Source organism: Callorhinchus milii, unplaced genomic scaffold (assembly GCF_018977255.1).
Source record: "Callorhinchus milii isolate IMCB2004 unplaced genomic scaffold, IMCB_Cmil_1.0 Scaffold1, whole genome shotgun sequence".
NCBI classification, from domain to species: Eukaryota; Metazoa; Chordata; class Chondrichthyes; order Chimaeriformes; family Callorhinchidae; genus Callorhinchus; species Callorhinchus milii.
This window is the reverse complement of record NW_024704742.1, coordinates 53294033-53438211: the sequence shown is the minus strand read 5'-3', so window position 1 is coordinate 53438211 and position 144179 is coordinate 53294033. Positions and strand designations below refer to the sequence as shown.

The 144179-nt window shown below is 39.8% G+C and overlaps 1 protein-coding gene and 2 non-coding genes across 3 annotated transcripts; 1 reads left to right on the top strand and 2 right to left on the bottom strand.

The window, feature by feature from the left end:
* Window positions 1–14122: 14122 nt before the first annotated feature.
* Window positions 14123–14283, bottom strand: LOC121850769. Its single transcript, XR_006085746.1, has one exon. It is a non-coding gene; the product is annotated as a U1 spliceosomal RNA (small nuclear RNA).
* Window positions 14284–39662: 25379 nt separating this feature from the next.
* Window positions 39663–112934, top strand: LOC103178226 (rho GTPase-activating protein 7-like). Its single transcript, XM_007892851.2, has 6 exons — window positions 39663–39811; window positions 53641–54793; window positions 100195–100344; window positions 108623–108754; window positions 110532–110550; window positions 112834–112934. Exons 2-6 carry the CDS (start codon window positions 53771–53773, stop codon window positions 112932–112934), a joined length of 1425 nt encoding a protein of 474 aa, XP_007891042.2. The 5' UTR covers window positions 39663–39811; window positions 53641–53770.
* Window positions 107976–108047, bottom strand: trnaa-ggc. Its single transcript has one exon. It is a non-coding gene; the product is annotated as a tRNA-Ala (tRNA).
* Window positions 112935–144179: the final 31245 nt, after the last annotated feature.

The following is a 144179-nucleotide window of genomic DNA, read 5'->3' as shown; positions in this document are numbered from 1 at the left end:
CTGTGATAAAATGTTGCTCATGCCCTGCTCACGATAAACATTGACTTCTTTCAGTTAGAGGAGAATACGTACTTTGAAACTTGCTCCTCTGCAAATGAAATAACAAAACTGAATCAGTGTTATGATGTAAATATCACACAGTATTCTGTGGAAGCTATCTGGAGCTACTGCTCTATAGCCTGTTATTTTCTATTGTTTTCTATCGTCCTTCAGACAAGATTTTTTTGGTCAACCAGTTGTGTGACACACATATGAAATCCCATCACTTTGCTTAAGAGCTTCCAAACCATCATGCATGTCACCTACACACGGAAACTCACATGCCTGGAATGGAATTCTCTCACTGGAAGGACTCACCCTGCTTAGTTAATTCTAAAGAGTCTAAGGTGCAGGTCGGCAAGACCCAAAACTTTTGAGGACCTAAGAGCTTCCATTGGGATACTGTTGGAGTCTAACCAGCTAAAACCACATAGCTTGCTACTAAAAACACTTTTTGGCAAGTTTCCTGCTCGTTGTCAAGTGAGGACCACCTTACCTGTGAGGGCTTTAATATGCAGATTTAACAGGAGCTGACTGGGAAGAATCTCTTCCCCCAGTGCCTTCAGATGAGAAGTGATCCAATGTAAGTGAATGTTTTACACAGATAGGTAGATCCGCGTGGCCGATCATCTGCTTATTACTAGCTTCAAGATTGTTGCTTAATGTATTAAATAAACCATCTGTCTGTTCCGGTGGACATTTAAGATCTCATGGTACTATTTGAAAAGAGAGAAGAGTTTCTACCTGGCCAACAATCACTCAAATAAAATTGGTCATTCACTTCTTAGCTGTTTGTGGGTTGTTGCAGTGCACAAAGTTCATCTACAAAATACACAATCACAACACTTCACAGTAAAATCCAGTAGAGCACTTTGAACCACAAGAAATGCAAGGATTATTATTAATATAAGAGAATGACTGGAGGAACCTACCAACAATGCTGTGCGAATGTAGTTTACAATATGCTGGTCACATATTTTGCTGCAGTATTAGTCCTTAAAAAACTGAAAGGAATGAAATGTTGCTGCAATGACAGGAAGGATCCCAAAAACTAGCACTGGAAACAATAATCTATAGTCTGTAACATTGGATATTAGGATCAAAGCAAAGTCTGGCAAATATGGAGATTTATATATACAGGTTTAAATATATCTGGTACAAGCAGCAAAACCCATCCTGAGAAGTTCATTAATCAATATGATTCCCCAATTTTTATCTCTCACCTTGATTAAACAAAGAACAAGGTTCACCCATACCCAAAATGGTGAGTGGATCAATTCAACACATCATTGTAGAGTTTGAACAAGTGTTCTGATGGCAACATCTCTGGCAACATCCACTATGTAACCTTGGATTTGTTACATTGACCTCCAAGAACCGAAGTCTCAAGAGTTGGATTGCCATATCACATGTTTGAACCCCACTGTTGATTTATTACAATAAGATATGAACTAACACCTTCTGGCCGAAGCAGACCTACCTTCAAATCCATTATGCAACAGGCAACTTATCTAAAGATTCTCTTGGGAGGGGATTTTGATCACAAGATGGGTCTGTTTCATTCTCAATATATATATATAAAGCACATGTACATTTACGGTTGTGTTAAAATGACTAGTTAAAAGAGTGCAGGATCATTATTACCTTAATTCAGTCAACAAAACACTTATTTTTTAGATCAGCTCAGTGTCTCACAAATGTAGAAACCGATCATCACGATTAAGTATATTCAAACCAGTACCCACACGTGGAAATGTCCATGCCTAGAAAATACACACTCTGTCCCTGGAGGGACACATCCAGAGAGAGTATTAGTCAGAGTATGACATGAGCCAAGGTTTGGGCACCCTGGAGTTTAACTAACAAACACTATAGCTTGCCATTGAAAGCTCTGTCTGACACTCTTCCAACCGCTTGTCCAGCTAAGTTTTTTACCTACATTTATCACTTCAAGTCTCAACTACACTAATTCCCTGCTTGTCGGCCTTCTCAACTGTTCTCTCCACAAGCTACAGATCATTCAGAAATCTGCAGCTCGTGTCCTCTCCCGTATCAGGCTCAATGACCCTATCACCCCATCCTCACCCGGCTCCACTGGCTCTCCATCTCCCATAGGATAGAGTTAAAAATCCTCATCCTTGCCTTCAAAGCCCTCCATGGCCTTGCTCCTCTCTAACTCTGTAACCTGCTAACTCCATATAGACCTCTCTGCTCCCTCCACTAAGCGGGCTCCAGTCTGCTCCATGTCTCCTGCCTGGCCCGCCACACTATTGGAGATTGGGCCTTCAGCCTCTCTGTCCAGACCCTTTGGAACTTCATCCCAAAGTCCCTTCACCTCGCTTCATCCCTTTCCTCCTTCAAAGCTCTTCTCAAAATCCTCCCCTTCGACCATGCCTTTGGCCACCCTCCTACCCCTACCCTCCCTGCTCTCTATTCCTCCTGATTCCAACCCCCAGCTACGGTCCAAATTCCTGACTGTCCAGCTCCTTAAAATGCCCTCCTGATGTGATAGGCACTTTACAAATGTAATTGTAAAATTGTAATTAAATGTAAATGTAATTACAAACGTAATTTACAAATGTAAATTGTTTTTTACAAATGTAAATGCAATGTGATTGTGTTCTGACAAAGGGTCGTGGACCCGAAACGTTGACTCACGTTTGTTTCTCCATAGATGCTGCATGACCTGCTGAGTGTTCCCTGCCACTTTTGTTTTTGTTTCAGGTTTTCAGCATTTGCAGTATTTTGCACTTTGTTTACAAATGTAATTTGTTGTTGTTGTTGTTGTATTCATTAGGGCTGTGGCTTGCAGAGTTAATAGGATCTAGTTCTACCCCTGCAAGTCCTTCCGATGAGCCAGGTTGACTGGTCTATCACCTGGAGTGCCTTGGAGCACTGCGGATGCCCCTGGCTCAGCAAGCAGAAAACCAAGACCACCATGGAGGATTGATTCAATTCTGATGTTTTGTTGTGAACTATGTCACCTTGGATCCAGTTCAGCTTCCGCTACTTACCTCTCCCCAAGGAGAACAATCACTAGCTACAGTTATGCCTTCCATCCAAGTTAAGAAGAAGTGTGAAATCCGAGGGCCAGAAATGTCTTAGTAAGCAAAAAATTGTAGAAGCAAATACAGATTTAAAAATATCTGGTGCAAGTAGCTAGCTGCCAACAAAAATAACAGGAAGGTAGGAGTAGAAATGTGTCAGTGCTGAATGAAAAGCTCATTCATTCCTTTGTGTGGCAGGGTACGAGTTCCTTGATTGCTATTGACACATAACATCGATTTTAACATAAAGAGGTAGGAAAAATGTTGGGTTCCTTTTACATTGCGCAAATTTTGTTTTGGAAATGTAAGTGAAGCTTTTCAGAACTAATTGCATTGATCAGCTTCTCAGTCAACTTTCTGAAACCGAACACATTCTTTGCCATGTCAACTCTGAATTCAGTTTTGGTTTTGATAAACTGATTTTTCTGCAGCTTTCCATAGCTTTCCATTGTTTCCATAGGGAAATATTTAGGGAAATAAATAAATTGAAATATTTCAATTGCTAGAAGAAGACTTCTTTTGTGTCCAAGAAACCTGACGATGGAAGTGAAAGATATCAAGTAAGCGAGTGATAATTAAATTATTTAATATTGAACTATTCTAACACATGAAATATAGACTACCTTCAAAAGAATAATATTAATAATGCACTGGTGAGGAGTTGTGAAGATGATTTCAGAATAAAGGGGTATAAATGATGTGGATAAGGTCAAGACTTCAACTTGTTTTTATTGTAGCATAGAAGCTTGAGGCAGATTACCATTCATATTAATGTAGGTAAGTGTGATAGAATAATTATCACTAACAATAATTATCACAGGGCACTGATCCAAACTCCCTAACTCCAAATTGGCCTCCGTTCCCTCTATGTTTATCACCTGTGAAGCATTTCAAGACATTTCAGTAAAGTGCTTTCGAAATGCAAATCTTTTTATTTTATTTCCCTCTGCCCTTGATCTCAGACCTCAACCATATTGGAAGCACGTGAGGCCATGTATCAGTAGATCCCAGATCTGAATCCCTTCTGTTCAAACAGCCACCAACACACAAGCTAGTGCATCCCCTTTTTATTCCCATAATACATTGTTGTACTTCTCACCTGCTCCATGTTCAAGTGTAAAATGAAATGTAACTAGAATTATCAAAATCTGATTTGCACTTGCAACAACAACAAATTTACATATATATATAGCGCCTTTCACATCAGAAGGATGTCACAAGGGCTGGACAGTTGAGGCTTTGAACTTGAGCTGGGGAATTGGGGCCAAGAGAGGCCAGGGGAGAAAGGTGACTGTAGGCATGGTCAAAGAGGAAGGTCTTGAGGTGGACCTTGAAGGAAGCAAGGGAAGGAGCAAGTCTTAGGGCCTCTGATATGGAGATAGGGTGGATGATGTGGAGCAGGCTGAGCAGAGGGACTGGCCAGGTAGGTAGAGCTTGAGGAAGTAGAATGGGGTGAGACCATGGAATGATTTAAAGGTTAGGATGAGGATCTTGAGTTTGATCTCCTGGCAGATGGGGAGTCAGTGGAGCTGGGAAAGGATGGGGGTGATAGGTTAGTGGAGCTTAATGCAGGAAACTGCAGAGTGTTGGATAGTCTGCAGTTTGTGAAGAGAGTTGAGTATTCTGGCAACCAGTTGGCATAATCAAGCCAACATAGAACCAGGAAAGTGCAGGAGCTGAAAACAAACTACAATCCATCTGACAGACCCTTTTCAAATACCCATTTTGCCCAGCCAATTTTCTTCCCCATCAAAAAATTATCCAATTGTCTCTTTAAACTACCCACATGATTGGCCTCCAGTGCTTTCCTTGAAAAACTGTTTCACATGTTAAATAATAATAATAATAATAATAATAATAATCCTTGCATTTGATATAGCGCTTTTCACGTCGGGAGGACGTCCCAAAGCGCTTCACAGAATATACTGTAAAGTGAATTGACTGTATATTTGTGGGCGAACGCGGCAGCCAATTGCGCACAGCAATGTCCCACAAACAGTCGTAGATTGAAAATGACCAATTTTATTATTGTTTTGGGTTTTTTGGAGGGATTATTATTAGGCGTGTGGAGTAAGGAAACTTGCCCAAGGTTTCGCCCTGCCGGGAAATATTCTCACTGCATCAAGTAGTTAAATCTAAACTTGTTTATTGGTGAATCTTTCTTCACACTTTGTTTTTTTTAAATGAGACAAGTGCTGTTTCTGCATTATAGTGTCAATATAATTACTCTAAATCTCCTGAAAGTTTTATGAATTAGCAGAAAACCAAATGTTGAATTTGCCCAAATTTCAATAGAATCCACCAGGGTCAACAACAACAATTGTACATTTATATAGCACCTTTCATTCAGAAGGACATCAAAGTACAATTCAGTTCAACAATAAATGAAGACAAAGAGCACTCAAACTCAAGCTTTTACATTGTATGTCTTCATATCTACACTATCTAGTCAGTTAATAAGGTAATATTCTGCATTGACGCCACTGATTCCAAAATAAATAAAAATTGGCTTGTATGTCTATCTGTTTCCATAATTTGCTATTGTTAAATAAAATCATGGATTCTGATTAAATTACTGTTGATGTTGTATTACTTGCAATAACCCTCTTTCTGAATATTAATCCTAATAGTAATCCTTACATTTGATGAAATGTAAGATGATTCAGGATGGTTAAAGCTACATTCAAACAATATTGTAATACTGTACATCTGCATTGTGCTACAATTTGATGTTGGCAAAAAAGAAGTGCATAACTTGGGTGTTTAATAACAATTGCTGAAAATCACAATAAGGGATATGATAATAATAATCCTTGCATTTGATAATGCGCCTTATCAAGTCTTCTAGACATCTCAAAGCACTTCACAGAATATACAGTAAAATTAATTGACTGCATGTTTTGTGAGCAAAACACAGCAGCCAATTGCGCACAGCAGTGTCCAACAAACAGTTGTGGATTCAATGACCAAATTATTAATTTTTTTGAGGAATTATTACCCTTGGAAAAGCGATCATTGGAAGAGTGTACATTTCTACTTGATTTTTGTTCAGTGTCAAATTCAAGCCTTCCCACATCAAGTGAAGCACTGGTTAGAAGCAAATAAAGCTTTCCCAACTGACCCTGCAATGCTTTTTAATAATAATAATAATCCTTGCATTTGATATAGCGCTTTTCACGTCGGGAGGACGTCCCAAAGCGCTTCACAGAACACACTGTAAAGTGAATTGACTGTATATTTGTGGGCGAACGCGGCAGCCAATTGCGCACAGCAATGTCCCACAAACAGTCGTAGATTAAAAATGACCAATTTTATTATTGTTTTTGGTTTTGGAGGGATTATTATTAGGCGTGTGGAGTAAGGAAACTTGCCCAAGGTTTCTCCCTGCCTGGAATTGAACTCAGGTCTCTCGCTTGCAAAGCAAGTGCTCTAACCACTGAGCTACAGGACTCCACAAACTAACTTTTTAATTAACACAGAGAACGCCCTGTATCTTACAAGTGTAAATTTTGCTATTTCTCACACCAAATGCCCTTGACGTCTTGTTCACTGAGACTGACATTTAATGCTGAAATAATAATAATAGTCCTTGCTTATGATTTTGCACCTTATCAGATCGTTGAAATGTCTCAAAGCACTTCACAGAAGATATTGTGTTTGCAGTTCGGTGCAGTAGACTCAGGCCCAGTAGAAACTGGATTAAAAGCATTTCACCTCCAACAATTACAGCTGACAGGCAGTGGAGATAGTTGCGAGCCAAGTCCGAACAGTGCACCATGGCAACCAATCCCAGAGATGAATAACTACTGACATATTTTCAACTGGTTTCAAATTTCTGTACCACTGAGGAGAAAAATGCAATATTTCACAATCACATTGAAACTGTTATTAAATGTTTGCATTTTCATCCCATTATTCCCCCAAATTTGTGAAAAGTTAATCAATTCAGTGTTAATTTGGAAGTTACTTTCCCATAAAAAAGGCAGTTTCCAAAATAAGACTGAATTAAAAAATTATCAACAATTCTGCACAACCTTGCATTATAAGATAAAATAGCTTTAGTGGCTGAGACTAGACGGAGTTTCAAGCCTCTAAGATGTATAACAATAATTTCTTGACTGATAATTGTACCAATTCTTTTCAGTAACTATGATTGGGTCAGAATAATGCCCTATCAAGAACACAGAGTTACTATAATAGAGAGAGAGCGAGACAGACAAATAAGTGGTGACAGCACTGTTTAACCAATATCCTGGTGCCTTGACTGTACTCCCTATATCTAAGGTTGACCATATGGCCATAAAGATTCAAAGGTAAACACTCTTATGTAAAATACAGTGTATTACACTGGCCATGATTGATATCTGGAATTGCTTCATCAATGAAATCTGAATCTCAGTCCTGAAGACCAACCTTTGCTTTACAAGATGGCAGTACTATAATTCAAGACGCCAGATTAAGTGTGATTGTTTTGGAGTATATGGTAACAGAGTGATCCTGACTTCTGATACCACTGATTAAAGGCAACTGTTAACATATATAGTATTTTGTCTGCAACTCATAAAGCTGCACTAAAACTCAGGGGCAGATCGGAAATGCTGACCAACAATTGTACCCTGTTAAGGCCCAGATTCTTTTTATTGACCTCATCCATTACATTATATTAGGACCCTACTGTAGTTTAATGAGGTTTTATTATTTGGGTGGTTGCTTAAGTTTTTTTTAAAAAAACACTCAGAATACAAGAAAATCATTATAGTTTTTTTCATGAAGACATATTAGAAATAAGGTGAAAAATAAGAAATTGGTAGGGAGAAATTCCAGCCTGATCTAGATTTGCTCTACTTGTTTAGCATTTCAAAGCGTCCAAAATTTGGCAAATTCTTACATACAGCCCAAAGTTTAAAGCCAGTTTTCAGTAAGTTCTTTTAAGAACTGTAGATATCCGACTTCAAAGTTATGATTGATTTCAACAATTTGCCAAATTCTAGGCACTCAAAATTGCTGTACAAATAGAGAACATCCAGATCCAGTTGGAATTTCTCCCCAGCCACGTGCTACAGAATGTGATGTTATGAAAGTTCTCAATTTTCCATGTATACCTAAGGCTTGCTGCTGCTGTGGTTTCCCTCATCTTGACTTCAGCAACGTTAGCCTTTCCAAGATCTTCACCGCTGGTTTCTCACTTGTAGCCCTGGTTCTTATTGCCAAACACAAGTCAGTAGGATACCAATTGAGTTAGTACAACATTACCCCACAAAGAGACATTGAAATACCTGATGGTCAATTCAAGTACAACAATGACAGCACTAACATTTGGGCACATTATTGAAATTGAGGATGCGGAATCTCTGCCCATCTTCCCATTTGGAACATTTATTCTCCCCATTGAAGCATTGTAAAGAAAATAATCAAATTCAAACTCTGCTCCTGGCTGGCCATGCCTAAGAATACTCTGCTTACCACACCACGGTTATTTTCATTACTTTCTAAAATGTATAGCCCTTGGCCACGTACTTAATCTTTTACTTTTCAGTATTTCTTTAATAATCATAGCGAGATATTTTTCAAAGTGACATACTCCAGTTTCACATGAGTTGTAATGGGTTAAGCTTAAATTCAGATCCCTTGTTTTACTGTTGGAAACAGGAAACCTGTCTGCTCTTATCCTAAACCAAAAGAGCATTAGGTTGAAAATGTGTTGTTTTATAACATATTTACAGTGGGTTGAAAATGTGGTGTTTCACAACAGATTAACATACAATCTGTTAACAAATGGCAACATTTCAGTCTATGCACTCCCCCAGCACATGATTTGGTTCAAAGCCTTTTTTCAGAATTGTTCAACCTCCATGTTCAATCCTGCTCAAGAGCAATAGGGACAAAATAGTTTTTATTATCCACTGAGATAGCATTTAAGCGCTTCTTCATGGGATACCAGTTGAGTTAAGTCATTATCATTTCAGTTGCATGAATCTATCTTTAAGCCTTCTCATTGCCCTGATTTGCAATTTAATGCAGATGCACTTGCACTTCCTACTCAGAAAATTGGTCATTGAACTTATTTGAGAAAAACTTTCACCTGGGTGTAGATTTATTCAATTTAAGTATTACTTCAGAGTATCCTGAATTTTGCAAATTTTCAAAAAGGAACAAGAGTAGGCCATTCAGTCCATCGAGGCTGCTCTGACATTTTCTTAGGTAATGGCTTATCAGTGAGTCAATACTATTTGCCTGTATTTTCTCCCTACCCGTGATATCCTCACTAGCCAAGTATTTATCTGCTTCCCTCTTAAACGTTCTCACTGACTTGACATTAACAGCCCTTTGAGGAAATGAATTCCACAGTCCCAAACTCTCACAACCTTAAGCACAAACTAAAATTTGAAGCAATAAAGAGCCTGGTGGAATTTCTTATCAAATATTTTCAAACGTTTCATTTTCCATAATCGGCTTTAGACTCATTGCCATTGAACCATTTACTCCAAAAATGTTGCAGTTTCACTTTTCACTTTCATCAGCACATTGAATGATTTGGTTGCTTCACCAGCATAAAAAACACATGTATTGCAGTTACCCATCCTTTGTGGGAATTACATTTTCTCATGACCAGTATTTTGGAAACAGCTGTTTTTAATGGAGAAAAGGAATGTTAGCCCCTCTGTGACCATGTTTCAATGTAAGTCTTAAGAACATGGGTGATGACAGAGGCCACTGACTAAAATTTAGAGCAGCAGTTTTAGATCTGTTTATGCCTCCCTATTTCCAGGATTGTTTTGTTTCTTTGATTGACTGCAATTTGGCTTTAAAATTAGATATTCTTTATAATAAAACAATAAACCTTGCATTTAATATAGCATTTATTGTATCATCAATTAATTTTGAAGATAGTTTTCTGTAAGTTTCTTTTGAGTACCATAGAAAACTGACTTCAAATTTAAAACAGAATTCAACAAATTACTGAATTCTGAACACTTTGAAACAGTAAGAAAATGAAGCAAATCTCAATCTTTGTGGAATACTTGTAGAAAATGATAAATCCTATTGTAGAATATGTCTTAATGGAAGTCAAATACCATAGAGTAATACCATTATCTTCCATCAACTCCCTATCTTGCCTCAGCTTCTACTAAGAATGCCTTCTTATCATGGGTGGCCACCCCCTTGACCTGGTAATCACCTGTGGTCGCTCCATTTCTGACAAAGCCATCTCTGATTGATCCTTCATCTCCCTTAACTCCCTCATCACCCTCCCCGCCATCACACTTACCACCATCTCCTTCCACTTCTGGAAAAACATAATCCCCCATTCCCTCTCCACTACCCTTGAGTCTTTTGAACTCTTGCCCCTCTGGCCTTCTGCCCTCTTCAAGCTTACCTCTTCTGTCAATCTCCTGCACAACTCCCTCACCACCATTCTCAACATCCTCACCACCATCACATCTGCACCGTCTCTTACCCCTGCAAGTGCTTCAATGCAACATCCATTTCCACTGCCTCAAATCACAGGTACATGTTGCCAAAAGTACAGCTTAAATTTGATCTCATAGTCCACCATAGTCTAATATTTATACAGACAGACAATAATCCACAAAGAATATTAAATGGTGAAATTATTTGCAAAACGGTAATCTAAAAATGAATATTTGAGATGAAAAATAATCAAATCACATTAACATCCAATTTAAAGAAGATAAATAATAATACTTAGATTTGTAAGGATTCAGGGGTTATGATTATTTTTAGTATTATATTTGATATGGTGCCTTACACCATGGGAGGACAACAACTTGTATTTATGCTGTGGCTTCCACTCGGAAGTGGAAGTGTCTTGAATGACTGAAAAATGGTAGAGTTTGAAGTTGAGTCGAGGAGAAAAGGGGAGTGATCATAGGCACAGTTGAAGAGGAAAGTCTTTGCATGTGATTTAAAGATGGGCAAAGGGAGACAAAGCAATGAGATTGTAGCAGGGAGTTTCAGTGACTGAAGGCATAGTTGCCGATGGTGGAGCAGAGCGGTCAGGGGTTGTGCTGAAGGCACAAACCAGCTTAGTGAAGGTGGAGGAGTGGGATGTGAGCAAGACATCTCAAAGAGTTGCACAGGATATACTGTAAAGTGTAGTGACTGTGTATTTTGTAGGGAAACTCTACAGTCTATCTACACACCACATTGTCCCACAAACAGCCAAGAAGTGAAGACCCATCTCCATTTGGGATTGTTGGCCTTAATGGGGCACAAAGAAACCCAAACATGGATCATGCCAACAAAAAATACCCAAGGCATTGGTCCAAGAGAACAATTATGTGGACCGCAAATTCTTTAACTTCCAAGGACAGAATGCCTCTGGAATATTCAATTATTCTTGTTGGTACCAACCATTCATATTTGTTTATATCCTATGCATATCAACACAGGCATTAAGCAGATTACCCAAAACATGTTTAATCAAGAACAAGATAGTTGGAATCATTGCTTGGTGTTGCATGTGGCTATATGTTCACCCCTATCATTAAGTATGATCAGCGAGTTAGCTTTATTTTCTCCCGCAGTAGACTAGCCACACCATGCATTTATACCAGGTAATCACACAGACTCGCAACCTCCTATCAGGCCTTCCAACAACAACAAATTACATTTGTATAGCATCTTTCACGTCAGGAGGACGTCCCAAGGCATTAGCCAGTCAGGGATGCACACCCGAGTTGGTGGTTGGGATCAGAAGGGGTGGAGGGGGGGGAGGTTAGGAGTAGGAGGGTGACCAAAGGCACGGTCGAAGATATCTTCGAAGATATATTGAAGATCCAGTGATATCAGTGATTGGATCATCCTGACAATATGTAAATGTAAATTTGTATTATATGTTTAAGATTTTTAAGACTTGGAGCAAACAATGTTTATTACACACACCCTCCACATACACAAGCGTACATGTGCACACACACACATAAAAAGGCACACACACATTCAGACTCAGATGCACAAATGCACATTCACAAGTTCACACACACACACACTGATACACACCCGCACACTTCCGCACATCAAAACATTTCTTTTCACCCAACAGAAAGCTCGATCAGAATTATGAAAAACAAATGATGTAAAAGAATTCTGCAGAATAGTGGATGGATCATTCCCATTGCTCCTCTGTCTTACTTCAGTCTTCTCCTCGTGTGCCGTTCTCTTCTGGACAGATGGGCCTTCCATGTGATTGTGTCCTCTATGGCTGTCAATCACTGCACCTCACCAAGGACCATTACCAATATTACTCGTTAAGCCAGGAAACAAAAGGTACACAACAGGAGCCAGGAGACATCAACCCTCAAATTTCCATCTGCTTAGGAAAGCCTCTACTAACTGCTATTCAATGATTCCCCCATGGCAGCTTGGTTATGGTTAGGAGTTCAAGATGTGAAGAATAAAAACAATGCTGTGAGCAAGTATTGAGTGTTAGGAAAAGTTATTGCTGGATTACTTGTACATTTTTTGTGCATCTTTTGTGCTGCTACTCTGAACCTGATGCAGACATTATGCCTGTCCATCAGATGATATGTTAAGACAAGATTCTGTCCACCTGTCCAGGTGCTAAAGATCCCATGGCACTATTCAAAAAGAGTAGGGAGGTTCTCCTTGTGCCCTGACCAACAAACCCCAGATCAAATTGGTAATTTACTTCATGGCCAATTATGGGACTTTGTTGTGTGCAGATTGGCTGCCACCTTTGCCTACAAAATACACAACCACTTTACAGTAATTCCTGTGAAGCAGAGACTTCTGGACAATGTGATAAGGCATTAAATCAAATGCAAGAATTACTATATACTGTTATATTTCATGCAAATATTATGTACTACATGCAGATATTGTGCACCATGTGAAGCTATTATCCTATGAATTAGAACTTCCTGAACTTCCAGGAATCAAGGAGGATTACTGAACTGGCCCATGTCGGTGAGGTACGCTTCAAAAAGCTGAGTACTTCTGCAGTTTAGACCTGAAGCCAATCATTCAGCTTTTGACAATTTCTGGGCTGCAGCACTTTTGTCTTACACAGGAGACAGAAGCATACAAATAAATAATACTACCAAACAAACAATATTACAGTGAGACACTCAAATCCTCCAATCATGGCTGTGGAAAGCAAACCACCCACGAGAATTCATTGCAGTTTGGAGGCAAACATTAACTATAATTGGCTTTAGGACAGCTGGAATTTACTTCTGGATTGAAAACTTGGGCCTTTTCCCTGCAAAACTTGGCTTTGGCCGTTTGCCCACAGCAACATCAAGTGTGGGCAGGAGGCTGTCACTGAAGATAGAATTGGGCTCCATGTGTTTTTACAAGGCCTGCTTTCAAATGTTCAAATGCAGATTTAAAGTGGACTATGTATCGGATTAATGATCAATTTATGTGAATGGACCATTATCAAATCTGTACAAATGTAATTGGTTTAATGATTTAATGGAAACTATGCACCGTATTTTTAAATGGGCATGGGAGAGGGAATGTCGAGAATAAACTGTGGCAGAAACTAGTTGGTCCAAATGGCCTGTTTTTATGATCTTGGAGGTGGGCTGCCAGATATGCTGATTGCAGAGCATACATTTCACGGAACGCCGGAAATAATTAACTCATCACAAGTCACAGTTTTCAGTACGAAGATGGATTAGAAACCTTCTTAAGAGGATGTTATTGAACGCCAAGCACTCAGGATGGATGAATTATTTTAATTCTTCTGCGAAACCCCAGTTTATCATCTGATCCTGAAAGGAAACCATAATTTGCTTTGGAATTGATTTTAGTTATATCCTTCGATGGCTGCTAAAATTCTTTAAAACAACAACAACAAAATTATATAGTTTAGTGTATAGTGACTTTCACGTCGGGCAGACGTCCCAAAACGCTTGACAATCAATGTTTCGTACCCAAGGTGAGGATTGGAATTGAGGAGGGTTGAGGGCAGGGAGGGGGTGGAGGGAGACTGAAGGCACAGTCGAAGGGGAGGGTCTTGAGATGGGTCTTGAAGAAAAAAAACATATGAGAGCGCGAACACAGTCCCCCACTACCACAAATTTTTCAGTCGAGTATCCCGCATTTGGGGATATCGCAGGAGTGTGCACACCAGAAGTGCAATGGATTAGCTTTGTCCTGGGAGAACCACCTTCATGTCATAGTGTTTCCCCTGCCAGCTAAGTATGACCAAAAATAAATGACCATGCATGTAAATAAGAAGTAATACAAAGTAAACCCAGAATTTACACTTATGTTAAACCTTTAATGTTAGGAGGACATCTCAAAATGTTTGGGAATGCTGGCTAGGCCCCAAGGTGTGGGTAAGAGGTGAGGGAATTGGGAGAGGAAAGATGACTAAAAGCACATTCAAAGTGATATGTCTTGATACGGACTTTGAATGGGGAGAGGGAGGGAGTGAGTCAGAGGGACTCCAGATGGTGTTCCATAGAGTGGGGCAGAATGACGTAAAGCCCATCCACTGATGGTGAGACAGATAGCATGGGGTACATGAAGCAGGCGCTAAGCTGAGTGAAGAGAGCAACCGGTCAATATGGTTGAAGACGGTTACATAACTGTAGGCAGAATAATAAGAGATCAGTAAAAGATCCAAACATTTCTTTTTTTATTCTCCTTGGGAATACATTGTAATGGTGCAAAGGCATGTTTGAAGGAAAATTATTACTGGAAGAGTATTGGCAGAAGGCAGTGCTACAGCATCCAGAAGGGAAACAATGGATGGAAATTAGCCAATAGCGCAAAATTCAAAAACTTCCCAATACATTAGCCTCCTTTGTTATGCAGAATACATTTTAAAGTAAGAAAATCTAAAAAAAATTGTAAAAACGCTAAATTCTGATTACAAGCATCTCAGCTATAACTCTGTCTGTCTTATAAAGTTACAGGACCTTGACTCATTACACGTTTGCCCAGCTTTATCTGTTTTGCACTGTGGAATGAATTCCATAATCATTCCAAATAAATTACTTGTCTCCTAAAAACTCATATTATTGAGTGTACTTTTATCTCAGATCTTTCCTTGACACCAATATTTAATGGTGAAAAAGCTATAGGTTCAGTGATCTGAAACAGCATCCAGAGTATGAAAGCGAGAAGAGATTTGTTAAAGAACACCCCCTCCCTGCTGATCAAATAAATGGCAAGGAACCATTCTGCTCATTTCTAGCTGTCTCTTATATAGTTTCTTTGTTTATCATTCCACTTAGAAATGCTCCTCTTATGGGTGGTTTGCTCTTGAACTTCTTCTCTGAGCTCTGTAAGACTTCATCAAAATGACCAGTAGCATTTGTTATTCCCCCAAAAAATAAATCATTAATTTTAAGACACAAAGACTTTGCCTACTCATATTAAATAGGAGCTTATTCTGATACACCCTTTGTTCTGATATATCTGGATGATCTATTTGCTGAAATACTTGAGCTCGGGTCTGAAACTCTGTCTGTCCAGTACCTCTCGACATGAAAGGCGCTATGCAAATGTAATTTTGTTGTTCTTGAAACCAAACAAACTTAAGTAGAACTACGGAAAACTGGCATACAAGTTAATGCTGAACACAAACAATTTTCAAAATTGCACACAATCTAAAATTTTAAGACAATGTCCTAGTCAAACACAGTAGCTGCCTATTGTAATTGAGGCCTGAATTTCTATATTGTCATGACAACATTTTATTGTTCATATGGTTCATAATCATAAGAAATTTCAGATATACAGTAGATTTGAAATCGCTTGAGAGCACTCGCTTTGCAAGCGAGAGACCTGAGTTCAATTCCAGGCAGGGCGAAACCTTGGGCAAGTTTCCTTACTCCACACGCCTAATAATAATCCCTCCAAAAACCCAAAACAATAATAATAAATTGGTCATTTTCAATCCACGACTGTTTGTGGGACATTGCTGTGCGCAATTGGCTGCCGCGTTCGCCCACAAATATACAGTCAATTCACTTTACAGTGTGTTCTGTTAAACGCTTTGGGACGTCCTCCCGACGTGAAAAGCGCTATATCAAATGCAAGGATTATTATTATTATTATTATTATACTTAAATATACAGTATAGCCCTGTAAAATGCAGTAGTTGGGGGTCCATAAAATCCCATCCAGCTTTATAATGGGGCATGATCTACAGTCAGTGCTTCTGCATCTACATCACTGATCGTATAACATCTGACATCACTGCAAGCATGCAGAAAGCCAGCTGCCATCCCACACTGAAATATGGCTAGCTTCATCATTATATTGCAGCCAGTGCCACTTCCTTTGTAACATCCTGAAAGTGATGCTAACAGTGACCTGGTGACCACTTGCAGCATCCAGAAAGCGGCTCCCCATATGAGGGGCAAAGGCTCCTTTATTAAAAGCAAACCACTGTAAAGGAGCACTAATGTAATAAGTGGGGTCACTCTTTGTCCAAGACGCTAGAAGAAACTCCTTTCTCTTTTTGAAGAATCTGTAATGTGCACCTGAAAAGCCGGTTGATAAGACCCTGGTTTATTGTCTCATCATCTGAAAGATACGATTCAGCACTCTCCAACATTTCACTGGAGTGTCAGTCTTGTCTATAAACTCAAGTTCCGACATGGAGCTTGAGGGTTAAAAGCTGAACCAAGCTGACACCTGAATATCACAGGGAAAAATCTCTTCTTTGGTCATCTATCACAAAGGATCCAGGTCAGAGATATTGCAGCTACAGTTTAATCATAACACAAATCTCAGATTTTTTTATTCCTTTGGGATGTGAGTTATTGTCCTGGGAAACTCTGCATAATAGGTGCATGTCACTTTCAAAGGAAAGTATATTTGAAATATAAGAGCAATATGTTTCAGGTTAAGAACTATTCAGCAGCATATGTAAACAGAAATATATTGTGCAGAATGACACTCTTATGTGTTTTGTTGAAGAACAAAAGGAAAAGTGTATGAAATCCAAATAACGTCAAAGTGCGGTAATTAATTTCATTCTCTCTGTCTTTATATTCAAACAATCACATCATTACATTGCAATGTTAATAGGTTAAAAAGCAGGCTGGCTTCTGGGATTAACTACTTTGTGTGAAAGAACTGGTGACAGATTTGTAATTGAAAGGTCGGGAATGAAAAAGGAGGACAAGGAACAGCATGGAAAAAATTAAGGAACAGCAAACAATAGATGTTCTGTCAACTACCCAATGAAGCTGCTCTATTTTTATACCAATGGAATACATAAGTATGGATCTTAGTAATTAAAGAGTGCATGTTTTTCTGAGAACTTTCTGAGATCACAGAAATGTGAGCTACTTAGAGTTTTTTCAGATTTAAAATCTGCTGTCTTCATGACTTTAGGCTGGAATTTTCCAATAATAAGCTACTGCCATGAGGAATGCTATGCTGTTTCCTCAGTGCTCTCAACTCACCACTGAGGGCTGTCGACCCAGGGGACTCAAACAGAACGGGATTATAAATGCTAAGTGAAAGGCTCATTCTTCCCCGCCATGTGGGTGCTGCCATGCACAGCCGTGTGGTCAGAGATTGAGCAGCATGCATCATGGCAAACGATGAAACACTTCTTTTATGTTGTAGTGACCAGAACTTTCTCAAGTTGAAAACCTGAGTAACTTGCCAGCAGCCTCTGACAATGGCAGCTTTTGTTCTCCATGGTCCAGCCACACACTTCCATTCACAATACACAAGGCGTTAGTTTGCAAATGCCATACATCTCTGGTACTTCAGTCAATTCACAATGAGTGCCTGCATCTACCATTCCTGTACTTTAACTATTTATTACTGAATAGTTTCAGCATATATGCACACATATGCAATTTTTTTCAGAAAAATTGTTCCTTTGAGAAACAAGATCAGCCAGTGATACAAAGAAGTCACATTTTTTACCGTCTTATATCAAAATGTCTCAAAGTGTTTTCCAGTAATTATTGTCAAGTATAATGATTGTAAGTAAATATAACAGCAATTTGTGCATGAACATGTTTGACTCATGTATAGCTATGAGGCGAATGATCAAATTATAAATTTCGACTATTAGACAGGAACCCACGGACCCATCGTAAAAATACTGCATAATATCTATTGCAGAGAAGGGGAAAATAAACTATTTCCATGGGGACCCTCTGAAAGCTCTCCAACTTCTTCAACATCCAATACACCACAAAGGATTCACCTCTACTGCAGGCCACCAACAGTGAGGAAGAATGATCCCCTCAGGTACTTGGCAGAACATATTTACCATCAGCATCTGACTCAACAGCAGACCTGTGTGAGCCCTGAGTTCCATGTAGCAGCAGGAAACAAGCAAGCAGCTGCCAAAGAACATATCTTGGAGGTGAAAAACAGGAGTATGTTGGATATGTGGAGAAATTACTTGCTTTTTGACCAAATTGATGGGTGACACAAAGTACAGGGCTGGAAACTTATTGCAATTCAGAAACACTAACCCAGAATTTCTTTCAATTCAAAGAACTCTTGCTTTTGAACCACCAGAACACAGAATCCACCTCTATTTCATAGAAATCAGGTTGCATGGTCGATGTGTATATCTTCTGCTGGTCAAATGGTGTTACTTAGAAGAATAGGGACTTCTTCTGGTGTGTGGCAATTTTGTTTCTCTCAGATAAATTCACCATATTGTTAAAACATCTCAAAGCGGTTTACACGATTCTTATGGTGAAATGTAGTGTTTGTGTTTTCTATGGACAAACATAGAACATAATAGCTGCTTCAAGGAAAGTATATGCTGAAGAACAATTTGCCCTTAGGTCTGAGCTAACTGAGATCACTGCATTGGTCATCTTCTGATATTTAAGGCATATTTTCATGTCCTTATGAACATCCTTACTTCTTCATTGCCTTTACATTTTTAAGATCTTTTCAATCTTGTTGCTTCTTGGAGTGATCCACAGCAATACTTCACTCCAATACATCTCTACTTCACATTTCGTTTAGTCTTAGAATTGTAGCATGAATAAACAGTGCCAATTCATTTGAAAAAAAGCTTTAAATTGTTACATTCAATGTAAATATTAGAGGCTTGTTTACAACCCTAACAACAACAACTTACATTTATATAGTATTCTTCATCGGAGTAGTATCTCAGAGTGCTTTACCTTGGTGGAAATTGACTAACTGCTAGTTCCCTATATAAATATTCTGACAAGCACTGGGGTGAAATTAGTAGCATTCTGTAATGTATTCAATGTGATAATTATCATTTTCAAAGAGTTATGAAATATTGCAAATTTCAACTCATACAAAAGGTATTCTGTGCTGCAAACTTATTATAATATCTGAGATGATTATATGGCTACAGTTGATTGAAAACTTTGTGTGGGACTATATTTGTTTTATTTCCAATGATCCATTATGATTCAATACAGACTTCTTAAGGGCCATCTTGAACAGTAAATGTGGACTCCATGAACGGGTATGTGGGATGTTTCCATCATGTACAGTATTGGTGAACTTCAAGCCAATTTGTGACTAAGATGATTAATTAGGAATTGAGGAAGGCTGGCAATAGTGTAGGCCAGTGAAATGTAATTAAAACAAACTGTTCATATATCAGTTCATAGAGACAGCTGCAAACGTGGTTCATCGTTTAATTCTGCTTTTCATTTGGAAAAGACACTGCAAAGTGACTTGTTCATTAAATCCTCCTGTGAGAGCTCCAGTGATGGACTATTTCCTTAGTAAGCCTCTGAGTCCAATTTTTTTCCTGTGACTGTACTACTGGCAAGTAGACTACACAGTTAACCGCTTGGCAGTGAAAGTAAGTGCTTAACCTTTTCCCATTGAAAGTTGTAGCATTGGCCATCTGGAAGCTCTTTCAATGGGAACATTTCAATAAAAAATCTGCAAATTACAGTTCTAAATGTTAAATGTATAGACCCCCAAAAACAAAGTGGGAGCTTCTTGATGCATTCATACATTTTCTCAGCATTTAATGTGGACAAATCTCTTGGCACTAAACTTAATTTAATTTAGAAAAGAACTCAGCTTCCAAATTAAGGTTGAATTTAAGAATTTTGCACAATTCTGTGCAACGTCAAATTTTAAGTCACTTATATAGCTACAGGCTATAACGAGTTGGAATTTCAGATCTCACTGGTAAATAAGGTTAGTCACATTTTGAACAATTTTATCACAGCAGAAAATACCATCAAAAGTAGTTGCCAAGACTGAGTGGTTTCTGAGTGAGATATAACAATAATCCTTGGAAGCTTTGGTTCAACTCCAGCCCGGACTAATGGGATGCATGTCTATTCTCTCTCCTGGCTGCAAACAGTCCATGTTAAATAAGCTTTAGTATTTTGTGGTAGATGCAAATCCGTAAAAACTCTCCCAATTTGACACCCGTGTCTTCTTTGCAATGATTTATCACAGGAGCCTTTAGTATGGAGTCCTAGTCACAAATAAGGGAACCCACTGGCAGCTGAAAGTGCCTCAAACAAGCACCAGGATAGCACCACTGTCAACTTCTGGACACGTTTGAACAGGATTCCGAAAACAGGATGAATATCACAAACTAGACTACATTGGAGGACAGAGCAGATGGAACTTCACTCTGTGTGCAGCTGGGCTGTACTAACAGTGCTTGATGCTGATATTGGATGCAAAAGGTAGGAATGTGTTCAACTCCCTAGTGCAGCAAACTTCCTCTGAAAGCTCTCTGGATAATCATTTGCTTTTAAAATGAAATCTGAAATAAGATACCTTGACTTACCTCCTCACAAATCAGCCAGTTGAGGCTGGTGTAGATCAGGTCTTCTCCATTGCAGTGGAAAAGGCAATAATTTGCACTTCCTCCTGAAACCATTGTGACACAAAATACAACATGAGCTGTCATTTAACAACAACTTGCATTTATATATCACCCTTCATGCAGGATGGCATCTCAGAATGTTTAACAGTGGCGGAGCCTGGCGAAGGGGGAGATGACCATAGGCAAGATCAAAGAGGATGGTCTTCAGGTATGATCCGAAAATGGGGAAGGAGGGAGCAAGGCGGAGGGATGGAGGGATTGACAGAGAGAGTTGCAAAGTTTCAGGGTGTAGTGGCTGAAAGCACAGTTACCAGTGATGGAGTGGATGGAGCAAGGAACAAGCAGGAGGCTGGATGCTGCCAAGTAGAGGCAGCAGGAAGTGGAGTGGGGAGTAAGTAGATCCGAGTGATAGAGGGCAAGAGGGGGGGCAAGATGAAGGGACTACCAGATGGAGTTCCAGAGGGTGGGGGCAGAGTGTCAGAAGGCCCAACTGCCGATGGCGGGGGACGTGAAGCAGGCCGGAGCCCGCTGAGCAGAGGGAGCGGGAAGGATGGTAGGGGATTAGGAGGTTGCAGAGGTAGGGGGGGAGCAACACCATGGAGGGCTTTGAAGGTGAGGACCAGGATCTTGGACTGTATTCTCTGTGTGATGGGAAGCCGATGGAGTGGGGCGGAGATGGAGGTGATAGGTTCGCAGAGCCTGGTGGGGGAGAGGATGTGGGCTGCAGAGTTCTGGATGATCTGCAGCTTATGGAGGGAGGAGTTGGGGGGGCCGACAAGCAGGGAGTTTGTGTAGTCAAGCCTCAATGTTATGAAGGCGTGTATGAGGGTTTTGGCGGCTTGCGGTGTGAGACAGTGGCGGAGCCGGGCAATGTTGCAGAGGTGGGGGAAGACAGAGCGGGTCATGACACAGATGTGGGATAGAAAGGATAGGTGAGGGTCAAACAAGACCCCAATGTTCTGGACTGGCTCAGTGAGGTGGAGTGTGCATCCTTGGATGGTGATGCTGTCAGTGCCTGAGGCATAGAATAATAATCTAAGGATTATTTTTACATTATTTAATGTGATAATATTCACTTTCAAACAGTCTTCTTTGACCATGCCTTGTTGGCATGGCAACTAAAGTTCATCAGCATAAGTGATTTTCTTGGGCTACAAAACATTTAAAATGAAAACACCATAGTATGATAAATAATCATCTTGGTGACAGTGACTAATCCACTTGTGCCTTTGCTACTTTAATTTATTGAGTCACCCTCATTTGTGGAAATACATACCCTATCACTTGTGACATATCCTTCAGATATACTATAGCATGACATTTTTATTGAATTTGATATATTTTTAAAAAGTACAAAATGTCTAAAAACTCCTTGAGGCCGTACATCTTCAATTCTATTAATGTCAAATAAATAACAGAATAAGGCTCCCTTCAGAGAATCAGTTCACAATGTGTTCTTATGGAAGAGGAATCAGCTTCACAGTGGAAGCTTGCAGGAAATTCCTGGGATCTGCCATCTGCCTAATGACGGCTCAAACCTGCGCTTGTCGAATGTCAAATGACCAATTCGTGACTATCTTCTTTGGCGGGGAGTTAAGCGGGGTGTCCTTGGAGCTGAACTGGCTCCAAGGTGATATGTTTGGCAATGAAATATCAGAATTGAGTCAACCCTCTGTGGTGATCTCAGTAATCTAGTTCCTAAGCCAGGCGGGTCCCCAGTGCTCCAGGGCACTGCTGATGCAGAGCCAGGATGGCTCATCAGCAGGACTTGGAAGTGCAGACCAATGACCGGGTGTAGGGACTCTTCCCACTCAGTTCTCATTAACCTTGCAAACCAAAGCCCTAACGGAGAAAGTGGTCCTTTTTGGAACAAGCAGCGGGAAAGCTTGCCAGACAGCGCTTTCAATAGCAAGCTGATTTAGCTGGTTAAACTCCAGCTGTACTCCAAAACACACTCTGGGATCCTCAAGCCTTGGCTCTTGCCAATCTGTGCCTAATACTTTCCAGAATTAGATAAGAATGGGTATGTCCTCCAATGAGGGAGTGTGCATTCCATTCCAATCATATCTCTGGAATTTCCAAGTACAGGTGGGGTGCATGGAACTCTCCGTTTAGTTTGGATATTCGTAAGCATGTTGATGGTTTTCTGCATGTGGCAGACGCCCAGCTGACCAAAAAAGAATGTTCGAACTGTTGATTTACAATACATAAGATGCAGTTCACTGGGGAATCAAACAATGTCAATCTCATTGGAGCCACCTCAAGGGCAGTGCAATCTGCACTCATGCACGATAAAGTTAGTGGAGCAAATTGCACTGGGGTCTATCCCTGTTTTTCCCTCAAAGTTCTTGGACTATCTAAGCAAATTACCTGGGAATTTAGAATAAGAGCTTATCCTACATAATGTCATAATAATACTTGTATTTGATACAGTGCTTCATCATGTCATTGAAATGCCTCAAAAGCCTTAACATGATTTACTGTAAAGTATTTGGCAGATGGGACCTCAGTTTAACAACACAACTGAACCATAGATGAGACCTCAATTTAATTTATAAATGAGTATTCTATCAGAGTTAGCAAGTGGGATTATTGGGTTACCTAGACTATTTGATTTTTTATGTCCATACCTATCTCTGTTCTTCAGGCATGTTCTTTTTCAGAATAATTATATAACTTTTTTTGAAAGAGTTAATTGCCAGCATTGTTTGAACTATTTTTGCTGAGTTCCTATTCTACATGTCGACTTCTCCATTCTGGGTAAAAATCTTCTAATCTCCAGAATTGCTTGCTGTCCACTCATTTTTCTCTTATGTCTTTTGTATTGAAATTTTAGTGGCTTAGATTATGCTCTCAGAAATCTTTTTATATCCCCTGAAACCAAGTTTTAGTTCAGTTCCATAAGCCTCTGCTTATAATTTAGAGCTTTAGCTTGTCCCAGTATGGTATAATTGTTACTGCTCTTTGCTGAACCCTCTCCAATACATTGTCTCTTTGATGGTTAAGTACTTAGAATTGCATTCAGTAGGTAAACGTTGATTTGATCGTTGTTGTGTGGAGTTAAAATGACTTGCTTTGGCTTACAATAAAATACCCTCAAGAAGGTCTTAGTGCTTGATTAGATAGAAGAAAGAAAATGTGCCCACATGTGCGCATGGAACAAAAACATATATATTTAACAGACTAAGCTCAGCCATTCCACAGACCACACAAAAGCTATTATGGTATTCAATCTTCCACTTTGTTTCTTCCAATGACTTCTCCTCTTGCCCTCACACAGTTATTTGTTGTGTATCTCAGGCTCTATCCTCCATCCTTCTTGTTCTTCTTCATCAACACGCTCCTGCTTAGTGACAACACTCACATGTATGGGGTTAGTTTAAATATGTACATGGATGACCCCAAAATCTACTTCTACTCTTGATTCTAGATCCGCTAATGTTCTGACCACCTACTTGTCAGACATCAAGCCCTAGGTTAGCCTAATCTTTCCTCGACTAAATGTGGACAAGATCAAAGCCATACACCTCAGTTTTCACCAATATTTCTTTACTTCTGCTTTTGACTTCCTGAACCTTCCCAACCGCTTTCTCCAATTCACTGAACCAATGGGTAACCTTGGTGTTTTTTGACTGACCCTCAGCTCAGCTTTCCTCACATCACTGATCAAGACAGATTTTCTGCATCTTTGCCACATTACTCTGTAAAAGGTAGTACATAAATGCTCTTGTTGCTGTTGTTGTTGTTTTTGTTATTCTATCCATGACACATTATATCTCCTGGCTTCACATTCGCTCGCCCACAAAGTAATCAAACAAATTATTCTGAGAATCTATCCCACACGAGGGCACTATATAAATACAAGTTATTGTTGCTATTGGAATATTTTTCCATCCACACATCTATACAATTTTTCCCTATACTTCCTTTGACAGCTAACATTTCCTTCCTTCTCTCCCCATATCAATGGAACCCACCATTTCTCTACCAGAACCTCTTCATCTCAGTCTTCATATGGATGGACACAACCATAGTCCATTCAAAGCTTTTGAGAACCTTTGAGCAGACTATTTTAATTTTAAAGTTCTGATCGCGAGGACGGTACTTTAATAACATTAAAAAAGAAACATCTGACTTTAGCATTCTGCACATGTGTCTATTTAGTCTGCCTCTGCTTGAATCCTATCTATATCTTTATATTATTCAGCACTCGGGGACACTATCCTGCGTGAAAAGCACTACATAAATGCAAGTCATTGTTATTGTTGTTGTTATGTTCACCTGTCGTGTATCTCAACACCATCAGCAAATTTTGTATTTCAAGAAGCTCTTTTCTTCAAATGATTTATGAATCACGTCAACATCAAAGATCTCAGATCAGACCTTGCAGAACAACACTAAGACACTCCCCCTCACATACACAACTTTTTTCCATTTATTGTCAATTGTTGTTTCCTATCGGTAAACCAGCTTTGACTAGCAACTGTAACCACTTTTGCACTAATTCCATGAAATTTAACCTTCGTTTAAAAGTCTCACTTCGTGAAATGTTATCAGATACCTTCTGAAAAGTCAAGTAATTTACACAGGAATGTACACAACCAGAAGCAGACCACTGTGACGCATTTGGACAGTGCATAAAACTGTGGGGGTAAATTTGAGGTTTGTGGCCCTTTTTTAGGGATTAACACCCCTCTGATGTCTTGAAAATGTTTTCTCCCTCTGGCCTGGTTCACCACGATCTTCCGTCTGCCTCATTTGGTATCACTCTCGACGATGAGTTGCAAGGCTTTGGGTTCAAGTCCCTCAGCCTAGACTTTGAGTTCACAGTCTAAATCAACATTCCAGCAGCAGCCAGTTTTGCAACACAGCAATGTTCCACAAGCAACCATGAAGTGAATAATCAATTTTATATGGGGACGTGTTGGCTAGGACACTGGGAGAGACTCCCTTCTTTTTTTGATTACAATAACTCCCCCGGCTTACTGGACTCCAGGAATCCGGAATTCATATCTATCCAGAACGGGCCCAATACAGAAACGTTAAAAACATTTCCACGGTCCTGCGCGCACATAGATTTCCCTCAGCCTCACTATGCTTTCTGCCCTTTAGGGCCAGGGATAGTCACTTTGACTGAGTTTGAATCCCATGAACAGAGGGCAGCTGATTCATTATCTTCTGTTCACAGGATTCCAGCAATTACAATACCGGTGCTGACATTCACCAGAATTTTTCAGCACTGAAAAAAGACAGCACCGAACAAAGCCGGTAAATGCTGGTACCTGCATTGTAATTACACTTAGCTGGAAATTACAACTACTCGGACAGGATCTCCCCCCAATTGGTCCGGAAAGGTGAGACAGTCAGTTATGATATCTATTTTCTTTTTTTCACCTTTGCCAAATGAAACCCACTCATTGTGGATCAGTGTGTTTTGTCCTTACATTTGCCCACAATAAAGCCCAACAATTTCCCTTAATTTTTGAATGTGAGTTCCACACACGTGATGCCTGGGCAACTCCACAAATCGCTGTCCTTAAGACAGAGCCAGTGCATTTATCACCCCTTCTGCTTTTGATTATGAAGGCAATTTTCAATGTAGTTAGCTATGTTGGCATCAATTCCCCTCTTTTCCTGAAGGCGATGACTCAAGGTGGAGTAGAGTTTCACAACTGCTGGCAACTGTTACACAAGCTCCTCACCCAAGTGGCTGTTCTTCATTTGCGAGACTAGATAGTCAATGTTAGCACTTTGTGAGCATCATAGCCAAGCCGAATCTTGCATTTGCCCAGTGCCTAAACACAAGCACATTCCAGCAGTCATCATGAGTGGAGCCCAGGCTTCTATTTGGCTTTCCATACCAGACCTGGGGCTGCTTATAAAAAGTATCATCGTTGCTATCCCAGCTGACACTAGCTATGAGCACAGACTAGTAACCAGTGTATACATGGCTAAGCTATCCAGGGAGTCTAGCACTCTAATCCTTAAATGGTATTGTTTTGAAATGTGAGCTTGAATAATACAATTCAATACAAAATTACATTTGTGGCTTTCACGTCAGGAGGATGCTGGACAGTCAGGGATTTGACCCGAGTGGGTGGTGGGGGGGAAGGGGTGCAAGGAAGGGTGGATAATAGGTGCGTTAGAGAATACTATTTTTCAGGCAACAAGTTAAATAATGATAAATAAGCCTTGTATTTGATCTAACACCTTATCACGTCATTGAGGTATCTCAAAGCACCTCAAGGGATACACTGTAAAGTGGATTGACTGTGTATTTTCTGGGCAAAAATACAGCAGCCAATTTGCACACAGCACTGTCCCACAAACAGCCATGCAGGAAGTGATCAATTTTATTTGTCGCTCTCTTCTCTTTTCAAATAGTGCCATGGGATCTTTGATATTCACCTGAACAGCAAACTGGACTTTAGTTTATTGTTTCATCCGAGGGATGGCATTTCTGACAATGCAACCCCCCCCCCCCACCCCAGCAGAAGCGAGAGTGCTAACACTGACCCAGGCTGATAAGTTACATTTATATAGTGCTTTTCATGTTGAGAGGATGACTCAAAGCACTTTACACAGTTAAATAGGCACCAGAACTGGGGGTTGGGAGGGCAGCTGAGGTGAGGAGGGTCGGAGAGAGAAGTTCAGTAAAAATGTAATTAAAAAGATAGGAATTAAGGCTGGCTTCAAAGGTGGAGGAACTCCATGATGGAGTTCCAGAGAGCAGAGATAGAATGGCTGAAAGCTCACCCAGCCACCCTGTCAGATCAGGCAGAGGATATGAAGCAGGGTGACGTTAACTGAGCGGAAAGTGAAGCAATAGCAGTAGGGCTGCAGGAGGTCACAGAGGTAAGGTGGAGTGAGGGCAGGAAGGCATTTGAAAGTAAGGATGAGAATCTTGAATTTGATCTTGAATTTGATCCTCTGGGGGATGGGGAACTGGTGGAGCCAAGCGAAGATTAGGTTGATAGGGTCACAAAGTTGACATTTACAAAGCTGTAAATTTAAAGTCCAGTGTGAGAGAGCATTGGAGTAATCAAATCTCAAAATGATGAAGACATGAATGAGGGTCTCGGTGATGTAGGGGAGAGGTAGTGGCAGAGGCGAGTGATGTTACCTGCCTTCCTGCTAATGAATGGGGGCAACAGACTCTACTGAAAATAGTATAATAGCCCCAGGGATTGGGTCTCCACAATAAATCCAGTTGGTACTGTGGGAAACCATGTGCAACGCCCTGCCTTCAATTGAAGACTCATCCCTGGCGAGCAACCAGAAGTTGCTGCTCCCGAGCTGTGGAGCCTCCTGTGGGTCAGGGATTGGGAAGCCATCTTGAGACCATAAGGGAGATTCCTCTTTTTTGCTCTTCCTCCTGCAATGCCCTTCAGCATCACCATGGGAAGTCCGATGATTTCCCACTCAGGAATGGGGAGGTTGAAGAAGCCCAAGATCCATTGTGCTAATGGTGTGTATCAGGGGAGAGGCCTAGGAAGATACAAGACCTCATTGTGTATGTGAGTCGATCTGTGTGCAAGTATGTGTTGGTGAGCAGGGAGTGGGAAGAGAGCCAACAGGCCAAGTTTTATGTCTGCTACGAGTCCTGAAAAGGTTTAGTTTAGTTACTTTATTCAATTATATAATTACATTTTAACCATTTTAACCAGTAACAAATTGAAAATGATTGCAACTATCTTTCAAATCGAATGCCCGTCTATAAAATACACAGTCACTATGCTTAAGTATATCCTGTGAAGTGCTTTGAGTAATAATAATGTTAATATAATTATTATTATAGGGCTGGACGAATGACTACAGCAGAGTGTGGCATTGTTGAAGACATAGATTCTGGAACGAAGATTTTAAGATTTGTTACACTGCTAGAAATAAATTAAGATTACAGAAATCTTCTCAATCTATGGGATTTTAGGTTTTTTTCAAATAAAAGCTTCCATTCCAAGTGACTTTGAAGAACTACTGATGTAAGACCAGATCAGCTTTCCTCCTTGCACAATACAGCAGCTTGTCTGTTTCTACACAAAAGGAGATCTTAGAAATGGCTGAAAAACAAACCTCTGAAATTCCTTGTTGTGGTTTGTCTATTTTTTAGACAAGATCTTAGAGGATCTAAGGATTTCACGAGCAGGTGAAACTTTATCTTCCAAATATTTGTAGTCATTTGGAAAACCACTTTGAATCTACCCCATCATCTTTTGGATGATTAACATTTGAATTCTTCAAAGGTCAACTTTTCTCCAGGAACCCATTTCATCTTGACTGATCCTGTAATTCCCATACCCTCTGAGAGATCCATGGAACTGTTTCCTTCCCATCAACTTCTCCTGTGGCATTGTCTAGTGCTCAAACTAAATACAGTTCACTGCAACTACTAGGGGCAGATGGTCGCTTTCTACACGGTACTCAAAATGAGAAGGCTTGCATCAAAGTGGCTGTGGATCACCAGGGTGCAAATGAAATGACTCCAGAGAGTATCAGTGAAGTTACAATGCTTATCAGAATCTTATTAGTAAAAGTTGGAAGAAATCTACGTTCAGAAGAATAAGAGTAGAATCTACCAACCGAAGAGTAAAAGAGGACAAACAGCTGCAAATATCCACTTGTTTATGGTTACCATCTCATCTATTTGAGTTACAACAACATTCACATTTCAAAGACTTTTGGTTTCACATAAACTTTATAATCCTATAATAATCCTTGCATTTGATATAGCACCTTATCACGTCTCTGAGGCATCTCAAAGCACTTCACAGAATGTATTTCGAGCCTTTTGTGTATCATGAGACACATAGTGGCAATGATGTCACACATTTCATGCTCAGCTGTGGTGCTCACAAGGAAGCTTGCAGGGAGTTCCTGGTATCTGCCATCTACCCAGTGAGGGCTCAAACCTGCATTTGTCAGTTTTCAAATGACCAACTACTGACTATCCTCCTTGGGGGAGGTAAGCAGGCTCTCCTTGAATCTGAACTAACTGTAAGCTAATGTGCTTGCAACAGAATGTCAGAATCAAGTTAATCTTCTGTGGCAGGAATCCAGTTTCTTAGCTAGGCTATTCGCAGTACTCCAGGCACTGGTGATAACAGCACAGCCAGCCTGGCTTATCAGCAGTGTTTGGGAGGGCAGACCCATCACTGAGGGCAGGGATTCCTCGCTCTCAACTCCTGTAAACTCTGTAAACCAAAGCCCCAAATGGGTCGGATGGTGCTAACTGGACAAGCAACATGAACCTTAGTCTATGCTCTAAATGGCAAGCTGTACAATTTTAGCTGGTTAGATTTGAGCAGCACCCCAATACACACTGACATCCCCAAGCGTTGGATCTTATTGTGGAGTCCTGTAGCTCAGTGGTTAGAGCACTCGCTTTGCAAGCGGGAGACCTGAGTTCAATTCCAGGCAGGGCGAAACCTTGGGCAAGTTTCCTTACTCCACAAGCCTAATAATAATCCCTCCAAAAACCAAAACAATAATAAATTGGTCATTTTCAATCTACGACTGTTTGTGGGACATTGCTGTGCGCAATTGGCTGCCGCGTTCGCCCACAAATATACAGTCAATTCACTTTACAGTGTGTTCTGTGAAGCGCTTTGGGACGTCCGCCCGACGTGAAAAGCGCTATATCAAATGCAAGGATTATTATTATTATTATTATTACCAACCTTTGCCTGATACTCTCTAGTATTAGGTAAACTGAATACATCCCTCCAGAGAGAGATTATGCATTCCACAGGGAAATGTTCATGGGTAGGCTGCATGCATGAAACTCTCAATCTGGTTTGTATACTATTAAGCATGATGGTTTTCACATGTGTCGGACACCTGAATGGCCATAAAGAAAAGATTTTTTGCATGTTTTTTACTTTAAAAAAAATTGATGGACTCCTCTGAAGGCATTTTGGGGAAATCCACTAAAATGATGGAACAGAAGATTATAGATCTTGGTCGCTGTCTATTCTGAGCTTGCTGGTATTAACCAAGGCAACAACAAAAGTGCAGCAATTGGCTTTAGCTCCCTTGGGCTTGGAAGGGAAAAATCCTGATCATTCTTTGATATCCCATACATAGAAATGTTTGGTATAGAAAGAGGCTATTAGTCCATCGTATAAGCAGATGTAGGGTGAGAATAGGCTCAAATCTAACTGCACATCCATTCCCCCATATTCAACAAGCCTGTTAATCACAGCCAAGGCTCACACATCCACAAAAACCTCTTGGCCAAGGAAATAGAGACCAATTGACCCTCTTTGGATCATGCCCCAGTCAAAGAAAGGTAGAAGGATTTACTCCAGGAAAATGGAGTCTAGCATCTTCAGAAAAGAGGGGGAGGAGAAAAAAAAACATGCTTGGGGAAGAAAATACTTTACATGGAAAGTTATCATTTTGTTTTATGATAAAGTTTCTGGATTAATTTTCATTGTTTTTGAGCCTTTGATATTCGGTGATTTGTTTTCACAAAAAAAAGTAAAAATAGAAGAAAAGAACTCAACACAATTTACATTTATATAGTGCCTTTCACGTCAGGAGGACATCACTTTGTACAGCTGGCTGGGCACCCGAGACAAGGGGAGGGGAAAAGGGGAGCTACAGAGTCACTCAAAAATGACACGTCACTCAAAAATTTAAAGGGAGGAGAAAAGGAAGGAGAAAGCTTTATGTCTACACAGTTAGTGTACAGAATTGACATCACAATGCAGTACATTCACAGGATAATTGCAGTTTAAACAAAAGCCCATCCACTGATGTATGTTGTGCATCGTCCTTTGTGGGTCGGAGAGTCTCAAAATGCGGCCTGGAGCTTTGTGCCAATACTTGTGACCTTTCTAATGATTTTTTTTCTAACAATCCAGTTCTGACGTACAGAAGAATGTTGTTAAATGTTAGAGGTCAAGATAGGGGAAAAAAGCCACTAAAACTAAACTCGGATGCCACAGAGGTGACGTAAGCAACAATACTCAATAAGCAGTCAGCGGCCACACAGTATTAAACACTGCGAGAGCAGAAACACATATGGGAGAGAAAAAAGAAAAGCTCTCATCCTCGGAATTTATAGCATGAAGGAATGATCCCATTTTATTTTTATCGTAGCACATTATAATGTTACTGTATTATGTTACCTATAATCTTGCATATAAAAGTAATGGGAAGCAGTTGAGCTGTTGGAATCTCATTTGTCTCTCCTTATTTGAAAGATTGTCAGCAGTAGCAGTAACTGTTCAATAAATAGGAGGCTTATTGGGATAATAAATGTATAATCCTGTTCATACCTATTTGAAGAAGCATGATAGGACATATATTTTCAGGAATTTTTATTGGAGCCAAATAGGAATTTTGCTCCCTCCCGGTGCTTTATAGATTGCATTTTCATAGTGCCTTATCATATCAAATATGACAGAAGTAAAAACGTGAGATATAGTGACTGTATTTGAAGGCAAACGTGGCAATCATTTGCACCAGCAAAGTCCAAAAAGTAGCCATGAGCTGAATGTAAGCTTTATTAGAGGAACAAACTGCTTTTCTCTTCTGGCTTTGTAATGGATCTTAAATGTCCACCTGAACAACAGGCAGATGGGACTTTGATGTAAGGGTATTAGAGTACTCCCCAAGTACTTGTGGAGTCCTGTAGAGTAGTGGTTAGAGCATTTCACTCATAAGCAAAAGGACCCGGGTTTAATTCCCAGACAGAAAGAAATCTTAGGCAAGTTCCCTTACGCAACACAACTCTGTTTACCTAGCAGTAAATAGGAACCCGGGTATTAGTCAATTGATGGATTGCTTTCTGGAGGTAATAATCCCTTCAAAAAAAAATAATAATTTGGTCGCTCAATCCACGACTGTTCGTGGGACACTGTTGTGCCCAATTGGCTGCTGCATTTCATCCTCAAAACATAATCAATTGACTTTACAGTACATTCTGTGAAGCACTTTGAGACATCTCAATGATGTGATAAGGCACTATATCAAATAGAAGAATTATTATAATGATTACTAAGTCCTGGATGCAGCATCAGTCCCAATATGGCACTTAAATTCACAACCTTCTGAGACAAGAGTGATATGGACTGAGCCGAGTTGGAACATCAAACACCATGTGGTGTGGTACTGAGCCTTACGGACATGGAGAGAGACAGATTGGTACCTGGATGGTGTGAATTAACTGATTTCAGCTACTGTTGCATTCATAGAATCAGAGAGCACAGAAGGAGACCATTCGACCCACCGTGTCCGTGCCGGCTTTTGAAAAAAGCTATCTAATTCAATCCCATTCCCCGCTCTCTCCCTATAGCCCTGCAAACTTGTCCTACCCAAATAATTAGCTACTTCTCTCTTAAAAGTTATTATCGAAACCCAAATGCTGTGTAAAAAAAATTCTCCTCACCTCCCCTCTGTTTCTTTTAACTATTTTAAATCAGTGTACTCGGGTTATCGACCCACCCCCAGTAGAAATAGTTTCTCCTGTAGCTCAGTGGAGTCCTGTAGCTCAGTGGTTGGAGCACTCGCTTTGCAAGCGAGTGACCTGAGTTCAATTCCAGGCAGGGCGAAACCTTGGGCAAGTTTCCTTACTCCACACGCCTAATAATAATCCCTCCAAAAAACAAAAAACAATAATAAATTGGTCATTTTCAATCTACGACTGTTTGTGGGACATTCCTGTGCGCAATTGGCTGCCGCGTTCGCCCACAAATATACAGTCAATTCACTTTACAGCATATTCTGTGAAGCGCTTTGGGACGTCCTCCCGACGTGAAAAGCGCTATATCAAATGCAAGGATTATTATTATTATTTCTCCTTGTTCACTATCAAATCCCCTTATAATTTTGAACTGAAGTCTTTCTTTGCTGGTATCATCCTGATAAATTTTGTTTGCACCCTCTCCAATGCCTTGACATCCTTCCTAAAATGTGGTGCCCAGAACTGAACACCGTACTCTAGCTGAGGCCTAACCAGTGTTTTATAAAGGATCATCATAACTTCCTGACTTTTATATCCTATGCCCCTGTTTATAAAGCCTATTGTCCCATATGCTTTTTTTAATAGCTTTATCCACCTGTCCAGCCACCTTCAAAGATTTACTTATATGAACCCCCAGGTCTCACTGTTCCTTCACCTCCTTTAAGATTGTACCATCAGCTTATATTGCCTCTCCTCATTCTTCCTACCAAAATGCACCACTTCGCATTTCTCCACATTAAACTTCATCTGCCACTTGTCTGCTCATTTACCAATCTGTCTATGTCCATTTGCAGTCTGCTACTATCCTCCTCACTGTTTACTACGTTTCCCCTCTTAGTGTCAACTGGAAACTTAGAAATTGTACTCCCTATACCCAAGTCCAGGTCATTTATATAGATCAAAAACCCCTGGGGTGCACCACTGCACACTTCCCTCCAGTCAGAAAAACAACCATTCACACCACTTTCTGCTTTCTGTCTCCCAGCCAATTCTATATCCATGCTGCCACTGTCCATTTTATACCGTGAGTTTCTATTTTGCTTTCAAAGACATTTGATAAAGTGCTCTTATGTGGCACTTTATCAAATGTCTTTGAAAATCCATTTAATTACATCAACTGCACTACCTTCATCCATCCGCTCTGTTATTTCATCAAAAAACTCTATCAGGTTTGTTAGACATGATTTGCCTTTAACAAATCCATGTTGGCTGACTTTTATTAACTCATATTTTTCTAAGTGAAAATTTATTTTGTCTCGGATTATAGTCTCTAGAAGTTTCCCCATTACTAACGTTTGGCTGCCTGGCCTATGGTTTCCATGTTTATCCTTCTGCCTTTTTTTGTACAGAGGAGTAACATTTGCAACCCTCCAGTTCTCTGACACCACCCCAGTGTCCAAGGAGGATTGAAAGATTATGGCCAGAGCCTCCATTATTTTAATCCTTACTTCCCTCAGTAACCTAGGATGCATCCCATCCAAACCAGATGACTTATCTACTTTGAGCACCGACAACCCTTTTACTACCTCCTCTCAGTTTATTCCTATCTTATCCAATTTCTCTAACCTCTCCTCCGATACTGTGGCATTGGCTCCATCCTCTTCTTTTGTGAAGATAGATGCAAAGTACCCATGCTCTCTGCCTCCACAAGAAGATTTCCTCTTCGGTCCCTAATTGGACCCTCCCTCCTTTAACTAACCTTTATATGCTTATAAAATATCTTAGAGTTCTCTTTTTTGTTACCCACTAATCTTTTCTCATACAATCTTTTTGCCCCTCTTATTTCCTTTTTCAGTTCGCTTCTATACTTTCTATATTCTATTTGATTATCTTCTGTATTTTGGACCTGACATTTATCATAAGCCTCCTTTTTCTGTTTTATTTTAATCCCAATTTCCTTACTCATCCAGGGAGGTTTGGATGCCCTACCTTTCCCCTTTGTGGGAATGTATTTGTTCTGTCCCTGAAATATTCCCTCCTTGAAGGCTTCCCATTGCTCATTAGTTGTTTTACCTGCCAATCTTTCTTTCCAGTCCACCTTGGCTAGGTCCCTTTGTAACTCACTGAAATTAGTCCTCTTCCAGTTGAGTAGCTTCACCTTTGATTACTCCTTGTCCCTTTCCATAAGTACTCTAAACCTAATGATGTTGTGATCACTGTTGTCCAGATAATCTCCTACTGAAACCTGCTTCACTTGCTCCACTTCATTCCCCAGAACTAGATCCAGCACTGCTTCTTTCCTCGTTGGGCTGGAAACATACTGATCCAGAAAGTTATCCTGCACATATTTCAGGAATCCTTCCCCTTCCTTGTCCTTTACACTGTTATGTTGCCAGTCTATGTTAGGATAATTGAAATCCTCCATTATCACTACTCTATTGGTTTTACATCTTTCTGAAATCTGCTTGCAAATTTGCTCATCTATCTCCTTCCCACTATTCGGTCTATATATTCACTAACAGAGTAAAAGCTCCTTTACTCTAACCAAATTGATTCTGTTTATGGACCCTATAGCATATAGTCCCTTTCCAGGGCCTTATACATGTCTTTAATCAATATTGCCACCCCTTCCTTTATTTCCTTCCCTATCCCTACTGAATACATTTTAGCCAGGAATATTCAGCTCCCATTCCTGCCCTTGTTTGAGCCAGATCTTCATTATTGCCACTACATCACAACCCCATGTAGCACCTTGAGCCTGCAGCTCACCAATCTTATTTGCCACGCTCCGTGCATTTATGCACATGCACTCCAAGACTGTTAGGCTGTTCTGAATTTCTCCCCCATCCAATCCCTCCTTTTTCTGGATTACTCCTGATTAAATTGTTATTCGTCTCTCCCAGCCTTCTATTTAACTCTAATGCTACATCCTGATTCCCTTCCCCACTCAAAATTAGTTTAAACCCTTCCCCACAGCACTAGTTAACCTCCCTGTGAGGACATTGGTCCCAGCCCTGTTCAGGTGTAACCCATTCACCTTGTACAGGTCCCACCTGCCCCAGAACTGGTCCCAATGATCCAGGAACCTGAAGCCTTCCTTTCTGTACCACTCTCTAGCCATGCATTCATGTTTTTGATCCTGTTGTTTTGATACTCATTTGCACGAGGCACTGGGAGTAATCCAGAGATCACCATCTTTGAGGTTCTACTCTTTAGCTTTTTCCCTAGCTTCTGATACTCTTCCTGTAGGATCTCAGCTCTTTTTTTCCCTATGTCATGTATCCCAACATGGACCATGACTTCTGGATGTTCCCATTCCTCCTGTAGAACGTTTTGGACCCGTTCTGTGATGTCTTCAACCCTGGCACCAGTGAGGCAACATACCATGTAAGAGTCACGTCTTTGCAGAAATGTCTATTCCTTTCACCATTGTGTCCCCAATGACAATTGCATTGACACTCTTCCCTGTGTCCCCCTGTACATCCATTTGTTTTTGACTCGCCTCCCCAGAGGTGTCATCACCCTGACTGGTATTCAGTACAGAGAACCAGTTTGTGAGTGCCACACTCTCAGGGGATTTCTGCACTGCCTTTATTTCCTCCCTCTTCCTACCATGCCGGGTGGTCACCCACTCATTCTCCTTCTGAACCCTCTGTGACTGTGGGTTGACCATCTCCTGAAACGTTCGATTTCTTTAGCCTCCCGTATCCTATGTAGTGACACCAGCCTCTCCTCACGCTCAAAAACTCTGAGCTCAAACTTGAGCAGCCGGAGGCACTTCCTACACACGTGTCTGTCCAGGGCACACAAAGCATCCTGGAGTTCCCACATGGCACACATTATGCATGCAACTGGTCTCGGCTGCCCTGCTATATTCCCAGACATGTTTAATATTATTTTAATATAAATATATATTTCATAATTCTGCATCTCTTTCCCCTCTCACCAAATTCCTTAACAGAATTTTCAATCTATTCCATCTCACTCAGTTCCCTCCTCACGCTGCTGAGCTCTCTGCTCCCTGGCCCATTCCTAGGCTAGATTAGGACATAAATAAAAAAATGGTGATTTGCTATTCGGTGAATCTCTCAATCTGACATTTGCAACCTTCAAGTCTCAGTTAGTGATTCAAATCCAGTTTGCCAATGTCATAAATTTAAACATGAGGTTCTATTCAATTTTAAAGCCAACCTGGGAGTCATTTCCCAATGGCTCAGGGAGTTTATCCAGTGAGTAGCTGACTGTACAGAACAGGAATGCTGCAGGTTCAATCCCTGGTCTGTGCTAAATTAGCTGATTTAGCCGGGATGGCAATAAAGGTACTGCAATTGGCCTCAGTGTTCCCAGGTTAAGGAGCAGAAAATCAGTCAGGGTCCGTTCTGCTGATTGCTTTCCAATGATCTCTGCTGAAGGAGCGCATGTGTGGATGTTGGGTGAAGATAAAATCGGCTGCTGACGCTCACTGTCACGTCCCTACACATGAATAATGACCATTTGTGCAGAGCCCCGGAAGGCGACCAGTGTTTGTGCAAGCTTACCACCAGCATGAATCAAACATAATTCAGAAAAGAAGGGGTAGGAGAGAAAGAGAAGATTTTTTAAATTTAAATAAAAGCTTATTTGAACAATTTCATTTGGGCGTATCATCTTGCGCATGTTCTCCTTTGAACCGCTTTCACAAAAGATCCTACTTTAACTGAGAGATAGCTGAGCTCTTCCTTTACTCTTTGCTTACTTGTGCTAAGCCATCTGTGCTATGTTATGTTTGGCCTCCCTCCCACCCATTTGCAGTTGCAAAGTTCAATTGCTGAGAGGAGGGCGGAGAATAAAACTTTTCAAATTGTTTCCAAAATTAAAAGGATGTAATCAATTGGTTAATTTAAATAACAACTTGAAGCACATTTTCTCAATATTTGTAAGCTGCACTACAGTCTGACGTTTTGAATATTGCTTTTTTTATAGCCCCCCGACCTATAGGTCAAAGTTTAGAAGGTGACTGATCGACAATTAAGATTGCTGGAACAAATTCACTTTTTGTGAAAAAACATTATTGAGGGAACTAAACAAAGATAAAGCAAGTCTAAGCTTTGTTTGTGGTATAACTGTGATCTACACATTGTCTTTTTTCCCCCACATTCTCTCTCTCTCTCTCCTGCAGCTTTTTCTAAATGTAATTTTTTTGCAGCCTTTAGCATATTTTTGGTCAGCAGGTCGAGCTACTATTTTGCTCCCTGCGAAACGTCACACAGCCAGTGACAGTTTCATCAATTTCTGAGCTCTGCAGCTTACATGTGAGTGATAAGTGGGGCACCTCTGAAATACACAGTCCTGAGTCTAATTCAAAATATCATTACATGGCTTGTAAAAGTTAAACCCACATTAGAAAAAAAATTAGCTTCCATCCTTCCACATGTAACTCTAATGGATTATTTTTAAGAAATGTAAGCTGCATCGTTTTTCCGTATGATATGTTGTGCTGAGATTCTTATTTAGTTACAGACAACTACTGAACTGCATGTTAATTAATGTAAAAAAACTGATCTGCAATAGCTTGGTTCTGGCTTTTACAAAGGTGCTTGTCTGCTTTTAATCAAGACCAAATGGTGAACTTAGTTCCCAGGCTAAAGTCGCTCAGAGAAACAGAGAGGAAGTTGTTCAAGAGAGGAAAAAAAAGGGGGGAAAAAGATAAACAGATGATGGTTTAAGAAAGTCTGTTCATAACTGTGGATACATAAGATGTGGGCAGTCCCAGGGATCTGATTCAGGCACTCTGTCAAACTGGAAAGCTCTGCTGCTGCGTGTTTTATGTCAGCAAAAATTCTAATATGCTCAAGATGGAGTTTGTCCTTGTGAATTTACATTGTTGGTGGTTATCTGTTGCCCTGGAGGATTCTCAGGAAAGGTAACAACATACGTTATTGCCTTCGGAAAGCATGTTGCTTAATGTGCCGCTAAAGAATAAATGTCTTGATTGCCACAATAAGGTCAAGTCCGTTTTGAATTTAAAGCAAGTCTTTGATACTGAGATGTGTTTTCTACCTCATTCATTCCTTATGTTTATGTTATTTTTAATTCTAGCTGGTTGGAGTGGCAAAAGCTGCCTTCACAAAGTTCTCTATGATGCCTTGGAGGACTGCTCGGCTTTCCTTACAGTATCTTCCTTTGCATTCCTTTACTTTCTTTCGCCTTTTTTCTCATGCATTCACTCACACATGTATATACTACTTGGAGGCAGGAAATAGTTTCCAGCCAGTCTGGGCCTGGTCATTGGGCCCCTTCACAAAACATTAGTTTCGTCTGAATTTTGGAGACAGGAGACGCTGGGAAAAAACTTGACAGGATTCGGTTCAGTTTAGTCTCATTCCTCCTGGAGTGGGTGTATTCTCAATATACCACATTGAGCAAAACTGCCTAGAATAGGTTACTGGTCTCTGTACGACAAACAGAGGGGATCTTTATAGCAGCTACTGCACCAGGACTATGATCAGATCATGCACTCAAAGATGTCACTGATTTCTGTGCCTGCCTGCAATCTAGGTAAGATTCCATTTGAATTTCTGCTTGTAAGTACTTACACAGTACGAGTCTGCTACAGCACAAGATATTAGGAGCTCGGTGGTGGAATTTTTTCTCCTTGAAAGGGCTGGAAATTGTGCAGCACTGTTATGTTGCGGAGTGGAGCAGAGCTGAGTTTATGATTTCATTTATTAAAAGTAAATGCAGCAATGTCATTTAACTCTGCAATACAGTGTATTATTCCCATTACTTTAGTTTAGATCTGTGACAACTTTCCGTAACTTTTTCTTTGCGAGTGCATGTCATTAAGATACTGCATATATATAGGCTTTGTGGCACGTTTCTCTGTGCAAGTAGACATAGTTTAGAATTATAGCTAAGACAAATGTAATATGGCCAATGTTATTGATGCCTAATAATAAGAACTACTTATACAGCAACAGCATATTATTTATGTACAATACAGGATCCCACTGCGATGTACTTTAAATGTACTTTAGAAGCTTGCTGTCTTAAGCCAATACACTTAAAATTCTGTATTGTTTATCCCAAAGTGATACCCTTTTGCAAGCTGTTAATAGTTAGTGAAGTACATTATATCACAATGGGTGCTTTGAGCATGTTGTGACTGTGTATATTGTAGTGAAGGTGTAACAAATCAGTTTTGTTGCTTTGTCCGTGTCTCACTGAATCGAATGAATTATCTGTGAACAAGTCCTCTAAGTTACTGCATATCTACTAGTTTATTGAGAAAATACAAAGAATGCTTTAAAAGAGCGATCTTTCCATTGAAATCTATGTAAGAAATTAAAAGGAAGATTCATAAATTCATAAAAGCTTGATTCATAAATGTAGCAGAGTTCTTTGTATCCATGTGTTTTTAAATAGAAAGGAAAAAAATACATTTTTACAGTACTTTATCACATTGCAATGTCTCAAAGTACTTTACAGTAATTATTACCAAGTATAGTGACTGCTTTTTGGGCAAAGCAAACATGTTTGTATTCTCAAACCAAAATCTGATTCCTAGGACAAATAAAATTGTCTTATAAAGTTTGATCAAAATAAAGACATTCATTTGAATAGAAAAGGAGAAAATCTTCAGATATGAGGGATGAGAGGCTGAAGAGAACCACCAAATTGAGCCATTCCTGGTTGTCTATTCAATGTAAGATTTTACATCCTTTGGGGGTTTGTTTTTTTCCATTTTCTGTCCCGAAGGCATTGATTCTTCCTGAGATACATTTCCACAGGTGTCTGAGCCACCCTCCACTACCAAATCCAAGAGGCAAATCTTCATAATAATAATAATCCTTGCATTTGATATAGCGCTTTTCACGTCGGGAGGACGTCCCAAAGCGCTTCACAGAACACACTGTAAAGTGAATTGACTGTATATTTGTGGGCGAACGCGGCAGCCAATTGTGCACAGCAATGTCCCACAAACAGTCGTAGATTGAAAATGACCAATTTATTATTGTTTTTGGTTTTGGAGGGATTATTATTAGGCGTGTGGAGTAAGGAAACTTGCCCAAGGTTTCGCCCTGCCTGGAATTGAACTCAGGTCTCTCACTGGCAAAGCGAGTGCTCTAACCACTGAGCTACAGAACTCATGCTGTTCAATGGAGTGGTGGGGGAGAGGGATTCATTATCTCTATATGCGCACTTTACAGTTTGGTGCATAGTGATCGAGATCTTATTTTGTTCCCCTCCTTAATTCAGGAGTGCTGACTCCTATTTAAGCATGCTTACTGCCTCACTAGCTGAGATAAGCAAACTCAACACAAACCATGGTTTGAACTAAGGACCTTCTTTGTCTCCATGACTTAGTTCAACACCAGGCACTAGCTTTACCAATTGAGGCGTCAGTGGAGCTCAGCATTAGCACTGAGTGAATGACATCAACAATGTCCACTGACACTATACTTATGAGTTCGGATTGTTTGTTTACATTGTTGAGGAGTCCCGAAGTTTAGGAGTCAGCGAGCTTGCCTAACAAGGAAAAGGACCCGCTTTTGATTCCTGGGCAGCGTGAGATCTTAGATCAAGTTTTCTTATTCCAAATCCCTATGTTGACCTAGCGGAAGTAAGTAGTCAATTAGCAGATCGCTTTCCTGGGGTAATGGTTTCTGCCAGTGTGGATAGTAAGTGGTCTGATCTTCTTAGATATTCCTTGACACCAGGTCAAGGCTCTGGCTCTGGAACTCTGTCCCCCAGTGCCTTCGCCGCCTCCTCCCTTTCCTCCTTCAAGGCCGGTCTCAAGACCTTTCTCTTTGACCGTGCCTTCAGCTCCCCTCTCGACTCTCTACCCCCTCCTCGATCCCTCCCTTCCCTCCCCTTACCCTGACCATTTCCCCCCTGCTCGGGTCCTGACCCAACTGTACAGCGCCTTGGGACGTCCTCCCGACGTGAAAGGCGCTCAATAAATGGAATCTTGTTGTTGTCTTGTTGTTGTCATACTACTTGCTATCTAAGAGGGTGGTTGCTTTGAAGGCACCAGCTTCTACACTATTTACACACTCAGGTGTTCACATTGCATGAACAGCCATCTTCGGATATGAAGGGCAGACAATATTTATTTAGTACACATTGTTAATTTCACTTGAGGAATTCATCACCTAAATCTCGGACGACGCAGAGCTCTCCTAGTTCAGGTTGTGCCATTAAGCGATATGGCTTTGTGTATTTCGCCCACAAAATACATACAGCCATATCACTTTACAGTATATCCTTCTAAGTTCTTTGAGACTTCTTGATGATCTGATAAAGCACTGTATTAAATGCAAGGGTTATTATTACTGTAAGGAAATGTTCAGTCTAGACCGTGATCTCAAGCACCCGAATGGAATAATTTACATTATTATCAACCCCATTTACTCTCCAGCACTTATTCTTTAATACACAGGTTACACAACCAGAAACAGAGTGATTTTGCATCCAGCAATAAATCGATTTGTAGTGGGAAACCTCATTTCCACCTGTTCCTAATCATATTGGCCAGGATTTAGACCAGAGACATTAAAATTGATCCTTAATATTGTTTGGGGTATCCACATGATCACTTAAGAACTTTGAAGGGATTATTTCTGAGTAGATGAGCTCTGCCCTACATTTGTATGTAAAGGTGTGAAATAATGTGTTAAATAATAAAAAATAATCCTTCATATAACATCGGGAGGACTTAATGTGATTTCGTAGGAAGCTGCTTCACAGAATTTATTGTGTGGTGTAGTGATTGTTGAATAGGCAGACAATTAGCACACAGCAATAGCACACAAGCAACCAAACTCATTTTATTTGGGAAAATGATGACCAGGGCACAAAGAGAAATTCCCTTCTCTTTTCCAATCGTGCCATGGGATTATGTAACCTCCACCCAAACAAGCAGATTGGTTTAATGGCTCAGTTCAAGGTCAGTACCTCGAAAAATGAGGGTCTACCCCAGCACTGTATTGGAGTGTCAGCCTAAACTGTATGAACTTGAACTCACAACCTTTCGACTCAGATGTGGGAGTGCGATCAACTGAGCCAGGCTGGCATGTGCTTCCTAACCCATCATTTTCAGTTTTGTATCTGTCTTGGTAATCAGGTTCCAGCGCAGTATACCTACCCACCGTACTTATTAATGATAAATGTTATTGAATAGTATCAAGTGATATGTCCCTTATTCAATATTCAGCACACAAAGTTTGAAATCCCAAACATGTAAAGTTATTATCAAACTGAAATGACTTCACCACCCCTGCTTCAAATGGACTGGTCCTCTGATGGTCCCACGGGCTGAAGCTTGGATTATCTGCACAACTCATGACGTCATCCAGTGGAACAGTTCATCTGAAAAAAGGGAGAATTATACTTTGAGGTATAAATTCAGGATTTTGAATGTTTTGCTTTGATAAGGATTTAGGTTCTCTTGCAATTTGTTAAGTATTAAGAATGCCATGAAGGGCATTGATCGAGGCAAGGAATTCCCTCTTGTTCTGTAGGATGTTATAAATATCTGTGTTATCCTACATTGTACTACAGCTCTCAGAATGCTGAACAATTCCACCTACATTGCTCCACCATATATATGTATATATAATAATGTCACAAATTTACAGAAAATTATTGATAAGGTTGCTGTAGCAACATAAATGGGTGCATTTTTAAAGCTGTAACAAACATTCCAGGCGGAGGATAGAGTTAAAGATCTGGCAGTGGATCCAGGCCAGGACTCCAACTGCTGTTTTTCTTTGTTCGTACATACACTGAGTAAACGTTTGATGTCTGTTAAGGGAAAAGTGATAACACATGTGCGAGTACACCCGCTCAAAACCATGTTGAGTAAATGTTCAGTAATTTAGACGCATTAGAAGAATCCCACATCTGTGAATGGATCCTGGCTTCTGTTTTACAGCAGATAATGGTGCAGAGCTACACCTCTGTCTTCCTTTCAAGCTGGTGGCTATCAGACCTCCTGTCTGTCACCTGCTGTGAGAAAGGATGAAGAAGCCCAGTAGTCAATTGCGAGCCTTGCCAGGGCTCTTNAAAAAAATACTTCTGACATGATCAGTTGTCAATCATATTCAAGTGCAAACGAAGTAAGCTGATGTGTTTTCACAGTCCTTACATGGAGTAAGGAAGAAAAAGGGCTTATTTCAACCAAGTCTGTAAGACAATAAATGCCTCTCGCCTAAACTCCATCACCTCACACCCGTCCTCTCCACGTTCCCTCACAAAACCTATTTCTTTCATGTGCCTTGTGCAACTTCCTCCTGCTACCACGCCCACTCCCCCACCCTACCCCAACCCCCCCAACACACACACACACACACACTTCCCACTTTTCTATTTTGCTCGAGTTTCCACGTTGTTTCCATAGCGCACTTTAAAACGTTGTAACGTCCTCCAGACATGAAAGGCACTATACAAATGTAATGTATTGTTATTGTATGTAAAGAACAACAACAACTTGCATTTATTTATATGGCATTCTTCATTGTTAACGTCTCAGAGCCGTTTAAAAGGCACGCTACATAAATGCAAATAGTGTTGTTGATTTGTTTTCTAAACAGTCCTCTTTTGAAGGTGATAAACTATCCTTCCCTGGGTGCAATGATCCTCCAGCACTTCATTCAAGTTGCCGTTCTTTAAGTGGGATCTTTGGCAATGAGCAATGGGTAAATCCATTGAGCTTGATCCTGTCCTTACCTGGAAGTCATGCTTACGCATTTCAGGAGGAGAGAGGTAACCAGACAAGAATGGGGAGAGGGAACCCTGGCTGTTGTTTTCATTCCTTGGCTTCAGAATTTACATCCCTGTTGTGATCCAGCTGAGTTTAGCTAATTCAGCACAGCCTAGAGAAAATAGTCTTTATTTTTAAAGATATAAACATTTGGAAAATATATTGGATAAATAAAATATAAAAACAGGTTCCAAAACTTGAATTTGGGATGATTTGTTAGTGTTATTTACGATACACCCGCTGTGAATTTCTGGCTTTCTGTTTTAAACTGAATTGATTCCCAAGCAGCTTTCAGTTAATAGGAATATATAGCCAGTTGAAGTGTTTGAGGAAACATCTTTTGGAACCCAAGTGCAAGCGAATCATCCACTGCAAAAGTCATTCATTTGCTAATAAAGCAGTGTAATCTCAATGTAATTTGCTGTGAGCCTGTGCTGGTTTCATAATGTATTTAAAGCTCATGAGGAATTCATAAAAGATTCATAACTATAGAATCTTGAATGTACCAGGATATGACTTATGCCAACTCAGTGAACTCCATTCCAATGTCAAACTTTTCTAGGGCTTTTGTGAAGGATTATGGTGAAAGGAAATACTCAGCACACGGCATTGCTTAGCAAGGGGAGTACCTGGTTATTTACAGGATAATAATCTTTACATTTGATGTAATTAACAATAAAATAATACTTAAATTTCACCTTTCACATTAGGCATCTCAAAGAGCTTCACAAGATATAGTGTAAGCTATCTCATGAAATGAGTTGTGAAACATCACATTTTTCCCCCGATATAACAATAATAATCCTTGCATTTGACATAGTAATTACTGTGAAGTTTAGTAACTGTATTTTACACATCAAAATGCCACATGAATTGGATGATCAATTTACCCAAAGGATTCATAGCCAGATCTACAGGAGAAACTCCGATCATTTATCAGTAGTATCATGGGCTCCGAACAGATAGATAGAACTTCAGTTTAATGCTTCATTCAAAGGATGGCACTTCCAACATACAACAATCCCCCAGACTTGGAACCACTGTTAGTCTAAAATGTGAGCTCAAAATACTGATGTGAGGCTTGAACACACAATCTTTTGACCTAGAGACAAGAGTGCCACAAACTGCGCTAGGCTGACACCATAGGAGTCTATATTTATAAATGCTTTATCATTGCCATACATTTCTATGGTTCTATCATTGCATATAAGACGCATTTCTTTTTATGAAAAAAGGTCCAGTGAACTTTTTAACTTACCTAGGGAGGAAGTAGACTCACGTTTCAGGGATGTGATGATGCGTTTGACATGATTTGCATCATTGTGTTATATGGTTATGAACAAACCGCCAAAAATGTACATAACGTTTTAAATGAAGGTGCTGCTGCTTTCAGTTTGCTTATGGCTCCCTGTTGGCTGAGTTTAGTAAGTTCACTGCTGAGTGTGGAATTGAGCCACACAGACCAGAAAGATCTCTATGCTGAGTCAGCTGATCTTTCCCTTGGGAAGCAATATGAGGGGTTACATTTGTCTCAGTGCTCCAGATCTGGGAGGATTAAGCCAAAATGCATGATCACTACCTAGTGGATCATGATTGAAAGTGCATGAATGTGAGGTCAGATGAGAAAAGCATTGGGCTCAGCTATGATCCCCTCAAATACCCGTTGACATTCAATCTCTAAACTCATACATGCAGAATGGCCACGTCGATGAATTACCGAGAGTAGCTATACCCATGGAACCAAACTCCAATAAGACTCATTGCCTCCTGAGACCCAGAATTCCTCCTATCTTACTCTGTAAAACATTTTGTCTTAAAATGTAAGATGCGCAGACTGGTGAACAATTTTTAAGTTCAGTCATTAGATGGAAGAACGTCCTTAAGAATATTCTGAAGTGGATCGATTTTCAGAATGGGTCTTACTGACCACTGGTTACCAAAAGGATTATTTGAAATGATTGTGTTTTGAACCCCATTAATAAGAGCAAATACATTTTAAAAGCTATGATTTAGTCAACACAAAAATAGGTCTTGCTGGATGAGGCTAAGGAAGGCATTCCAGTGGTTTCTTCATTATAGAAGATTTCTGGATTTATGACTTTAATAGTCAACAAAATACATTATATATCCCAGTATATTTCTATCTATAGATTCTCTGTTTGGGCAGATAGCTCTCTGTATTTACTTCTACGCTGAGGTTTTTTAATTCAGCCACTCAATATTCCACGTCTTCAGACCTATACGTAATGCATGCCTTGAATTAATTACCCTGCTCTGTCATTCTGTGTTTTAGGAGGTTGTAAAACACCATCCAAAAAGAAAGCTACCTCAGTTGGAAAATCAATATGAAAAGGGTTACTAAATGTTTCTGGAGGAGGGGGGGTGGGGTAGGATGGGGATTTTTAACGTGGAAGCTGCAGAATGGAAATTTCGATTCATGCAACCAAGAAATTTGACGACAGAAGTTGCATATGCTAACTAAAATCAATTCTTTGGGGAACTTGGATGCCAAATTGGTCAAAACACTTCATAAATCATTGCAATCAATATGATGCTCCTTTTTATGAAAGAGGTCACAATCCAAATGTTGTTGGCTGCATGAACAAAAAGCCTACGTAATCCCTATGGAATTCATACATTCATGTCTTGTGATGTGTATTACTTTGAAATTCTTTTTCACAGTACTTCCACAACCCTTAGGATTGGTTGCATTTTCTCATGCATCCCAGTATTTTGAAACAACAAGGAGGCAGGAAATGAATCAAGACTCAATGCAATGCTGATCACGATGAGTTCTGTCCCATTAAAAATGTCTGTTTAGATTAATATTTTATCCTTTTTACATTCTCTCTTCAGATTATAAACTTTAACAGCATTCTGGTATGTGCAGCTCGCAGCAAAGCATACCAGTTAGGGTAATAGCTCACAAGTGTACTCAGTAAAAGACTCAAATTCTTGCAAGAATATCTAGGTTTCTGGTTCATGGATCTTTGCTTTCCATTGTCTGTTTGTGGCAAACCAGCTTTCAGTGAACAAAAGACCCCACATGCTATCCGTATGTCTAATATACCTATCCGTATCTGTACTTGTACATCTAAGCTATCTATTGAAGGTCATGATACATACAACACAATTGTCACTCACATAGTGCCTTGCACAGGAAGATGATGTTTCAAAGTGCTTCACATGGCTGATTGGGCATACAAACATTGCCGTCAAATAGATAGGTCTAAAGGTGATCTTTAAAAGTGGGAGAGATGGGACAAGGCAGAAGGGCCCACAATGGAGTTCCATAGAGAGGGGGCACAACGGTTGAAAACTCACCCACAGATGGTTTTCACCATACAAGTTTGTAGGCACCTAGTCCTCTTTAAAAAAACAGGCGGATCACCTATCTCTTCAACTACACCTTCAGTCACCTCCCCCTACTGCCCCTTTCTCCCTCCCCAGTCTGGACTCCAACAACTCTGTCTTTGTACAGTTCTTTGCGACATTTTTCTACTTGAAAGGTGCTATATTGTTATATAGACACATGTACAGGGGGAAGCAAAGAAAGGCCCAGGGCCCCATCAAATCCATTACTGGGAAATTCTCCGACTCCACCCTCCATACCACAATCACATCACATCCATTACCGGCTCTTCAGTTCATAGTTCAATAGTGCAAGGCTGTATACACCCAGCTAGAACTCCATCCTTGAGATCTGCCTCTCACATATATGACCCACTCAATTTGATAAATACCCACAATTTGATACTTTATTTTCAGGTATTCTTTAATCCATGTCTGCTTCTGGTTTAATGTGAAAACCAGACTGCTACTCTGCAGATGTTGTAACACTAAATTTGAAAGGCATTTTATGTGCTGCAGTTAACAAACACAAAGAGCATCCTTATTAGATTATTTTACACTAACTGTAGTCAGTTTTAATAGTTATTCGTAGGCAGTGCAGTCTCCAGTCTGTTCTTGTATTTCTTCTCTGTAATAATAGTCAATATTCATCCTACAAACTGAGAGGTTGGGGTTAGTTTACTGCATGTTTGCCACTGGGATGTGAACTGGATGAATAGTATGATGGGATCCTCTCTCTACTAGCAATAATAATCCCGTGTGAAATCAATTCTGAGTGGGTGAATTCATATTACAAAACTACTCATAATTTGGCACAGGCTCATCAATTTCACTTAGAAAGGTCACAAAGATAATAGCTCTGGGGATATGGAAATGTTTATTGCCACAGTGATTGTTCTTCTGATGTTGCTGTTAAGATGCTGAGAGTCATTTGCCAATGATAAAAGTTACTGGTCACCAATTTCAGGGCTATAAAAAAGTTTTACAGTAGACACCCCATGGCTAGGTATCAGTGGTTTGGGCTTGCCAAAGAATACACAGTCACTACATTTAACTGAAAACTTTGTGAAAACACTGTAAAGTGCTATGAGTTGTTTTGATGTGAAAAGGTGCTACTGTATATAAATGCAAGAATTTTTATTAAAAAAGTAATGTGGTTAATCATGAGATTAAAAACTATAGGGTTTTACAGCCTTGAGGTGAAATAGCAGCCTATAATATTTGAATTATCAGTTTTTTGTTTTGCACTATTCCATCCATAGGCTGATAAGTTGAATGATGACAAGTTGAATGATGACAGTGGGCTGGCTTTGGGCCCAGGATTGTCCACTATGATGGAATTAGAGTGAGAGCTGGGAGGAAGTATGGCTAGACAATAACAGAGCAGAATTTTCTGTGGATGTGATATCACCGTGATAATTAACATAACAATTATCATCCAGATCAAAATCACTGCCATGTTACATATGGATGGATGTTATTTTTCTTAGTAGTACTTTTCTTTCTTAGTAATTTCAAACTTCCTTAGCTACTTTTTGCAGGAGGTTGATATTTTGTTTACCAGGTATTTTGTTGGTTGATGTTCATACCATTTCGTCTTTACACCAATATAAAAATGTTTACAAATTGTCCAATGAATATATTTAGCTACATTGTTGTGTTCAATCAGGTACTCTGATTGTGTTAGGGCCAGATTTGATGACAATATGTGGTAGAACGTTTCTTGTGTTTGATGACATATTTGAGATTTTGGATCAATGTTTCTTTTAAGATCTTATTTTCATAATAACGGGTAGTAATAGATTGGTTTGTGCTGATATGAGGAGAGCTTGTTTCGGCTCTCAGATCCCCATCAGTACAAATTGTAGCTTTGATTCATATCTAGGCCTTGTTCTTTAATTTCTCTTGGAAATTGACCATGCACGTTTCTTCTTAAGCAGGGTCTCCTTGGAGCTGAACTGGCTCCAAGGTGAGATGCTTGGCAATAGAATGTCAGAATCGAGCCAGCCCTCTGTGGCAGTCTTGGTAATCCAATTCCTGAGCCAAGTGGTTCCACAGTATTCCAGAAAACTTCTGATGACAGCAATTTCATTGGCAGGACCTGGAAGGGCAGACCAGTCACTTGGGGTAGGGAGTCATCCCACTCAGCTCCTGTTAACCCTGCAACCTAAAGCCCTAATGGGTAGGATGGTCCTAACGGGAAAGCTTGCCAGACAGCAATATCATTGGCAAGCTGTGCGGTTTTAGCTGGTTAGACTCTACTTGTACCCCAGTGCACACTCAGGAGTCCCCAAGCTTTGGCTCTTACCAACCTGCACCTAATACTTTCTGGAATTAGGTAAGCAGGATGTGTCCCTCCAGGGAGGAATTGCGCATTCCCTTCCAAAAATCTGTCTCTGGAATTTTCATGTATAAGTGGGATGGATGGAAGTCCTAGTTTGGTTTGTATACTCTTAAGTACCATGGTGGGTGTTCACATGGGTCAGACAAAAAAAACGAAAAAAACGCCTGACCAAAAAAATATATATTTTCTTCTCCCATTTTTCTACAGGATATCACTTTCTTTTTAAGGGCAATTGTCATTCCACGTATACATTTTGTTGGTTCAGATGAGCTACTTTCTATATCTTTTCGATGGATGTCATGGTCTTGTTTGATCTTGATTGCTTCTTTAATGAGAAAAAAAATATTTTTATTGTTTTCATGTTTTTCAATCATTTTGATACAATCATTGGAGTTTCTTCTGATATATTCAAACTAAACCTACATTTGTTCATTTATAAGATGCTTCGATTTCAATCAGGCCTCTTCCTCTTTCTTTTCTTGGTGTATAAATATGTTAGACATCAGTCTTTATATCATTATTATTATCACATACCTTATAAACCATGGAAGTTATGCACAGCAAATTATTATGAATAAAAAGGATATAGATTGTGGTATTTCATAATGGGAGGCATTGGCCCATGGAAATCCTACTCCATAGGTGGGTCACATTGAAATAGAATTTCTTCGAATCAGCATGACATAGTTCCGATTATTGGAAAGGGCTCGCTAGTTAGATCATTGGATTCCTTATTAAGGAAAGACGTGAAGTTATATTATAATTTAGACCCCACTGTGATGAAAATATGAAGTAGGAAGTGCTGGTGCTATTAAACTTTTTTTCAATCTTTGAATCTACCAAATTCCAGGATAAATCTAACAAATGCATGTTTTGTGAGTCTTCCAGGAATATTCCATTGCAGAAAATCTTGTGCAGGAAATGACTGACCTTTTAGGATTTAGCATTTGATGAGATGCTAACTGGAATAATAGTTTAAGCTTTCATTTAGACACTAAGGATTCACTTATTCAATCATTGATACATTTGTCATCAATCTTGTTCACTTGCATAGCAAGTCTCTGAAGGACAACAGGATTCACTTCTTCTAAACATGTTTACAGCTGTTACTTCTAGAATTCCGAAAACATTTCTGTTCTTGATGGGTGGGATTCAATGATGTCCCAATTGGATGAGATAAAAGAAATGGAAATGGACAATGTGGCATATGATGTGATATTTACCATCTAATGTGATAGTTGTCACCATTGATGCCACATTTTTCTCGTAATTAGCATTCTGGGTTCTGTATAAACAGTAGTGGTTTAGCATATAATTATCTTGTATGGTGAAAGTTTATTTAATGAATTATTAATTTATACTGGAAGCTTATTCTCAAGAATTCAAACTGACCATCATAATGCCTATAAATGATGACATGAGTACATATAATTACATAAAATGTTACAGCGCAGAAACGGGCTCAACTAGTCCGTGACTTGTATGCATACTCCCTGTGAACCTCCATCTCCCCGTAATTCACTATATATGCTGGTTCCATTTTGGTTTGTTTGCTTTTGTAAGGGATTTTAACTCAATAAAAAAATTCAAAAAAACTTAAAACTACAACTTATATGAAATGTAGATGGTTCATAGTTCATGAAAGAAAGGGGGTGAAGGAACAGAGACCTGGGGGTTCATATAAGTAAATCTTTGAAGGTGGCAGGACAGGTAGATAAAGCTGTAAACAAAAAGTATATGGGATACTAGGCTTTATAAATAGGGGCATAGATTACAAAAGTCAGGAAGTTATGATGAACCTTTATAAAACATTGGTTAGGCCTCAGCTAGAGTACTGTGTTCAGTTCTGGGCACCACACTTTAGGAAGGATGTCAAGGTATTGGAGAGGGTGCAAAGGAGATTTACCAGGATGGTACCAGGAATGAGGGACTTCAGTTATCAGGAGAGGCTAGAGAAGCTTCCTTGAAGCAGAGAAGGTTAAGTGGAGACTTAATAGAAGTTTTCAAAATTATGAGGGGATTCGATAAGGTGAGCAAGGAGAAACTATTTCCACTGGGTAACCCAAAGTCACTAGTTTAACATAGTTGTTAAAAGAAACAGAGGGGAGGTGAATAGAAATTTTTTCACACAGTGAGTTGTTCGGATCTGGAATGTATTGCCTGAAAGGGTGGTGGAAGCCAATTCGATAACAACTTTTAAGAGGAAAGTGGATAATTATTTGAGGAGGACAAGTTTGTAGGCCTATGCGGAGAGAGTGGGGGAATGGGATTGATTTGGTTAGCTCTTTTCAAAGAGCCGGGACAGACATGATGGGCTGAATGGCCTCCTTCTGTGCTGTATAATTCTATGACAATAGATTATGCAGTAGCACCACTTCTACACTATAGTAGTCATTTACTAGTAGTTTCTGCCAAACAAACAGAATTTGATGCAACCATTCCTTCCTCCACCCCACCCTCCCAATAAATAATCTTCGAGGCTCCATCAAATCCATATCTGTTATTTCCTCTTAAGGAATAACTGTAAATTACACAAGTATGTTCTTCAATGCATCTCCTCTCTACACAATAGACAAGATGGCCTTCTGTGCTGTAAATTTCTATTGTACTCGTTGCAGTAACCCAATTGCCAAGCTAACTGAGCTCAGCTAACTCGGTACAGACCACAGACAGAAATTGAACCTGGGACCAACCTAGGTCTGTGTGTGTGGCTCAGTTTCATTTTCACATTTCAGAATATTTAAATGTCAGCATACTTTGTATTCCATTGAAATGTTCTGGCGTTCATCTAAGTTTTAAAAAAAAAGAAAGCGACATTCGCAGCATTGCTGTGATGAATCAGATTTTGGCACAGAGATAGTGCCTTTTTCTGTGTAAGATGTAATTTTTGGTCAAGCTTCTTCATTTCTTCTTTGCTTTGCAACGCAGATGCTGTTAACATGGTATTGAGGAACGGAAACTGCCAAGTGCCCTTATTCGTGGAAAAAGTGAAGAGATCGTCCCAATTTTCTCTCTCTCTGTAATATGCCTGGAAAAACAGCAACTGAATTGTGATGACATGTCTTTAGCCAATAAGAAGAGAAGCTGGGAAGACCATGTGACTAATTGGCCTGTCTTTTCATTTGATTCTGTTGATTCTGGTGCAGTCTGTTGTCATGGGCTCATGGCTGATAATCTAAACCCAAGTATGGAAAGCAATGAAGTATCCAAATTGGACAAGCAGGAGCGATTTTCCAGTATTTCCCTACCAGAATGTTGCCACAACCCCGAATCCTTTGACTTTCAAGAGAAGAAGCTGTGCGACCATAGAAAAGAAGTGGATGAGAATGATAACCACGAAAGCGAGGAACGCTGTCTGCCACTGGAAGCAAGTACGGAGACCTTGGTCCATGTGTCTGATGAAAATGCAGATCTCAGCTCAGAGGACGATCAAAATGCAAGCGAGGAGCTGGATTCAGGGCAAGAACAGACACTTGTTGAGATCACCCCAGTACTGAAGATCAAACCAGTGGCCAGGAGTATGCCAGACAACTTTGAAATAGTCGTTGAACTTGATTATGATTTAGTTCCAGAAGAGGATAAGGAGGAGGATATTAAAGTGAGTGTGCCTACAGAGTCTTCCGAGGTGATAGATATGAAGGATTTACCAAAGAGAGGAGTGGATAAGAATTTGGATGTAGAAGACATCAATGCTTCGACAGAGGTGCTTCCCCAAACCGCGGTTGTTGCACAGCAGCAAAGAAAACATGAGGCATCAGAAGATAAAGATGAGAGTGAATTCACTAAAGATGTGTTGGAATCATCTGTTGATTCATGTCTTGCTGCTGACAGTGATGTAAGGGTAGTGTCAGTGGTTACCCCTGTGGAACGGATAATTGAGGCTCAGACATGTCCAAGGGAGAGTTGTAATGAAGCCATTCAGGGGGAAGTCACTCAACATGTGGGAGAGTCTCAGGATGATCCTCCTTGTCAAAATGATCCTGCAAATGTATCAAAGCAAGATCCCCCAGTTTTAAATTTACAGGAAAATACAACCAATTGCGATCCTGCGGATTGTACCATAAAACTTCGGAAGAGAAAGGTAAGAAAATATTCTCCTATTAATTTTACTCGACAATGGCACCTGATTGACTTGTTGCTCTTTTATTTTATGTGACTAAACCAATTATTATTTTCAGGTCACTCACTTAAACTGTCAAGTCTTCTGTATGGCTTTTCTCTCCTGTTCGCAGCACTGTAAGTCTAAATAAAGTGAAGCAAAAAGGTTACAGTACAAGCAGAATGATGTCGGTTTATGAAGCTTAAATTGCCACATAAAAACATCACGCTCTTAAAACTTAGTAGTCTGTCAAATATGTTATACGTCTATCCTTGACCCGTTTATTTTTACACTTCTAGCACTGCAGATGTTGAGGCTGTTATATCATGTAAAATGCATGCAATTATTTTCACTGAAGCAGCTATTCAAATGTTTAAAGAGTTGACATATGGCTAATACAAGCAGTAGATCGCCAACTTACAATAAATTACAATACACTTAACTTGGTGCCTTTCAAGTCAGGAGGACATCACAAAGCACTTTTCACAAGATATACTGTAAAGTATAATTCTGTAGCCAATGTGGAGTCCTGTAATGTATTGGTTAGAGCAGTCACCTAGCAATCAAGAGGACCTGGGTTCATTTCCTGGCCAGGGTGAAACCTTAGGCAAGTTTCTTTACTCCACTTACCTCTGTTTACCTAGCACTAAGTAGGAACCCGGTTATTAGTTGATTGGCGGATTGCTTTTTCAATGGTTAATAATCCCTCCAAAAAAATAAATTTTAAAAAATAATAATAATTTGATCACTCAATCCATGACTATTTGTGAGACACTGTTGTGTGCAATTGGCTGCTGCTTTTCACCCACAAAATATACAGTAAATACACTTTACAGTATATTCTGTGAAGCGCTTTGAGACATCTCAAAGACATGGTACTTTTTGATGGAGTAATGCCAATCTTGTTACTTTTAATTAAAGCCTTAAATTTGTAGCTGTTTTTCTGTAAGTTTCTTTTAAGAACTACAAACTGACTTTAAAATTAAGACTGAATTCAAATAATTTGTCAAATTCTGAATCCTCTAAAATAATACATAGAGTAAATCAAGACAAAAATTGTATTTTCCCCCTTCTAAATCCTATTACAATCCAAGTTTATCATCAATAGAGCACTTCTTGAGTTATTTCAATTTATCCTGCAGCTAATTTCAAGATATATATAATAATAATCATTGTGTTTGACGTCACATTAAAGGTCTTATATAATTGTCAAGACATTCCCCAGGATATACTATAAAGTTGTGTGAATTGTGGGGGTGAACATGGCAACCAATATGCATTTAGCAACGTCCCACAAACAACAATGAAGTGATTGACCTTGGTTCATTCATTCAACAGCTCATCTGAACCACAGAAACTCTGACCATGCAGTGCTCCACTAGCAATGCACTGGAGTTTATTCTTTAATAAGAAAGTCTGTGTGATATGTGTAGACTTATAAACAAAGCACTGAGTTTTGAACATTCTGGTGAACATGTGGTTTGTTTCCAAGCTCAATTTGGTCTATTTCCCTAATGAATTTCTCACTTTCAAGTCTCCATAACTGGATGTAGATATAGTCAGACTGACCTCAAGCTGTTACTCGTAAAGATCAAATGGAAAATTAGGGGCAGATTCAGCGCAATTCCTGGAGGTCAGAGGCTCTCCCCTCAAACTATACTTTATTCACCACTGATGGCATTATATTGTGAATCTCGGAGAGACCACTAGATGGCTGGTGTGGGAAATTGTTCTGTAACAAGTAATAATGAGTCCTCTTATTATGTTGATGCTGAGGTGCTTTGTATGGGTAGAACAGAGAGAGCTTTGCTCGGGTATCCAACTGAGCTTGATACTAATATTTTAGATGCACAAATGAGAAAATGTTCTACTTCCTAGCAATAACATTCCTCTTTGATGAGCACAACATTAACCAACACCAGAATAAACAGAATGTTTAAGAAATATAGAAACACTGGTGTTGAGGTTGCACTCTCACAGTTGGGATTACTGTGGTTTTTACCTTCCCCACCCTTTTCATGTCTCCAGTCACTGGGAATTATTGAAACATTTATACTGATTATCCTTTGCTCAAATGGATGCTAGGTTTGCATGTTAATACAACCAAGCCAATTTGATCCTGGGCAGTGAGCTACCATTGTGATATCTCCAGAATATTACTATATACTGTATCTAATGTCACCTCACCCTGTTACAACATGCATTCGTGCCTTGTGTTTAGAACTGCACAGTATCTATTTCTATCTTTTATAAGGTTCAATGTTTATTAAAACCATCCCTGAGGTAGTTAATGGAAAAACATGTGGTCAGACAACTTGACTTAAGGAGTGAGAAGCTGTTGATATACTGTCGACCATTATTTCCCTTCTTGTCAGTATAAATAGGATTATGTTCCTAAATTGGCTGTAAAATAGAAACCAAATTAATCCAATGACCTGACAATTCAAAGAACATTAAACAAGATGGATCTATGCAAGGTATATCTTCTCCCATTGTCTCTTCCTGTTATTAACTATCCTAACGAATTGTTCTGAACTTCAATTTTGCTCATCCATTGCTTCAATAATGCAGCTACAAATATTAGGGATTGACTGGTTAGGCTGTCAATCAAGGAAAGTTAATGATTTCCCCAATGAATCGGCTTCGTTATTTGTACCATCTTTGAATCAATAGATAAACTAGGAACATTAGAGAGTTACTAGAGACTAGTTATAATCTATAGTTGCCCTGGAGAGAGTAGCTTCAAATGCATCATCATATAGTTCTTCCTTCATATCATGGAACTCAGAAACATTTGTAAATCTCCCAGTCAATGCAGATATTATTATAGAAATGAGCTGTTGCAGAATAGTTCTCTCTTTCAGACAGACAGTACAGTCTGTATGGCCTCCTTCTGTGGTGTAACTTTCTATAGTTCTTGCTCCTCCCTACTTCTTCTCCTCCCTACTTCTGCACTCCACTCCCCGATCACCCCAGTCCTTGCCAGACTGCAATGGTTGCCTATCCCAGAGAGGATCAATTTCAAGATCCTCACCCTTGTATTCAAGTCCCTGCATTCCTCAGCACCCCCTACCTCTCTGACCTCTCTTCTCAAAACAGTACCCGTTGCCTTTGTTCCTCCGGGTCTGGCCTCCTTCTCGTCTCCCGAGTCCTCCGCTCACCCTTGGCGGCCGTGCCTTCAGCCACTATGCCCCGAGGCTCTGGAATTCCCTTCCTTACTCCCTTCGCCTCGCTCCCTCTCTTTCTATTTTCAGGTCTCGGCTGAAGACCTTTCTCTTCGACCGCGCCTTTGGTCACCTTCCTCCCCCTCCCCCCAGCTCGGTCCCAGGATCCGTTACTGTGAAGCGCTCTGAGACACCATCCGGCGTGGGGGGCGCTATATAAATCCAAGTTGTTGTTGTTGTAACACTAACATTTTACCAACCTTCCCGCTCCCTCTGCTCGGCGGGCACTGGCCTGCTCCATGACCCCTGCCCTGACACCCCATCATCAATGGTCGGGCCTTGAGCTTTTCTGCCCCCATCCTTTGGAACTCCATCCCTTCGCCTCACCCCCTTCTTTTGTTTCCTTGAAGGCCTGTCTTAGACCTTCCTCTTTGACCGTGCCTTCAGCTATCCTCCCACCCCCCAGGCCCCTTTCTCTCCATTTCTAATCCAATCCCATGTTTGATTCCAACGCTTGAGTGTCCAGCACCTCGGGACGTCATCCTGATGTGAAAGGCACTATATAAGTGTCATTTGTTGTTATTCGTAAGTACCTTTTTTATTAAAATTTTAGTGAAATCCACTGGCTAAGGAGGGAATCTAAATAAAAGTCAATCTGCTCCACTCTGGGTTTGTCATCTACAGCTTCAACAAATTCCTCAAACGATGTGCAGATTTTTTAACTTTTATATATAAAATTATAAAAGCATATTTTTACAAACAACTGCGTGTTAATTCCTTGCATTTTGAATTGTGTAATGTAAAACGAATGCTTCACAATGTCATGATCAGCTGATTCTTGTTCATGTATCTATCAGACTCTGTCAAAGTTTCTGAAAAGCTGAAAGCTTGTATTTGGTCCCAACTGTTCCGTCAGCTCTGCCTTTAATTCCTTATATGCTGGGATAAGAATGATCTTCATAGTTCTCAGTTTGATCTTATTCCCATTCATAAATATTATTAGACTCCATGGAAAATAGCTCGAAGAATGCATTACTAAATATTGGGAGAGAATGTGTGGTATGTGATGTGATAATTATCACATCATGTACCGCATTTTTCCACCATGACTTCTTGTGCACCATAAAAGTGCTCCATTATATGAAACTGTAAATCAAGCTTATTTTTATCCATTCCTTGCTAATTTATGATGAAGTAGTGTATCATTAGTAATGGCATCACTGATCTCAATCAAATAGGAGATTCCATCCTTCACAAAACATGCATTGGTTTTTCACAAAACAGTTGTTTGTTTGTTTATCTTCATTTTTCTCCACTTAAATGATCAGCCAACTCATGCATGCCTTCAAATTGTTAAGCATGTTGAGAAATAAAAAGCGCCCAAGCACCAAAGAGTCTTTGCTATTTTTAACAAAAAAATTACATGGGGCCCATTGGATTGTTAAGCGTGTGTTGTGTAACACTGGTTAGTAAGTGTCAATAGCTCAGATAAAACATGATCATAAACCACTGGGTGTCCCCTTTCAATGAAACAGATTTTGTTTCCCACACTGTCAATAGAGTCTACTATCTCAATTATTTGGCATGATTAGGTTTCCACTGTTAAATGTTGAAATGAGATGAAGGATGGTAAAAATTCAGATAACACTGAAAACATAAACAACAGTGAAATAAAATTGTTTGCAAGCTCCACTGGTTATTTTAAAGCCAATCTTTATGCAAATCTACATGACATGTTGTGCTAATATTAGGCACTAAATTTCAGGTGTTGCCAACACTGTCTAGACTGCAAACCAAAATGAATATGCTGTAAAGGTTGCATATTATGTTCCTTCAGCATGTTAATGCTATGGTCTGCCAAAATGGAATTTGCGGTATTTGATATCTTAGCATGTAGCTTTTGTCAAGTACATATTTCAATGTTGCGTATCCACAGTCAAAAGAAAATCTTTTCTCCAAACAAAAATATTGATTGTTATCTCAGTTGTGAGTTATTTCAGTGTTCTGCTTTGTGTCGTGCTTTGACTTCTGTAATTACTGTAAGGCAGCTTTAATGCAAGTAAGATGTACACCAACCAATGAACAGGGACAGCTATCATTACTTTGGCCCACGGTTGTGTCCTGCTATGTGACATGGAGTCCACTTTGGCACATTTTTCAGCCAACAACAACTTAGAAATTCTCTGCAAGCATCAAATATTATAATGTAGGGTTGATATCCTGGATTTTGCTGGACTATCTTAGGATTTTGTGGAAAGATTTTGCAGAACTTTATCTTGGAAGCTTTGTTAATTCCCTCAGGAGATTAGATAAGTTGAGTGGTATTCATATTAGGAAAATTGTACAGGGTCCAAGCAAACTGCAGCCTGGAAGGGCTGAACGGCCCCTATCATGTTCTCATTATAGAGTTTATGTCCCAGATTTGTTTGTTAGCAAGTTATGTACTATTATTTAATTTAAACAAGTCAAACATGGTAAGGTTGGGAAATTTACATAACCTCAAGCTGTTACACTACCATTTTTCCCAACTAGTGGTTTAACTCCTTGTGTGTATTTTTCTCAGAATATCTTTTGAATTAAACATCTCAAAAACATATAACATGTCTTTCCCATAGAAACGCAACCACGAATGGCTTCAAATTAAGGGGCCCACTCAGATGACTGCTATGCCAAAAGGCAAAGTGTGCAAACTTTAGTAGGGAACTCTCTGCTGAAGTTGAGGTTAAGACATATACTTGGGGAAGAAGAGAGAAGATTTAATAATAATAATAATAATCCTTGCATTTGATATAGCGCTTTTCCCATCTTCTAGACGTCTCAAAGCGCTTCACAGAATATACTGTAAAGTTAATTGACTGTATATTTGTGGGCAAAACGCAGCAGCCAATTGTGTACAGCAGTGTCCCACAAACAGTCGTGGATTGAAGTGACCAAGTTATTATTATTTCTACAACTAACAAACAACTAACCTGAAACTACTTGATGGCAAAATCATGTGACCAAGTAGACATGTCTTCTGCTCCCCAGCAATAACTAATAACAACAATCGTTGTAATAATAAGAATGATCTTTACATGTTGCATAAATGACTGTTCAAAGTGCTTCACAGCATTTACTAGAAAGTGTAGTGACTGTGTATTTTGTAAGCAAATTGGAAACAGTAGACTGTAAAATACAAAATGTAGAAGTAAATATGAACTCAAAGATTTCTAAATTCACCAGATTCTGAATACTCAAATTACTTTCAAACACAAGATTGCCACTCACAGAGATACACAATTCTATGGTAATATATTCTGTGATATTAAAAAAAAGTAAGGTGGATTTCATTCACCATTCTTTATCATTGCGGTTGCCCTGGTTTGGATACTCTCAGTGGAGATAGTAAATCTCTGCCCAGTGTTGTGATGACTGTGAGTTACAGGCATAAGGGCTTGGAGGCAGAGCTCATATATCCTAAATTGAAATTTAACCTGAAGCACACTCAATTAAGGATTGATAGGAAATGAATGGGATTGCATCCAAACAAATTCAACGTGTGGTGGATTATTGCAGTAATGGTTTAAACAATCTCTGCTAATGATGATGTATATAATCCATTTAGGTATCTGCATGCCCCACTATCTTTATGTCTTTCAAATGTGTGTACATTACATTCAACGACTGACCTTTGTATAGTGGGCAGTAGATGTAGACTCAATTGTGTGTTTTAAGAGGGAAGTAGACAAGGTATATGATGAAGCCTTGAAGGGGTATTCGGATAGGGAAAGGCAGTGGGATTGAATGAATAGTTTTCTCTGAGAGCTGGTAGAGATTTGAAGGGCAGAATGGATCTTCTTCTGCGCTGTAAATTTCTATGATTTTATCATAGTTTCCAGCACATAAGAATCTGTTAATGGCACTTTAACTGCCTCTTTGTGAATGGTAAGTAGATTTGAGTCCTTTCCCCGTTGTTATTTCTCCCTTGTTTTGCTTTATTGGCTGTATCCTGGTTTGACCTGTCTGGACATATAAATGGATTTCTCTAGCTTTCCAGTTCTCATTAAATGCCACATCTAAACCATTAACATGTCGTGCTCTTTCACATTCTGGACAATTTCCTATGCATTTCCAATATTTTCAGTTGTACACCCAATGAATGTAGGTTACAGTGCTGCTTAGATGTTGGCCCAGATGTCAGAGACTGCACTGTAAAATGAACCTAGAGTGTGATTGTCTATGAGTTATTTCTAACTTTCAAAGTGGATCCTAATCCTTCAAAGGCAACAGCTGCTGGAGGCTGGATATTAGCTAAGACATCAATGGAATGCCTCAGCAGCACGAACTTGAAGAAGAGCCTGACAAAGATTAGACACAGGGGTAATAATATAAAGAGCTGAGGAAAGAAGTCAGATAACAACTGGAGCCCAATAACTCTACAGTGATTGAATCCAATAACTCTAGAATGACTGGAGCCCTATGATTATACATGACTGTAGCCCAAAGAATATACCGTACCTCAAGCCAAATGATTGGGATTGAGACTGTACAGTGACTGGAGGCCAATGAATCTACAATGATTGAATCCCAATAACTCTGTATTGATTGGAGCCCCATGATTACACAGTGACTGGAGCTCAGAAAATATACAGTAACTGGCACTAAATGAACAGTTAACAACTGCAATCCAATGATTCTAAGGTGAGTGGAGATCCATGATCAGATAATGATTGGAGCTGACTGGTTAACAATATGAGTGGCTAATAAAAGAAGTCATTGAGTAGTCAAAATTAGGAACCATATAATATTATTGATGATAATTCTTACTTTTGATATAGTACCTTTCACACAGGAAGGACATCAAAACGCTTCATGGATACCAGCAAAGTAATGTAACTATGTAACAAGTGGACAAACACCGCAGCCAACCTTGCCCAGCAGTGTCCCACAAACATCCATGAAACAAGTGATCAATTTTATTTGGGGGGGATTGTTGGCAAGCTGTTTCTTTTTTTGAATAGTGCCATGGGATCTTTAATGTTCTGCTGAGGAGCAGAAGATATTTCTACTCGGGCATCTGACTTTACCAGTAGTTTCAGGTCCAGCAAATGGGGCCTTAGTTTAATGTCTCTTCCAAAAGATGGCACCTCTGGCAAAGTAGAACCCCTAGGTCTGTATTGGATTCATCATAGACTATATATCAGCATAGACTATATGGGTTCTAAATTCTGATGTGAGGCTTGAACCCATAATCTTCTGAGTCAGAGGTGAGAGTGCTACCAACTGAGTCAGGCTAACATGACCAGATAGGACCAGATATCAGTGAGTCAGGTGACTCTAATCAATTGAGCTTTCCTTTCCTATGGTCGTTATCCCTCCCTTCCCTCCCCTCACCATTTCCCCCCTCCTCGCTCCCTCCCTTCCCTCCCCTCACCATTTCCCCCCTGCTCGGGTCCTGACCCAACTGTACAGCGCCTTGGGACGTCCTCCCGACGTGAAAGGCGCTCAATAAATGGAATCTTGTTGTTGTTGTATGGAATGATACACAGGAAACACTGTGTGACTGTAGCTTAGCCGCAGGTGAACAGTTATTGTACACCTCAATATGGGAAGGATAAGAACAATAGACAAATGTCGCAAAGATTCGGCAGGATGTTCCAGGAATGAGAGGTTAAGAAGAGAGACCTAAGAAGTTAGAGCCTTTTCACAAGAGCTGTTATTAAGGACTGATCTGATAAAAGTCTTCTAAGATTATGAAGGTCTATGTTAGGATAAATTATTATATTGTTTTCAGATCACACCTGAAGACCTTCCCCTTTAACCTGCTTACAGTCACCTTCCCCCCTTCTCCAGTTCTGCATCAAGCTCTGCCAATTAAGCGTTAAACACATCAAAGCACAGCTCCGCCTGAAGGGCACTATGTAAATTAAAGTTGTTATTGTTGTGGTGGATTATTTCTGATGGTGAGCAAGTCAATAATGAGAGGGAAATTTAAAGTAATCACAAAAGAATTACAAAAAAGGTTTAAAAAATTATTTATGCAGTATTGGTGGGAATGTGGAATTCTCTGACACAAAGCCATTGTTGAAGCTGAGTCCATCAATCCTTTAAAGAGGGAATCTGATTGATGTTTGAAAAAGAGGAATATTAGCGTGTACAGGGAGTGAGCAGTAAAATGGGATTAGGCTTGGTGTCTCATGGTGACAATTAGGGCAAATGGCCTTTTCTGTGCTGTAACATTATATTCTATTGTTCTAACAGAGACAGGGATCCAAAAAGCACAGCTGCCTTAAAAAGCTATGAAATATGGTACATACTGTGAAAAGGACAGAACTGGCTGTGATTCAGAAAAATGTGGAAAATCTACTCTTGTCACACAAACTTTTGTACTGCAATTAGTTAGACTCATCAAAATAAATAGCAAAATTGCAAACTAAATCTATTTCGTTTTGGAGATATAAAAAGTGAAAACTTGTGCGAATTAATATTGTGATTGTCTGGTGGCCTGTCAATCAGGATGTCATTCTCCCATGTGCTAGCAAAGCTGTTACTTTTAAGGTGACTTTTAAAAACAGGTATTGTCTTGAGTAATGTATCAGTTCTGGGTTAAAGAGGATATTTTGATGATGATTTTAATGTAATGTAACCTTAATGTAAAAGTGTACCAATGCCAATGTGTTTGATTGGAACAAAATAAGCAGAAATATATGAATAAGATGATCTCTGAAGTACTACACAATGATGTGCTCCATGTATTAACTACAGGTGCTACACATATGTTCACGTTCTTGGCCTGGATTTTCCCCAAGAGCATTATAGTTACTGCTTGATTTTACACTGGTTTACCTGTCAGTCGTATGCACAAAGCATTCCAAGTTTTGTTTCAATAAAAATTCTTTAAAGTTTTTCCATCTGGCTTGCATTTTTCTGTGCAGACAGATGTCCTGTCTTTACGTCCCTTTCCCACTTGCAATCTTTGTTTTCATTAAAATGGCAGAACAGAACCAGGAGAAATGTAATTATCTAAATTATGGGCTTACTCTCATCAGTCTATAATGTTTGTATTGAGAAACATAATTACCAAAACTAAACCAACTGCATAAAGGGTAAAAAGCTTTAATATCAACCCCTATGTTTAGTTTTGTTTCATTTACAAATCCAGGACTCAGGAACTACAATTTATTTCTCATTGGCATTGTTTTCCACCATCCAAACCCACTTCTTCCCAGCTCCCAAATAAAGAAGCACATATCCCTAACTTTGCTATTCTTGACCACATTGTGGTTTCTTGACAGGATAATGACTATATTCATATTTCCTTTGGCTCCCCACCACCTTTATGCTATTATGATGCTTCAAATCTCAAAAGGATGAAATCTTAAAAGAAATTATAGCTTTTGTTTTACAAAATTGTTTGTTGAAATACAGCATCAACGGATTTCTAAAAGGGGCTAGAAATGAGAAAGTACAGTTGAACTTGATTTATACTTAAGAGTTCTGCTTGGTTCACTTCCAATTTCTGTTCAAATTTGTTTTTATTACATAATTTTATTTTATTGAAACATAGTCATACACTAGTGCGTGTCAGCGAAGGCTTGTGATCTAATGGAAGGGATCAAATGGTAAGGCATACAAATGAGATTTTATCACATCAGTGATTATCTTGGCAAGAACTAATCCAATGATCCACTACTATTTTAATAAAGTAAATAAACTGTTAAAGAACTAACTCTGCAACTCCGCTTACAGTCTCGCTATCTGTTCTACTGTAAATGTCAGGATGAAGATTACCTGTTGTGCAATTCAACAATAACAACAAGTATTATTTATATAGCACCTTTTATGTAGAATAATGTCTTGGAGCACTTCACAATGATGGGGACAGACACCAATCGAGGGAAAGAGAGGGAAGGGAGAAGGAGACTAATACATTTAAATTCCACAGGAACATTTGACATTTGTTGTAAGAAAAACTTTGAAGGAGCACTAATAAATTGTCTGGTAAAGTAGACAATTATAGAAGCCTGATTCTGTGTGAGTTAATGGAAGGTAGATGGTAACTGATAAATCAATTGAAGCATTTTATCTGTTGTTAAATTTATTGAATGAATATATTAAACACAGATAATAATAAACCTTGCATTTGATATATCACCTTAACATTTCTTCTAGACGTCTCAAAGCGCTTCACAGAATATAATAATCCTTTGCATTTGATATAGCGCTTTTCACGTCGGGAGGACGTCCCAAAGCGCTTCACAGAATATACTGTAAAGTGAATTGACTGTATATTTGTGGGCGAACGCGGCAGCCAATTGCGCACAGCAGGTTCCACACACAGTCAGGGATTAAGTGACCAATTTTTTAAATTTTTTTTTAATTTGAAGGGATCATTACCCCTGGAAAAGCGATCCGCCAATCGACTAACAACTGGGTTCCTACTTACTGCTAGGTGTGTGGAGTAAGAAAACACACCCAATAATAATAATAATAATAATAATCCTTGCATTTGATATAGCGCTTTTCACGTCGGGAGGACGTCCCAAAGCGCTTCACAGAATAGACTGTAAAGTGAATTGACTGTATATTTGTGGGCGAACGCGGCAGCCAATTGCGCACAGCAATGTCCCACAAACAGTCGTAGATTGAAAATGACCAATTTTATTATTGTTTTTGGTTTTGGAGGGATTATTATTAGGCTCTGTGTGGAGTAAGGAAACTTGCCCAAGGTTTCGCCCTGCCTGGAATTGAACCCAGGTCTCTCACTTGCAAAGCGAGTGCTCTAACCACTGAGCTACAGGACTCCACTATGTTTTGTTTCACCCTGCCCGGGAATCGAACCCAGGTCCTCTCGCTTGCGAGGCGAGTGCTCTAACCAGTGAGCTACAGGACATCACTCTACAGATGAGTCGCAAGTACAGTACCAATATTTTTATCATAATTTGTCAGGAACTGTTTAGCAGGAGGTTGAAAACACCTAATCTGTTTGGATACCAACTGATATCACTTCATCTTTTATGCACTTATAATAAGATGATCTTTTCTAATACTAATGACATTTTAAAATATCCTTGTTTATGATTAGTGTATATTAATCAAAAACTTTTTTTCGTATTAATACCAATGGGGTAAAATTTGCAGTCTTTCTTAATCTGATCCTTATGCTAATCAACAGAAACAATGATAAAATGATTTAAAAAAGAGGATTTTACCCTAATATTCTTTTGTGTCATAAAAATATTCAAATTCATGAGTAATAGTATTTGTTCTTCCTTCAAAGACAAATTAGGAATTTGCCTTCTGTCAATTTGAGTCCAGCACAAATCAGTGTGCAGTACAGAGCTGCTTTAAATTTCTATGCACTTTGACTGTTTCAATAACTCAGGACTCAGGATTGGGATACCGTGGTCTGTCAGTGTTAGGGTTTATGCCTATATTGCTGAAGTGCTGGAGGATATGGCTATCACACTACCCCGGACTTTCGCATGTGAAGACTATATACTGTAATTGAATTCAAAGCAGGGAAAAGAATTCCATTCTCACCAGCATTGCTATATCACCTCTTACTTTAACAAATAAGAGCAATAAATAAAGTTAAACGATGAAAAAAGTGAATTATTTAAGAGAACAAATGTTACAATCTTTGGTTAATCTCAAACTGCTGCACTTGGCCTGGATGGGATTGTTAGTGACACCCGTATTAGTGGATATCTAGGGTTTATATTAATTTTACATTGATGTCAGTAGCTTTATTAACCAGTAATCTCCAGTGATATATATGACTGGCAGTTATATGAAAACCACTCCTAGTCATAAAGACTCTTCCAGCTGTATAAAGTTAAACATTTTTCCATCTTTTGCTGAAAACCGAACTAAATGGACATTTTCCACACTTGAGCCTGACACCATGTAGCAGCAGCTGTAGTTTTTCCGTGCTGCTCTCAAGTTCACATACGTTTGGAATTCCACTGGTCTCTAAAGTGCCTCCTATTCGAGTTTTACCCTGAGCTCTGAGACTCACTCTGTGAACCTCAGGAAGTGAGCCACTACACCCCCCACCCTTCTTCTTCCAGGCTGATGTCACTAACTTATAACAAATAGTCTCTTGGCAACAGCTTGTTACACTCGTTGTCTGTGTGTTAGGTTTTTATTTAAAGCCTGTTTTTAATAATCATAAAATATACATTTTATTTAACGGGAAGTTTTACAATGGTGAAATTATATACAGTAAAAGCTGTTTCACAACATATATTGGATAACATAATGCATAGAGCATGTGTCCCTAAGTATCAGCTAATGTCAGTTTCAATAATGTATTAATCATTCAGACTTGAAATTTTATCCAAAATGGGGCAGACTCAGAAATCAACGGGTAGTAATGGCCTTCAATCGAGTGTTCGTGCTGAAATGTCACATTCAGTTATTCAGTTGGCTGAATCACAATGAAATGAGAATGTAAATGATGGACACTACCAGAGATCAAAAGAGACAGGAACATAAAATTATATTGGTTTATCCGCATTTATAGGTGATATTGTTATGTCTTCATTTCACCAATGGTTTTGAGAGCTTTCAAGTGATATAATATCATAGTTACTGGAACTTAAATGCCATCTATGGATTTTGATACAGATAACGCAAGATTCCAATCTGACACCCATAATGTCTCATCGCCTGAGCCTTATTAACATTAAAATTTAAGATTGTGAACAATTGAGGTAAATTTTTCAATTCAGTCTGAATTTGGAATTCATTTTTTCCGCTGTTCTTAAAGAATTACAACATTTTTTAATATTCACAAAGGTGGTTTGAGGGTTAATTGCGACACAAGTTTGTGTATATTGAAAGCCAAATTTGTGATATTTGCAATTTCCATTTGTTCTTTGGTGTTTTTGTTGTCCAATTTCGACTTTCAAAACTAATTAACAGCCATACTGTATTTAGAGAATCCAAAATGAGATGGTTTCGATATTCACAAATTGATATTATAATTCATAAATATCTCTGGAATTTCCACATATAGGTGGGATGCATAGAACTCTCAGTTTGGCTTGGATACTCTTAAGCATGGTGATGGGTTTCCGTATGTGTCAGATACTTGGCTGATGAAACAAAATTGTAATTCATGCTTCTTATCCTATTTGTGAGTATCCATTTGTGTGGGTTTCGAGTGGGAAGTAGTCAGGTAATATGAAGGGCAGAGGTTTGAGGTCTACAGGGATAAGGTAGGGCAGTCAGATTAAATGAACATCTTGCTGTGAGAACTGGTGCAAACTCGATGGCTGCCTCCTGTGCTGCAAATTTTGATTATTCTATGATTCTATCACAAAGTAGGTTCCAATCTGCTCCTATCTCTCCAAACACAGTGATCACAATGGAAGGTTGAATTGATCTAACAGTAAAACTGTACACAAAGAAAACAGAGCTATGCCAACACACTTTTATTTAAAGAAGCAGGTGTATCTTAAATACATATGAATCCAAATTGAGGAAGAATTAAGCCAAATCTGGATTCTTCTGATATAATCCAAAAAGGTCCAACTGGACTCATTTAGATTTGGCACCAATCATTCCAACAGACATTCATTTAATTAAGGAAAATATGATGCAAGTGACACAGGCACTTTTTTCTCATAAAATAAATATTTGGGGATTCTTCTGGTTCTCGTCCCATAACACTAGGCACTCCAGATTGAAGCCATCTGCTTTCTGTGGGAAGAATATCTGTATTGCAATTTATATATGTTACTTTTTTAAAAATTGATACAGATGTGGTATGAAGGGTATCATACAATAAATAATAATCCTTGCATTTGATATAACACCTTTCATGTTAGTAGTATGCCTAAAAGCGCTTTGCAAGATATACTGTAATGTGAAATAAAGTGCAAATTGCTGAGTTCTGGACAAACTCAATAATTTGCACACAGCAATTTTGTAGAAACAGTCATGAAGTGTACAACCTTTTTTGGGGGGTAGGGGCATGGGCGAGAGGCATTGATGGCCCGAAACTCCCTTCTTGTTTCAAGCAATGTCATGGGATAATGTCAACCTAACCAGGCAGGCAAGACTTTGATTTTACATCTATCTGAAAGGTGGCACTTTCAAAAATGTAGCACATGCTCAGCACTGCATTGGAGTGTCAGCTTAGACTTGTGAGTTCAACAATAACAACAACTTTATATAACAACCTTTATATAGTATCTCAGAGTGCTTAAAGTCCTGACACAGGGCTTGAACCCACAGCTTTGCTGACTCAGAGGCGAGTTACCAGCTGAGCCAGCTGACACCAAATCTGTACGGGAAGGAATTCTAGAGTATCAAATATATTTTGAAGGTTACAGAGTGTAATGTTTGCCAATTAGATACATTGCATTAATTACAACTTCTGTAATGGTGATTTACAATTTTGAGAGAGAGAAAAAAATAACCAATTAAAGCCGCCTTTCAAATCCCAAATGTCACCAAAGACTGAGAGAAGTTTGGAAAAGTCAGCAAAAGTTGGGAAAGCAAAGCACTGCCCTGTTGTGGCCTTCACACAATTTCAGGATATGTCAGTCTCATCTTTTTGCGGGCGGTTGAATATCAATCGTGTATCACATTTAATGCAGTACAAAAATTGTGACCAGAATTTGTATATTTCCTTTTTACCTCTAGGAGCTGATTTCGAAGAGAAGAAAGGCTGAAAATTGTTGAGTAGTATCAAGTTATGTTGTGTTATACTCATAAAAGTTAAGCAGCTTCTTTGATGTGCAAAGTATGCGCAGAACTCTGAAATCATGTGTTAGTTTTTTTTAAAGGGATATTGGTTGATTAACATTCCCAATGTGATAGAAATGTTAACTCGCGAATGCAGGTGAAGAAATGTAGTGTCCCTGTAGAGGATCAGAGAGCAAAATCTATACTTTCCGAACTTTAAAATCAGGTGTCAGTTTTTTTAATCTTATTAAGGAGCCAGTCGCACATCCAACCCTTGACTGGCATTTAAAAAAAATGGATCCTTGCAAGTCTTGGTGTCAATAATTGATGATTGGTCATGGCTGCGTTCATCCTCTAGTGACGCAAAACAAAATGCCCATGAAACTAACTTCTGTGGGTGAGCTCTGGAGCCGTCATAACCTGGGGATACTTACAGGCTTCTCAGCTATGCAATTTTATAAGACAGTATTCTCATTACCTTCGATGTAAAGAACCTTTGATCAATTTGGTCTAAAATAAAGTTATATCCTCTGGTCTTGGATTCACCCTTAGAGATATTACTTCCAGACAAGCCATCTTTACAAATACTTAACAGTGCAGGAAATTATAACATAGTTGACCGGAGGGACATTTTTCCTTGCTGTGAATTCGCACTGATGTCTATTTTAAAGGAACAGGCATTGAAAACTAATCAAATATGGGTTAAAGGAAGCTTCTTGAGAGGAGGGAAACCAAACTGTTTGAATTTGGACAGGTTCAGATCAGTTGTTCAATGCAGCATATAAAAGAAAACATGGTAACTTGTCCCAAATAAAAAAAATTGAAAACAATAATCATATTATGATTGTCCATTAAGTGACCATTAAGAAATTATTTTAAGGATAACTTTTAGAGTGTAATGTGTCACATCCATAAGATTAATATTTTGATAATTGTGTCTAATATGTTCAGATTTCTAATAAATTCCATAATAAAGAAAGTTAAACTGTGTCACAATTTGTAACCGCATTTCCCATTACTGGAAGGATCACTCGGATTCTCTTGGACATTACTGCATATTCTAGAGTATTTCTGTTTAGAAACCAGCACAAATTAGAACCCAATGTGCCCAATGAATGAGATTGTCAAAGTGCACTATAACGGTACTCGTCTCCCAGTTCACATCCACTGCGCAGCCTGTTATTGCCAATATAAACCTGGGTACTTCAAGACCCAAACTAATCCCAGGATAAATCAGCTGAATTTTTATGTAAAATGTTGCTTTGTTATTAGTGGAAGTGGTAATATTATCGGTAAGATATAAATCCCTAAAAATGTCTTTATCAAATTCATTTCCATTAAATATGATTCATGTTATTTGCCTTATTTCATTTTGAATATGTGATAAGGCGCTGTGTCTAATTCAAGGATTATTATTATATATTATTATGTTTTATTCCAAAGACCATAATTGTAGGTTCCAGGCAAATAGTAATTAAGGCCATCCTACTCTTCAGGACTTTAGCTAGAAGATATGTGTACATATGAATATCTACCTTGAATTATTATTATTAATAATGATTATTATGATGATGATAAGCCTGCCTGTGAGAACCAGGTTATCATATGTGGAACTATCAGTATGGTTTTGAGACTCTTAAGCAGGATCATGACTCAGATCATTAGGCTTTCAACCCAGAACTTTCAATTCTAAATCTGGTATTGAAACAACAACAACAAAATTACATTTGTAAAGTGCCTTTCACATCGGGAAGACGTCCCAGGGAGTTGAACAGTCAGGGATCAGGACCTGAGTGGGTGGGGGCAAGGTTGGGATGAGGGAGGGCAGGGAGGTAGGAGGGCAGCCAAAGGCACAGGCGAAAAGGAGGGTTTTGAATCATACCTTGAAGGAGGTATGGGACAGAGCCAGGCAAAGGGATTGAGTTCCAGAAGGTGGGGGCAGAGAGGCTAAAAGCCCAGCCGCCGATGATAAGGCGGGTCGGGCAGGAGACTTGGAGCAGGCCAGAGCCTGCTGAATGGAGGGAGTGGACAGGTTAATGGGGCTCAGCAGGTCAGAGATGTAGGAGGGGACAAGGCCATGGAGAGGTTTGAAAGTGAGGACGAGGATTTGGAATTCTATCCTTTAAGGGATGGGGAGCCGGTGGAGTTGGGCGAGGGTGGGGGTGATGGGGTCATGGAGCCTGGTGAAGAAGAAGACACGAGCTGCAGAGTTCTGGATGATCTGCAGCTTGTAGAGGGAAAAATTGGGGAGGCTGACAAACAGGGAGTTTACATAGACAAGCCTTGAGATGACGAATGCGTGTATGAGTTAGCTGGGTACTAGCTAACTCATACACGCATTCGTCATCTCAAGGCTTGTCTATGGAAACTCTGTTTGTCAGCCTCCCCAATTACTCTCAGGACTATTTGAGAAGTAGATTGTTGCTGTATGTTTCTGCTCTCTTGAATCCTGCATGGCATGAAGAACAGTTGTATTTATTACTTTGGGTATACTGAGCAAGAATGCGGAGAGCCAGGAGGATCAACTAAGTGGGGAGATCAGGTTATTACAGTAGTTCAAACAAGTGATAAAAAGGAGGATTCAGTGTTCATGAGGGAAAATGCCTAAAACCTTCAGTTTATCACCTCTGAAATAGATTTTATGCTTTTTCAGTTACCTCTTCACCGTTCTCAGTCCCTCCTACCCCTTGGGCTGCCAGTCAGCTAGCTGTTTTGAAGCACTTTGAGACATCCTTCTGATGCAAAGGCACTGTATAAATATAAATTGTTGTTGTTCTTATTATCTACAGTATCAAATGCCATCTAGAGTACTTTATTAATAAGTAATACTTCAGGCTTCTGTGTTTAACATTATTTTCTAAGTGTAAATAATTGACAATGGAGTAGTTTGTGCGGTCTCCTTATCTGTGTAGCAAAATGCCAACTACCCTGATTCTCCAGAGTTCATGACTCATTGCTCATTTTGTAGCAGCGACCTTGATAATTACTTTGCAATGTGCTATACAATAAATAAAGTTGCCTTTAAGAAAGCAAGATAGTGTGCTTTGAACTCCAAAACGCCTTCATCAAATGATTAGGATATTTCCACTGATCAACGAGATGTTACGAAACCCAGGCAGGCACAGAGGTACAAATCCTTTACTCTTTCGAGGACCGAGCAGACTGTCTCTAATGAACTCTCGGAGGAGTCTGCTGTTAATTATGAAGCTGTGAAAAGCAGAACAAAGCTTATTTACTGACCAAGCAATCAGATACGGAGGAAAGGGATTGGAGCCTTTCTAAATGGACCGATCACCTTCTGACATTGGAAGGAATCCAGATGAGGTCAATTCTGCACCCTTTACTTCCTGTCCCAGAGACATTTATAATAAACATGAATGTTGTAAACTCTTTGAAAATCTCATGGGAATGGTTTCTGGCAAAGAATCCTACCAATTGATGGCTGACCCTTTTTTAACTTAATATGCGCTTGTGTTTCCATGCTTATTTGCACAACACTGGCTACAAGTCTTTTAAAGCTATTATATCAGATCTTTCATGGAAAGAGAAGACAAGAAATAAAAGGCTGTCCAGTATTCTGAATGATGCTGTGTTCAAATACTTTATTAACTTCCTCATTTATGAGATGTTTATTTTTGACTCTGACAAATTATGTTAAATTCTTCCGTCTGCTTTTCTTTGTCTTTGATTCATTTTTTTACAGCTTTCAGCTGTTGTTCTTCATCACAGTATTTTCAAGCGAAGGTATTTCAGATATCAATGTCTTACTGTTGCTTCTTTTATGAAAATACATATCATTTTTAAAATACAGGCAGGAATAGCATTTCCAGGTTGTAACGTTATTATATTTAAAGTAAATATACATATATTTACTATAGATGACTCCCTATCTTCCAGAGGATCAACTCTTCAGACCTTCATCCTCACCTTCAAATGCCTCCCCATGTTCCATCCTATCTCTGTGATCTCCTGCAACCCGACTGCCCTGTCTTCCCAAGGAACTATTCAGGATAAATGACAATACCAGATCCTAGCTATGGTTTTGGAGCGACGAGTTATGATGATACTCCCCCAGGCACTCCCTCCACTCTGCTCCATCAACTTCAGCCTGTTTCATGCCCCCCCCCCCCCCCCCCCCCCCCCCCCCCCCCCCCCCATCTACTCTGCCTCATCAATAGTCAGTAAACCTTCAGCCAGTTTGCTCCTATGCTCTGGAACTCTCTCCCGAAATCGCTCTCCTCAATCCTTCCCTCCCTGTTGTCAAATACCACCTGAAAACCAATACTGACTGTGCTTTCAGACATTCCCTTCCCCCCCACAACAGCTCCAGCATCAGCTCAGCCTTTGTAAAGGACTTTGAGACATTCTCTCAAAGTGAATGCACTATACAAGTATAAATTGTTGTTTGTTGAGATTGTATTGCGTACTCAGTAAGTATATGCTATAGTGAGCTTAAAAGCAAATATATAAACAGGGAGGCTTTAGTAAGATTACATCTTGGAGGAAACCAACTTATTAATAAGATTCACTCAGCCCACTCATTGCCAGGGTGGGGAGATCTGGAGGCTAGGAACACTAAGCAAAGAGCCTGGTATTCAAATTTTCAATTGGAATCTGGATCCAGTCAGATTTTTAAATGTCAGAAGTCGGAGGCCACCAGTTGCTCAATGAATCAGTCAGTCCTGGAAATCCCAAGTCTCTGTTGCTGAGTTACGTGAATGCGTCACATGTCAGAACGACACAAAGATAAGGAGGTAACCATAAAGATTTGATGGTAGCAGTAAAAAGAGTAGCATCTGTCACTTTGCATACATGTGACCCAATAATTCTGCCATCAGTTCTCCAGCTCCGAGCAGGAGTAAATGTAACCTCAGAATTTCCAGCAACTTTCTTACTGTCCATGGTGAATGGAGTTATACAGTCCAGAGTGTGAAATTTTAAGTTCATATTTATATGGCCATAATTATGTCACTAAGTGGATCATATAAGCAATTGCCAAGCATTTAAATTTTCCATGAGTCATATCTGCCTCCTGAGCTCCATGTAAAATGCAAAAGCTCTTGAATTTTATCACCGCTTACAATTCTGTATTGCAGTTCAGCATTTTTTTTACTTTGAACATAGTTACAAAAAAGCACTTCTGAAATGGTGAGTAGCAAGATTCTCCGAGCTTCTTGTGAGATATGCAAGCTGATTAATATTTTCTCTCAGACCGTCAAAGAAATTTACTCTCCCTAATAACTGTATCTGTTTTTGTGGTCTCTTCTGAATACAGTGCTGTTGCTAAAACATCACCGGCTGATTGTATGTGCAGTCTGTAGACATTTCCTGCCTGTCTCTGTCCTGCTTGTGCCCCTGAGATGACTAGAGAGCAATGTTCAAACTACAGTAGTGTTGCCACTTGGTTGGTTTCTAACTGCCACAGACATTTATTTTGAACTGGCTGGAATAAAGCAGTCAGCTTCATTCCCCATCTTTTCTCTGAAGTATTATAGTTCAGTGATCCTGTACAGACCCAGTTTAAAACTAGTGTGTTTGTCTGCTCTGCACCCACTATGAAGTGGGCAGAGCCTGGGGGGTGTGGTGGGGGGCACACATTGTCATTGGTGGTGCTGAGTCCACCATGGAGAGAGCTGTCAAAATCACACTTTCCCATATTTAGGCACCGAAGATGAGAAATTCCTTTTACCAGTTACAATGGAAAAATCCTAAGTGGAACTGTACCCTAGCAGAGTGCTACCCTCGAGCCAAACCGAGAATATGTGTTTTTTTATATTCATAAGGTTTTACTCATCTACTTTTTACACATTTCCACTGCAGTATTTATTAAAGGAAAGCACATTGCCTGCTGTGTGCTTGATGATAACACATATCAGAGCTGATGTGATATTGTAAACTAAGAAAGAGAAAGAAGCTCAAGTGGATTTTTTATGTTATCTCAACACTGAGGTATGTTACTGCCTGGAGTCTGTTTTAATTTATAATGTATATAAGCACAAGGAGTTCTCGCTGCTTACCATCTGTGTTTCTCTTTTTAATTCTACTGTGGGAATGTCACAGGAATGGACCCAAGTGTCTGTGATCTAATCATGTTTCCCTAAGCAATGATACTGTAATGTATGGTTTGGCCACTTACAAACAAATACAGTGTAGGGATATTCCCCTATAATTAATGATTATTAATTGGAATTTTACTTTTAAGAAATGCATACTCCCAACAGGCCCCTGTTAAAGTGCACCATTGTGCAAAATAGTCACAGTGCTAAGAGCAAACACCCCAACCAACAATAGATGACAAAAATGTAGGTTGTAATCCTATAATTATCACCGGCGATAATTATCACATCGCCGATCATTGTAGTCCAAAATCCTCACTTGGAATGGATTGTTTTTTAGTGTGTCTGACCCAACTCTCTGGCCCGCTCCATGTCCCCTGCTCAGCTTGCCTCACCATAGGTGGTCGGGCCTTCAGTTTCTCTGCCCCCACCCTCCGGAACTCTATCCCACATTCCCTTCATCTTATTCCCTCGCTTGCCTCCTTCAAGACACGTCTCAAGACCCTTCTTTTCAACCATGCTTTTAGCTGCCCTCCTACCCTCTCTACCTTTCACCATCCCTGATCCCAATCCCCCACCCCTGGCTCAGGTCCTAATCCTCAATCCCAAACTTTTCAGCGCCTTGGGACGTCCTCCCGACGCTAAAGGCTCTTTACAAATGTGATTTTGTATTGTATCATCAAATGATTAGGCAGCAAGTATATCAGTGTTTACCAGATGTGAGGAACAAATGAAAAGTGAGTGTTTACAACCTGTGCTATTTTGCTTAAGTTGTTTCGATTTTTGTGCATGACGTTGTTGCGTATTTGAACTCATAGTCTATGCTGACACTCTAGTGAAGTGCTGGGGGAGTACAGCATTGTTGGGGATACCATTAGCTTGGTCAGGTGGATGTTAAAGATCCCAGGGCACTATTCAAAAACAGAAGGGAGTTTCTGGCCAACAATTCACCAGTTAAAAACTGTTCATTCAATTCATTGACTGTTTGTGGAACATTGCTGCGTGCAAATTGGCTCCAGCATTTGCCAACACAGTCTCCGCACTTCATAGTAAAATCATGGAGACACCCCACTGATGCGAAAGGCACTGTATCAAATGCAAGGATTATTATTATCGATTTTGACCTCAGAGACAGTGGTTGGTATTCTATTAGGAAACTCTGAGATAACTTTGTGTTCCATCAGCCTCCAAAATAAATCCTTCTAAATCCAAACTCATTCTTTAATTTTCTAAAAAAAATAAACAGCAACAAACCTTTAAATAAACAAAGGCTATTTTCTTGGCTACAATTTGAATTCCCACGTGTTTGGCCCAGCTCTAAGGTATAGTTTTTCAAAATGAATTTCTTGGACTTCAGGCTGTGCCACTGTTCTAGGGAAATACAGAGTTGAAAGAGAGATCCTGGATACAGTAACCAAAATACAAAAGCAGATCTTGGCAACTGCTCGGCGATGTTGAGATTCTATATTTTGTATCAAATGGTTTTGAAATGTTCATGGAAAATGTCATTTAAGCCAAGAATATTCCATGAGCTACTACGTTTGTAACTGTGAGTGTTGACTGAATGTAATGTAAGTATGTTGTGACATGCTGTGCCTTACATCACCGAAATGGAAGAAAATAGTAAATAGAAGCAATTATGTCTGGTACCTTCTTTTAAGCTGATTTCCTTTGGCAAATCTCAGGCCACTGAGGCATTGGGGTGAAAACCGTGAGACACATGATAGGACCTCAGGGTAGGGAGCCTTGGGGGTGAAACCTACTGTGCCTTCTTAAAGGAAGTATCAATGCTCTATTTCTCTCTTAGTTGTGGGGCCAGGCTGAGAACGATGGAGAACACTGGCCTGCCCCTGGGCCAGGGAACATGAGGCGTAGACTACATGGCTGGCTCCAGGTTAATTTATGGGTAGAGTGCGAGGAGGGGGTGGTCTGTAAGAAGGGTAGCAGCCACCGCACGCGAACCCAGGTGGCTGAATCCCTCCGCAGTTGTTGTGTTGCTGTTGTTGTTCTGGGTTTCCCCCGCCTGAGATTAAACCTGTGTTGTAGTGAGAGTCCCCATGTGCATTCATATCTGTCTGCCTCAGGGCGTGAGGAGGTCTGTGCTACATTATTAATATGGATAGAGTTAAGTGTCACCTATTTTTCAATGAAACCTGTAAATTGGTAATGTTTTGGTGTGTGTTTTCCTAACCTCAATCCCCCAAATCCTCCAGATAAATTAACCATGTACTTGGTGGTTTCTTGTGTGACCTTGCTATGTGCAAATTGGTTACTATCTTTGCCTACTAATACACAGTCACTACACTTGAAAACAACTCCCTGTGAAGCATTTTGCAATGTTTCATCCTGGTGTGAAATGCTATCGTGTTCTTCAGTTAATTTTTCTGTTTTAAGTGCAGTGTGTGCAATCATGGCTTAGGTGCAAATCATGGGAAAGGGCCAATTGGTGTGCTTGTCTCTTTCTGATATGCAAGAGTTAGTTTCTCTGGCAATTGTATGACAAAAGTTGGCTTGAGCGTTGTATTTGTGCCTAATGAGCTCTGAAAGAAGGTTGTTGGAATTAATTACTCAACATTGGTACACTGATGGAATTTGGAATCAGGAGAGATTGTGTAAGGCAGGTGAAGAGATGCCAACTAGTTTCCGTTACCAGATGTTTTGCATATTATTGCACTTGAGGTTAAGTTTAATGTTCTTTATTCAATTGCATTCACTGAAAAATGTTTAGCTATTGGATGAAAATTGCAATGACTTGACACATGAAATCCCTGACTGTTGAGCACCTTGGGACGTCCTCCTGACATGAAAGGAGCTATACAAATGTAATTTGGGGTGGTTGTTAAATATTATCGGTTATAGTTATCAAATTCCTGATAAATGCATTCATTAAGATCAGTTGATCAGGCTGGTAATAGTTATGACTTTTTTCCCCTGATTCCGTGACAATAGCTGGACAAAAAGCTGGTCCCTGCCATCATTGGACCTGCTGACATTAGCAGTATTAGAATGGGATATTAGTTTAACTCCGATGGTTTTGTTCAGTTAAGCTGGTACCCCTCTAACCGGCTTTCAGATGCCATGATCATGATTAGGAGGACAAGTCCAAAGACTACAGTGGGCTGTTTGTAATCTCAAGGAATGTGTCAGATTCGACAGAGGGCTCACTGTGTAGAGAAATCAATGTCTTCACTCATTGACTAATTTTTAATAGCATAATAATGAGGCCTGTATTCTAAGTATCAATAACAGAGGTAATGGATGAAACTGAAGGTGCCAACTCACCTCAGGGTCAGAAAGATCTGGATTTAAGAACCACCTCAGGCTCATTGCTGGGAGGTGTTGCATTGTCGGAGGTATTGTCCTTTAGATCAGACGTTAAACAGACTCCTCTAGGATACTCTGTAAAATGTTAACTTTTGCCCAGGGAGTGTGCTGATTTAATCTCTTCTCAGCAGATCAGTCCTGGGAAATAAATGTTCACCTTAAAAAATTGTAGAGGCCTCTCCAGTGCCTCAGATTCATAAAAACACAGTCAAATTCAAAAAAGCTCATACACTGGGGTTTGAACAGGGGAGAAAAACATGGGATGTGCTGCCACCTGGTGAACAATAGTTTACCCTACTCTTAACTAAGGAATGCCACAGTTTTTACCCTCATTGTTACATATCCTTCTATCGCAGTATTTGCAGTTCATAATGACTAGAAACTTTATGATGACCAATAAGCCACAGTGGTACAGCAGAGAAATTCCTCCAAGTTTGCAGCTTTAGTACATTACTCTATTGTGAGCAAAGCTTTGGTGTTGCCACAGAAAACAAGTTTGAATTTGATAGACTGGTCTACTGATATATAGACAGTTATGCTTTGTTGAAGAAAGCTTTTCTGTGAGTCTTCTGTTTCTACTTCACCTCATCTCCTTGCCACCATCAATGTAATAAACCTCATTTCTGTAGGTCAAGCACTTGACCTCTGCTCATAAGAGCAATAAATTTGAATGACTTCTCCCAGCATTACATTGGATATATTAACTTACTGCCATTGGTAAGTTCAGATGTTTATGGAGCAGAGTTTGTAATGGGAACTGTTTATCATTAAATTTCCAGTTGAATTGTCCAAAGTGTCATTACAGCTGCCAGTCTAAATACATGCACTGTATCACTACAGTGTAGGTGTTGTGTGAGCAAGGAGCATCTCTCCAGGGAAGGCATGCACAATCAATTCCAGACAAATAGAAATGTCCATGCTTATGTGGAACACTTAGCAGTTACTTTGGACAGGCATGGTGATGAGTTTCCATGTGTGCCAGACCAAAATGAGAAGCACGTGGAATCAGGTAATCGGAAGAGAGGAATTTACAACTCCTATATCTATTCAAATATTTATGTGTAAAGTATCCATTACACACAAGATCCAGAGGTTTACCAGAAAATAATTAGTAAATTATAATGAAAGATTCAAAAGAATATGAACGAGCAGAGGTATGAGATTAGAATAGATGACTCTAGTAGAGGATCTTGCACCAGAATTGACCAATGGATCAAATAGCCTCCTTCAGTGCTGCAATATTTATGACTCTGGGCAATCCATAACTCGTATGCCCAATATTGTTCAGGCTTTATTCACAAAGTGGTTTAATATTTCCTGAACCACCAAGTTCTGCTTTGCTTATACCATATAATTAATGATTTTCACAGGTTTATTTTTATTCACATTCATAATGACTGGGACAGTCCCACTTTCTCTATTATGCGGAACTGCTGTGAGAGATGCTTGCACCTGGCATTTAACAAGGTCACTGCAGAGGTTTAGAAAATATCTAGCAAAATGTTTTGTTCCAACTGTAATAAAATATAATTTTCAAGAAAATGAACAATGCAGCAAATATTAAATCATTGCACATGGTGGAAAAGATTGTGATAAGGTTTCCAAAGGTCATGTTGCTTTATTCATCCTATCTGTATTGTACATGAAAAATGTGTTTATTTTAAAAATTATTGACTGCAGGTCAGGTTATGTAATAATAAGTAACAATAACATAATTATTACATTTGATATACTGCCTATGCAGCATCCACATATGCGGCATTATCGAATTATGATGCAACATCCAATAACATTATTTGATGTCTGTAAGACATTGTCCTGAAAATTGTGGACGAGCCAATGATAGTTATCAACTGACTGCAAATGTCAACATGACTCATTTAATAGCATTCTCACCTCTTGATCAGAAGGTTATGGGTTCACGCCACACATTGAAGACTTTGAGCTGACAATTTGAACTAACAATTCACAGTTGAAGGGAGAAGGGTATCTTAGTATCTCTCGCTATTGTGGCCAATATTATCCCAGATAAGCTGGTATTTGATCTCCTGGCTCTTTGTGGGACACTGCTGTGTGCAACTTGGCTGCTGAGGTTACTTGCAAATAAGCAATCACTGACACTTGTACTGCTTTGAGATGTTTTGACTTTATAGGCTCAATATCATATGCAGGCATTATGATTGTTATGAAGTGTGATCTCTGCCTCCAGATTGGGCACAATGATTGTCCTGAAGTGAGCTCAAACCTTTCTGCACTTGATGCCTGTGGAAAGTGGCACATTCAGTGCCACTTTGTCAAATGATGTCTTAATTCAATCTGAGTGAAGCCAGTGACCTGTGATCATTATCACATCACGTGTCGCATGTTTCACTCCAATGTTGCAGCTTCCCTTAAATACTTGACTATGCACTTTTCTCCCACACTCCCAGGCACACGTGTGCTCCTTGAAAACACTGTGAAGTAAAAATGAAATGGTGAACTGTGTACTCTCCTTCTGGAACATGCATTCTGTCTGTGTAACACTGTTCCATTAAATAAGCCATTTAATGAACTTCACAATATAGTAGTTGATGTGAAAAAAATATTCAGTTAAATTTGCACATGGTTGAACTGTAATAAAATTGCTATGGTTATTGGAGTTAGAGTAAAGATGTACCATTATAATGTAGAGAGACAGATGTACAAGATAGGGATGATTTGATAAACAATTGTGTTAATACAAGGGTGAGATTTCATAATGCATGTGTTGTGATAATTATCAGAAGGCCACATGTTATGAATCACCACAAGTTTCACCCACTTCCCCTTCACAGCTGGAACCCAAGTTTAATTGAAGTTTACATATTATTTCCATAATAAATTCATTACCTGGAACACATGGAGAAGAATAACTCCCAAAGGACCATTCCTGCATGAAGCTCTTTAAAATGAAATACAGACTTTTCAAATCCCTTTTGACCTTTATATCCCTCCACGGTTTCACCCCATCCTACTTCTCCAAACTCCTCAAACCATACCAACCCGACTTTTCCCTTTGCTCAGTGGGCACTGGCCTGCTTCATGGCCTGCCCCACACATTCTCTCCTCAGCAGTCAGGCTTTCAGTTTATCTGACCCTATTCTCTGAAACTCCACCCCGGAGCCCTTCCGATTCGCTTTCTCGCTCACCTTGCTAAATGTCCGTCTCAAGATCTATCTCTTTGACCATGTTTTCGGTGATGCTTCCCATCCCACCCCCTCGGCTCCAAACCCCTTGTTGAGTGCCAAGCCAGAATTGTTAAGTGCCTTGGAATATCCTCCTGACATGAAGGTACTTATATATAAATGTAAATTTGCGTTGTAACATCAGCATACAATATATGATTTCCAATTCCCAGTATAGTACTTAATCCTACAACCTTCTGACTCAGAGGTGAGAGTGCTACCAACTGAACCTGGCTGACACATGCATGAGGCTGATGCACATTAGTTACACTGCACATGTGTTTAAAACATGTCAAGTACCACTCAGGGAAGTATTAACACACACAAGATACATAGACAAAAGTAAAATATTCTCTCTGAAGTTACTGTCTTTTCTCATTACATTAATATTGTGCTAATGTGTGTTTATTTAACTATAAGATAATTTGTCTCCTACATGTAAATACAAAAAATTCTAGACTGAACATAAGTACATTAACTTTGTTTAAATCAAAAATATTTTTCATGGTTTTATATAGTTGGAAAGAAATGGAGTTGAAATTGGTGCATTATTCAGGATAAAGGGTCACAGGAAGTAGATGTTAAGTGAAGATGGTTCACAATGACTCCATGATGCATGGACATGATTTGAATATTCAGAGAAATGCAGGGAACCCTAGTTTGTAACCTTTACCTACCTTAGCCATAGTATTAGACCATTGTATCAAAATTAGTATCCAGTAATGCAGCAATCTTTATGTGGGGATATGAATGGCTTTCCTTTCAACTGGTATTCACCATTATAACCCTCACCACTACCCCGCTCCCCCCGACCCCCCCCCCCACCCCCCCCAACCCCTGTCCAAAAAGTCTCTGTATTCAAGGTTTGTTGTCTGCTCTATAAGATCAGCAGCATCATCCCTCTGCTATTTCTAGGCCTCAATCATGGTAACACAAGAAAGTCAAGGATATAACGAAGAGGGTCCAGCGACCTGAAAGATCAGGTTCATGAGACGACCAACATTTTTCTGGCAGAGGGAGTGTCGGAGCTTCATGTCTTTATGGTACATCAGGCCAGATTGTAGAAGAAACATGAGACGGGATGCTGGGATGGAAATAACTGAATGGGTCAATGTGATCTGTCATTCCAAAAAGCCACACCTGGAGGTACAACGAGAAGAAGTACAATGAATTGAAAAGGAGAGGCAAGGTACAGTAATCCTTTATTTAATGCCTAAATTTTGTGTTCTTGTTAAATATGGGGCACCTGGCATCGTATTAGCGGCAAATGCAAAAGTCCTATTTTCAACTGGCAGGAAGTGCCTTCAGTTTGGGGGCATTCAGCCCAAGGACAAGAGGAAGATCGTGCCTCGTGAAGGCTTACTGTACTTTGTTCATTCATTTAGATGAAATTAAGCAAGAATGCAATCAGCCTGATGGTGGCTTCTTTTGAGGAGAGACAGCTCATCAAAACTGAAGGAATACCTCTTCCCCGAGCCGTGAGGAGGAAACCCGGGAATCCCAAGTGGGCATGTCTGCACATTATGCAGGTAACAATAGTTAAATCTCCATTAGATACAAAAGATGTAAATAGGAATTGAGCATGAGGGTTTCTCTCATACTATAATATTGTGGCCATTACTAATGTTACATGAATCACAAGTTGCAGTAACCTCCTGTGTTTTTTCTTTAGCAACCTTATCTCAGCTACCACTGGGATCCCTCCAACCAGCATCACCACTACCACTGTCTCCAACAGCAGTGAAGAGGAGGGTGATGAAGAGGGCAGCTCAAAGTGAAGGGGAGAGATCCACATCCATCACTATCTTTACTCTGCTCAGTCATCAATGTATTTCACGTTACATTCAGTGTCTGTGTGCATGTCCCACACCGTGTGTAATGGAATTAAGAGAAATATATTAGCATGGATTGAAGAATGGCTAACGGGAAGAAAACAAAGAGTAGCGATAAACGTGTCCTTCTCAGATTGGCGGGATGTGACTAGTGGAATGCCACAAGGATCAGTGCTTGGGCCTCAACTATTTACAATCTACATCAACTTCTAGATGAGGACATCGAACTTAATATATCCAAATTTGCGGATGACACTAAACTAGGAGGATGAGTAAACACTGGGGATGACATTAAAAAAATGTGAACAAGATATAGATAGGCCAGGTGAGTGGACAAATAGGTGGTAGATGAAGTATAATGTAGGGAAGTGTGAGGTCATCCATCTAGGTGGCAAAAACAGAAGAGCAGATTATTTTTTAGAAGGGGAGAGACGAGATAATGTTAGCGTTCAGAGGGACTTGGGTGTCCTTGTACACCAGTCATAAAAGTTAGTTTGCAGGTACAGCAAGCAATTAGAAAGGCTAATGGTATGTTGGCATTTGTTACAAAAGGGTTAGAATATAAGAGTAGGGAAATCTTGCTGCAACTGTATAGGGCCCTGGTGAGACCGCACCTAGAGTATTGTGTGCAGTTTTGGTGTCCTTATTTAAGAAAGGATGTACTCGCCTTGAAGGAGGTACAACGTAGATTCACTAGGTTGGTACCTGGGATGAGGGGGATGAGTTATGAGGATACGTTGAGCAATTTAGGCCTATATTCTCTAGAATATAGAAGAATGAGAGGTGATCTTATAGAAACCTATAAGATTATTAAGGGGCACAACAGAATAGATAGCGGGAGACTTTTTCCCCTGGTTGGAAAAACTATAACCATTGGTCACAGTCTTAAAATTAAGGGTAAGCTCTTTCACACTGAGTTGAGGAAAAACTTCTTCACTCAGAGGGTAGTGAATTTATAGAATTCTTTACCCCAAAGGGTGGTAGATGCTCAGTCCTTGAACATATTCAAGACTGAGATTGATAGATTTCTTGTGAATAAAGGGATTAAGGGATATGGGGATAAGGCCGGTAGGTTGAGTTAGAATAGATCAGCCATGATCTTATTGAATGGCGGGGCAGGCTAGAGGGGCCAAATAGCCTACTCCTGCTCATAATTCTTATATTCTTATGTTCTTATGTCGTGTTTCACACTGTTTAGTGCTAATTGTGCTAATTAAACTGTGTTTGGTTGGGATAATACAGTGTCAGACTGGCACAGTGGTGGCACACTTGTCTCTGAGTCAGAAGATTGTGGGTTCATGCCTCACTTTGGACATGGAATCACATAGTCTAAACTGGCAGTCCAATGTAGCGCTGGGGGTGCGTTGCATTCTCAGAGGTGCCTCCTTCAGATGAGACATTAAACCAAGGTTCCAACTGCCTGTTTTGATGGAGGTTAGCGATCTCATGGCACTGATCGAAAAGAGAAGAGAGTTTCTCCCAGTGTCCTGGCCAACAATCCTCCAAATAAAATTGATCACTCGCTCCATGGCTGTTTGTGGGACATTGTTGTGTGCAAACTGGCTGCCAGATCCACCCACAAAATACACAGTAGATGCTGTGAAGTGCTTTGAGACATTTGCCGACATGACATGACACTATACCACATGCAACGATTATTATTATTATTACTAATCACTGGCATTAATTTTCTTTATATTTAGTTATTGAGTACTACAAATTCCTCCCTGTAATGATTTATTGAGTCACATTTCTTCAAAGTTTCTTCCACCTGGCTATTCTCTTATTAAAGTTTAAAGCCATAAATGAGCTTCATTTAATGAAGCAATTTATTCGCATCCATATGGTAGTCCCTCATACATGTTCTAATTTTTTTCTTCAATAGTCGTTGCCAAAGAAAAGTAAAATCCCCTCTCTCAACGAGATGCCTTTTCCCCATCACAATCAAGTTTGGGGTTCTAGCCAGAATCCTCAATCTCAATCAAAGAGATATTAAAAAAAAGTTGAATTTACCTAAAATAAACCTTAGTGATATGCAGGAAGAACTATAGATAACAGGACCCATCAAGACTATTAATGTGCTTCTCATCTGTCTACAGCTTCCTATGATTGATAATTTATTGAAATAATAATACATTTTGCTTAATTTCTCTATTCCCAAAGAAAACATTAAGATCTAGATTGAACTTACTGACGGGAAAATTCTTTATATTTTAAGAATTCATTGCCGTTAGTCAGCAAATCCGAATACCTTTTCTATCCAATAAATTACAATAAATTGAGCACCAAAATCAAAGGTGTTTGGTATAAAAGGAATACTATCAAAGCAGATATGAATATGGAAATCTCTTATTAAACTTATCATGTACCATATGTAAAACTGAATCACAGCTTTGTTGTCTGTTCTAGCAGAGTTTACAATTATAGGCACACACTGCACTTTTCTGACAAAGAAAGCAAAACATAAGAATTTTGTGGCATGAGGTACAATCCTGCTTCACATGGGGCCATCTTAACTCCGTTTGAGTCAACTCTACAATTGGCAAGAACAATAATTGGTAATAATAAATAATAATCCTTGCATTTGCTATAGCGCTTTTCACATCTAGATGTCTCAAAGCACTTCACAGAATATACGGTAAAGTGAATTGACTGTATATTTGTGGGTGAAACGCAGCAGCCAATTGCTCACAGCAGTGTCCCACAAACAGTCGTGGACTGAGTGACCATATTATTGTTGTTTTTTTTCTTGAGGGATTAATATCAGGCATGTGGAATAAGGAAACTTGCCCAAGGTTTCACTCTGCCAGGAATCGAACCTAGGTCTCTTGCTTGCAAGGCGAGTGTTATAACGACTGAGCTACAGGATTCCACTGGTAGTTACCAGTGGCCACATAAATAGGCGAGGAAATCCTCCAACTGGCTTCAGGCCCATCCATTCTGCCAAAATTGGGGTCGGGGAAGAGGGATGTCACATCCATGGCTAGACTAATACATAGAGAATTGTGATGGGTCTGATCACTGACTCCTGTTTCAATGCTCCAATAAAGTGACCAAATGGTACATGGGAACAATTTCTGAAGCATTTATGGTTTGCTCACATGTTATTGACACCTGTACATTAGAAATGTCCAGTGATGTGTAGGTTGTCTCAACTTCTGGTCTTAGTACATTTTGCACAATGTGCTTGAATTGTGTTGTATCTTTATATTTGCTCTTCAAATTCCATTTCCTGGATCTGCGAAGCACAGACTCGTGGATAGAGCCATGCCTCTGAGGCTGCCTTTATTGTGGTTTTGTTTAAAGGAATATCTTTTTGAAGTGTATTTGGTTCCTCAAAATGGATTCATATTATTCATTGCCATGATCTCATTTGGTCTGACAAGTGCTGTATGTATGAATTTGACTGCTCAATAAATAGTGTGATTGATAGTAATGGAAGAGTCATTAGGAGACAAAGCTTATTCCTATCTGAAAGATTCTCAAGACCTCAATTACCACTCAAACCGGTTCAGAGACAGAAATCTCTGGAATCAAAGCCTAGTGGATCTGAACCCTTTATGCTTTTGAGGTTGATGAAGCAAGTACCATGGGTTAAAAATTGCTATGCGAGATGTGATAAATATCACATTATCAAAAATTGTGGTCAAACCAGAAGATAATTGACAGTTTGTGACCCTGATTTCTCTCTTCCCCCCCATTGACATCAGCACAATGGTCTGAAAAATGCCATTGGACTTGTCACCCACAGTGTTCAGTGCCTATTCCCAGGGTACTGGCTCAGCACAATAAAAACATCTGAATTAGGTCAAGATCCCAGCAACCATATTCAAGTGCTACTACTATTAATTAATACATTACAGGGTGCAATTTTTACTTCTAAAATACTTCTGCAACTACTTTTAAAGGATTTGTGTTACATCTATAAGGATTGCTTAAGCACAAAGAAATTATGTTGTCGAATGTCAACATACCAATTTTCATTTACTAAGCTTCCTCCTAAAGTGGCATGTACACTCTTAATCTTAATGGTGGATCATTCCTTTGAATGATCTGTGAAAATGTCGCCAGAAAAGCTGAGTCTGTACTGAAATGTTGGGTGGATGGACAGTTTTGCTCTACTGGGAACAAGAGTCAGAAGCCAGTCCCACAGATGAAATTTCCCTTCATTGGCTGCTGCTCTCACCCACAAATTAGCAATTCACAGTAAATCCTGTGAAGAGCTTTGAGGCATCTCTTTGACATAAGTCACTATATCAAATACAAAGATTATTATTATATTATCAGTATAAACTTCAGCACGGACTAGTTGAAACAAGTGACCTGTTTCCATCTGTAGTGTTCTATGTAATTCTATGACTGTCTCATTATGCCAAAATATTTCAATTGTAGTTGGCAAATAGCACCAGTTGGGGTCGCTATATATCTACATTTCTCTCTGATGATGTGAGCTGATTCTCACAAACATATTGCAGTGATTCTTAGGTTCAGTATACTTATTATCTGCTATTTATCTTTTCTGCACAAGCTCAGGAACGAGTAATGTAAATTGTTTGTGTCCCGGAACTTTGAATCTATCATTAGTAATCCTGTGGCCTGAAGAATGGATTGATGAACCTCTGAAGAGGGTTAGGTTAAGCATTAGCTGAGAAATCCATTTTAAGTCTCTCTGTCATCCTGCTGGCCATTTTGTGTACCCAACATCGAGGTCTGCCGGGTTATTTAATCCAGTAACAAATGCATTTAAATCATGTCTGCTACATGTTTGCAGAATGTGTGTAAACTGACGTGATCCAAGCATTCAATGTTGGCATTGCCACACCAGCAATGGTTTGCTTTCAGAAGGTAGATTTTAGGTGTCGGCCTGGCTCATTCGGTAGCTTTTTTGCCATAGTGCTCATGCCCCTGAGTCAGAAGGTTGTGGGTTCAATCCCGATATTGGGACTTTAAACTTACAATTTTTAGACTGACACTCTAATGCATTGTTGAGGGACTACTGCATAGTTGGAGATGGTGATATTTGGATGAGACATTAAAACGAAATCCCATTTGTCTGTTCAGCTGGACTTTAAAGATCCCATGGCACCATATTAAAAAAAGGGGAGTTTCTCCCAGTGTGCTGGACAACAATTCCCCAGGTAAAATTGGTCACTCACTTCATGGCTGTTTGTGAGGCATTGCTGTGTGACAATCAGCTGATATGGTTACCTACTAAATACAGTCACCACTCTTTACAGTAAGTCCCCTGAAGCCCTTTGAGATGTCCACCTGATGGGAAAGATACTGTACCAAATGCACGGATTGTTATTTTGATAATGTTCTCTAAACAGCCATGAACTTTATCCAGGAAATCATTGGCCAAGATACCTTTTTAGGGATATCCATCAGATATTGAATGTCCATCTGGACAGACAGACGGGACTTTGGTTATTGTCTGATCCAAAGGATGGCACCTCCAACAATGTGCCACTCCCCCAATACTGCACTTGCGTGTTGGCCGTGACTGTGTGTTCAAAGCCCGACATGGGGCTTGAACCCACAACCTTCTGACTCAGAGTCAAGAATGATACCAATTGAGCCAGGCTGACACCTGAAACTATAATAATCCTTGCATTTAATATAGCGCTTTTCACGTCGGGAGGACGTCCCAAAGCGCTTCACAGAACACACTGTAAAGTGAATCGACTGTATATTTGTGGGCGAACGCGGCAGCCAATTGCGCACAGCAATGTCCCACCAGCAGTCGTAGATAAAAAATGACCAATTTGTTATTGTTTTTGGTTTTGGAGGGATTATTATTAGGCTCTGTGTGGAGTAAGGAAACTTGCCCAAGGTTTCGCCCTGACTTGCCTGGGATTGAACTCGGGTCTCTCGCTTGCAAAGCGAGCGCTCTAACCACTGAGCTACAGGACTCCACAATATTGCAAACCATGACATTTTCAATTAAATTCCACACACATGGGTGTTTGAACAACATTGCTGTAACTTCAGGTCATGGCATTGATGTCTTTACTGCCTGGAGACATGTGGAGGTTAATAAAGGCATTAGACTGTGCTGATACTAGTGAAATACATATTTGATTCACACCAATACCATTTTGGCAGTGACTGCGAACAGTGCAAACCATTGTTCCACCTCAGAAAGAAGATAAAAATATTTGGCTTCAAGTATCCTCTTACACAGTTTAAGTCTTGTGTATACGTGTGTGTAGTGTGTTTGTCTATATTTTCAGTGTGTGTTCATTGTCTGTGTGTGTTCGTCAAGCGCTCTGGGACCCTATCCTCCACTTTGTCTCCTCCTTCCACAACTTCAAAGACCATCATAAACCTATCTTTTCGACTGAACCTACCCCTTTCCCTTCAGTTTCCCCCACCTCTCCCCCCCCCCCCCTCACCTCCAGCTCAGCCTAACAATCTGAAGCGTTTTGAGATGTCCTCCCAATGTGAAAGGTACAATATTTATTCAGAACCTTTCACATTGGGAAGATATCTGTTGTTGTTGCACTATGGCAAGCTGATGCACTCTGTGAAACAGTCCTAAAAGCAAGATGTTTTGCAACGTAAAACAAATGAAGTATGGAAGAAGGGTAGAGCATTGACAGCACTTGCCCCACAAGGTTACCAGTTCCCTTGAGGCATAAATTAAGGGTTTCAAATGAAAGAAAATTCACCATGATTGGTGTTGACCTCATCACTTAAGTAATGTTATAATTTCAGGCAGGATTAGAGCATCAATCCATCTAGCCAACCCATCCAATTTCCCACATGATTCCTTCAATGTGTCTACCTCTAAATCTAACAACCCTGAATCCTTATAGAGAACTTGATAGAAGATAAATACTTATGATGAAGTCATTCATACAGTTTATATCTTCATACATCCATCTTCTCTGTAATTGATAAATCACACAGGAATACAATACAGGTTCTTACTTGGCTGTAGTTAGCTGGCATTCTCAGTAACCCTGCAGAGCATGATCGCAATTTGTCCATCGGCTGTTATCAGAATAATCCTATTTAAGGGCATCACAGAGCACCAGTTTTATGACTAAAATATTTAATTTTAATTGTAGACAAATAGCCTCATAATAAAATCCAAACGAATGTCCACGTATGGTAATTTACATGTTTCAGTGAGAGCAGTCAAATACTGTACTATAAATTTTTATTAGTTGAGAAAGCTTCAGCCAAACAGTTGCTGGCCTAAAAAATTGGGTTGTCTGTTCCCTGGCAGTAAATCAGTATTGTAGTTCAGAGCTCAAAGCCATTGGGCTGGTCTTTGCTTTCTCCACCCTTTGAGTACTGCTTTTAAATGACGCGTTTCATTTTTAAAATGCCCATTTTCTTTCCAACTATAAGATATAGGGATCAAAATTACAATAATAATAATAATCCTTGCATTTGATATATGACATAATTTGATATAGTACCTTTCATGTCAAGAGGACATCTTAAAGTACTTCACAAGATTTACTGTAAAGAGTAACAAACATTTTTTGCACAGCAATCTCCCACGAACAACTATGAAGTCAATGACCAATTTTATTTAAGAACATAAGAAATACTAGACAAAAAAAGACCAAGGTCCATCTAGTTCACCTTCCACCTTCCTGGCGGTCGTTTGCACAGATGTCCCAAACTACTTGGGAGATTGTTGGCCAAAGCACTGGGAGAAATGCAATGCTGAATAGTGCCATGGGATCTTAAACATCGGCCTGAACAGTCAGACCTCAATTTTAACATCTCATCCGAAGAACATGATACATTCCATTCCTAATTTAAACAGTGGTGTTCAAATGTGTTTTGAAATATGTCATATTTCCTTCATCCACTGGTAGTTATATCCAAATGTAATCAAAAAACCTAGGTGCCCCCTTATTGGATTCCTGCTCAGATGGGATCATTTTCGAGCACTGGACATGACCTTTCAGAGCTAATTGGAAGGACACTGAAATGTACTCAGTGAATTATCCCAGAGTAAGATTTCCAAACTTGCCAAAGACAAGAGAGGCATCACAGAAATCTTTGGGCTGCGACAATTTATAAACCTGGATGCGTTTGCATGGTTCACCCAATTCAGGGATTGGGTTAACTATATGCAAAGTCATACAAGCTCTTTTATTTTTGTAATTAACACTAAAATCCTCTGTAATTCTTTTCATTGGTTGTTAAGGAAATAACAATAGTACTTGTATAAACTTTATACCAGTTATTTTTGATCTGCTGTACACATCCAGAATTTTCTATGTTTAATGCACTATTTATGTTCTATCACTAGATGTCACTAGAATAATAGTGAATCTTATATATGTTAGAGTAAAGTTGTGAAACTGGGGATTTCATGAATTCTCTGAAATTTTTAGTAAAATTTTCACTCTCCAGTGTAAAAATCACCTCTGTTGGCAGTGATGAAGATGTTAGGTCAACACACACCTCGTTGCCAAATAGGGGTGCAAATTCGCAGCATAAGAGGAGCAATTTTTTCCTGAATGGTGAGCAGAGTTCTTTTTGAACTGCACAAATTTAATGCTGACTGTCCAATCCTGTGTGTTGTTATCTGACAGCCAGGCTACAAACATATCCCTAATGTCGCCGTTGGCACATTCAACAGAACCTTGACTTCGTGGGTGGCAAGAATTGCCGTGAACTAAAGTGAGGTTTGGCCACAACTGCCTTAGCTCAGTAATGATTTGGGCTGTAAATTGGGACCCATTGTCACTCTGGAGAATAGCAGGCACACCAAGGAGAAGAAAGATGTCCATGAGCTGAAAGACTACTTCTGCAGCCGTTTGGTTGTGAGAGGCCTCAGTACGCAGGACTTGGTGAGATGGTCCTGGTACACCATAATCCACTTGAACTTTGAGAGTGACATAAACTGCATATCAATGAGATCAACTTGACCCCTAGACGCAAACTTTTTATTGAGAATAGGACACACAACAACCCCCTTTATCATAGGCATCTTCCTTTTCTTCTGACGCTTCTCACAGAGAGGCTTGAATAATTCTAGCGTTTTAGTCGGGATGCTGATGTATTTGCGTTGTGGCCCTTTAATCATGTAATCATGCCCCCATATGTACATATTTGATGACATCAAACGTCTACTCAATGGTGATGTAGTAAAGAGGGGCTTCCTCAGGGTTGGTTTTCTGCTTGATCAGCTTCTCCACTTCATCACATTGTTGAAGGTACAATCCTTCTGATGAGGCGATAAATTGAGGTCCTCTTTGTCTGGTCAGGTAAATGTTAAAGATCCATGGGACTTTTTGAAAAGAGGATGGAATGTCTCCCAGTGTCCTGGTCAACAATCCCCCAAATAAAATTGGTTCATGGTTGTTTGTGGGACATTGTTGTGTGCAAATTGGCTGCTATATTCACCTTTATAGCGAGTACACTATATAAAATATATAACCACTACACTTCACAATAAATCCTGTAAAATGCTTTGAGACATCCTCCCCATCCTCCCAATGTGAAAAGTGAGTTATCTATTTAGATCTGAGATCGAATAATGATGTCTGCAGGGGCCTAATTAGAGAACATATTAAATTATTAGAGAAGAGACAACTTGCATGCCCTATACTGTCCCATCTTCAAGCAGCTCCTTTCTGTGGGCTGGAGTCAAGCTGGGTCCTTGATTGTTCATCGGCTACTAAGGCTGAGCAGCGTGTGCACCTCAGCAGGAGAGTGCTCTGTGGCTAAGACATTGAATCCATGACAGATACGCACATCTGGGACAGACATCAACTTGTCATCACTTTAACCACTTTTGTGGCATGTTTGTAATTGGCACGAAATGGAGTTTGACAGTAAGAGGGCAACAAGCACCACTCGAAACACATGGTTCAAAAGAATTGGTATTGTTCATTTGTAGCTTTATTTGGAATTGATTTGCTGTATTTTTCTATGAAATGAAAGGAAACAAAACCACAAGCTGCACACACATTGGACTCCGCAAAACAGTCATTAAAATCCCACTGTACAACTCGCAGATACCCCGCATGTATAACTAGCTGACCTTGTGGTCATATTAGAAATATACTTCACTGGCAGTTCACAGAGCTATGACAAGATGGCTAACATTCCTCAAGGTATCAGTGCACAAAGGGGTTTTTCAGCGACTGGATGTTTTCTTCTTTATTTCAAATTCTAGCCTATAAGTGGGGGGCTTCAGTCCGTGGATAATCAAAGGCAGTGTGGGGGGGAGGGAGTTTAGCAGTCAACACTTCTCAAACAAACCTCTCTTTGAGATCTTTAAATAGTGCACATTTGAAAATGGCTATAATCAAGCTGCTGTAGTCATTGTGGAATGTATTTTTACTCTCGTGTCCTCCAAAGGACCAAAATTCCACAATGTCATGAGAACGTTTAAAAGGATTAACTGTTGGATATAATAGCACCAGAATGCAGTTTATAGTCTCGACAAGCAAGTGGTAAACAAGATAAAGAAAAGAAGAAAAAAGATGCCTTTAAGATTCCATCCAGCCTTTCTGGACAGAAACAAGAGTTAAATATTTGCATAAGAATCTTTCCTACAGACAGAGATTCACGTACATTAAGGCTAATACCTGATTAAAAAAAAGAACAATTTTAATCCTATGAGTAAATTAGATCAAGAGCAATGGATAGGCAGGAGTGATAGTAATACTGTAATCTGATTGAGGAGTTCAGATTGTCTGTAAACCGTAAAAGCAAAGCTTGAACAATGTAGAACTTGACAAAGCTGCAAAACACACAAACGAGATCCAATATTTTATAGATGGGGGTGTAGAATATATGAGCTTTGGCATGTCCTCGTGACATGAAGAGTGCTATATAAATGTAAATTTTATTTTAAGAGCAAAGAGGCAAAGCTAGACCTGTAAAGATCATTGGTTAGGCTATAGTGCGACTACTATGACCAGCTTCTGGCATCCAATATTACAACAAGTTGTATTTATCTCTTCAAATAAGGTAACATCTCAGAGCACTTAAAACTTTAGAAAGAATGTCAAGTTCATGGAGAGGGTACAGTAAACATTCACAATGGATTGGAGGAAATTTGAAGAAACTGTTCTCACCAGAACCTTTGAGAGGAGATTTGATAGAAATGTTCAAAATTATGAGAGCTTTTAATTAAATTTCTGCCCTTTCATACAGCACAATATCACATCAAAATGGCTCATAGTTCTTTACAGGTAATCACTGCCGAGTGCAGTAACTGGTTTTGTTGGCAAATATCACAGCCATTCTGCAAGCAGCCGGATCCTACTAATTGCCATATGATTGACCCAATAATGGAAATTTGTTGGGCAGGACAGACTGGATGCTGCAAAGTTGTTTTAAAAAAAGTGCTGATTCCGAGACATGGCTCTTTGCTTTTAGCCTCCATTGGAACAAGCATTGTGGTAGCCTCCAGAGGCTGGCTTATTCAACATAGGCAGGTGAAAGGGCAATACTGTATATCAACAAGATAAAGAATTAGTTATTTTCTCCATTGCTCATTATGGGACACAGCTGTATGCACATTGCACCCCATGTTCATTGACAATCAAACAGTCGTTAGGCATCAACCTGGCTTAGTTGGTATCACTCTTGTCTCTGAGTCAGAAGGTTATGGGTTCTAGCCCCACATCAGTTAGATGTTAGAGATCCATGGCACTGTTCGAAAAAAGAGAAGGCAGTTTATCTTGATGACCGCTTCATTCGTCCCGCCGGATGAAATTTGATCATTCACTTCATGGCTGGAAACTGGCTGCCATGTTTGCCTGCAAAATACATAGTCACTACACTTTGCAGTGAGTCCTATGAAGTGCTTTGAGACAATCTCCTGACATGAACAACAACTTGCATTTATATAGCGTCCTTTACACGGGACATGAAAGGTGCTGAATGCAAGGATTTGTATGGTAATTATCCCCACACTTTACAGATACTGCTGTGAGCGTTTGAGACATTTTGAAGTGATAAGGTGCTGTATCAAATGCAATGATTGTTATTTTAATATACTTCAGATTACTTGCTGTGCTTCAGCTATAATAAAGACACAATTTCCAAATACAGGTGGGATTATATACAAGTAATTAATTGGCTGGGTTTAGCTATTAAACTGACTGTTAAGAGCTGCTAACAATTATGTAAACAATCAGAGCAGTCGTCTCCTTCAGGAATCGTGCACAAAATATTTGACTAGCATTGCATAAACATGTTTTAGTTTGTTTAACCACTGAGCAATTTACCTCATTCTTGATAACAACCACAAGCAAATTTCTTGGAAAATCCTTGATTTTCAGACTAAATAATTATTAGATTGTGTTACGTTTTTAAATTCATTTGATGAAGTTCAGGAAACAAATTTTTAATCTGAAAAATTCCCAGTGATTTAAACAATTGCATTCAAAGAAACACGGTGACATCAAAGCTGTGAGATACCGCAGCCCTTACTACCTACTCTTGCTGTTATGTTTCACTTCCCTATTCTGAGTCCAATTCAATTGCAAAACAAGGTAAAGGAACTCAGGAATGTGTAGGAACCAAAAAAACTATTGCAGTGCATTTGACAGGTCTCAAGGCAGTGGAAGATATCAATATGAAAACAGCAGAAAGAAAGACTAAATTACACAGTTGGTAACTGCATTTATATGAGGTGAAACTTGTGTTTCGCAATTCATTCAATGTGTCACATCAAAAACATATTAAAATTCTAAAATTTAACCCCTGTATTTTTTTATAAAAAGCTGCCTTTCAACAGTGTATTTTCAGGCTGTACACTGCTTTGTACTAAATAGTGCAGTGTCGGTTCACAGAACATCTACAAGTGAACTCGTTCTCAACTCTGTATACGAACAGTGTTATCCTGTATTTACGTGTCGTATAAGAAAAAATCAAAGCTGGGCTGTACAGCTGAATGTCCTGCCAACACTCACTGGCTAGGCTGCTGCATGAATAAAGGGGTGCATGAGAGTGTTTGGTGTCCATACAATCATATCCCTGTCAGTCTGTTCAGCCAGGAAGGGGAGGATATTGGGCATGATCTAAATCTGTAGATGCAGCCCAGCAACAAACCACACACCAGCTGCTCTATATCTCCCACAAAGTTGAACAATATTTATAAACACTTCCAATGCTTACTGCCGTACTAAAATCTATTCCCTTCCGCTTGGTTAATTCGGGCTTGTTTCACCACGTCACCACCCCACTGCAGCACCATCGATGGTTGAGCTTTTAGTTACTACATTCTAACCTCTGAAACTCACTCTCTTTACCACTCCATCTCGCCACCCTCTCTATCTTAAATTTGATCTTAAAACCTGCCTCTTTGACCATGCTTCACTTTCACTCTCCCTAGCTTCGTGTCCAACCCTGTCTTTGTATCCTTTGTGATGGACGTTATATAAATCAAGTTGTTGTTTACATTGGCACAATGTAGTTACTATACTAAATTAGCTTGGTAATGTACAATACAATACAAAATTACATTTGTGTGGCACCATTCACCTCGGGAGGACATCCCAAGGTGCTGGACAGTCAGGGATTTGGACCCGAGCTGGGGTTCAGGATCAGGGAGGGTGGAGGGCAGGGGGGAAGGAGGGTGGTCAAAGACTCAGCCAAAGAGGATGGTTTTGAGACGTGCCTTGAAGGAGGCAAAGGAGGGAGCGAGGCGAAGGGAATGTGGGATGGAGTTCCATAGGGTGGGGGCAGAAAAGCTGAAGGCCCGACTGCCAATGGTGGAGCAGGTCAGGCTGGGGATGTGGAGCAGGCTGAAGGGAGTGGGCAGATTGATATGGAGTCATATCATATAATCACTGATCATATACTGAGATCCATCTCAGCAGCATTTCATTATACTGTAAAATGAATCAAGTTAATCTTCTCTTTAGAGAATACTAAACTCACAGTCAAGATTCCCACTCTATTGCAGTCATGGGGGAGCACTGCATTATCGTTTGTGCCATCTTTTAATTGAAACATTAAAACAGTATTACCTCCCTTTTCAGGTAAATGCTAAAAATCCCATGATATTGTTCAAAAAGTGAAAGGAGCTTCTCCCAATGCTTTGACTCAAATTTTTCCAGCTAAGTTGGCTGTTCACCTCAGGGTGTTTTTGTGGGACTTTGCTGGAACAAATAGCTTCTTTCTTTGTCTACAAACCAGTCAGGTCTGACACGTCTTTACCTTTCCAATCACTTCACATTTCACTTCATTACCCATAGCCTTCATTCAGCTAGTTCAGATCTTCTTCATGTCCCTTGTCCGCTCTGATCTACCACAAGCAGCCATACTTTCATCCATCACGCCTTGAAAGTCGGGAATTCCCTACCTCAATCTTTCAACAACAACAAAAACTTCTACTAATGTAGTGGCCTCCACGCAGCGTAGCGTCTCAGAGCACTTAAAGTCTTGCCCCTCTTTGCTCATCTTCAAATGACACTGTACAACTTTCTTTGTCAACCATGTTTAACATCATTTCCTCTCTCTTTCCAGCTCACCATCAAACCATTCCAAGATATGTGAAGCACACATATGATTATGTTGTTTTTGCTATATATTTGTACGTGGACGTGCTTCCTCTGGTGTAACTTTAATCTGAATGGTAAATTAATTCTGGAATGTGGCGTGCTTATTGCCAGCTTAGAATTGCTTCTATATGCCCTCAGGATCTTGAGACATGCGGAGCGATGGTGTTGAGAGGTTGCCAGTCAGCCTGCGCAATAAATCTAGGTTCTCCACTTCAACTAAACTGACTCATCGTACAACCGGAACAGAAATTAGCAGTGTATAATTCAAGGAATTAATTCTGTTGGCTTCATCAGTGGAAATGGTTGATATGGATCGAACAAACCACTTACAACCATCCTCCCACTTGAAACCCCAGGAAATCACAGAAATGCTGTTAAAGCACAAAACTCTCCTCCATTCCTCACTGAAGCAAAGACTCCCAAACTAAAGTAGGATTTTCCAGAGTGGAAACTGCTTTAATTTTCAATTACATTTTCATTTGACAATGTGTGACAATGTTTTTCTTTAATAATTGTACAGTTATTATAGAACCCTTCCCCCCCACCCACCCCACAAATCCCTCCCCTCACACACATGTATAATAAGGCACACATCTTTGAGCAGTATTTCTGCATTGTGTTTCCTCAGGAAATAAGGGATGAGCGAGATCGGGCACGGCTGGATTCCATGGTGCTGCTGATCATGAAACTGGACCAACTTGATCAGGACATTGAGAACGCTCTGAGCTCCAACTCATCTCCATCCAACACACCCACTGTGAAAAGAAGGCAGATTCCTGTGAGCACATTTACTTTTCATGTTCTCTTATACGTCTGCTTTCTCTACTAATTCTGGGGAGAAATTCCATCTAGGTCTAGATTTACTCAATCTATGTTGGGTTCGGCGCTTTGGGACGTTCTCCTGACATGAAAGGCACTATACAAAAGTAATTTGCTGCTGCTGTTGTAAAGTGTCCAGAATTTGGTAAATTGTTGAGTTCAAACTTAATTTTCAGTTTATTTCTCTGAAGTTTTTAAAAGATTTTACAAAGAACCAGCTTCAAGATAAAGGCTATAGATGTCAGCTTGGATCAGCTGGTAGCACACTTGCCTCTGAGTCAGACGATTTGTGAGTTTAAGTCCATATTGGGAGTTCACAGTCTTGCTGATGCTCCAGTGCAGTGCCGGGGGAGTGCAGTTATGCAGGAGGTGGCCTCCTTCAGATGAGATGTTATACAAGAAGTCCTGTCTGCCAGGTGAGTGAAAGGAGTTTCTTTGGGTGTCTTGGCCAATAATCCGCCAAATAAAATAGGTCAATCACTTTCATCGCTGTCTTCAGGCCAATGCTATGCGTAAATTGACTGACACATTTGCCTACAACTACACAATCACTACACTCTACAGTAAAACCTGTGAAGCTCTTTGAGATGTTTGACAGTGTGATAAGGTGCTATATCAAATTCAAGTGCTATTATTTAAGAAACTGCCAATTCTGGATGCTCTAAAATGCTACGTTAATTGAGTAAATCCAAATGGTGATGGAATTTCTTAGTTAATATAATTGAGGTGCAAGGAGCAGCAGTTTTGGGGAACAGTTTTATAGTTGTGTGATGGCCGGTAAGAGAATTATTCAATGGTAGTTTTAATAGAATGGACAGAGAGTGATGGGCCAGCCTGGCGTCTAACACATCAACACAGGACACTGTTCAAAAACACTCAGCGTCAAGTACATTTACATCTAAACTCTCCCAAAACAGCAACTCCTTATCTCAGCAAGGTAAAAGTACCTCACAGAGTGAAAGAGCAACATGCCCCTTGACATTATAACATCCGAACTGCAGCACAGGCGGCAGGCAGGGCTCTGCTGAGATATTAATAGGTCCCTCAGCTCTCCGCAATTGGCCATAGACAAGTAATCAAAGTGCACCAGGAGAGACCCAGAAAGGGGACCACACAAGAAAAAAAACTACAATGTATTTTATTTTAGACAAAGGTAAATATTTTTTCTTGGGGGAGGGCAGAGGTTGCTCGGAATGCAATGAGTTCTGTATAATTGTAACTTTTTTTAATATCGACTCTATTATAAGCGGGTAGAGAAATTCCACCTGGGTCGAGGTTTACTCTATTTATTTAGCATCTTAGAGCATCTACAATTTGCCAAGTTATTAAATCCAGTCTTAATCTTGAAGCTACTTTTCTGTAAGTTTCTGTGGCACTATAGAAAGCTGACTTCAAAGTTAAGATTTAATTCAACAGTTTGCGAAACCCTGCATCCTGCACTTTAAAATGCTACAATGTACTTAAATAAGATAAATCTAGACCCAGGTGGAATTTCTTCCCATCGGCAGGTTATTGAACATTAAGTTCTGATCAAGGTTTCTACCCCCGTTTGAGCCTGCGTGCTGTAAAACAGAAGCAGAACAGGATTTCGTTCTAGGCTTTGCCTGCTGTTGAGAGATGGCGTCACACAGATGAGTTATTGTTTACAGATGTTGACACAGGTTTTGCTAGGTCTTCTGGGAGAGGAAACAGGAGTGAAATGCTGTGGTAATTGAAGTATGTAAGACATCATTCCAAAAATATGTAACAGTATGCAACACATAAAGAGATTCTGTACAGTCCCACAGTTTATATTCCATTTTTCTAATCTCCAAAATAGTTGTGCAATGTCAATGCAGTTAATAATAATAACGTTTGATACCGCATTTTTCATGTTGGGAAGATATCTTCAAGCACTTCACAGGATTTTGCTGTGACGTGTAGGGACTGCATATTTTGTACGAGAAAGCAGCAGCCAATTTTGCAGAAGCCAATGTTACACAAACTGCCACTGAAGTAGACTGAGAAACCAGACTGAGAGTTCCACTTATGCCACCAACACATGGAAGTTCCCATGTTTGGAATGGAATGTACACTCTCTCCCCAAAGCGATGCATCCTGCTTACCTAATTCCAAAGGGTATTGACAAAGAGTCTTGTCCAAGGTTGGCAAGAGCCAATGCTTGGGGTCCCCAGAGTGTGCATTGAAATACTGCTGCAATTTAACCAGACAAAATGCACAGCTTGCCATTGATAGCACTGTCTGACAAGCTTCCCACTGCTTGTTCAGTTAGGACCAGGGATAAATGGGCTTCGTGGGAAGAATCCCTGCCCCCAGTGACTGGTCTCTCTAGTCCAGCCGATGAACCAGGGGCTGTGCTATCATCAGCTGTGCCCTGGAGTACTGCAGACCCGCCTGGCTCAGGATCCAGACTATCAAGACTGCCACAGAAGGATGACTCGATTCCGACGTTCCATTGGCAGCCATATCACCTTGGAGCCAGTTCAGCTCCAAAGAAACCCTGCTTACCTTTCCCCTGCTTACCTTCCTTAAAATGTTGACATCGTGAGCTGAGAGCAGGGGCTGCTGCACCTTTTAAGCAAAGTTCATTTGTGGGATTTTTTGATCTATGGAGAACCATTACATTGAGCAGCTGCCAACTCAAAACAAAAACCCTCTTCATTAATACTGAAAAATATACATTTCCCATGCCAGAAACAATTTTTATAAAGATTTTCAAGCTTTTATAAAAACATAAATATTGTTGAAACTTGTTCACTTTCACTTATCTACATATGACTTCAAGCCTAGATATATATTTTTCTCTTAAATGTTCTCCGCTCACCTCCTCTTCTTCTCTTAAATATGTTTCACTCTGCCATGTTTTTCTTCTACTAGAGCACATAGTACTTCCACAGAACCCTTGCGGACCTAGCCAACATGACCATTCTTCATGTGTGGGCCTAAACAGTGAGCATCTGCAAGCTATTCAATTATAGGGACGTGAAACCAACTCCAATCTTGTTCTCACATAACGTACACATCTCCATCAGGAGGCACTGGATATCAAACAGGAGCTCAAGGATATCAATCTCATTCGGGTTTTGAGGCTGGATTTACATAGATTTACATGGAATGTACAACAAGGGCCATTTGGTCCAACTAGTCCGTGCCTGTGTTTATTCTTCACATAAGTCTTCACCCACTCCTTATTCCCTCCCGTTCCAACAATCTATCTCTGGAGTTTCTATATGTAAGTGGGATGCATGGAATTCTCAGTTTGTTTTGGATACTCTTAAGCATGGTGAAGGGTTTCTTCACGTGTCAGGCACCCAACTGACCAAACAAAATTTGCTCCCATGCAATAGAAAACATAGAACAATAGAAATTTACATCACAGAAAAGGCCATTTAGCTCATCCTGTCTGTGTCAGCTTCCTCAAGACAATCCTTTCAGTCACATTTATCTACCCATTCCCCATACCCCTGTAGCTTACGGGGACCATACTTTCTAAACCAAATCAAGGGACATACATACAAAAAAGGTGAATTTACCACAAAGTTTCGCCCTGCCCGGGAATCAAACTTAGGTCCTCTCGCTTGCGAGGCAAGGCCACTAACCAAATGTGCTCCACCATACCCTTTCTTCCTTGTGTGTATATCTAATAATAATCCTTGCATCTGGCATAAAGCCTTTCACACTGGGAGGATATCACAAAACGTGTCAAAGCATTTACTTTGAAGTGAAGTGACTGCGTGTTTGTAGGCATATGTGGCAGCACATTTGCACACCACAATGTCCCATAAACAAGCCGTGAAACAAGTGATTTTTAGGCAGGACACCGGGAGAATCTCCCAAAATGTGAATGAAATAAACATGAACTTATAGACTGGTTTCCTGTTTAAAAAAAAGCCACATCACCTCCTATGAAGGTAACCACCACTGACTTCGCTGTTTGTGCATACTATGTGCAGCAAAACCAGTAACTGCTCTCTGTAAGTTCTCAGGTCTCCCCTGTTATACGTAGACTCATCAATATGATTAATTCATCTGATGTTTAGAGGTTGAAGCTGATATCTCTTTGATGCCATGAGAGCATCAATAGGTTTGAATGGCTGCACTGAAGTCACTTTTAATCGTGAGATTTCTCTCTCCCTCTCTCCCTCTTTGTTACTATCACTCTCTCTGTGCCATTCTCTCCCTCTCTGTTACTCTGTGTCCCTCTCTGTTACTCCCACTCTCTCTGTGTCCCTCTCTATTACTCTCACTGTCTCTGCGTCCCTCTCTGTTACACTCACTCTCTCTGCGTCCCTCTTTGTTACTCTCACTCTCTCTGTGCCACTCTCTCTTTTAGTGTGAGGCTTCCATCAACTGTCCCGCTGGGAAAGTGTCTCCCCCCCACCCCCCCACACACACACACTTTCATTCAAATTAAAGTACACTTTTTTTTACAGTTCTGAGGGTTGTATCTCCAATTGATGGTAAATTAATAGAGCTTGACAAACCGGTGAATGCAGTACTTGACCCATTAATGGTATTTTTTCACTCAAGGTCAGTTACTGTATGGACCAGTGGAGAATAAGATGTTCTCACCAGCTGAGGTCCATAAATTTGCTGAGCTTTGTAGTTGAACTACCCCAATTGTCTTGTCAGCTTGTGAAAACAAGTTACCTTTACAACTATCTTTCTGCCAATATATTCAGTTTGCATGCAGATACAGTGCTACACCTCTCAGAAGCTCAGCAGGCCATCCTCAGACTCATGCGTAGTGTAGTCTTTCCAGCAGAGTTTAGTTGAAGTCCTTGGCTCACACTAATCTGGCTGGTTCAACTGTGGACAAATCTACGCCGGAAACATTCAGCAGGTCAGGCAGGATCTATGGAGAGAGTAAATGTGACTTAATGTTTCAGGTCGATGACCTTCTGTCAGAACTGGAGGATGTTGGAAGGGAGAAGTTTATATGGACAAACAGAGAAGTGGGCTGGAAAAGAAAGACAAAGGAAAAAATTAGGTGGAGGACAGGAGATGATGAGCTCTGCCCCCTTCTGTGTTTCCCTTCCTCTTCGACCATGCTTACGGCCACCTCTCCGCACCCACCACACCCACCCCCAGCTCGGAGTCAGGCTCCGCCACTATTAAACACTCTGAGACGCTATCCTAAGGGCAAGTTGTTGTTGTTGTCATTTGTCCTTATAAACTGCTCCCTTCCAACATCCCCCAGTTCTGATGAAAGGTCATCAACCTGAAACGTTAACTCAGTATCCTCTCTTCATAGATGCTGCCTGACCTGCTGAGTGTTCCCAGCAAATTCTGTTTTTAATTCAGATTTCCAGCATCAGCAGTATCTTTTGTTTGAATGAAGTCCATGCACTCTTGCTATTTCAGTAAATCTCATTCAAGGCATGGGCTGGATATTGCTACTTATTCTCAGTGAAGATGAAAGAGCGAGGATTAACACAGGAGCTGGCAGAAAACATAGTACTTGGTGTTAGTCCAGAGCTCATCCATCACGACTGAAGCTGAAATCAAGAGTAAATTCTACAAGAAAGGGGAATGTCAAGCCCAAAGCAGAGAGTGCAAGGAGTTCACAGTTACGCAAAGAAGGATAAAGGCAAGCTCAGTAACAGACAACCCTTTCTCTGTTCTCAATAACAGTTGCCTGAAGTGTGCTCTTTTAGTCATTGGACTGGAAAGTAATCTAATCACTGATGGCAGACTTTAACCCTTTCCTGAACTTGATTGGGTTAAAATGAAGTGGTTATTTTCCTAAAATAAGCAAATCATTTTTGAATAAATAATTATTCTTAATATTGTTTCTTGTTTTAATAACTAATTATGTAAAATTTTGAGGGCAATGGAGGGATATAGTTTGTGAGGTAGTTCAAACAGTCCTTCCAATAGAATCATAGAAATTTACAGAAGAAGGAGGCCATTCAGCCTATCAAGTCTACTCCGGAAATCAGAGAAAGCTGTTCATTCAATCTCACAGCCTTGCCTTATTCCTATACCCCTTTAAGCTTCTATTCTTCATAATAGAATTGTAGGATCCTTCTTTTACAAAGAAACTCGTTCTTGGAAAGAAAATGCAAATGCATTGATATATTCCTTCTTTTTATTTCTATGAACGCATTCTACAGCATTCTCCACGTGGTCAGAGGTCAACGGGGATGCAAGTAGGAAGACACAGTCTTCAGTAACATTGTCATATTTTCATAAATGTTGCCCCCTATATATCCGAGATGTATTTGTTTCAGAGGTAAGGTAGTTTGCCTATAATATAGTCACTGCATTTTACATTAAATTATGTGATGAGCTCTGAGGCCACCCCCTGCTTTGAAAGGTGCTCTATCAAATGCAAGGATTATTATTATTATCATCTCAGTCACTTTCTACTGTGAACCTTCCCCGAAGCTGTGACAATCGTTGTCCCGGCACCTCAGCTGTGATAAAAGCTTAGGTCCTTTCCCAAAATTTCACAAGAATGTGTGCTACATAGGGGATTCCCTGGAGAAATTTATGTCTACATCACAGTTTACCGGCAGCCACACAGTGGTGGCACTACTAGAACGCTCTTTAGATATCTCTGTGTAGACTATATTACAGAGAGTACTGCCATCTATACTCACCAATTTTGCCTACAAATGCACAGTCACTACACTTTGCAGCTCTTTGTGAAACTCTTTGAGACATCTCAACAATGTGATGAAGCACTAAATCAAATGCAAGGATTGTTATGTATTCTTAGAATAAATTCCCTCAAAATGACAATTAATGTCATTTGATTCAGATGAAAGAAGGTTCTTCACACCATTAATTATGTCCTTCAAGAATACCAATACAACTGCCATCTTATTTCAGTTTAATACCTCTCCAGTTTCCTCATATTACAAAGTGCCTTGTAATCTCTCCCACCTCTGATTGTTGTCATTGTCTCTTTAAAATACAAGCATACCATATGAAGATAATTTACATGAGGCAAAACATCTTGGGAAATTCTGCCAAGGTCTGTAAATTTGCTGCCCTAATAGTCAGGAGCATCTTTATTGTAAAGGGTCAAAAATATATGGTTTATGACTGTGTGAGTCTAAAAAAAATTACAGATAAGATGTTCTTGACTATTAATATCATGTCATCAAGATATCTCAAACGGTTTCACGGAATATACTGTAAAGTGATGTGACTGTGTGTTTTGTGGGCAAATGTAATGAGTTGCAGAGAAGTACTTCTAAAACAGAGCTGGTGACTGTGGGCCACTCTGTATGCAACGTTTTTCAGTGTTATTTGTCATGATTAACATGGAACTAAAAATAAGATGCAGTTGCCACTGAGCCTTCTGCTCTAGTAGTTAGAACATCCTAGCTAAAATTGAACATAATAATAATAATCCTTGCATTTGATATAGTGCTTTTCATGTCTTCTAGACGTCTCAAAGAGCTTTACAGAATATACTGTAAAGTGAATTGACTGTATATTTGTGGACGAAATGCAGCAGCCAATTGCGCACAGCAGTGTCCCACAAACAATTGTGGATTGAAGTGACCAATTTATTATTGATTTTTTTCTTGAGGGATTATTATCGGGCATGTGGAGTAAGGAAACTTGCCCAGGGTTTCGCCCTGCCGGGAATTGAACCCAGGCCTCTTGCTTGCCAGGCAAGTGCTTTAACCACTGAGCTACAGGACTCCACAAACATGCAGCTGGAATGTTCTTTAACATATAATCCATCCTTCGGATGAAACATTAAAACAAGGTCACATCTGTCTGTTCAGGAAGACATTAAAGATTCTACAACACTCTTAAAAAAAAACTGTCCAGTCCAAAAACACCCAATAAAATTAGTCTGTCACTTCATGGCTGTTTTGGGGACATTGCTATGCAAAAAATTGACCACTGCATTTATACACAAATAGATAGTTTAAAATATTACACTTTACAGCAGTTATGTGTGAAGCACTTTGAGACATTTTGATATCATGGGCTATTTCAAATTGCAAGAATTATTATTGATAATGTTTTGCAAATACAGCAGGATCCTTTTTTAAAAAAATGTTTTATGAATGGAATGCTGTTCATATAAATTTGTGTATCTAGACTTTATTGTGTAGAGGTTTGAACTGTGGCATTGGGTAATGGAAGGGACCAGGCAGGTGTCCACAATCCAACTCAGTCCCAGATTTCTAGTGTATGGAGAGAGCTATGATTATTATTTTTTCTTTGAATGGGTTAAAACTCAAATGTTTCCCACGGTCTCTTGGCAGGAACGAGAGTCAGATTCAGAGAGTGGAGCAGATGCGATCGCAATCAGTCAAAACCAGAAGGTTCATCTTGTCCACTCATCATTTGGATCTGGGTCCCCAAAGGCAAGTTCTGGGGCTAAACCAAAGACTGGGGTAAGTTTTAAAATGTTAAACAAGCCAAAGAATTCTGAGCTTGTACAGAAAAAAGACTGTGGTCATGTTTTTGTCATAGTGCTAAATATTTGAATGGTAGCTGTCCTTCGAAACTTGCAAAGCGTATACTTCCTGTGCTTAACATCAGCAAAAGCAAGTGTTGTATAGTAAAGATTTGTCTTTGGGACTGGTTTCTATAGTCTTTCAAGGCAGGTGACATTTTAGTGCTGAATTATGTTCTTGGGACTGAAATTAGATGGTCACTGTAAATGAATGATGCTTTCAGTCTTTGTTTACAGTCCTTAAAGCAAGAGTCACTTTACCTCTGCATTTTAAAATTGGGGTCTATTATACAAATTGTGCACATAACTTCCTACATAAAGTGCCATCAAGGGTGACCTAATGAAGTTGGCCATTATTTAGCACGGTGTGCTGGTTGGTATATGGGAACCTTAGTGGATGTGGTAGGGCTGATCGCCAATCACATTGGTTGCAATTTTATGGACTCTGAATATTGGGTTTTAATAGAGCTCTATTGTATTTTGGTGCAGAAATACATCTTATCCTGGTTAACATGAAAGGCTTAAGCAACTTTATTGACATTGTAATCAACAGAAAGAGTCCAAATTGCAACAGACAATCATTAACAGAAAGCACTTTACCTGAAACCTTTCCTACTATCTGTACTTTCCCTGAATCTCCCATTCAGTCAGCTGTGGACTGTGATTAAGGCTGTTGTGAAGCAAACTGAAAGGGACTAATGGAGGCAATTGTATTCACTTCAAAACAACTGTTTAACTGGAAATCCTACATTGAAGACAGATGTTATTTATTTCCCATTGAAATCAATTGCACTTCCTTTATATGGAGGCATTTTGACTGTGCAAGTGAATCATTGTCTGAGCTAAGCCAAAAATGCAAGAGCCTCGTTTATCTCCAACATAATGTACACCAAACATATCCTACAGTCTGGAGACTGGTGAGTCAGTCATTCATGTCAATTTTAATTCATAACAATCTTGTTGCACACAAACAAACAACATAAATATATACACATGTTGCCAACTTATAACAGGGATCAGAGTGGCACCCTATCAGAAATGACTATCTTCCCTCAGCACAATAGAGAAATTCCAGCTGGGTCTGGATTTATTTTATTTATGTAGCATTTCAGTGCATCCAGAATTTGGTAAATTCTTAAATGCAACCTTAATTTTGAAGCCACTTTTCTGTAAGTTCTTTTAAGAACTACAGGAAACATTTTTTGAAGTTAACAATTTGCTCTGAAATGCTACACAAAGTAAATCTAGCAAACCTTCTTTGCAAGCCATGAATAAACTCTAGCTCATTTAGTCAGAATCTGTTATATAACGATGGCCTATTTACAACACAGACATGTCACGAACACACAGTGTACGACAGTGTCATACCCATCTGGCTTTCAGCACAAACTGAAAAATTTCCTGCACATTAAAAAGCAGAAGGTCTCCTAGGATCCAGTTGTGTCCCAGCAACTGCTGGAAATGTTTGCAAGTTGCTGGCGGTGCAGCACAAAGGAAGTGATGTCAATAGCAACCTGGTGATGATCTGAACCACTGACCTGCAATCTTTTTTTCTGTAGTCCTGATAAAGCATAGGCTGATTTTATGAAGCTGAACCAATGTTTGCAACCAACTAATAAACAAACAAACTGTATTGAAGCAATGTGCTTTACATTGTGTTTGATAAATCCATCCCATTTCTCCTTTTTGTGACAAGGGGGCCCCTTTAAAAACAGGATGAACAAAGTGTCACAGGTACTATTAGGAATGTTTTTGCTTCAAACAAATGATTAGATATAAATCAATCTTTGCTTTTGGAATTGGCTCCGAGATATGTTTACTAATTTTTAAAAGAAATTGTCACCTTGTGAATGAGGCACTTGTGGTACTTCCAAGTGAAGCTTGGAGTGAAGTGAAAGTGTTTGTGTAGAATGTACTCATGTATTAGGCTGGCATTCTGTGCATCTGTCCAACAAGGCCTAAGAAAATGTGGCAATACCTGTAAAGAAGGTGCCTATGTGCTACCAATATGATGCTGGCACTGTGCTTGAAGGTTTTTAGGAGGTGATCGTTGATGTTTTGCACCTTGAGTTGTGATCTGTCACATTCATATCCTGTGTAGCAATATCTTATTCCCAGAATTGAAAACAACAGGTCTACTGCGCAGGATTCCAAGGCTCTGAGCATTTGAAGTCAGCTTTGGGTGCTACCATTACTCAGATTTTATGGAAAAGTGAGGGCGGGGGGGCATGTGTCCCTGATTTTGAGTTACTCTGGGCTGTAATAGCTGGTGTGACAATTTCTTTAAAATATTAGAAACGACTGGTCAGTTTTAGTGCTCAGAACAGTCAATGTGCATTTGGTTTCGTTTAGAGAGAGATTCGATAACCTAATTTAGACAGCCTGGGACACCATTGTACAGCCTGTGGACAGAGCAGCTTTCTATCCTGGGTTTACTGCACAGTACTGTAGGGCATTGCACAGTGGATTTATTCTGTACAAACTTCATGGTGTAAATAGGCCAGGCACAGTATTGTAATGAATGTCTGGTCTGGTCGGGTAAGCAAGCCTAAAGTGCCCTCCAAGTAAACAACATTGCTATCAGCAATAAACAAGCTTAGTGGTTGTATAACAGATTGGTGATTGAATAAGCACGCCCAGGTCAGCGAGTGGACCTCAGTGAATTATTGCTGTTCTGTCTGAGCGCACACATAGAATTTATAGTTTTGAAATTTATAGCGACTGGGGTCTTCAAGCGGTCCTTTCGAGTGGTCGTGTGGTACAGAGTATCTGTTTCCGTTACCTGGAGTTGGTTTCTAATGGGTGGAGTTTGTGGAGATGGGTAATGAAGCATTAGACTTTGATTACCACTTTACCAGGATTGCATTGACAAAGGGAAGAATTGAAGGCATTGAGATGTAACCAGCTGTGTAATTTAATTTAACCTTTCACATTGTCCCCAATATCTCAAGTTATTTACTCTCTGCTCAGAATCATGAACCCAGGTCAGACCACACAGAGGTGGCAGCATGGTATGCCTGCTTCACTTACACTGGGGTTTTCAGCTAGAAATGAAAGCACCAAGTGTTGTCCATCTGTTTAAAACACTACAGACCTCAGTAAAGATTCCACTTTTTCCTGTAAAATAATGGCCTCACTACGCTCAAAAATCTATTGGTTGATGGATCATACTGCCAGCATTAAGGCTCAAAAGCCCTCGGGTGGAATAGCCAGTAAAGTGTCTTGGGACATAAAGAGCATTTTATGCAGGAAAGACCCCCTCCCCCACATGACCCAAAATCATCTCAGAGTTGAATTGTCACAAGTCATTGAGACATATATGGGGCTTCCTGCACAAGACACACTTTACATCTAAAGGCACTTTATCCAATGCTTTCACCATTTATGCTGCAGTTTTCTCATTCAATTGCTTTTACAGCTCCAATGATGTATTGAGCCACCATGTCCTCACACTCTGCTATTCTCGCTCTTAGGGAATGAATCTCCATTTTTCCTGTTCAGTGCTCTAATTGCTTTGCTTTGCTGTTCATCCCAATGGAGTTGAGAGAGGGAAAATGGCAACATTTCAGGGGTCTGCTAAGAGTTTTTACCCTATTACAGAATGTACTTTATCGTAATAGTTTGGAACATGTTCACAAAAGAGAGTTCAGTAAGTACTGTTTTGTCCTGTACAGTAATCATGGATCATTTTTCATTTGAATTTTAGAGACACAACTTGTCATTGTTTCCATAATTTAATTGAGTTTCCCACAATCCCAGTTTGACACTGAGCTGTGGAATGTCACATCACTTGATCCAGATCAGTCTGACATATGTAATAAAAAGATTGAAAACAAACAGACTTGACCATAGACCTTCAAACAAACCCAAATAAAACAATAGGTCACATGAGTCCCATTACACAGAAAGTTATGCAGAATATAATATTGGGTTCTCCAATTTGACATATTTCTTTAACAGTTACTTAATAAGAAATTCTGTTTGTGTTCCCATTAATTTGCACAAACTTTTTTGTAGAAGTGGATTGTGTTCCCAAAGGTCAGCATCACATCAGTTTTAGTTTTCAGAAAGAGTTACCAGTGTCCCAACTCGGATTTCTTATTGAGGAATCCTACTAAGAAATACTCCAAACTAGACTGTAAACCCTAATTCACCTACAAATACATAGTCACTTACCACAATTTACAGAAAAACTCTGAAATATTTTTGACATTATAGGCAACGGAAGGATATTCTAAGGTTCATAGAATCATCTGTGCGTTAGGCAAGCTCAGTTGGTAGCATTCAGGCCTCTGAGTCAGAGGGTTGTGTGTTCACGTCCCACCTTGAAACTTGGAACCCATATAGTCTAAGGTAACATCGAGTGCAGTGATTTGGGGTTGTTAGAGCTGCCGTCCTTCGAATGAGACATTAAGAGTGAGGTCCTGACTGCCTGACTGGGTGGATGTTAAAGATTCCATGGACTATTCAAAAAGAGAAGAGAGTTTTACCAGTGTCCTGGCCAACAATCCCCCAAATAAAGTTAAAAATTAGTCATTCACTTCATGTTTGTGCACAAATTGGTTGCCGTATTTCCTCACAAAACAGTCAGTCCACTGAATGTAAGGTTTATTATTTTTATAAATTTATAGCACAGAAGAACATTCAGCCCAATGAGTGTGCACGTCTCTCATAATAAGTTGCCCATTCAGTTCCACTGCCCTACCCTATATCTACTGCCCGATAAGTAGTTGTTCAGATTATCTGGTAAAATAAATTTATTGTCCCACATTCATTTGCATATCAGCTTTAATATTGTGTAAATTTGTTTTAAGGATGTTGCTGTGGTAAAATGTCTTTGGGCAGAAATCAGCATCAATAATAATAATAATCTTTACATTATTATGGTGCCTTTCACATTGCGAGGATGTCTCAAAGCCCTTCACAAATTACACTGTAAAATGAAGTGAGTGTATTTTCCCAAACTACATGATTAGCCTACACTCAGTTGCATGAAACCTGAAGCCTTGTGGTCCAAGCAGTGTATTATATGTATCTGTACTCTCAGAACTTGTCTACACCACTTTTAATTCTTTAATGTGGAGCAACTGGCAGGCAACATATATACAGTAGCCAGGATGTTAACCTCAATATCTATATCACTTTTCAATATCGTATTTACGAAACAGGGAAGAGAATTTCTATCGGGCAAGATGGCCATTTTAATTTATTACTGGTATTAGTCTGTCAGGCAGCTGTAGAAAGAAGCGCATTAAAAACTTATACTATTAACACACATGAGATGATGAAGACAAAACTTTGAACAAAGCCTTGGGTGGTCAGTATTATCTGACTCTAGGCAACAAAAACGGAGATTAAAGCCAACAATTACCTGCCAGCCAGGCTGATACCTTTCAACAATGCAAGCAGTTCCAGGCACATGGCACCTACTAGCAATAAGCTCATACTTCACTGAAGGACCGAATTATGGTACTGGATAAAATAATTTCAATCTATGCCCTAACCTTCTTGAAAATTTTTTTTGGTCAGCCGGGTGTCTGACACATGCAGAAACCATGACTTATCCCCATGCTTAAGAGTATCCAAACCAAACTGAGAATTCCCTCCATCCCACGTACACTTGGAAATTCCAGTTTATGTTCTATCTGTTGTATTTAAGCTTCATTGCTTCATGAATGATACATTTCAGTGGTTCGAATTCTGCTTTAAAAATTGTCTTTGTTGGGGATTTTCAACTTGTGTCATCTGCTCCAATCGGAGATTTAGTCTCAATCTAGAGAGGTCACAATGACAGTTGATGTCAATCATTCACTTCACGGCTATTTGTGGGACATTGTTGTGTGCAAGTTGCATTCACCTACAAACTACACAGTCAGTACACTTTACAGTAAATCTTGTGAAGTGCTTTGAAATGTTCTTCATTAAAATAAAGTCTTTGTTGAAGAAAGCCTGATTTTTTTCAATGTTTGATGGGTGGCTTTTTTTATACATTGAGACTACATTCATTTTGTGGGCGTGAAGTGATTTATGGGTGAAGATGAGGACCTGAAATCGATCTACTTAGAGGACAAACTAGGCCAGTTGGTATTCCCCCTTGAGCATTATTTTTGTTTGAAATAGAGGACAGGACACATGTTTAATTGTCACGTCTCTGAATAACCTTACTTGCTTCATGAATAATCTACCTGTTTCCCTTTTAAACACTCCCAAGCTCAACATCAAGCTCCACCACTGTCAAGTGACCTGAGACACGACCCTGTGTGAAGGGTGCTATTTAAATGCAAGTTGTTGTTGGAAACGCAAATTGTTGTACTGAATCAGGGGTTTGCATTTGGGAGATGATAGCGAAGTGGTGAAACTATTGGAGTTGTATCTCTCTGCAGTATTTGCGTAATTTGAATTTCAAAAATGTGGTCACTTGAGCCAGCACCAGGAAAATGTTGAATTGTTGTAAAAAATCAATTGTTTCACTGATTTACTTCAGGAAAAAAAAGCTGCCAAACTTACCGGGTCTGACATACACATGATTCAAGTCCCGCAGAGCATAGATGATTCCTCTTGTCCTCAGTCAGGCCAACCAGGGATCTCAGTGGCACACATCCCAAAATGTGCTTAGAAACAAACAAACAAAAGTCACCACCTTCAGGAGGGTTAGATCATTGGAAGCCATATTTCTATTGGGCTGTTTAAAAACAAAGCAGTGAGTATTAGAATCTGGAGTTGCTGATTTATTTTTCCGATTTCCCATTTTGTGTAAGCAGACTCATTTTCACGGATACGTTTGCCAACAAAATACACAGTCACTACACTTTAGAGTAACTCCTGTGAAGCGCTTTGAAATGTTCTCCCAATGTGTAAGGCACTATAACAAATGCAAGGATTATCCTTGCATCAGGTTTATCAAAAAATGGCCTACATTAAAGGAGCCTGAAATCTGCTAACATGTGGACTGATGTGATTGAAATGCAAACATTGAGTGTGTGGGCTGAGATTTAGATGGGTACCATGATGGTATTAGATGTGAGTCTTTTATGTGACAGTGTTGAAGGGTAACATTTGCAAAGTCAACATTCACTAAAGCTCATTGAAGAGCTAGGACCAGCACTCGATTATCCATTGTATCGTCATTCACTCAGAATCCAGATTGATGGTTGTAATTGTGTTCTGACTAGAAGCTTCTGTCTGCAATTCATTGCTATTAGTCCTGCTGCACTGTAGTTAGAGGTTTACACCATTTTTAAAAATTTTTTGGGAACTATAATTGCTCTCTGATATATTTTCTAGTCTCAGCAGGCATGTTTAGAGAAAGTGAAACGTTGACGTGGATGTCTGTTGCACTGCTAATTTATGTCCTTTTCGATCTAGGGGTGACATTTGTGGTACTTTCTTCACTCATTCCTTTGTTAATTAACATAAGAAATGACTAAGAACTATTGAAAATCTGTGACTGGATATCTTCATTTCTGACATTGTTTTCTTTCATAAAAAATGTATACATACTTTGTACCATTTTTAACATTTTTATTTTTTTAACTATAATTGCTCTCTGATATATTTTCTTGTCTCAGCAGGACTGCTTTTTTGCACCTCCTCACCCTCACAAAGCTCCACCCCCATCACACCAGTCCTTGACAGGCTCCACTGCATCCCAATTACCAAACAAATTGATTTCAAGATCCTCTCACTTGATTTCAAATCCCTTCATCTTTTGTGGAAAAAGTTTTCAAACCTCTTCATGCCCTCACACTTCCTAACCTATCCGATTTGCTTACCCCCCCACTCCACCATCGTCTGCCTCCGCTCAGCTGGGTTTGGCCATGAAGGGAGTAAAATGTTGGCGGAAATCTTTTGTTCTATTTGTTGTACTGGCCTGACTTCCTGTTGATGTGTTAACTTGCATTATGTTTGTCTCCACACTAAATTTGGAATTGTTCAGGTCTTTCAAAGACACACTTGTTCTCTCTGAGTCAGTAGGTACGATTGAGAAAGGAGAGCCATTACCTGGGCTTCCTGGATTAAAATGTAATTACTTGCTAAATGCTTTTGCTTTCCCTGAGATGAGATTGTGCTAATCTTACCCTTTCAGTGGTTGTGGTGATGCAACTACACACAAATCACAAAAGATAATAGTCAAAAGGTTGGAATGGAAATATAAAATTAAACAATTGAAAGCTGGTTCCTGCAAAAAAAAAGTTGGATGAACCTTTGAGGTTTAAACTGACCTTGGGATCAAGTCAGAAATGATTAGTAATGTCACGGTTTCCAAATAGCCTGAATTCTCTATGGGAAAAGCTCTCAAAGAGTTTATGAGTTTGGCATTATATTAAACTCTGGTTTCGCTTTGGATTCTAAATGTGAGGTGGCAGATGTTTTCAGCAAACGTTTTGTAAATGGAAATGGATGCTGTTGCAGCCAGTTTGATATTTATTGTTGAACATCAGCCCTTCAAACATCTTCATTTTTAACCATCCATTCAATCAGTTCAGAAAATAGCTGACATTCCATTGAGGTCAATGCTAAAATGGATGTGCTCGTCTTGATTGACGGACAAGGAGTTACAGATCAATAGGTGAAGTTGAATCATCTGGTTCTTCAAGTAGATTTGACAATGACTCTTTCCAAAGGCAGCACCTCATTTATTGCAGTACAATTGGCAATAGTAACTGAAGCTTGTTCTCCAGAAAATACACATCTTTTGAAAATGTTCATGATAGTCTGAACAACTGGTATATTTTGATATAGTTTACAGGTATAAAATACATAATAATTATACTTGCTTATAATGTTGAAAGATCTCTAGGTGCTTCACATGTAATTGCTATTAAATGTTGTGACCGTCTATTTTATAAGCAAATGCATCAATGAATTTTAGCAAAGCAAAGTCCCACAAACAATCATGATTAATTTATCTAGTGGATTGTTGACCAGGACGCTGGAACAAACTTCTTTCTCTTTTTGAATAGTATTATTAGATCTTTCACTTTAAACTGAACAGGAAGATGATAAAACATTAAGAAAGGATCTTTAGTCCAGAAAAAAAATTCCAGGAATGATAACAATTGACACGTATGTAGAATCTTAACATTGAGTGGAAAAACCTCTTTAATGGAAAGTAGTAAGTCAGCCTCCAGCAATATCAAGAAAGATGAGTGTGAAAAAATGGGGGGGGCAACTAATCCCAAAAAACGTAGGGAGGAATAATTTGTTAGTTTACAAAGGAGTATTTGAAGAGAAAGCAATGCAGCCACGTTTGTCTGTATGTGTGACTTGCCCATTGGTCATGTGAGCCAGGAATATTGAATTGTATACTGTCCTCTGCAAAGAGCTAAAAAGTATCTCTACACTTATTGGGGCGACAGTGCTTGAATATATAACACTGAGCTGTCTGTTCCAGTTTGTTAGATATGTTTTATGTCTTTGACTGTTTGTGCTTCCTACTGACACCAGTGCCCCCGATACCTCAACAAAGTGGTCGTTCTTCAATTACCAGCTGTGACACTGAGCATTGATGTTACTTTATGTGGGAGGGCTCACAGCCAAGTCTCATCCTGTCTTCACCTGCCAATCACAGGCATTATGTCACTGGATAAGCACCAGGAGCAAGCACATAATCTAACTATCAACTGTAGCACTGAACCACCAGCATCTGAACTGAGTACAGACAAGGGACCTAACTTGACAGCTCTATTCTACACTGGGTGGTACCCACTGAGCCTTCAGAGATAACTGTCTTCACGTGTGCTAAGAGTTCAGGTCACTCCAGTAGTTTACTTGTAATCATCAGTTAGGCAGAATGGGAAGTTGAAAAAGTGCTGCTCATGAAAGCAATAGCATGACAATGAAGCATTTCAGTTCGTAAATCACGATTCTAGCAAAAAAATCCATGTTTGTCATGCTGACTCACCAAGATCTTGGTTCTGAACTAGATAGTTATTTGACAAAGAATTCAATCAAAAGATTTCGAGAGATAGATTAATGTAGAATTATACTTTTAAAAGATTTTCCTTTGAGGCCTGCTTATGGAATACACTGGCCCTTACATTCATTTGTTTCTAATCAATCCAGACTCAATTGTATTTTAATGTCAGCAAAATGATGGGGAAAAAATCACATTCATATTGCAACAGCTTATTTAGTATCAAGTAACTTGAGAAACTATTATGTTCCAATGGAACATTAAACTCCCAAATAAAAATCAATCCATAATAAAAATGACTGTCAATGCCTTCCCTTCACTGTGGCATTGCAGATTGACTGGTGTTAAATTCATAGATTCCACGATAAAGTGATACCCAGAAATGTTCAAGCTTCATATTTCACTTTTCAAGCCTTCAGCACACAACGTTTGGAATGTGCCCATCATGGATCATCCAAATTGGCAGGTAATCAAATGATGCCACTTCATAATTAGTAAAAATAAATACATTAGCATCAATATTCCAGTACAATAATTTTTTAATTTGACGTAGTCCTTTCAAGTGGACGTCTCAAAGCGCTTCATGGTATTTACTCTTGATTGATATACTGTATAGATTTTGCGCACAGGAAGGTTACCTGTCCGCCGTGAAGTGAACAATCAATTTATCTGCCACTCTGCCCCCACCCTCTGGAACTCCATCCCACAGTCCCTCCACCTCGTCCCCTCCCTTGCCACATTCAAGCCCCATCTCAAGATCCTCCTCTTCAACTGTGCTTTCAATCTCCCTGCTTTCCCTCCCCACCCCGCCCTCCATCTTCCCAAACCCCCAGTTTGGGTCCATAACTCTGTTTGTCCAGCACCTTCTGACGTCCTCCCGAAGTGAAAGGCACTTTACAAATATAATTTTGTTGTTGTTGTTATCTAGAGGATTGTGGGCCAGGATACTGGGAGAAATTCCCTTGGCTTTTCAAATAGTGTTATGGGCTCTTTAATGCCCAATGAAGAATAGGCAGACAGGCACCAGTTTAACCTTTCATCTGAAGGACGGTACCTTCAATAATACAATAGTACAATGATACAGCATTGTGGAGTCCTGTAGCTTAGAGGATAGAGCACTTGCCTCGCAAGTGAGAAGACCTGGGTTCGATTCCTGGGCAGAGCTAAACTTTAAGTAAGTATCCTTACACACGCCTGTTTACCTAGCAGTAATTAGGTAAGTAGAAAACTGGTTGTTTGTCGATTGGCAGATCGCTTTTCTGGGGATAATAATTTTGTCACTCAATCCACAGCAGTTGTGGGACACAGCCGTGCACAATTGGCTGGTGCATTTCTCCCACAAAATATCGTCACTCACTTTACAGTGTATCCTGTGAAGCGCTTTGAGACATTTTAAAGACGTGATCATGCTCTATATCAAATGCAGGGATTATTATTACTCCCCACAGTATAGCACTGAAGCATGAACCTGGACTATGATCTGGAGATGTATGGCAGGTGAACAAAAAAGGGGCTTGGAGGTCATTATATGCACATTTTCACTCAGTGGAGGCAAGAAAAATAGCCCAAAATATATGCAATTAATTTATTCTACACTGCAGCTCAAGTGTTTGCTGTTATCACAATACAAAGTTGACTCCTATCCCTAGGAGGACAGGATGCTGAGCAGGAAAAGAGAAGAATATTTATATTTAGGCTTTCTTTGTAAGGAAGGAAAATGTGTGTATTATACTTGGACAGCAATTCTATTGTTGTTGCATGATTGTTTCCATGTTTGATGGCTGGAAATATCTGGTCATGTGACCCCTTTTATCTATTAACCTCTAGACTGCCAATAGTGTGAAGAGATTGGGTTATCCTGAGCGCTCCATTAAATAATTTCATCTTGTCTAGGACCATCCATTTTACAACATTAAGAGATACCAGCCACTGATGATCCACCCAGTATCCCATTATTATGGTGTAGATAAATGGGCGTCAATATCGGCCTACAAATATGGTGGGTTTAATACATAGAATACAAAAGTAAAGGAATAATGCTCAGTTTGTACAAATCATTGGTTAGGTATTCAAGTAATTGGAATATTATATCCAATTTTGGGCACCTCTCTTCAAGAAAGAAGTTAAGGCCTTAGAGGTGTGCAGAGGATATTGATGAGAATAATTAGAGATGAGGGGATATAATTGTAAGATATAGATTAGGGGACCTAGTTATAAGATAGCCATAAGAACAGTTCAGGTCATAGCACTCTCACCTCTGTATTAATGTATTATGGTTTCAAGTTCCACATCAGACGTTTGAGCTCATAGTCTAGGCTGACACTCCAATGCTGAGGAAGCTTTGCATAGTCAGAAGTGCCATCCCTCAAATGAGATCTTAAACCAAGGTCCTGTCTACATGTCAGGTGGAAGCTAAAGATCAGGTTTGAGTGCAATTTGATGATTTATTTATTGTTTTGTCTTACTGCCAAGGCATTACAAAACGTTAGAAATGATTTACGAACCAATGAATATGGTGCTGAGTTTGAAAGTGTTATAGAAATTGATGAATATCATATAAAGTGTAAACAGAATACCATTTTCATTATCTTGACTTGATTTTGGACTCAAATTATTATTTCTTTCTTCATAATAATAATACATGCATTTGATATAGCGCTTTATAATATCTTCGAGATATGTCAAAGAACTTCACAGAATATACTGTAAAGTGAATTGACTGTAGATTTTGTGGGTACAATGCAGCAGCCAATTGCGCACAGCAGTTTTCTACAGACAGTCGTAGTTTAAGTGACCAAATTATTATTTTTTTAAGAGATTATTATCCACAAAAAAGCAATCTGCCAATCGAATAACAACCTGGTTCCTATTTGCTGCTAGCTAAACAGAGGTGTAAGGAAGAAACAGAGGAAACTTGACTAAGATATCGCCCTGTCCGGGACTCAAACCTGGATCTTCTCGCTTGCGAGACAAATGCTCTAATCAATATGCTGCAGGACTTTAAACTTTGTTTCTGAGCACTTTCACTATAACTACTGCAAATTGCCGCTCAGATTTTTAGTGTACTGTATTGTGGATTGTGTTGCAGTGTGTTAAAACTACAGAATAGTGAAATGAAGGGATCATGTATCAGAACCCTGACCATCTGCACGTATGCCTATTGCAGGGATTATATTTATTTTTCCACAGAAATGACTCCATGAAAGTATTTTGATTTGGTACATTTCGCTTACCTGCAGAATTCTCATTTGTTTTCATGACAAGCTGTCTTTATGTGAAATATAAACTGAAACATGTGAAAATTACTAGAAACGCAACATGTCAGTTCAAAGTGGGGCTTGAACTGACACTCTCCTGACTCATACATGAGAGTGCTACCAACTGAGACAGGTTGACACTCAACACCTGAAACTAACATTTCAAAAAAATAGCTGATGCATTGGGAGCCATTAAAAATCACTCCACAGTATCCTGCAAAGTAGTTTGAGACATGCTCCTGATAGTTGAGGAGCTATATTAAATGTAAGGATTATTGTAGGTTGGGACTTTGAGGTAATTATTCTATGCTGACACTCCACTGAAGTGTTGGGTGGGTGGAGGGGTGGGAGTTATTTTGTTGCGGGTGCTCCCTTTCGGATGAGACATTAAGCTGAGATCCCATTTTTGTCTGTATGTTCAGGTGGCTCTATTCGATAAAATAAGGTAGTTTCTTCCCATGTCCTGGCCAACAATCCACCAGATAAAATCACTTCATGGCTATTTGAGGGACATTGCTGTGTGCAAATTGACTGCTGCATTTGCCTACAAATACAGTCACTACAGTTCACAAAAATATCTGTGATGCACTTTGAGACGTACTTGAAAGCACATAATCAAGTGCAAGGCTTACTATTATAATCATGCATGAGCACCCTAATAATCTTTGGTTTGATTTTGAGTCTGTCCAGTTGGGGGGCACTGCTACAGTTGGCTTCAATTGAACCATTATGATCCCATACCACATTAGTAAACAGTTCACTAATCTAGATCAACATTTACTGTATATAATATTTTTTTGGGGGGGTTCGACTGGTTGTTTGACACATGTGGAAATCCATCACCACGCTTAAGAGTATCCAAACCAAACTGAGAGTTCCATGCAGCCCACCTAGACACGGAAACTTCATAGATATTTGTTGGAATGGAATGCGCACTCTCTCTCTGGAGGGATGCATCCTAATTCCAGACAGTATTAGGCACAGGTTGGCAAGAGCCAAGGTTTCGGGATCCCAGTGTTTGTGTTGGGGTACTGCTAGTGTCTAACCAGCTAAAACAACAACAACAACACAACAAGATTCCATTTATAAAGCGCCTTTCACGTCAGGAGGACGTCCCAATGGAAAACCCCATTACTTGCCATTGAGGACATTGCCTGGCAAGTTTTCCCGCTGCTTCTCCAGCTGGGATCATCCTAATGTTAGGGCTCTGATTTGCAGGGTTAACGGAAGCTGAGTGCAAAGAGTCCTTGCCCCCAGTGTCAGGTATATTCCTCACTGACATTCCATACTAAAAAAAGTGCAGCTAATAAAAATCAATTGGTTAAATTTCAGTTTAAACCTTTGCTCGTGACTTCTAATCATCTTTTAAATGGATAAGGGAAGTCACTGTAAAACAATTATGAACTCATAATACTTGTCAGAACAAGTCCAGCCTCCATGTTGGTGCAACACTCTGTAAGTTATTTATACAGATCTGCAGTCATGAATCCAAAAAATACTGTATTTCAAAATAACAAAACTAATCGTGGTATCATGAAAATTATGGCACAGAAGGTGGTGATCAGGTGCATTGAAGCTGCACTGGTTCTTAGAGCAAGGTATTCATTCAATTCCACTGCCCCACCTTAACCCCATACTCCTGCAAGCCTCTACCTTTCATTTACCTATCTACTTCCCTCTTGAAACCTATAGTGAAATCTGCCTCTAGCACCTTACTTGGCAGGTAAATCCACATCCCAGCAACTCTCTGAGTGAAAAAAATGTTCAAATTTGCCTCATTTACTCATTCATCAAAGGAGCAGGAGTTGATAGCTGCATGGACTCTGAACTGCAGCAGCTAACATCCATCTGCAAGTGTGTCTGTTGAGTCTGAGTAGCCAGAATATCTAATTGGCGTGAGTGAAATCGTCCGGCTGTTAGTGAAATGAATGAGCTCGGCATTGAGTTTCACGTTACTTTGGCATCAGTTACCTAGAAATAACATTCTAAATGGTGCGGTCGAATTCCATCCAATGCCCTACTGTGGGTTTGAGCTTAAAGACTGGACAAGCAGTCACTGCAGTTAAAAACCTCCATGTCTCACCTCTGTCCAGCCTCCAAGAGGTCAATTACCTAAAATTCTAACCCTTGAGATCATTTTGATTAAAAAATAAATAAGATTGCACAGAATTGTGGAAAATCCTTCAGTTCAGTCTAACCTTTGAAAGAGCATTTTCAGCTGTTAAAAAGAACATACTCCCAAATTGAGAGTGAATTGAAGAATTTTCCAGAACGTTGCTTGTCGTTAAATTTGAGGACAATGATGTCTCACAGCAAAGGAGGCCAACCTTTATGGTTGGCCAACAAAATAAGCGTTCTTGATTGAATATTTCTTGATTTATGCCATAATATTCAATGAAGAAAAACTGCCAATCGAATGCGGACTTACCTAGACTAATGCGAATGTTTGGTTGGGGGTGGGAGGGGGGCTTCTTGACAGTTCCGCAGTCCATTTCCAGTCTGCGGGCCACAGGTTGGCCACCACAGTCTTACAGGTTAAGACTAAGTGGAATTTTAGGCCTCAACATGCAAGGTCCTTAGAAGAGACTACAGTTATCCCACCTTGAATTCACCTTGTTTTTTAGTAATGAAAGTGGAGCTTGTGTTTTATTTGTAATGGCAGGGCAGTGTAAGAATTAATTGTAATGGCAGGGCAGTGTAAGAGTTGATTGAACAATGGGCTCGTGATAAAAGAGTTAACAGGAGGATGGGCTGGGGTGAAATAGTTAATCATAGAATCATAGAATTTTACAGCACAGAAGGAGGCCATTTGGCCCATCGTGTCTGCGTTGGCTCTTTGAAAAGAGCTATCCAATTCAATCCCACTCCCCCGCGCTCTCCCCATAGCCCTGCAAACTTGTCCTCCCCAAATAATTATCTACTTCTCTCTTAAAAGTTGTTATTGAATTGACATGTGAATAATGTGAAAGAATTAATGGGAGGGTGGACTGCGGTGAAAGAGGTAACTGGAGGATGGGTTGTGGTGAAAAGAGTTATCAGGAGGAATGACCTGGATTAAAGTGTTAATGAGACAATAGAATGGTAATGAAAGTGTTAACAGAAGAGTAAACTGAGATGAGAGAGTTAACTGGAGAATAGACTGGGGTTTCAAGCTCCTCACACTGGTGTTCAAATCCATTCATTCCCTGGCACGTCTTTACCTCTCTGACCTCCTCAATCCACCACCTGGTGCCTCTGCTCAACTGGCACCAGTCTCCTGCTTGTCCTTCACACTCTCCGCTCCACCATCAGAGGTCGTGCTTTCAGCCACTATGCCCCAAAAGTCTGGAACACTCTCCCTTAATCCCTCTGCCTTGTCCCCATCTCCCCTTTATGAATTCCCACCTTAAACCCTTCCATTTCGACCGTGCTTATGGCCACCTCCCACCACCCCCACCTCCCCCTGGCTCAGAGTCAGGCTCTGCCACTGTTAAGTGCTCTGAGATGCTACCCTGCATGGAGGGCGCTATATAAGTGCAAGTTGTTGTCGTTGTCATTGTTGTTTCCCCTCCCTGCCATGTGCAAGATTGTGATACAATCAGATGGAAATCATACTCTGGTGGAAATGTTTTATTTTTCTTTTGATAGTCTAACACCACACCAACATGCATAATGAAAATGACATTGAAATAACTACAGTAAGTATGCATTAAATAACTTGGAACAGCAAGATTTTGCCAATAATATACACAGTCACTGCACTTTACAGTGTATCCTGTGAAGCACTTTGAGACATTGCCCGAGGATGAAATGACGACATCAAATGATAGGATTAATAAACACTACCCGCAGTCCTTCCTCCTGAACAATCCTTGTACTGTAAAACTTTTGTCCAGGTAATCTAATTATTGATTAGAACTAGCTGGCCTCAGTAAACCTGAGCTAGGTGTTGGATACTGAGCGGGAGAGGGGAGGGTGATCGTAGGTGGTTTCAACAAGATAAGTATTGAGGCAAGACTTGAAGACAATAGAGAAGGGATGAGTGAGAAGGGTAGAGGGAGAGTTCTGGAGATCAGGGCATGTAACCTGAAGGTTTGGCCACTGATAATGATGTTGAGAGGGTGAGAGATGCTCAGTAAGCCCCAGTTAGCTGAGCAGAGGGGGTCGGCAGATAGGAGAGTAGGAGAAGATCAGAGAGATGAGGTGGCAGGAAGTATATAGATTTGTAGGTGAGGGTGAGGACTTTGTAATCAATCCACTGGGAGACAGGAAGACAGTGAAGCCAAGGACTTGGGTGGTAGACATACAACAACAACAACAACTTGCATTTATATCACATCCCAGAGCACTTCACAGTGACGGAGTCTGACAATGAGCCAAGGGGCGAGGGAGGGAGGAGGTGACTGTAAGCATGATCAAAAATGAACGTCTTTCGGCGGGATTTGAAGGCTGGGGGGGAGGGAGTTTGGTGTAAGTGAGTTTGCGGGTGGTGGAGTCTGGAGTTATCTATAAATTTATATGTAGGTTAATTAATTAAAACTATTTCACTTAACTAGTTAACTGATATTATAAAGGATATTATGCAACATTATTAGTTTATAAAAGCCAAACATTTTTCAAACACATTTTTTTTGAAAATGACGGGCCATTATTTTTCCTGAACAAGCCATGGCTCCTCAAGCTGGTATTATGAAACTACTGTTACCAAACAGGAATGAGGGAGGGAGTAGGAGGACCATTGATCAGTGTGTGTTAAATTGTAAGAAACCTGCAGTAATGTAGCCCAGAGATAAATGGCATTTGCTTAGATGGTCTTTGGTCAACGAGTGCATTTCGTTACCTCGAAATACACTGGAACTTTTCCTGCACGTTTCAACAGGCATCTTAGATAGACATCAGGGCAGGTTCACAGCTTTTTGACACGAAGTTACAAAAGAATCCCAGAGGGAATGGAATGCCTGGCTGGTGTTTGTGAGCCGCTCAGTACAGACCATGGTCCTTCCCTTCCTCATTCCTGTGTGGCGACTGCAGTTTCATAATAACAGCAAACATCCTGCAGCCTCACCTAAACCAAACCTTTTGTTCACTAAATCTTCTGTTTTATCAGAAAATCTGACTTGTCCCTGACAAAAGCAGCAACAAAAAAGATAACAGTGCACATTTCCTGTGGGGGGTTAGATATTAAATTTTAAGCAACACAGACATTTCTACAAAATACACAGTATCCTGTGAAGTGCTTTGAGAATTCCTCCTGCCATGAAAGGTACTATATATCAAATGTGACTTATTTTTTCTGCCTCTTCAAATTCATGATCTGTTTTAGAGAATCAATTTTTATTACTTTATATTGAAACTTTTTTGAACTATTTTGATAATTCACTGAGTTGAAGAACAAATAAATTAGACAGATTATAATAGAACACAAAACCTCTTTTCCAAAGTTTGCATGTTAACACAATACATTGGAAACTGATGTAGCGAGTTGCTCTGAGATGCTACCCTGCGTGAAGGGTGCTACATAAATGCTCGTGGTATTTGTTGTCTAAAATACGGTAGTTCAAATGGAGATGTTTTTATTAACAGTAAATAATCCTTGCACTTGATTTAGCAATGGTGGCATCAATCAGGATCAGTTGAAATCTTTAATAATATCCGGCCTTTTCAAACATTTTCCTGACTGTGAAGTTCATGCAATCACAAGGTCAGAACATTGGTTTGGATAAAAAAACACCCATCCTAACGTTCTCCCATCATAGCATCAAGCTACGTTTTAAATCAGTGCATTGTCCTAGCCTCAACCCATCCCCTTCAACGAACAGGCAGGCTCAGCCTCCAGGTCAATTTTAAAAGTTATTTGTTTTGGGTGTAGAAGAGAGGGGATTGTTTACAAGGTGTCAATGGATGTCACCCTGGCTCAGTTTGAGGCATTCTTGCTTCTGAGTCATGTGGTTGTGGATTCAAGGGTGGTGGAAGCCAATTCTATACAATGTTTAAGAAAGAAGTAGATAATTATTTGGGGAGGACAAGTTTGCAGGGCTATGGGGAGAGAGCGGGGAAGTGAGATTGATTTGGATAGCTCTTTTCAAAGAGCTGGCCCAGACACCATGGGCCAAATGGTCTCCTTCTGTGCTGTATAATTCTATGATTCTATGATTCAATCTCCATGTTGTGACTTTGAGCTCATAGACAAGAGCTGGGGGAATATTGGATTGTTGGCGATAATCGGGAAGAGATGTTTGACGTTCACACAGAAATTGCCAATGCAACTTGCAGCTTTTTCAAAACTTAGCACTGTTTACTCTCATCTTCTAGAATGTCGAAAAACCTAAATTAAATCCCTTCTTAACCTTCTGTATATCAGTGTAAATAGCCCCAAGCATTGAGTGTGCCTTATTGACTTGCTACTTGCAAAAAAAATTAGAAATATACATCCAACCATGTAATAATTATGACAACAGTTACTTTTAATCAGATAAACGGCTGGGAGAGGCATGTTTACAAACAGATGTGCTCAATTATCTCAGTCCATCGACAGCTGATGCTACTGAGTGAAACTGGTTTGGTCATTTGCCGAGCTGTGAAAATAATAGTAAATGTTTCTTTCATGTGGCACTATCATTACACTGGCATCAGTACTATGATTTTAAAAGTAAATGATGGCGCAAGTTTAAAACAAACACAGTCAGTAAGTCTGTACCTCGATGTTCAAATGATTGCATAGCCTATGAGTTCATTTCCTTTTGAAATGCTGTGTACCTCGTTCCACCTGAAATTCTCTGGATGACGTTATGGTGTGAATAGATGAATCAAGAAGCTCGGCTCAGAGTCAATTCATGCCTTCACCAGTGGCAGCCTCACTGTCTGAGCTTGCACTTGAAGAATGGGCATTTCAACAAGGTTTTGGAAGGTGACCAGAGTCCGCATAAGAAACTCCCTTCTCTTTTTGAATGGGATTCTTAATGTCCATCTGAACAGGCAGACAGGATCTTGATTTAACGTCTCGTCTGAAAGACGGCACCTACAACAATACAGCATTCCCCCAGGACTACAATGGAGCATCAGCCTGGACCCTGAGCAAAAAGTCCCAACATTGGGCTTGAACCCGCAACCTTCTGACTAGAGGCGAGAATGAGACCAACCAGCCAGGCTGATACACTGTAGCTGGAGTAAGTAAGAAAGAGAATAAAACTTGGTATTTAGAATTTTTAACATTTTAATGAAGGCTCAGACCCAATACATTGATAGACTAATCTCCAGGATGAATATCATCCTAATTCTGACCTGATGGGCCGAAAGGCCTTCTGGTAAATTTCAATGGTTCCTATTGTGTATTCCATCTCAAATGGAAGGCCAGATTGTTTCTCTGCTTCCGAGGACAACCCAGAGTTGTTGTGCCCTTATTACTGTTGTTTCCATGTGTTTTATACTGTACTTGATATGACACTTAATGCACAAAAAGATAATATGACATGATCCTTGTCAGTTCAGTCTGTCAGAAGTTCCTAGTCTTTCCTAGAAAATTAACATATGTGATACAGAAATGTATCATACACATCAATGTATCATACTGCCTCAAGCAGCTTCAGGCTCGACGATTCTCACAAATTTGAGAAGGGGGAGGGTTGTTCATCCAGTTATTGACTGAGACATTATGTCCAACTTATGTGATAATTATCACCAGTAACATACAATTTTTCACCACAATGGCACAATCGAATAGAAATGCACTATTAGGTCACTTGACACGATTGTAACAAAGAAATGCACTGCTTCTCTGTGCAACAGAGTTTGCCGAACACTTTTACACAACTTTAGTGCCCTGTAAGGCGAAGCTGCAAGTGGATGGTATAATTGGGTCTGATAAAATCAAAACAACCGGTTTGCAAGAAAGTTTGAACCTTTTACAAACAGAAGCAACTACAGAACGAGAATAAACTGCTGACCATTCAGACAGCCCACTATTTCTGTCATGCAAACCTACGATCAATTTACAATTCCTTCACTCATTCACTCAGGAAATCAATGTAAACACAAACAGCAGAAAACATTCTACAAAATATGTGCCTTACACCAGTCATTCAACACTTACAGTGTTGTAATGTCTCTTGCTGCTACCTGGCAGTGGACTGATATTTAGTGTGTTCACGTACATTGGAAAAACAGGCAATTGAGAACATTTTCTGCTTGGATCAGGAATTCTATTCAGCGGGAGGAAACGGTAAGTGGCTTGCTCCACTGGAATGCTATGCTTGGATCGGTTTTCTTACACACAAGTGAGCCTTTCTTTCTGTCAGCTGACCACACCATCTCCTTCTATTCAAGTGTCAAGTGGCTGTGGATGGGCATCAACTGTCAGAAAGAGCACTGTTGACCAAGTGTGTAAATGATATTGAGCTTTAGGCTAAGGCTAAAGTAGTTACAAATAGAATACAATGCAATTTACATTTATACAACGCCTTTCTTGTCAGGTGGACAACAACAACAAATTACATCTGTATATTATGCCGGGAGGAAGTTCCAAGGTGCTGGAGAGTCGAGGAATTGCACACATGCTGGGATTTGGGATCAGGAGGGGTGGAAGGCAGGGTGAGTGGGGGTTAGGAGGGTGACCAAAGGCGCAGTTGAAGAGGAGGGTCTTGAGATGGGCCTTGAAGGAGGCAAGGGAGGGAGCGAGCTGAAGGGACTGTGGAATGGAGTTCCGAAGACTGTCGGCAGGGAGGCTGAAAGCCTGACCTCTGAAGGTGGGGCGGGCAGGTCGGGAGATGTGAAGCAGGCCAGAGCCTGTAAGCAGAGGAAGCAGACAGGTCACTATGGGGTTAGCAGGTCACAGAGGTAGAGAGGAGCAAGGACCTTGTCAACACCATCTTCTTCTTGCAAATGGCAAGAAGGAATGGAGCCTGCTGAACGGAGGAAGCAGACAGGTTGCTGGAGGGTTAGCAGGTCAGAGAGATAGACAGTGTTGGCTGAGTTGCACAGTTGACTCACATCAGCAAATAACACAGACCAGAGCAGCAACAAAGGACATTTATATAGCACCCACTACATCGGGAGGATGTCCCAAAATGCTGAATCTCCAACCTGTAGTCCCTAGTCCTGCTTTATGNAAAAAATCTGCCTTTATAGCACACATTAGTTAAGTTGTTAAAACTGCAATGGTAAGAGTGAGGACGAGTAGTTGATTATGGTGATGTTACTGTGATGGAGTTTCCTTGACATTATTCCAGACCTATGGAAGGTATTTTTTTACGGAAGACCATCAACATATGCAGCATGACCTTGTTTTTTTCTAATAAGTCAAGATATTGAAATGATAATTTCATTTCTGCTGATAACGAAATATAATCTAGAAGTTCAATTTTTTTTATTTCCCATAATTTCATTGGCTCTCTTTTACGCATCCCACAATTGGTATGGGAAACGAGATAGTGTGTGATGGAACTCAGCAGCATTTCCCACAGCTACTAACAGTTTGTGTTCATCGTGTGAAGATACATCATCTAAATCTGCCTGTAATCAGCCAATGGGCAACAATACAAGTGGAAACACATGGAAAAACAGGCAACTTCAAATGACCTCAGTCACTCCTAAATGACTGTCGGTGCCAAAGATTCTTGTACTTATTTTCTTGTATTTGTGTGACTGGCAAACCTGTTTTTTAAATCTTTTTAAAACTTATTTCTACTGTAAATCTTGTCCAATATATTTGATTTAGTCTTCCCTTTTCACATTCCCTCTCGCCTCTATGGAAGTATCCATTTTTGATCAAGGGACCATTCTGTTTCCATGTAGTGTGTGAGCTTCATGGCAACCACACATCAGGGACAGAGGTACAGTGCTTTTTCAATGCCTACGCTTGTGGCTTCTAAATGCTAGGTGTTAGCCTGGCTCAAGTTGGCTCAGAATCAGAAAGCAGTGGATTCACGTCCATCATCAGGACTTTCAACTCCCCTAGTTCTAACACTTCATTCCAAAGCAGTGCTGGGATCTGCCGCATTGTCTGAGGTGCCATTCTGCAGATGAGATATTGAGCCAAGGTCCTGTCTGCCTGTCCAGGAGGTGGTTATATATGTCAAGGCACTATTCAAAGAGAGAAGACAGTTTGTTCCCATGTCCTGGCCAACAATCCACCAGATAAAATTGGTCATTCACTCATGGCTGTTTGTGGGGACATTGCTTTGCACAAATTAGCTGCTGCATTTGCCTACAAAATGCACAGTCAATCCTGTGAAGTATTTTGAGATGTCCATCAAATGTGAAAAAGGTTACATGTCAAACAGAAGGGTTATTATAAATTAATATTCATGTTTGCAGAAGGTTCAAAGAAGTGCAAAAATGATTCATGAATTTAGATTCTTAGCTATGAGAAGGTGAGTACAGAAATGAGCTTGAATCATTTACAGAAGGGAAGAGAGGAGATATAATCCAGGTGTTTAAATTATTAGGGGGTGGGGGGGGAGAAGTGAAACAGGGAATTACATTTGCACACTATCCCATCACCTCTGGAACATGGACTCCACTTCAGCTCAGAGTAAGGAAATGAAATCTCTCTCTCATCTCTCGGGTACCTTTTATAATATGAGATTAACAGTATTAACCCACATTCAAGAGGGCATGAATTTATAGCACTACCCCAACAGACCCCTATTTATACCTCCAAAATACCCCTATTTATACCTCCAACAAACCTCTATTTATACCCCAACATATGACTATTTATACCCCAACATACCACTATTTGAACATAATTTAGCAAAGAAGTGGCCATCTCACTGTGAGAGGCCAATGTGAGGAATCCTGCAACAGGAAAGTTCTTCTGTTGTTTGGATTGAGGCACATCTGCCCATAGATGCTTACCTGCTATATGGAGCACGGTATTAATAATAATAATAATCCTTGGATTTGATATAGCGCTTTTCACGTCAGGAGGACGTCCCAAAGCGCTTCACAGAACACACTGTAAAGTGAATTGACTGTATATTTGTGGGCGAACGCGGCAGCCAATTGCGCACAGCAATGTCCCACAAACAGTCGTAGATTGAAAATGACCAATTTATTATTGTTTTGGGNTTTTTGGAGGGATTATTATTAGGCGTTTGGAGTAAAGAAACTTGCCCAAGGCTTCGCCCTGCCTGGAATTGAACTCAGGTCTCTCGCTTGCAAAGCGAGTGCTCTAACCACTGAGCTACAGGACTCCACAAATGGACTTGATCTCGTAAATATTCATTCCAAGGTAGACATCAAGCCAGAGATGAGTAGGTCGAGTGAAATCTCCAACAATGTGATCTCATTGGATGTACAGTTTTATAAATTGTTGCAAATTTTATATGTATTTAAAAAAATATTTTAGAAATTCTTTGAGACGTTTCAACAACGTGATAAGGCCCTATATCAAATGCAATGATTATTATTATTAATTACACCCCACTGAAGATTGTAAAACTCAATAAGTAGTCAGAATGTTTCCTTCATCTAGTGTTGGCGCCAGGGAATGACTTTCCTCACAAGGTAGGTTGTGCTGTATAGAGGCCACAATAGAGCAGATATTATACAATTTGTTCACTGATGAACCAAATGACCTTACTCATTTTGCTTCTTAGGTTGATATAGCTAAATAGGAAGTTTGGGTAGAAGTATTTTGAGAGCTCCACCAACAATGTAAGCAGCAGTGTCAATTGGTGAGTGTGTTAATCCAGGCGGCTTTTTTCATCTGGTTCTCATTTAGTGCAAATAATGAGCAGTCCACATCATTACGGCCACAATTTCAACATCCCAGGCTACTTCCAAGGGACCTTTTAGATTCCTGAACTTTCAGTTCCTGGTAAATTCTTACAATTTTCAACTTGCAGAATATCGCTGGTTTGTGAGAATGAGTGTGATTGAGCTTCGAGGTTCATAGAAGTGAATTCGTGGGAGCAATTCAACCATTTGAAAATATCAAATATAAATTTTGAATTATTTTTATCTTTTATTTTTGCATTAACCATATAATACTTAAAAGAACATTTTATTCTGTTGCTCCTCTGCCTATTACTTTTTAGTGTTTAATTTCACCTGAAAAACAGTCACAACATCTTACAGTATATACTGTGAAGTGCTTTGAGACAATACCCTATATGAACTGCAAGGATTATTATTATAGTGTACTATGTGAAATGAGAGTTAATTCTTTCAACCATGCTTTCGGCCACCTTTCAACAACAGCAACAACTTGCACTTATATAGTGCCCTGCAGGCAGGGTAGCGTGTCAGAGTGCTTAACATTGGCGTAGCCTGACTTCGAGCTGGGCTTGGGTGGGGAGTTGACTGTAAGCACGGTCAAAAAGGAAGGTTTTAAGGTGGGACTTGAAAAAAGGGAGAGTGGGCAAGGCAGAGGGATTGAGGGAGAGTGTTCCGAAGTTTCAGGGCATAGTGGCTGAATGTGCGACCTCCAATGGTGGGGCGGAGGATGCAAAGGACGAGCAGGAGACCAGTGCCAGTCGAGTGGAGGTGCTGGTGATGGACTGGGGAGTGAGGATGTCGGAGAGGTAGGGAGATGCCAGAGAGTGAAGGGATTTGAACACAAGAGTGAGGATCTTGAAGTCAATCCGTTCGGGGATGGGGAGCCAGTGGAGCCTGGGTAGAACTGGAGAGATGAGGGTACAGAGTTTAGTTCGGGTCAGTATGTGGGCAGCAGAGTTCTGAATGAGCTGGATCTTTGAGTAGTGGAGCTGGGGAGATGGTGAGGAGTGTGTTTGAATAATCCAGGCGGGAGGTGACAAGCGCATGCACGAGGGTTTCGGCTGCATTTGAGGTAAGGTATGGTCGGAGGTGGGCAATGTGGCGGAGGTGGAGGAAGTCAGTCCTGGTCAGGGACCGGATGTGGGGGAGGAAGAACAACTGGGGGTCGAACCGGATGCCTAGATTGCACACTGGTTCGGTGAATCTGAGGGAGAACCCAGGGAGGTTGAGGAGTTCAGATCTGCAGGAGTGAAGACATTGATGGGAGCCAAAGAGTATGGCTTCGGTTTTGTCCACATTCAGCTGCAGGAAGTTTGCACTCATCCAGGCCCTGCTGTCTGCCAGACAAGCTGATGTCTCCCTCTCTCTTTTGCCTTTCCCCCACCCCACCCCCTTTATCAGCTCTCCCTACCCACCCACCTTGAGTACCCAGTCAGTTCTGTGAAGTGCTTTGAGACAGGCCACCAACAAGAAAGACGCTATATAAATGTAAATTGTTGTTGTTCTATGAGAAGTTGCTGTTTATTGGGTTGCATTTACTATTTCTAAATGAGAAGTAGGGAATTTGACCAGGGCCTCTCCCTGTCATGAGACAAATCTCATGATATCTTTCCCAACATTGACAATATTTGACATGAACATTATGTGTAAGCTTGTTGCTGAGATGTAATTGGAAACACATGATTTTCAAAAGTGTTTGCGAATGCTTCCAGATTAGTCTGTTTCTCACATGATCTCTGCTGCTCAGCTGCAGTTCCCTCAGTTGCTGTATTGGTTGATTTATATTTGATATTTTTGAGATTAACAATTCCTCTTGCCAACCTATTTTCTCTTGGAGACGGAACATAAGAAATGCGAGACGAAAAAAAGACCAAGATCCATCTTGTTCGCTTTCCACCTTCCTTGGAGGTCACACTCACATATGTTCCAAACTACCTATGTACTATTATCCCATGCACGATGTAGAGACGAGGTGATACATTGGGCTAACATTGATCCTGGGAGATTTGGTGCTGTCCCAAAAAGTGTTCGTTTTTACTAACATTAGTGTCCCTCACTTTGATAGGCACAAAATTAAGTTTAGAAAGTTATTTTATCCCTTTTATCTGTTTAACACCCCATATCACACCCCATTCACAGATGAGAGGGCAAGCAACCTGCACCCTGGCCTCCGCCAATGTCATTCTGACGTCACACACTAGAGAGTGCTGAAAAGAAACTGGATATAGCACTGTCTCCATGTGGGGATGTGTTTGGCCTCCATCTCCAAACCAACTGAGCCTGAGTTTAAGAACTCAAGGGGTCGAGGTGCAGGTGTAAACGCATTTTTCTCTTTTTGCATAGTTCGTACACTCTTTGTCCTTTTCAGTTAACTGTTAGCATGAACAGACTACATTTAGGATTCTAAATCACTGGAATGGGTCACCAGGATGAGTGGTTGCAGCCCAAACAATGGGCACATTAACAAGCAACTTGATGCTGTAATGGGAAGATGGTAGGATTGATATTCTGGAAGGATGAAATCAAATGAGCCGAAGAACCTTCTTCATCCAAACTTCTCTGATCTTGTGATGTTTATCACAACAAAACAATATTAGATGCAACACACTACCCCCAGGCAAAATACTTTATTGGCACATCAGTACTATATATGGTACATAACATTAAATCCACTGCATTCCCCAGTCCCCAGACAAACACATGCATTATTTTAGCAGTGATGTGGAGAATAAAGGAGTAACAGTAACTGGCATCACAAGTGAATTGTGTTATGACTGAGTTAAACAAGAAGCATTCATTTAATGGATACTGTCAGCAATTTGATTGGAATGAGGCATTAAGATTCTGAAATAGCCAGAAATAGTTTGCTCAGAAAATTCTGCACAATGTCCAAACAGTTGCCTGCTTTTTTGTACACTTTGACTTTTACCAGATCCTATATTGGTTACAAAATGAATGTTTATTTTATATTTTTCTTCTGTTCACTTCAGATACATTTTGCTCTTCCTTACACCTTTTTGTGCGTTCAAGCTCCTTGTTGCGACTTTCGCTCCTAATCTAAACAGACACTCAACAACAACAACAACTTGCTTTTATATAGCGCCTCCACGCCAGGCAGCATCCCAGAGCACTTAGTTCTGAAGGAATAAAATGTTACTTTGACTAACTGTGAATCCATCTAATTACAGGAAGGGATATCACATCATGGTAATTTGTGTGAATAAAAATAATTCTTGTATTTGATATAGGGCCTTATCACATCATCAAAACAAAGTGCTTCACAGGATATACTGTAGTGTAGTGACTGTGCTTTGAAGACAAACACGGCAGCCAATTTGTGCACAGTGATGTTCCACAAACAATGAACGCAAAAGGAAAGATCAATTTTATCCGGGAACTTGCTCCCCCTCCATCCTCCTATCTCCCAAGTGGTCAGGCTCCCACTCCATCTCGTTAAGCCATTTCATCCTTTTAATCTGCTCTCTGTCTCCTTTTCCAAATTATAACCTGCTGAATGACTGGCTATGTCCCTTGATACAGCAGATTATTCCCTATATGATTGTGTTGAATCTTTTATGATAGTAATAACAGGGACAATTAAGCACCCGTTGCCTTTGTAAACAGTGTATTGCAGTTGCTTCATAAACAAGCGCACAAACTGCTGCGTATGCTTTCATTTTGAAGCCAGCAATGTGTCCAAATCATAAACTTGGAAACATTTTCCCACACTCCAAAGCACTGGGGGAGGAGGAACAAGACTTCAGCTGGTCAAAAACTATTTCCTCATGTGATGATTATGGTAAAAACAATGCCTTTTTTTTAAAGTGGGATTTGCTGCAAACTGCATTTGATACATCCATCTGGTTTAGGTACAGATGCTCAATGTCCAGCTGCATGGCTTGGAATGAGCCCCATATGGGCCTTGTGCTTGTAATAGAAACCAAGTATGTCATCAACATTTTCCTTTCCAACTTTCTGCCAGTCTGCATCAGCATCAATGTTCTGTGGAAATTCGGAATAGTTTAGAATCCTTTCTGAACCTTGTTCTCACGAGTAAAGAGATGGGCAAATTATACCATTAGCTGAACTACTTGTAGTTGTAGTCATTTGACCAAATATATCTGTAATACAATTGTCGGAAAGGAATTCCGAAGAGCAAAGTTGTTGCAGAACAACAGCTTGTATTTATATATACAGTACATTTATATAGCACCCTTCACATGGGGTAACGTCTTGGAGTGCTTAAGGTGCTTGACGCTGAGCCGTGGAGAGAGGGGAGGTAACCATAGACATGGTCAAAGAGGAAAGTCTTCAGGTGAAGATGGACAAGGAGGGGGCAAGGTGGAGGGATTGAGGCAGAGAGTCACAGAATTCCACTTATGTACCACTTGTTAATGTGTAACAGTAAATTGCGACTGTTCAAATCTGCATGAAGTAAAAGAGAGTCATTTATTTCAAAAATGACTGCAAGTGACACTTAACTAAAAAATAATAATCCTTGCATTTGATACTTCCTGGATCAGAGATGAGACTGCCACCAACTGAGGCTATGTACATTATTAATAGATTATTTAATTGCTCACAAAGATAACTAACATTTTTTGGAGGACGTTATATGTCAAACTATCTTAAAATGCTGTACAGTTATTACTGTCAAGTGTAATGAATGTTTATGTGTAGGCAAAGACAAAGTTTAGAGGAAATGGAAGCTCAAACAGAACATTTTAGCTTTGGCTGAATCCAGCTGGGAGTAAGCAGAGGCCACCACATCAGTTCACAGTTACTAATAGAGATTCTTCATCCTGTTTTGGAATGAGTTTTGCTATGGGATAAAATGTTGCATTTGAACAACTATGAATCCATCCAATGCAGGAAGGAAATCCCATCGATTGCTTCAGCACAAAAAAATATTAAATAGCGCCTGAGAAGGTAGTTCATGCATAATATAAATTCTGAACTGAGAGTTTATTGTGAGTCAATTTTGCTAACGTGTCGTAAAAACACAGGTTAGCATTTAATGATGCATCATTTTAATTTTATAGAAAAATGCAAGAACAATGTAAATTTTTGAAAAGAGTTAGGACCAGCTTGTTTCAGTAAGTAGGGCTTTCGCCACTGGAATGACGAGGTTTAAACCCATGTGTTATGACTGCATGCAGGTCCCGAACCTCTCCCGCCCACAGTAGCGGCACAGAGGACGTCAAGCAAATACCCGGCAGCAGCACAGAGAGGCCCAAAGCTGAGCAAACTGCACTTTCACATGTTTTTTAGCAGAGGTGTCTGTTTTAGTGGTTTCCGAAGAAAAATTGTGGCCGCACTTTTCTGTTGGCCCAGGTCATGACTTTGAGCTTACCGTCTAGGTACTTGAGTACTGGGGGAACATTGCAGAGGTGACATCTTTCGAATGATGTGTTAAACCAAGTCTCATCTGCCTGTTCAGGTGGACCTTAAAGATCCCATTGAACTACTTAAAAAGAGAAGGGAGTTTCTCCTGGTGTCCTGGCCAACGATCCCCAGGTAGAATTGGTCATTCACTCCATTGCTGTTTGTGACATTGCGATGTATAAATTGACTACTGTGTTTGTCTACAACAGGGTCTCCAACCGGTTGATTGGCACTAGGTGGCGTGTCGCGCTTGCTCAATAAAAACAAGATGAAGTAGCAATATTTAACGCAGTTAAAACATTAAACTTTATATTTTTATTACGAGGTGCATGGTATGCTTCATGCATCTGTCTTAATTTTCAGTCGGATTCAATAACTACACAGGACTATCGCTCTTTCCTCTTGTCTTTTTGATAATGTGTCAGAGCGCCACCTAGCGGTTGGAGACCCCTAGTCTACAACATACACAGTTACTACATTTTAAAATAAGTCCTGTGAAGTGCTTATTTCCAACATGAAACTTGATATATCAAATGCAAGGATTGTCAATATTATTATAGTATTTTGCAACAAACCAGCAGAATTATCAATGCAACTTCAAATTAAGTGGCTCTTTTTGAAATTTGCACAAAGAGTTTAATTATCCTCGTGTTAAGATGATTAAGGAGAACCTCTAATCTGTTTATTTTCATTGAATTATCTTTGAGAGCATGAGTGGAATCCAGTGTGTATAACTTTGTTCTTCTTATTTTGCTTGTGAAGAATCCACCTTATCGATTGCTGTCAGTTCATGCAAAATTACAACTTATTTTAATGAGGCAACTACTTTTGGCAAAGACATAACAAATAATTGTCAGTTTTCCAACATCAAGTGTTAATGATTGCCGAAGGTAACACGGATCTAACAGCTGCTAGAAGTGATTCATAACTTGTTTAACTGATACTACAGTTAATTTGTACCATAAACACTATATAATAATAATAATAATAATCCTTGCATTTGATATAGCGCTTTTCACGTCGGGAGGACGTCCCAAAGTGCTTCATAGAACATACTGTAAAGTGAATTGACTGTATATTTTTTGTGGGCGAACGCGGCAGCCAATTGCGCACAGCAAAGTCCCACAAACAGTCGTAGATTGAAAATGACCAACTTATTATTGTTTTTGGTTTCGGAGGGATTATTATTAGGCGTTTGGAGTAAGGAAACTTGCCCAAGGTTTTGCCCTCTGCCTGGAATTGAACTCAGGTCTCTCACTTGCAAAGCGAGTGCTCTAACCACTGAGCTACAGGACTCCATATAGAAAGACATCCAATAAATAATTCAACCTTACAACAGTCAGCTGAAGAAAAAATGTCCCCTGCTCCTGTCAAAGTATTTTACAGTAATGTACTTTGTCTGAACTCCCCAACACATGCCTGAGTGCCTGATAAAGCTTGGAGAAGCTGAGGAATTCCTAATATTGACTGATAAGTTACACACTATTTCACACAACTAACTGGTCAACAAAAATGTTGGGAAATGCCCAGTGGGTCAATGTGTGAATCCACTCTATGGTGTAGCTCTAGGCTGTTTATGCAAGAGCTGCACTGGGTTTCAACCCTAGTCTATGCTGTGTGAGCAACTCTCAGTCAGGGCAGCAGGCAGGACTCCAGCAGGGCAAGGAGGCTAATGGGATTCTCAGGCATACAGTCAAAGACGGCATTCCAGTGCAGAGCTGGGGGAGCATTGCATTGTCGGAGGCTCTGCCCTTTTGATGAGTTATTAAAACTCAGGTCCCCTCTGTCTGTTCAGAACCATGTTAAATTCACATGGAACTTTTGAAGAAAAGAAGGGAGTTTCTCCTGACCAACAATCCCCCCAAATTAGACTTTCACTTCATGGCAATTTACAAATTGGCTGTATACAAATTGGCTGTTGCATTCGCATGCAAAATACAGAGTCATTGCACTGCACAAAATATCCTATAAAGTGCTTTTAGATGTCCTTCTGATGTGAAAGGTGCTGTATTAATTGTAAAGAGGAATATTATGATTTCATGGCCCCTGGACAAGGCATGAGGAAAAGTGCTTCAATGAGGGCTCAGATCTTACCTTTGCTGTACTTGCTTCTCTTCCGCGGCTCAAGCTGGGACTCTTACAGCATGCTTATTAACCCTTTCACAGCCACTTCTCTTTGGTACACAACCAGTTTAATTCTAAAAATACTGCTGTTAGACCTAGCAACTCGCACACAGTATATTCTATTCTGTCATTGAGTTCAGTGGCTTTTGTTCATTTTAAATGTCAAACTCGGTTTTCTAAACAAGAAAGACACAGGCACAGGATGACAATGGCAGCAATGTATTATTCTTCGCTTATATGCATTTGGGACCATCTGAGCCACAATCTGATTTTCCTGCCCACTACTATCCCATTGGTCTCAGTGGAATTGTCATAATATAAACTATTTGTTCACTGTTCTTTGATGCCTCAACATTTCAATACAAATCAGATTAAGTGGGATAACCAAAATTATTTTTAGGTGCTCTGTAAAGAGAGATACTGTCATTACACAACATGTAGACTGTTTTTATTGGGGAGGGGGGGACTATTTTTTTACAATAATTTCACTCACAAGTGACACGCGACTGCTGAAAATGCACCATTCACAAACCAGAAACAATGCGTTAAAAATGCATAGTGACTACACTTTACAGTAAATACTGTCAAAGGCATTTTATAAAATATAAAGATTATTATTATTATTTATGTAATGTGCTTTGAAATGAAATTCTGTGATTCATGACCAAATTCACTGAAAAATAATCAGGGAAACAAATCGCGATCCCGAAGGTAGCAGAGATTGTTTCAGAAGTACCACTCTCAACTCTGAGTCAGAAAGTTGTTCTGCCTGTTCAGGAGGATGTTAAAGATCGATCCCTCGGCACTAGTTAAATAATAGAATGGAGTTCCTCCCAGTGTCCTGGCCAACAAATCCCCCAAATAAAATTGATCACTTATTCCAAGGCTGGTTGTGGGACTTTGCCACTTGCAACTGGCTGCCGTCTTTCGCCCACAAAATACAGTCAATCCACTTTACGGTATATCCTGTGAAGTGCTTTGCGATGTCTGAATGACATAATAAGGCACTATAAGAAGTGCAATGATTTTTTGTTATTATTAGAGATGGCTTTGTAGTCGAGTTCTCTCTTTCTGACATTTGGAGTTTTGGGGTCTTGTCTTTGTTAAGAAACACCCCTAAAGCAACACACCAGCCAGAATCACAGACCACATCCAGTTTAATAACCAATAACAAGCATACCAACCTGATAATGTTAATACTTAGTGCTAACAACAACAATTTACATTTTCATTGCACCTTTCATATCGGTAGGATGTTTCAAAGAACTTTTTGTAAGGCTGAATGGGAGACTGAGCTGCAAGGGAGGTGCTGGGGGTGAGGTGCCGAAAGTTTGTTCAAAGTTCATTAAGTTCATTACATTGGTTGCTGGCTGATACTTTAGTGGGTAAATATGTCAGAGTTTGTGACATTGAGCCATAGCGCATGCCAAGGTTCAATGCCTGGTCGATCTGCACTAAGTTAACTTGCGTTGCTTAATCTATGGATGGACTATCTTTGTCATGTTGCTCGTCATATTAGAGTGAAGCATCACTGTGGAAAGAGCCAAGCTGTTCTAAGAATCTATTTTCCATGTAACAATCCTGTGGAGTTTGAATTATCACGGGTGCAGCTTTCGGAAGTTCAGGTCTGAATGTTTATGTCCTTGAAAATGTTCAGATTTCCTCCTATTGTAACATTTAGGGAGTTCCCAGATTTATTTTTATATATGTGTTTTTTTTAATTTTATGATGGGGAAGATGTGTGAAAAATGAATTATTGTATTGTATTGATTATTTCCACCAGACAATGAGTTAGTAACTCAATTTAACATAATTAATAAAGGAGCCAAGGGGGCGATTAGGGGAATTTTATTTTTACAGACGTCGTTAGGATGTGAATGCCTGCCAGGAACATGATTGTGGCAGAATCCAAATTAGCTTTCAAGAGGGAATCAAATAGATGTGTAAAAAAGAGCAATTTGCAGGGATATGGGGAAAAGGCAGGTAAATGGGATTGAATGGATAGCTATTTGAAAGAGCCAGCACAGACAAGACGTGCCAAATATCTGTCTTCCTGTATATTTCAATTGTAATGTTATTTTAAACTGCTCAACGTGAATTCAGGAAGAATTTTCTCTACTGTACGTTTATACAGTGTTGCCAACAGATACAAAGAGCTTTTTTCTGCTGTAAATATATGGCAGCGATGAAGTTATTTAATAACTGGCCTGCAAATACCTTCCCGACCATTGTGAGCATTAAAAATAGATCACAAACTTCAAAATTATGTTGCAGATAAAAGATGTGTTATCATTCTGTTGTGCCAGTTGCAAAAGGAACTTCCCACAATACATAATGCTTACAATCCCTATACTTGATATTGTCGAGACATCTCAAAGTGCTTCCCAGGATTTTTACTGCAAAGTGTAGTGACTATATAATCAAATAAGGAAACCAGTTGGACAAAGCAATGTCCCATAAATAGCCATGAAATGAATGACCTATTTTATCTGAGGGATTATTTGGCCAGAACTGAACACAAGCAATCATTTACCATAGTACTCAAGCAATATAAACTTAAATGTTACATTAATGTAAAGAAATGAAAGCAGGGCTGATCACCTGCAGAAATACTTGTTCTTTTCATCAATAAATTAAAGAAGTCAAATATCTGTGAGCCCCTAATTCAATACATCCTGGAAGAATATGTCCTGCCTCTCCAATATTTTTGCTGTTGGATTCAAATCGCACAAACCTTTTGGATTCAGGGCTCCTTTTGCAACAAGCGCTGATAAACATCAAGTTATTCAATGCGATTTGGAGGGTAGGCTGTAGCCAGACTGATTAGGAATGAGATTCTGCTCTTATCAGTGATGGGATCACACAAGACAAGAGAAGAATTCTTTCTTGCTCTTCATCTATGTAATTGAAAGAGAATCAAACTCCTCAGTCATTCCTTTTGTCCTACATATCTTGGAAGACAAAAGATGCAGCTGGCTGCAAGA

Coding starts and splice junctions, on each gene's coding strand:
- LOC103178226 (XM_007892851.2), top strand. CDS start 53,771: ATGTCTTTAGCCAATAAGAAGAGAAGCTGGGAAGACCATGTGACTAAT. Junction 54,794..100,194: donor TAAAACTTCGGAAGAGAAAG/GTAAGAAAATAT, acceptor GTGTTTCCTCAG/GAAATAAGGGATGAGCGAGA. Junction 100,345..108,622: donor TGAAAAGAAGGCAGATTCCT/GTGAGCACATTT, acceptor GTCTCTTGGCAG/GAACGAGAGTCAGATTCAGA.